Source organism: Spea bombifrons, chromosome 11, assembly GCF_027358695.1.
Source record: "Spea bombifrons isolate aSpeBom1 chromosome 11, aSpeBom1.2.pri, whole genome shotgun sequence".
NCBI classification, from domain to species: Eukaryota; Metazoa; Chordata; class Amphibia; order Anura; family Pelobatidae; genus Spea; species Spea bombifrons.
The window spans coordinates 31,397,225-31,531,430 of record NC_071097.1 but is presented as its reverse complement, the minus strand read 5'-3'; the positions used below and the strand labels follow the sequence as shown (position 1 = coordinate 31,531,430).

Genomic DNA, 134,206 nt, shown 5'->3' with positions numbered 1-134,206 from the left:
ATTTATTTGGTGTAAAAATATTTAAAAAAAAAAAAAAAAACATTTGCAACCTGGCAGTTAAATAGTTAACATTATTACACAAAGCATTGGCCACCCTCCAAGCACAAGAAGGGTTAATCGCCTTCTAGCTAGTAAAACAAAAACTATTTAACACGATTTAATGGAATAGGTTGCATAAAAAAAGAGTTTTTTTTCAGAGCTTCCTATGAGTAATATGTGGAATATTTTATATATATATATATATATATATATATATATATATATATATATATATATATATATTTAATATGCTAGATTTTATCATTCTTATTCAAACATTAGTTCCTACAAGAATTAAGAATGTAATTGTCTTGGACGGAACAAAAAAAAAAAATCAAGAAAGTGATGTATTTAAATAGAAAAGCGTTTATTTCAATAGCTTTAAAACATTTAACCAGATGTACCGTAGAATTTCAAATGACATTTCTGACAATTCGTTTTTAGTGAAAAGGTCTCCATTAAAGTAAAGCTTCCTTTTTTTTGTTCTTCTTGGGAGATCAACCCATTTGCAGTTGAGAAATAGTTGTTCTTTTCTTCTCTCTCTTTCTATAGATATATATAAAAAATAACCAATTTTTTTTTCTTTCAAAGTAAAGAAAAGTTAAAAAAAAGTGTTGATTAATGTAATTTTGGGCCAGAAATTGCAAAATGAATAATATTATTCATAGGAATACTATATAAGTTATTGAACTGCTTGTATTTTAACAATCCCTTGTGAGCAAATTTTCTTTTGGACACGTTGGAGATACATTCGCTCAGAGGGGATTATATCATACGCGGAAGATGGAGATAGTAGCCCCCAAGGGTCTTAATCTACAATGAAGATTTTTTTTAGTACCTTTTTTTTTATTTGACCCATGACCCGGTATCAGAGATTTACAGCAGGTTATTTTTTTACCCCCATTCCTCGTTCTTTTTTTCTCCCGTCCCGAAACCTTTGATTATACATTTTTATTCCTTCCTGTATATGAATGTTTAAATGCGTAATGTTCCGCCGCACCATCTCCTGATATCAAATAAATTAAATTACAGAGAGCTAATTCATAATTTAAGTGTTAAATAAAAGAAAGAGAAAATATCCCCTGTGAGTTATGTTCCGACAGCAGCAATAGAAAGAATTATAAAAGGTAGAGTCCGGCTTGTGCAAACGGTTTGGGACACGAGTTCTCCTTGCTGTAGTGAGCTGACATGTCTGCTTAAAAGTCCAGTCACATAGAGCCACCTGTACAGATCAAAGTATCGCGTATGCTCACGTTAGGTGATCCGGAGAACTTCCACAGGTGCCGATACCAAAGGATTTACTTGCCGGCGGTTGAGAGAAGGCCTGAGAGATGTTGGGGACATTGGGTCCATTATAATGGAGGATGGTGAGGAGCAGGGTTTTGGTGGTGAAGCATTCGAGGATGATGAGGGAGTTCACATAAAGAGTCCTTTGCCCCGGGTTGTACATCATGGCTAGTGGCGTTTATCGATATAAACAGAACGCACACATGGAAGGATGTCAGCCAGTGGGCTTGTGCCCGGGAACATACAACCATCGGGAAAAAGTGCGTAGGAAGTTCTAAAGCCTTTGGATAATATTTGCTGTGTGTTGAAATGCATGTATTGCGTTTATTTTATACTAAAATGTGAGTCTGTAGATAAGACGGACATTTCAATTCACCAAATTTAACGAAGGGCCAAACTCGATGGGCCGCTCACTTGGCCATATGGTTTTCTTAGATGATGCTTTAGACCCTTCATGATGCAGTTGAGTAAAGTTGATGAGTTGAAATGTATAACCTGTCCACCAACTCATGCTGATTTTGAAAAACTCTTAAGGACTTGATTTTCCCCTAATGCGTCCTATGATATCTGCAGGTGAAAGTATATATCGATTGCATAATGTAGCTATAGAATGAGATATTCCCATAATCTCCAATGTATCTTGCCAAAATGGGGCTCCATCTGACTAATCCAGAATATTCTAAATATTGAAGAATGGGAGTTAAGTGTTTCTCAGATACAAGTCCAGCACTGGATTATACTTTCTGGTAACATTCCTCCATCTGTCATGGTTTGGGTGAGTGCCCATGTGTGTAGGGTAAAGGTCGGGCCCTGTCCATCAGTATATCACTCTTTAGGGCCTTCGCTTCCATCAAAAGGCTGCTACATGAGAGACATATAGAAGCTGCACATCCTGGAATTACATAGCGCCCTTCCTAAATGGCACCAAACATTTAAAACGGCCAAGAACAGGACACCTCTGTCTTCTAAGTTGTGGTTAGAGACATGGCGTTGCCAAAAAGTTTATGTGACTTTATTAGCTATTTATGTAACTAACTGAACAAACCATTTAGAAAAAGAATAGTGTATTTTATTTAGACAATTTATTTTATAAGCCTATTTCACATTATTGTGAGGTTAGAGATGGTAGAACCCTGCGATACTCTCATACCCGGCAAACATTCTGTAAAAAGGAGAAAAAAAGGATGTGAAAAAAAGGGTAAAACATCTCGGACCCTTCCAACTAGGGATTTAATTATTATAATTTTTTTAAAATGTTTGGGATGGAAGGAAACATTCTGCATGGAGGGTATTATTCCGTTATTCCAATGGTTGATGTTGCTGAACATAAATCAGTGGGACCTAATTTGTAAAAGTAAAAATGTGGGGGTTTATTTTGTTTTTCTTTGTTTTTAACATAATAATGGACTATTCATTAAAAAAAATATGGCAAAAAAAGCTTTTGATACTAGGTCATGAAGGGGTTCATGAAGGGGTTAATACTGACTATTGTTTGAGACAATAGACGTGGACATGACTTTTCCGTATACTTGTGGCAGACCATAGGCTCTGCGTTTGTTCCCTGGGTCTCTAGCTTGCCTCTTCAGCAGACGAGGTACCCGCCGGAGCCGGCAGATGTCTTCAGAGTGATTGCTGAAAGGGTATTTATCCGTGTTTTTTGCGAAACATTCGGTGTTTTTATCCGCAGAGCCACTGAAACGACTTCTCACATTGTAGTGTTTTTGGAGTCTAAGAAGTTTGAGATCAAACACTGGGCCCGAGAACTTGAAAAGAGCCGAGCCTCAGGAAAACAGCAGCCTTAGAAATCCAAGTGATAATAAGAACCAGAAACATTTCAACATTTCCTTGTAAAATCTATAAACGCATTCAAATAAATGCAGAATTCTCTTATTGACTTTTATCCAGAGTTATTAGGAAGTGCGGGGAATCTACAATCCCACGTTAACTACAACTCTCATCATGCCTATCCAGCTAAGGGGGGATAGTTAAAGGGACAGCTTACTGACCCTGGCAGACCCAATGAAAGGAAATGCATTTTAAAGTACCACGTGACTAACCCTAACCATCTGTGAGTACTTTTAAAAATAAAAAAACCCACTTCACTAAGATAGAAGCTGCAGCGCTGCAGCTGCATTCCTCTGACATTGCAGGACGGTTCTTGCCACTGATTGGCAGGAATGTGCTCTAATTAAAATAGATGGGAGTAAACTATCGGTTTTGTCTTGGTCTGTCAATTCTAGTCTTGTCATAGCCCTCGAATATATGTATTGTAAGAGGTGCTGCATAAATTGTTGGCGCTATATAAATAATATATAATTATATAATAATATAAATAAATAATAAATCAAATATATTAGTATATTAAATAATAATATAAATAAATAAAATATATTATTATATAATAATATAAATAAATAATTTCTCAAATATATTATTATTATATGATATAATAATATAAATAAATAATAAATCAAATATATTTATATATATAATTATAATAATAAGTTTCGGTTAGTACTGGGGGGTTAATCGTTTGTCACATTTATAACACAAGTAAATGCAGCTAGTCATCTTCAATGCTTAACCCTTTGAGCGAGCGAGGAAACCATGCCTTGTGGACCTCACGGTAGAATACTGAAGCCCATCTTCTCAAACTCTTATAGCAACATGTCCCACGGTGGAGAGAAGGCATCACAGGCGTCTGGTGCGTAAAACAGCAGGGAGTTAGCAATTTTGGACCACTGATTTTCTCTTTCTTTTCTTCATAATCAAACCCAAACACTCGGGGTGCCATTAAAACGCCACCTCTGATAGATAATGTAAGCCGAGGTAGAAGAGCTGACCATCTTTTGTCGGTGGGGGTGTTACAATAGTTTACAATCTTAAACAATGAACTAACTTCAAACTATGGTTCCGATAAATATTTTAGTTGAGCGACTTCATCTTTAATCATAATTTAAAGAGAAAAAATAATTTCAAAGCATTTTGGTTTTTTTTGTCATATTTCCCATCATGTCTCATCAGTTCGGCCGTAACAATTATTGCCGTTTTATGAATATCGGCAGAGCACGGCAATTTGGTTACGGGCACTTTTCCTCTAGACAATAGTTAGGATGCATCACAGAGAAGGTATTAATGATTCCCGCTATCCGTCTGTCCTTTCATCAAGCCGAAGAAACGTTTGGGCTATGAATACTTACTGACATGGAATGAGCGCGATGACGATTTCTTACATGCCGGGGGGTTGCAGAATTCTTTCAGGTATATGGAACGATGCAGACAGATTGAAGTCTTAATAGAGAACGCTTATTGTGTCATTTATTTTATAAAGAGGATTGCAGGAAAACACGATTTTGGACATTTAGAGGAAAAGCACATAGTAAACCAAGACATGCAGTATGCTGATTTACATGGAAACTGAATGTCAATAATACGCCATCACCTGCTCCCATGTTTCTTAAAAGGGCAGAAGTAACCCCCGGCACTGTATACAGTAATAACCCCCCAGCGCTGTATACACTAATATAACCCCCCAGTGCTGTATACAGTAATATAACCCCCCAGTGCTGTATACAGTAATATAACCCCCCAGCGCTGTATACAGTAATAACCCCCCAGCGCTGTATACAGTAATATAACCCCCCAGCGCTGTATACAGTAATATAACCCCCGGCGCTGTATACAGTAATATAACCCCCGGCGCTGTATACAGTAATATAACCCCCCAGCGCTGTATACAGTAATATAACCCCCCAGTGCTGTATACAGTAATATAACCCCCCAGCGCTGTATACAGTAATAACCCCCCAGCGCTGTATACAGTAATATAACCCCCCAGCGCTGTATACAGTAATATAACCCCCGGCGCTGTATACAGTAATATAACCCCCGGCGCTGTATACAGTAATATAACCCCCCAGCGCTGTATACAGTAATATAACCCCCCAGTGCTGTATACAGTAATATAACCCCCCAGCGCTGTATACAGTAATAACCCCCCAGCGCTGTATACAGTAATGTCATCAGCAGTGACAAAAACCTGCTTTCCCTTTAAACTCCCTTTATCTGCAGACCTGGAGGGTAAATTCGTTATGGTAATGCTAATGAAGTCTGTTCCTTCATACACTTTCAGTAGTCTCAGTGCCCAACTATTTGATTAAGACTGAGCCATTCTATTGTTACCCACGGGCTGTATGATAAGGTGTCGGGGTGTTTGTCTAACTGATTGTGCTCAAATAACAGAACAAGAACTCATGCAATAATGCGAAGCTACCTGAAAACATTATATTATATTTAAAATAAAATAATAAAAAAAACTAGAACTGCTTGGGGGGTAGTAGAAGTATTATTAAACACTCATCTACAGACATCTCTCAGATGGTGCTGCCACAACACAAGGGATTCTGGGTAGGCGCATGCAAATAAGGTTAACAATTATCACCTTTTGCCTCTATATCCACTTTATACATGGACCCCTTGAAAGTAATTGTCTGCTGTACAGGAAGCCTTTAGACAAAACTCGGGTAAGAGATGCAGCAACCAGAACACCGATCATGGACAACCGTTTTTTGTGAAAAAAAAACAGAAAAAAGTGCCAGTGCCATGTGCCGTAAGGCCACAGTGGACACCAGGTCCCCTTTTTCGTTTTCTTCGGGGGTCGAAGGACATGCGACCCCTTCTTTCCCTCCCCGGCCATAAGGCCTGCAGGAGGGCCGGATCTTCTTGGCCCCTTCCTGCAAGGGTTGGGGCCACTGAAATCTTCGTTTGGAGGAAGGGGGGGGCTGCTCAGAAGAGCTACCTCACTCCCCTCCTCACCAGAAAAGCCGGACCTTTAGGGGACCCAGCTCCACTGTGGCTTTTCAGTGTTCGTGTCCGTCCATCACATCACAGTTTTGTATAAAAAGTCTCAAATATAAAAACACACACGCGCTGTGAAAAAAACAGTGCAATCATGTGGAAAAACTATATACAAAACACTCCCGGTGGAAGCCCCAGCCTTACCAGCTGGTGTGATTAAAAATGTTTGTACACCGAGCCTCTTGGTGCAGCATTCTGTGCTTTAGGTTCTCCCCGAAGGGATGTTCCAGACTGGATTCCTTCCCTCCCCATCGGGGAGGATCTTCGGATAAGACCCCGAAAGGTAAGACCCCTTTAAACTTCAGGTCGAACCCCGAAGGGTAAGACCCCTTTATGGAAAGAGGTGAGGGGCCGTAAGGCCCCCTATACCTCCACCAGCTAGGTCAAGCTACCACTGCAGTGCAGTGTACAAAAAACAAAGCACCAAAACGTAAATCAAAAAACAAGTGGTTGCCTCGCTGTGATTCAGTAACGTGAAATCAAAAGCAATTCATCCGCACACATGAAAAGACATAGTGAATAAATACCCAGCCATTTCCGCCCAGAATCAAAAACTTTGTACCACGTTTTTGGATCACTGCTTTTTTTTGAGGCGGTGAAGCCTAAAGGGGGTTACTCCCTTGTGGGGGTACCCGAAAGGCAAAAGGGGTCTCACCCCAATGGGGGGGGATTTGTCTGTTGTTCCCCTTGTGGGAACCCAGACTCATGTTCTGGGCATCCGACGGCTCACAGCACGGAACAGCACCAAAAGAGCACGCACCTCGGGCTCCAAAAAAAATCATGGTCTTTTGGCTAAGACCAGTGATTCTCATAAGTAATGAAATCACTGGTTAAAAAAAAAACGTGAAACAAGGTTCCCATGACACTAATTCCTTTTATTCTTATGTATATTTAACAGCATTATTTGTTTTAATATATTCTTTAATATTCAGCCCATTTCATCAACTCATGACTGCTATAAAGACCTGGAATCTCGAGGGCGCCCTTCTCTGATTGGAAAATCAGCGGATTTTAACAAAAACATGTCAATAGCACATATTAATGTGACAATGAATTTACAGATAATTTAATTTACTTTTGGGTATATTTAAAAACTAATATTTTAAATGTAAGCTTAAGTAGGAGCTCATCATGCTCTGGCATAAAGTATGAATTTACCAAAATGACTTAGTTACAAAATGTTTCAAAGACAATTTGAAGCCATAAAATGATGGGGATAATTGATCTTCAACCTCAAAGGCATCATGTGCTTTTAGCCATGATCTTCTCAGATGGTTAGTGCGTTTTATTAACTCACTCTTATATAACCACAAGTCATTTTAATCTGCATTTAGGTTTGAGGATGACTATTAACGCTTCTAGCGTGTGACCTCACAATCATTCCTGTGAACCTTTCATCAGAGTAGTAGTAGCGAACACCGTTCCCAGCTATGATGTGCTTATTGTCTAAATCTGTACGGTAGCAGGTCTTATGTATAAAAAGTAATATATGCGTGCCATATTATCTCAGTGGATCTCCCAAAGCCATCCTCTCTAGCAATGGCCCTCTCCGTATGGATTGGCTTGAGTCCGTTCTTCACAAAGAAAGTAGAGCGAGGCAGCTTTTTGGCCGCTGGTCGCCTTATATCGCCACCCTTGACAGGGATACTCGCCAATCACTTCTTAATGCATTCAACACCACTGAATGAAGTTCTGAGGGGTCTTCGTCCCATCATCGGGTTTTAGCGCTGTGCTTTTGCGTATGGTTCTTGATTGGGTCTGGGTGGGTCTTGGTTGGGTATACGGGTGTTCATGTATGGTATTATCATATTGTTGTACCTTCCATCTATGTGACAGAGTGTTGTTACCATGTTTCTTTGTATTTGCTTTGATTATTATCGCAATGCGCACTGATTTCAACTTTGTTTGGTTATACTTCTCTGACCAATGAAGAAGTACTTAACATGTACTTCTAGAACCCGTTTTTAGAACCTTAATATTTTAAAAGAAACCCCAAGAAGCTGGAACATGAGTGCAACACACTACTCAGAGATACGTAGGATCTGATGGCAGATAAGAACCATTTAGCCCACCTGGCCTCCCCATTTATGGTGACGTAGAGACTCAAACCTCTATTAGTCCTTTAGATTCAGGATAGAAACAATGGCCTTTAAATACGTAACACGTGATATCCCTTTCCCAACGCTTTCCCACAATTGTGCTTCAGTGTGGCTGTGAGTGGTCAGTGTGTTTGAGTGTGCATCAGTGTGGCTGAGAGTGGTCATTGTGTTTGAGTGTGCATCAGTGTGGATGAGAGTGGTCATTGTGTTTGAGTGTGCATCAGTGTGGCTGAGAGTGGTCATTGTGTTTGAGAGTGCATCAGTGTGGCTGAGAGTGGTCATTGTGTTTGAGTGTGCATCAGTGTGGCTGAGAGTGGTCATTGTGTTTGAGTGTGCATCAGTGTGGCTGAGAGTGGTCATTGTGTTTGAGTGTGCATCAGTGTGGCTGAGAGTGGTCATTGTGTTTGAGTGTGCATCAGTGTGGCTGAGAGTGGTCGGTAAGACAAAGCAAATCAACCATGGCTGCTTCGCATGATGAAGGTGTTAGGGGGCATGATAGTGGTGGGTTATGTATTATTGGGTGCTGAACATTACATTTCTTGTTGTCTTAAAGCCTGATCGAATACATTCATTAACATACATCCTGATAAACAAATAGAATGCTTAAAAAGATGAATTTTCTCCCTTTCAGACACCTTTTTTCTGAATATGTAGCAATAAATCCAAAGCTTCTTAAAGCAGCACCTCACACAACACAATTTTGTAACACCTATATTTATACAAGCGTCCATATAGCATTACAACAATAACTGCAAACGCTCCGAATCATCCTTTCACATAAAAATACCACTTTTGACTTAAAAGATGAAATATACTGTTAAATATGCATAATTGCATTTGTAAGCATACCGGCCCGTGGTGTTATATAGTTTATTAAATATATATATATGATTGGCGCCCGCTGTGACCTTAGATAAAAGTTTAATAACATAAGCCTGGAGTAATTACATTGGAACTACTGAACTTTTGTAAGAAGTAAAGAAAGCAAACAGAGAATATTATTTGATGTTTTGAAGGCGGACGCTATTTTGCATTAAAAATAAGGTTTTAAAAAGTGGGTCGCTGAATACTTGAAAAAATGGCTAAACTGAAGAAAAAAAAAAAGTGCATTAATTTTTAAAGATAGCGTGTGGAGAAAACCTTTTAAGGTGTATCAGATATTTTGCAAAATGTAATTTAACCATCCCTGACTTGCCAACATATCGCCGCCTTCTCTGATTATGAATACGTACCGAAGCGTTTGCAACTTTTTAAATCATTGCATTTAATTGTTTGATGTCTTTTTTTTTGATGGTATATTGGATTCAAGAAGCCTTTCATATTTGTAAATGTGTCCAACAGTCACATAGCGTATTTTTTTGTAATTTAATGAACTTTCCTTATCTACTTGACACACACGCGGCACGCGATACTATCTGTTGTTTATCAGGAGCACTTCTTTGGGATGCGGTGCAATGAGATCCATGCGGTACAATTAATAATCCGGGGGATGCTCCATTTCCACCGGTTTTACATTAACATTTCATCAGTTTTGCAATGTCATTTTCCTTTCATATAGAAATTAATTTACAGGATTTTTTTGGAATATATGTAACGTAGAAGGTCATTTTTTTTCTGAGATGTGTTCAGACGGTGCATAGATAAATGTCTATTTATTGAGTGAGAGAAAATTACACACACACATATATATATATATATATATATATAAACATACATACACACTGTGTTACATTTATATATATTTATTTATTTATATTATTTACACCCTAGGGCCATATTTTTGGGTGCAAAGACAGGAGCGATTGAAATACAAGGTATGGGGGTGGTATATATATATATATATATATATATATATATATATAATTGTGCCCTTGTATAATTGGGCAATTTGGCTTTGTTTAGTCCAAGGGAGAAAACCCGTTCGGAAACTTTTGTCATTTTTCCATTGTGTAAAGAAAAACGTTTAGATCGTAAGCTCATGAGCAGGGCACTTATAAGCTCGCCATTTTTACCAGGAGCTTTGTATGCTTACAGGCATCCTACGTTCAAATTGTGCAGCGCTGCGGAATACGTTAGCACTTAATAAATACAAAATAATAATATTCAGTAAGATAAAAACACAATGAACGAAATACCAGTTATATAACATACAACCAATATCGCTCATTTTGTCCTTTATTAGGCCTCTTTATTGATGTCATGCATCAGAAATTTGGCACCCAAGTATTTAAATCCCATTCTTAACCATTTCATTTGGCATAAAGATAAACGGAGGGGTCGGGCATGTTATGAATAAAAAGTGATTTTGGTGCATGGCTGGAGAAGTGGTCTTCCTATCATAGTGACCCAAACAGCAGTGACATTCCAGTGGTTGCTATGGTTATAAATCACTTTTAAAACTTTACATAAGAATCATATTGTTTGCACCCAGTGTTAACACCGAGCGTTACTATACTGCATTATATCAAGTTCCTGGCAGAGTTCCAGTTATTATAGTTTTTTTTATCTAATTGACATATTTTTGGGTGGTAAAAAGCAGTTTTGCACATTTTGCTAATATGGTCATCAAAAGAAGAAAGCGGATTACGAGGTATGCACATATTTAACAGAGGATTATGTGGAATGATCAAATCAATCAAAATTAAATTGATCTAAATCCATTTTAATCATCCCACATATTTTTTTGGTCATTGAGCAATTGAGCGGACATGAGAAAATAGTTATCTAATCTGCTGACTTGTTGAAAATGTACGCCCAGGTTTGGCGATACAGTTAACCCTTACAGCGTGTCTCTTACCATTGAGATACTGAAAGGTAAGTGACTTCTTAAAATGATTACTTACCTTTGTGGGTTGTTTCCAGATGAGAAGGGTCACACCTTGAAATAAATGGATGGGAACAGAAAGACAGAAGAAAAGTCAGATATGGTAAAAATCTATAGTTTATAATGAGAAAATGAGAATAAAAAGGGGTATTCAGCCCCTTGTGAATGTCTCTAAATGTGATTTTTTTAGGGGGGGTGGCAGCCCCTCTTCCACATTACCAGGGGATTGATTGCCCTACTGATCAGGCTAGCACTCTCCTAGTACTTGGGCCAAATATGCTATGGAGTACTGTGTGGCAGATGGCAGCGCTAAGGTAGGAGGTTGGGAACAGCTGGGGCATTGCACTGGGTCAGGACCCATATGTCTCTGCATGTATAGTAGGGTATCTATGGGGGTCACTGCCCTGAGCCTAACTCCCCCAGTGCAGATGGGAAAGTTGTATGGGAGATCATCTCCCCAGCCGTCCCATTGAGGAAGGTGGGCGATTAGCTCCAAGTAATGTGGCACAGGTACTGTCCCCCAGCCAAACCTGACGGAGTCCACTACTAAATGTGACCCAATAGTACAGTAATGTTCCTCTATAACAAGTCTATCTGTGCCATTGTTGCCCCCAAAAGAGCTTGTCTGTGCCCCAAACAGCTTGCCAGTGCCATATTTGCAAATGCTTCGTTAAAATATAGTATTTATAACCAACAAACGTGGTGTTTGAAATGTTGACACAAGATTTAAGAGAGTAAGAAGAAATAAATGTTTTTTTTTATTTTGTTTATGTCACAAACAGTTTAATAACAATCCTTTCCCAACTAACTTCATAAGAGTTTTGCTGATGCTACACTATTGTAAATATTTGTGCTTGCGCATCACATAAATAATTGCTGGTAGCTACTGCAGTCTAGATAAAGAAAAAACAGGACTTTTGATGCCAACTCTATGAAAGAGATGCTAAAGTGTAACCTAAAACATCAAAAGAAGATGTATACGGTACTTAAAAATAATACAGGAACCAGTACGGCTTCTACGGATTGCAACTCACAGCACCTGGAGTCCAAGAAGTTACCACCCTGACACCATATGTAGGTTTCTCGCTGTCCAATCTTATAAATATTCAACAAAAGTTTCCTTAATTTCTGAAGTTTAACACAGTTGCGTAACTAGAAATGATAATTTTCACAGGGGCAACATGTCCCACAGTGCCACCTGTGTCCCAAAACAGCTTATAAGTGCCATCTGCCTGTGCAATCTTTGCCCCAAACAGCCTATCTGTGCAATCATTAAACTAAAACAGCCTGTATGTGCCATATTGGCAACCAAGCAGCCTTTCTGTGCCACCCTAGCCTGCAAACAGCTTGTCAGTGCCCCCAAACAGCTTTCCAGTGCCGCCTTTGCAACCAAGCAGCCTGGCTGTGACATCTTAGCCTCCAGATTACCAGTGCCCCCAGTTTCTCTCCCCCACCAAACAGCCTGCATGTTCCATCTTTGCTAAACAGCTTGTCAGTCCCCCTAACCAGCCTCCATGTGTCACCATATGTCATCTTTGCTCTACACTTACACATCAATGCTCACACGCACACAAAATACATCTACACAAGTACACAGACACAATCATGCTCACAGACCATGTTAAAACACACTTATTCATACATTCTCATTCTAACATACATACATACATACATACATACATACTCCCTCCTTCTCGCACCCCTTACCTCACCCGAAGTCTTCTCTCAAGCGCTCATTTGCCGCGGAGTCACATCTGCCAATCAGCGCCGCGCCGGATATGACGTCATGTCCGACGCGGCGCTGACTGACCTACACGCAGTGGGAGTTATTATACGTTTGACCGCCACCTACTAGATCCTAAATAGATTGAAACGGCTGTGATAGTACCGTGTCTGGAAAACATCTTTTACTTATAGATATAGGGGGCTACACGGGGGGCTGCAGCTTACTCGGGCAGTCGGGGGAGTGAGAAGATTTAAACTGAACGAGGGGCTACTTTCCCACCATTTTTATCCACCCCTTCAAATAACCCTCAGGCCTGGTCCATTGGAAGTCGCAGGTGTCATCCACACAGCCTGTTACTATTTACTTACTGTCACAGTGACCTAAAGAAAATAATGGACATTCTAATACAACAAAAAGCTACTCTGCAATAAACATTTGGATTCCTATAGGATGTTGAGGGGAACCATGGCAACCTGTACTGTATATAAAACAAATGGCAACCTGTACTGTATATAAAACAAATGGCAACCTGTACTGTATATAAAACAAATAGCAACCTGTACTGTATATAAAACAAATAGCAACCTGTACTGTATATAAAACAAATGGGGCATGTAGACACATCTATTAAACCTGAAGGGCGATGTATAAGGGGTTAATAAGTATCAATAACATCTATTATATAAAGGAATAAGTATCAATAACCCCATGTTCTATGGTGCCAGTTAGCATTATGATGTAAGATCCCAGAATAGAATTATTTCTAAAAAAATAAAAAATAAACTACCGTATAAAGTTTCTAACTAACTTTTTTGGGCACGTCTGTACACCCTCTCAGGAGAATTGCCCGTTAATTTCCAATTGCCTGATACAGAATACCCAACCAAGGTTGGCTTGGATCACCTACTGTTCGCTAGTCATCATTGCTAAACTACATATCCCAGGATGCTCACCCCACCTTGCAGCTGGGAACACTTTATTTTTTAGAAATGTTGCATAATTTTTACGATAACCGAATGTTAATATTTTAAAATCATTTTTTTTAGGATGGCAAATGAAATGACCTTATCATAGGACAGTAAGCTGGGTTTCTACGACGAGCAAACAGGCGCATGTTTAGAGAGAAGCTGTGTTTTAAGCATCCAAGGATCGTGAAAGCTCGCTGAAGCGAATGCCCTGAAACCCATCTTGCCTGAATGTAAATAAGGGCTACTTAAAAACCCCGGGGTTTGTAAGACACTTGAATTGAGATTTATTTTTTTAAATTGCTCTCCGTGGTAGGTCAGGCTCTAAAAGCGTTGTCTTGCATAAAATTGAGTTAGTAATATAATTTTTCCCATAACGGTTCGAATTGTAGAAATGTGTCAGTTCCCCTGGTTACATCTTTCCTCTGTGAAACCCTCTGCAAGAAGCCTAAGTGCTGCCCCACAACGCAGGGGCAAATAATGGTTTTCACGAATTATAATAAGGAAAAACACTACCCTGTATCTGAAATACCTACTTATTTTTTATTTTTATTTAAACTAATATGTTTGAAAAGTCCCTGGCTGGGTTCTTAACGGCCTCTTGGAAAAAAAGGAAACATATTTTATTATTTTTACATGTCTTTTGTCTCATCTGCTTCTTTTTGTCTCAACTCGGCAAGATCAACTTGATCCCCTTGGATGTGGCTGCTGGATAGTTTGTTCCAGTTTGGCCTGAGACACAACAAATGGACCAGCAGTTGTCTGGAATTCCATCGGGACGTGGATATCAATACAGACACCAGGCCCACATAACAGACCCGGAGACCTCTATACAACGGTATTCTGTTGCAAAACAAGTTAAAGGATGGACCATGAGTGAGCTGGCCTGTGGTCCAACCCCACTATTCAGCCTCAAAAGGGAAATTGACGTAAATAAAGTTGATATGATAACTGATAAGGTATAAATATCCACCACGCTTGCCCACCACTGCTCTGGGGCAGACCGGGACTGGCCATCAGGCGTCAGGAAAACACACCCGCTCTAAACGTTGTCTGCCCCCCGGAACGGATGTATCTCTCTTGTTTTTAGTTCCAGAAGAATGGACTGCTTTAGTTATGAACCATGCTTGCGGGCAACTGTTCTATTCTTTCCTCAAGATCACAAAGGGCTACAATTTTTTGGGGAAGACATAACATTTTTGTCACAATGTGACCGTGTAAAAATCAAGTTAGGACCCCCCAAGATCCATTCACCTCCATTATGTCAGAGTTATATATATATACATATATATATATATATATATATATACTGCAGATATAATATATATAAATATTTATATACAGGAGAAATGCTATTGTAAAACAGTGTATTTTATAGACCGTTTGGGACGATTGTTTTTTGCTGAAATAATTGGGATACAAATCTTTCAGATTTTATTTTTGTTTATTGATGTTATTTTAAATCAACAAAAATCTAAATAGATGGTGACATACAAAGAAGGTGGGGGCTTCATATATGTTGTTCTGATGAAACACGATCAAACGTCATCCTGATCGAATTCCGCTTCCTTCTCCGCTTGTTCTTGTTTTCTGCAGATTAAATGAACAACATTAAGAAGAGGCAATTAATTAGCATCAGCATTAACTATACTCTGCGCCACTACAGCAGACATATGGGATGGATCTAATATTCCTCTACCCCTCTTATCAACAGGACTGCCTAATGCCCAATGGCTGCCGAAAATACCCCCTGTACAAGGAATAGAATTATTATGGGACTTGGCAAAGATGGGATGACAGTTAAAGTCACTGAGATCTTCCTCTTTACAACCATTGAGACCTAATTAATGGGTTTGATGAAGTGAAGTTGAGTTTGCATCTCCTTTCAGGTCACCCCTTACCAGCCCTCCCTTCCAAACACCCTCTAGTAGCAGAGGTAAAAACGGCCATTATTTAAACGCAGAGAAATTATGTTACATCAGCCTTACACTCACCTGCGTCTGTATGTCATCATTGCAAAATATCCGATCCCCACAATCAAACCCAGGCCTAGAAGCCCGTATAATCCATACCGGGAAACTGGAAGAGAGAAAAACAGTCATTTTACGAGAACCTCATACTTAGAAGTGACATCACATCCTTAGAATTCTGTGTTTCAGCCCAAGTTTCATCCGCCCGCGAGGAGCCGAGCTTCATTGTGTAGCTATGCGGCTCCAGTAATGCGCCACTATCCCGATATATTTAAGAACGACTCGGAACGTCAGTCCCATAAATAAGATTTAACAATAAACTACAATAAAGAGCTAATTGGTCAGGTGACTATGAATGACATCATTTTTTGTTGGTCAGGTAGGTTTGGAATCTCCTATTTTCTGTCATTAGTCCAGGATTAATATAACATCCAGTGTGTTACCTGCTGTAAAGAATGATTCTTGGTGGGACGGGTTCATTTCTGAATCTAAAAAAGGAAAGAAAAAGATAGCTATTAGTTATCAGTGTCGTAAATGACATCACATGTGTCCCGACACACAAATAAATCACTCGCATCCCTGAATCCTCTCTCTGTACATCAGGGATCTCTGACAGGTAGCTTATAGACTGCTAGGAGATATTATATAGACAGAAAATTCTATATCTGAAGGGGAATGTTGGTATCTACAGTATATCTATTTTAGTAACTTTGTGAAGGAAATACAACAGAAAAAACACAAATTTACAATATAAATTAAAACATAATATATAACATGTAAAGTTAAATAATACAAACATCCAATGAGGAAATTAAAAGCGTTTGCATTTAATTCTAGCTTCTAGAAAATAAATTAAAAACAAATATTTTCCCCAACCTAACACTTTTTTAAATTCCAACTCTAAACTATCCGATTCCTAAACCTGCCAACTCCAAATTCCCAATTTAACCACATTTCTACCAATTTAACCAAATATTTGAAAAAGGATAAATGTTTTTATACGTACATAATAATAATCAGTAGTGGCGATAACAATTAACCGATGCTAGAAGCTTTGTAGCAACGAGTCGCTCTGCAGCTGTCAATATCCACTCAATCTCTTTAGTGAAATGGCAAACGTTTCTGTATCTTATTATGTCATTTTTTTTGTGATGTCATGAGACATTCCATTTCTGATGTGATTGTGAAGTGATTAGGTGATGAGCCACAAAATGAATGAATTTAAATTCCCAAAAGATAAGTATAAAGAGTAAGCACAAAGCAACGAGAGGGCAAACGCAGACCAAATGGAATCCGATGAAAAGACAATGAATAAAATAACGAGTGCAACATAAAAACTACCCCTAAAATACTTCTCGCCTATTTTTATTGCTAATTCTTTTTTTAAAATATATATTTGTTCATTTTTAATCACTCCGTATGCCGTGACATTTTTTATATAAAATCTTAATAATGTTACTCCCTGTATCAGATTCTCTGGCAATTCATTATTTAAATATCTTACATGTGATGTTTTTTTCTTTTATAAAATATGGATGAATTTAATTTTGATTTATTGAGTCTATTAAAAATAAAAACCATGCCTAATGTCAATTTATGCAGCTTCTTGGACGTGGAGTCTTTAGTCCAAATTTTGACTGGCAATGCATGCGTGTAGCGGGCACAGAATTTACCGCAGGCTGTTTATACGAGTACACCCATGCCAAATTCACTAAAACCTTCCTGGATTGGTAACTGTCTCTTGGCACTGAACTATCATGAAGCACTGATGCCAGGACTGGGTACAATATTTAAACTGAGGGCATTTTGTACAATATATATAAAATATATCTAATTATCTCTTTTCTGACTTATTTTCTATTGTTATTTAGAGCAGTTAACCTTATATTCTTTGCTAGTTTATTATCAGATGTTGGAGAGAAGCCTCTGTATTGTAGAATTTAAGACGTGTGATATATAGCTGTGTAACATTAACTAATTCATACTTTATGACACTATAGCAACTGAAAAGGACCAACCGCTCTTGGATTATCAGAGGAGGCAGTAGGATTGCGTCTTGGATTAGTGACGCATGCTCGCGGTATTTAGTTCCCTCGCACCGTAAATAAAACACACGCACACGCTAACACCACACAGAGAACCTCCTCGTTTACTCCACACCACTAACCTTAGGCTCACCCCTGACCACTGATACACACACACACTCTCTAACACCAAACATTAACAAATATACATTAACTGATATCATCAATACAGCTCTTCCGCACCCAATGCAGTCTTTGCTGCAGCTAACACAATTTGTGGTGTGTGTGCGTGTGCGTGTGCGTGTGCTGAGAGACAACATTGCAGAGTTTCCTTCTAAACCCTACTGACTCAAAGATGAACATTTGGTGTATTTCTTAAACCCTTAGGGACAGGGCTGGCTTTTAAACTTTTTGTACCCTTCGTGACAAATGGCTGTTTTAACATTTCTGCAGTGTTTGCGCTTACATTTTCTTATTTACTGCACCCACACAAGTTATATATTGTTTTTTCCAGGACAAGAATTGATTTCTTTAGATACAATTATTTTGATCGTATCAGCTAATTTACTATAAAAAAAAAAAAGATCTGAGCAAAACTTCTAAATAGATTTTATTCTGAGAAATACCCAAAACGTTAATGGGGAAGTACAAGGTGCGTTTTGCCATTTCAAAGCAATTTTTTCCCCCCGAATCTGGTCATCAAGAGCCCTGTCAGTTCAGTTTACCCCATCAAAGTATATATTGTTGTTAACGAGACACCCCAAGGTATTTCAAATGCTAGTATTTTAACTCTTTCCATGCACAAATATTCAACCCTCAGCCTTTGTTAGTTTGTGGTAGTAATTTTAAGGGTTTACACACACACACACACACTATACTTCGGGTACGATTTTACAGCTCCTGATAAGCGTCACCGCCAAACACCTCAATACGGTAACATCTTCCGAGCGATACCACCCATGCATTGTCAATCGCTTCTTAAACTTGCTACTACAGATGGGGGCTCCATATTTAATATGGCAAATGTGATAACGCCAGAGCGATCAAAAAATAAAATCTGCACCTATTGTGTAATACGAGTTCTGTATTTCAGTCACTTCTCCGCAATACACTTTCTATGCACGGTCAGTAGGCATCTAAATTTAAAATAAATCTGTATATATTAATAAAAACGCAGCCAAATTCCTCTCTCATGTATAAAATCAAACCCCAACCCCATCCTCCAAAACTGAAGCCAACACATCAGACTGCTTGTAGCATTTATTACACAACTGGTGAAGTTAAGTGCTTTCTGTATTATGAGCTCTAATGTAACAACGCATAATAAATCAGGTGCCGGGGGGTTAAAGTCCATAATCCACAGCGTCCACGCTGTCTTCATTGTAAAGCTTAAAAAAGCCTCGGAACAGATCAGGCTCGGTGAACGTCTCTTTCACGGCCGGGTCCTGCAGCATGTTCTCGTACCACTTGCCAAGTGCTCCAGTGATGGCTCTAAAGAAAGAAAACCAAAGCAACAAAAGAGGATTAAATTCAGGGAAGGCAACGACTACCGTAACAATTACAATTGTTTGTATCTACTTTAGTCTGTAAGCAAATACGCCACAGAGATGAACACCTAGCCTCCTTAAAGCATTTCTGTAGCCGTTCGATGCTCGTCTTTGGGTTCTTCTGCCACACGTCTGCTCAGTCCACCATGGAAACCAAGATTTAGTAGAAGGAGCATTTCACTAACACTATAATAACAGAGACCACCAAAGAGTACAGTTGGGCACGCAATACAAACAATAATAAATACAGGTATTACCAATGATTCCAGTACTTTCTTTTTTGCCCCAAAAATAAACTAACGAGTCATTTGGGGGAGAAGGGTTCTACAAACAACATTTCACAGCTCTAAGGAATGTTCTAAGGACTTGATTTTCCTGTGACTGCCAACACGGCCCCAACCATACCCTTGGGGCCACATATGTAGTTACACCTGTCTCAGTGGTTGAACATAGCAAGTCCTACGATATAACAATATATATAAGAAAATACATATAATATACATATATAATAAAAATGTATCTTACTCCTTCATGTCAAAAGCAACTATGCGTTCAAACCAAGGCCAAATCATGTAGTCTATCATGGACACTGAATCTCCTCCAAAGAAAGCGGTGTTCCCTTTAGCCAAAGTCTAGTGGATGAAAAAACATGAAAATATTAATATGAATTACTTATAACTAACGAAAGAGGGGTACGTTTAGATCGTACAGACGTTACAAGCAGTGTTTTATAAAGGACCAATTGGACTACTAAAGAAGAAATCTTTTTCCCTGGCGAAGGTGTGCGGACGCCATCTTCACTCATGAATAGGAGATGTTAGACTGATGGGAGTTGGAGTGTGAGTGACAGCTGGCTTATAAGATGCTGGTTACTCATATACAATACTGCCAGTTAGTGAATAGTTTATTTTAGTGAAGAAAATGTGCTGTTGTGGGGTGGCTCGGTGAAGCTGGAGTGACTGTAGTAGTGATTACAGGGACTGCAGCAGTTTCTGAGTAGAATTTAGTTGAGTAACAGAGTTGGCCATTTATGCTATGAGCCAAACCTGTAATTTTTGGGCAAGTTAAATTTTTATCATATCATCTATTATTCTTCTTCATTGATAAAGAAATATTGGTGACAACACCAGGCATTAGAATATATAATATTAGGGAAATTCAGTCCTGCACTTGCCTACAATGTGCCTGTGTCTGCTGCTGCAGCACCCCTTTGACCTGGGGGAACCTTTTTTTAAAAAAAAAATTCTATAATGAAAGGTGAGTCCAGAAGGTGTCAAAGACCTCCTCCTTTTGGACCCCCCCCCGATTGTTATTCTGAATAATAATAAAAAATAAACTAAAAAAGGCCTCCTGAATTTGATCCGAAACGAACGGCTGGGGAAACATATATATAAATAAAACATACAAACACACACACACACACACACAAACACATATAGCCGTTTCTAGTCGAATGGTGTAATTACCTCACCCAGTTTCTCGAGTTTTCCCACAAGCTCTCCCTTTAATTCCGTTATATCCTGGTTTACCTTGTTGGCGTTGACAATTTTATAGAACGTGGGCAGGACCTGAAGAGGATAGAGAGGGGTTAGATAACTACATAACATTTATTACATTCCAAAAACAGATCTCATCATCAATAAAACCTAGATACGAAAATAAACACAAAGGTAAAGGGACAGCTTAACATCGCAGGCAGCTTCACCGTAACATGCATTCTTTAAAATGGAAAAAATAAATAAATCATTGCTTAACTCAGGGTGAAGTTGCAGCTTCCCATCTCCTGCTGCATGAAGTAGCCAATCAGCCGCAGAGAAACACTCCCATTGAAATGAATGGGATTGGGGATAGCTTTCTGTGCATGCCCACGAGGGGTGGGGGTCTCATTAGACCTTCCCATGGGTTTGTTGAGCCAGCGTTGGATCTGACTGGTGGCAAGAATAACATGTGTCGGCCGAACATATCCGATGCACTGAACAGAGCCGGGGGTATGACGGGGCACCATGAAAAATTAGAAGGACAACAAAGCAGTAGAGCGCGTATGGCGGCTCGAGTGTCCCTTTAACTATAGATGCACTTTAAGAATTCTAGTCAGCCACAAGGGCTTGAGATAACGACATACGGTTCATGACTTTTTGTCTCCTTACCCATTCTTAAATAGGCCGTCTCATTTCCATGTGTATGCATGCGCAAGCCATTGTCTCTTGCCAGGAGGGTTGGGTGTTTCATCGCATTACAAACAATTGAGCAAATACACCCCAAAATAGAAGTGATCGGTCTGAAAATACTAATTTTCAATTGATGAAATTAGAAGTAAATCTGCCACATACAGCGGTCGGGTGAATGGAGCACTTCATTCACAGCCGCAGTCATAGCAAGACCCCACTTGGATTGAAAAGGACAGTTTAACGTCCTTGGCAGCCCCACTAAGAAGAGTGGATATTAACTTACTCTTTAATACACATTATTTATTAAAAGAAAATAATAAAACCATATGCTTGAGGAACTGCAGCGGTCCTCCTCCTCCGAACACATCTCCTGCACAGAAAACAGCTAGAGGGTGGGAAGCGGGGCAAGTGAATATGGGGGAGATTCAGCCGAACCCCCATGCATTAGTAAGGAGAACGTCGCAAAAAAAAAAAAACGCCAAGTGCGAGTATATAACCGTTCTTACCCCAGAGAAACGTTCCAGCGTCATCTTCTGCAGCGCCTTTTGGTAGGGGTCTTCTGGGGTCAGCTTCTTTCCAGGATAGACCTCATCAAGGTAATCACAAACCACCGTCGACTCGTAGATAATCTCACCCTTACTGGTCTCCAGAATAGGGACCAAGCCAAAGGGATTTTTCTCAAACAGCCACTCGGGTTTATTCTTTAAATTGATGTTGATCACCTCGTGCCTTGAGAGAAAAAAAAAAAATCATACGTTTTAGGATTTAAGGATTTTCTTGGAAATCTGAATTTAAGTGTTAAAAAGGTACGAGAGCTAAACAGGGATCCGCCGAGCATTACCAGAGCATCAAACATTGTTCTACACTCGGGATTATAATGATTACACTACACCCCACCCCAGAGGGATACAATGATTTCAGGGTTCCATAAAGTAACGGTTTGGGAAATACTTTGACTCCATGTTTTAATTGTAACTATTAGGGGACGTCGGATCTCACAGGTTGGTTTGTTTATATTTTGTAGGATGATGGAAAATGACAGGGATCTGTTTGTTCAGAACAACGGTCTATGTCTGCGACATTTAGCGCTGTCATCATCCAATATACAGATTATTAAGAATAATCACGCCCAGACAGCATCCATTGTGCACCGTGATCAGCGACGCAGCAGCAGGGGATACACTTCTGGGTGGGAGTAATGATGTCAGCGTCCGACGCATTTCACTCGAGGAAGCATTGTGATAGGGCGAAACGCGTCGTGTCTGCCAACTTCATTCTGGGCGGTTTTAATAGCGCATACTGCTGTTTTTGATGAAATGTTACAACACTACATTGTAACCCCTCTCTCCTCTCTTTATTACGGTTTCTGATCTCCGGGGGGAGAGTTGGATTCGAAGCGTGACGAATTGCTACTGCTGGAGATCATAACCACGGAAAGGAAAAGCCCCAAAGCCGTATCACAGATCCTGCCTTAAAGTTTGAGCAAACTAAAAATCCCATGCACTAATGTGTGTATTATTGCTGGAGTGTCCCTTTAAACAACTCCCCATACTATAAAATATATCTATATACACACACATTATATATATATATTATTCTTGAGATACTTACTTAATGCCCTTGGCCACTAGAACCAATCTTGGTCTCTGTGCAAAGGGGCAGAATCGCATGCTGTAGAGACGAATTATTCCTTCTGGCACCGGCCCTGGAGCAGGGGAGCCTAAACAGAAATAAATATATGCATTATATAAATGACATATTATATCACGGTATATATCGAGTACAAATACGATATACATATTATGTGCCTAGAAAGAGGAGTAAAACCACCAGAGCGAGGACATTGAAAAAAGATGGAAGGTCAATGTTATAAAAAGCTAGCTTAAAGGGTAGTAGATGCCTTGAACAGACATCCAGTGGAAGTAGTACTGGCAAATATTACAACACAGCTACCCTTATCAGTCCCCATTGGAAAATCACAGAGGGTCTCTCCTTACCGGTAGTCACTTGTGTTCGTACATAACACGTTCAGCCCCCTGAATCCAACTCTTTATTCTGGTACGGCGCTATGCCTGCCAGCGGTACTCCATTAACACTATAATCCCATAGTACAGCGCTATGGAACATGACGGTGCTATATAAAATCAATAAATAATAACCCCGAACTTCTGCTGCTAGTTAACGTACTTTCATCCCTTAAAAATCCCTATAGGGGGACGGGTAAGCTTTAAGGACCCCTACGTACCAATATCAACATGCTTTTTTAAAATGCACATTGCAGCTGGAGCTGAAATAGTTAACGCACACGGGCCCCCACTCGTCCTATGTCTAGGTCTTCCCCTGGCACTGAGAGGGTTAAGGCATATGTATACGTCTTAGCCTTTACAGCCATGCATACAACATTAAAGCGCCCTTGTTGGAAGCATTGGTGTGGAGTCACTGAAGGGGTTAACGCCACACAGCCTTCCGTTTGCAGGCACCGCACGCCTCGCCCCTCGCTAGCCATAGAGGTTTTACCTTTTGCCAAACTTTTCTGCGATCCAGTCATGGTGGCTGAGGGTGCGGGCGGCCCCTGTGTGTGTTTTATAAGCCCAGGAAGGAGGTTTTACCGGCCGAGGCGTTACCCTCCCCGCCTCCTCCCCTCCTGTGTAAAGATCACACGCACTCACGCACATACACACACATACACACATACACACGCTATAATGGATAGGGGTGAGGGCGAGTCTGTGTTTTGCAACAGTTACACGTTTCTGCAACGCTACAGGCCAACGTGTGAGTGCCCTATTTTAACCCCTTCCTTACCAAGGATTTTTTAGTACCCCACGTACATTTCTTCGGGACATTTTTACCATGTTACTATTTGTTTTATATAGCGCCATCAAATTCCGTAGCGCTGTACAATGGGTAGACAGGACATAACAAGTAGTATGTAACATAACAAATTGACTTACAGAGACAACATGGGAGGCGGGTCCGGCTCAAAGGAGCTTACAATCTAGAGATCCCCCTTTTCCATTCTGCAGAATGGGGGCCCCATACATTGTGTACATTTAAAAGGACCTGTGAGCTGTCCCATGCATTACAGTCACGTGCGTGTGATGGCGGTAGGAGAGTCCCTTTAAATCGTAGATCTCCTTACTGTGCGATAATTAGGGATTATTAGTGAATAGCGTATAGCCATACTATATCTGCACTAATAGCATGAGCTCCAGGGTTGCTTAGGGTCTTTACTCCACTCATTTGGAATGAGTGTGATGGGCTGTTAGAGGGTTAATATCCAGATGGATCAGATGGTTCGCAGATCATGCGTTTCCCTATAAAAAGAGAAAAGCGCAAAACTCATGATTATTAATAATTATATAATATGATTATTATAGAATAATATTTACCCTTCTTTACTAAGCGTATGTTGTTTCCTAACGCCTGGATCGTTGGATCACATTATGTTTACTGAATGTCTAACCGACCCGTAAAGTGGCATAAAGTGTTTGCATACAGACCACAGACTCAATAAGCTGTGTTTACAGAAACAAACTAATTGCGATTTGGAGATAATAATAATAAGAAGAATAAATAATAATATTAAGAAATAATAATAATTCATTAAAGCAGTTCGTTGGTGTCACAAATTTAAAGGGACACTCCAGTCATCATATATGTTTTAATGCTTATGACAGATCACAGCTTTCCTTCTTACAAGTGCATTGGGGGGGTCCTGTAAAATAAGACCCACGTGCATTTGCCCCCTTCCCCACCACCTAGCCACTCCCTACGCAGAAGATGCATTGGACAAAACGGGTGGGTCCAAGACCCCTGGGCCCAAGCGCTCTAATAGATTTCACAGGGAGTTGCACACATGGACCACGGGGGGGGGGGGCTGCAGCTTCTCCTTAAGGCAAGCACTATTTTTTAACTTTACATATGTACTTAAAATGTCCTTTCCTGTGCATTTATTGTTCGGGGGGGGCTTCCTGTGACACTGGGGTGTCCCTTTAATAATCTGAGCCAATGCCGGTTCAGCGTGACTCAGCGTTACAATGTATACAATGTAAATGTCATTATACAGCTGGAGTGATTTGCACAAAAACATACATTTAACGTACAGAGAAGGCACTGGTTACAAATCACTTATTTATAAATCACTTATTCACCATTTCTTTGTTTACCGATTGAATGCGTTTCCCTTCGCTGATACAGTTAAAGGTAACTTATGATGTCAGATAAGATCCTGCTGGCTCATGCGGACTGCATTTTTTTTTTTTCTTCACATTCCGTGCAGAATTTTATGTTTTATCATAAGGGCTGCCTGGCACTAAGACAGACCCTGGGTCTAATGAGACCCCCATAAGAAGAACCTCAATGGGGGGCACTTTCCTGGTATGGAAAACTGAACTGCAGCTTCTCCTAAAGCTTATTGTTTTTTTTCCCCATTACATTTTGAAGAATACATATAAAATTACTTACAATATACTATAGCAGAGGTGTCCAACCTGCGGCCTTCCCGCTGCTGCAGGACTACATCTCCCATAATGCTCTTTCAGCTAAGGGGCTGGCTGAGGAGTATGGGACATGTAGTCCTGCAGCAGCTAGAGGGCCGCATGTTGGAGGCCCCTGTACTATAGTATGCATTCTTCATTGGTGAAGCTACATAGGACACCGGAGTGTCTCTTTAATGCCCTAAAGTGTAGATATGGTCATGGCCTAAAATATTATGGGGGGGCACAGTCACAACTCCCATCCCCCCTCGCCCGGGACTGTCCTCTTATCCTGGGCTTCTTCTGCACGTCCCAGCACTCTGCCTCCAGCACTCAATTCCTGGGTTTTCTATGTTTTTCTTTTTCATGAATGCAATTTTACACAAAAGTAGATAATTCACATGAAGGCTGTTGTCTACCAAATATGTGGGGGGGTTGTGTGGCTTTATTATTAGGGACACTCGGCTGGAACCAATAGAAAGACTTTGGAGATTCCTCCCATGTGCCCAGTTTGCACCAGAACCTCCCATTATAATTAGGAACTGCGTTCATTTTATCACAAAAACTCCTGTCCAACCTTCAATCTGTCTTTTTGAGCTTCTGCCACCACAACTCTAGCCAAACTCCACTAGCCAAAGGATGGACGTGGCTGTCTGTAGCACCTACACCTTTTGGAACAGCCTCCCAGCAGAAGTGGTAGAGCTTAACACTTAACACTTAGAGGGAATTCAAACACGCATGGGATAGGCTTACGGCTCCTGAATCTAAGGACTGGTCTGAGTCCTTACAGGCGGAATCCATGGGCTCAATGAGTCTTATCTGCTGATAACCTCACATATTTCTTCTGTTATATAACTTCTGTTCCATCTGACTTGGAACCTGACTCGGCATCTTCTTCGAGTTATTTAACTCCGCAGGAAGTAACCCAACTGCGACAGAGTAAGACAGTTGGGGTTGGCTGCTGCAAATCATATACTTAGTCGTCGTCATAAGGGTGGGGCGTTTAACGACAAACAGACCTGGAATGGGTGACATATAATTAATGACTCTGAATTCCTAACGTGCATAATGTGTTTTGTTCTCTATTATTATTTTATATAGCGCCATCATATTCCGTAGCGCTGTATAATAGGGCTATATTTGGTCCCTGTCCCACACCCACAAAGTCTGGCAATCTAATTTAATGGAATATACGTGCATAGAGGTTTCCTTTTCTCCGTGGTAAATGCGCCGAGGGATTCTGCTTCATCCCGCTTCATGCATTTGCCGCTCTGCTCCGGTTCCTTGGCCGTCTCGAAACGTATTTGGCTATAAACGTGTATCCAGCAGGCAGCTGCATGCATGGCGTTTGTGGGATGCTGTCCATACTTTGGATACATTTGGGGAAACATATGCTATTTTTCAATGCAGCACTGTATTTTTTACAAATAAGATAATAAGATACAATTATTTATATAATTATTTAAAAAAGGTCAATTATTATGCACAGGAGCTACGTCCCTTCTGGCACAAACAGTTGAGGATTACTGTAAGCTTGGGTTCTCTCCACCTAATGTATCGGTTTGTCTTAGTCTGTCAATCCTCGTCTTGTCAGACCCCCTGAATATATGTATTGTATTAAGCGCTGCATAGATTGTTGGCGCTATATATATAAAAGATAATAATAATAATTATATTCTGACCTCTAGTCCCTTGATCTTCGTAGCAAGAACTAATATAGCCACTAGGGGGCGGCAAAGGCACACGCGTTCACAAAGCTTTATCATTCAGTGCATAAAGTGACGCTGGTGGTCTCGCTACAGGCTAACGACCAAAAAAGTAGTAAAACAGGTAAGGGTTTCTACGCTAAGTGTAGAAAATGGAGGTAACCTGCCGGTGTTATCAGTGCTACTTAAAAATGCAAAAAACAACCTGTAGAAAACTAAAGACAGAAAAGAGGTCTGTATTGTGCAAGCTGGTGCGGGTCCTGACGCCAGGCTGCTGATACCAATAAAGTGTCGGACTAAGAGGTAAATGAGCGCCCAACGTGCTTTTACCCGCACTTCAGCCTTCTCCTCAACGGGCCCTTGAAAGTTTTAAAATCTGGTCACATTATTAAAGCTCTAACACATTTGTATTGAAGCCGCCCTACCATTGTTCTGCCAAGAGAATACTGACATATGATCCAGCAAAAGAATAGTGAACCAGGTCTGGGGCAAGGAAATAGGATTATTATTATCTTTTATTTATATAGCCCCAACAATTTTAGTAGCACTTCTTACACTACATATATTCAAGGGGTCTAACAAGATAAGAATTGACAAAGACAAACCGATACATTAGGCAGAGAGGCTCGGCTCGCAAGCTTACAATCTTGAGGGAATGGGAGGGACAAACATAAGGAGCAGAGAAAGGGTGAGAGGTAGCGGGGGGGGGTATCAGTGATGGCTTCTCTGGGTTTTGAGATGTTTCTTGAATGTCGGGAGGGAGGGTGAATGCCGAATGTTCGGTGGAAGCAGATTCCAGAGATATGGGGGCAGCCCGAGTGAAGTCTTGTAATCGGGAAAAGGTGATAAGTAAGGAGGAGAGTCAAGAACCAGAACAAGTTCTTATGTGTAACCCTCATTGTTCCCATTCTTCTGTCTACTTATTGTAACATTCCTAATGAAAGATAAGCAAGAAGATGTGATGTATAAAATCAGCTTCATCGATCTAAAATTGCCATTTCACTTTATTCAATCCTGTTGATCCAGTTGACAGGACAGAATGAAGTTACGCAAACTCGTGCGGCCTATCAGGTCAGTAACCAAGCAATGTTTACAGCTGAACGACAGGGACTGCATTTATTTCACAATCCTTGGAAATCCCCTTTAGAGAATTGACTTGAAGGATGGTCTAGTTTGATATTAATTGAATAGTGTAGTTCAGTAGGACAATGGTTTCCAGGCTGGCCCTCGTTACTAAAGTTTAAGGATTTCGGAATTACGTATTTTCTGAAAAAACCTCCACAATTTGAAGGTGCCATAGCAACAGCATCTACATTGTTGGGTGTTTATTTCCCGACTGTTTCCAGCTTGAGATCATCCATATGTGGGTTAAGGGAGACCCTAAGGTGCAGGTTGAAGAAGCCAGTGCCACCGTGCAGCCCCACCAATGGAATTGTACATTGTAAGTAATTTAACGCCTTAACAACCGATCTTAGATGTTGCTGTAATGCCTGGATTGGACAAATTACACGAGCACCGCAAAAACGTTAAAACAGCCTCAAAAAGGGTACAAAAAAGAAAAAACAGCCCGGCCCTTAAGGGGTTATTGTACATTATTTAGCTATCAAAAAAACTTTTTTTTTTTTTTTTTTTAAATGTACCTTTAGGAGAAGATGCAGCTCCAGAGTAGCAGTGCACCACCCCCTCTGTTTTGGCTGTTTAAAGCAGACAACCCTTGGCAGAAAAGCACCCCTAATTAAACCAGTGCCAGTGCTTTCTGCATGTGGGGGTCTTGTGACACCCCTTGGACACCTTGAGCAAGCCAATAATGGAACAGGAACAGGACCAGGGGCAAGCAACAGATGTGTTTGGGTGAACGCATCTCATGTAAACCCAGGAGCCGGGGGTCAGATAAGAGTGAAAATGCAATGCAATTATTTAAAGGGGACATGCGTCAAGGTGGAATGTCCCTTAAATAACAATACGTTTTTGCCTATATATTATACCTTAAGTTTTCACGTGCCATTTGCTCAAGATGCTAATGTAGAAGTAAAATAAAAACAAACAAAAAAATATTACTCCGCGTAATCTTAGAAAAATTTAAATGGATAAGAAGTATTTGCCTGGAGACAGAATGCAATAACTCCGGTTCAAACCTGATCTGTATTTTTTGTTAGAAGGCTAACAGAGAAACTATTCGCTCCAAGGCTTATATTTTAAAATCCTCCAGCACCGTTTTAAGGTTTGTTTTTGTATGTTTTCTATCGAAGGATTTTCCCTTTATTACTTATAAAGAAATATAATACTATTATACTCAGACCATCACACCCAGCTAGCTATGAAAGTATTGTTGTCGCGCAAGAACATGGTATAAAAGCCAACTGATATCTGTCTGTCATGTTCAACTTGAACTCATCTGTTTCACCTTTGCGCTGGTGTTTGGTTCTAGAAATAGATCACTGTGCCCAAAATAATAAAAGCTGTAAAGGAGTTAATACAGGCAGAGTTCTGTTTTTATTCCTCCCCGACAACAGCTCCTCATATTGCATTGTCAAGAGGGTGAAATTGTTTCATTTCAACCCACAGTTAAGCCAATAAATCCCATAAGCTTTAACCTGTGGAGATGGAGGGGGTACATTTAATGCAACAGTAGATATGATTAGTTGCCCTAATACGTATTGGGGAGGCATTAAAGGTGGGCTCAGAAATAAAACAAAGGATGGAAAGGATTGTTTTATAATATTCAGAAATGGATATTAGAGAGTAAACAAGAACTAACAGCGAGTAGGAGATGTACAAACACAGGCCAACAGCACATTCCTCCCATACATGTAACAGAAACTGAAGAGCAGCATCTCCGTAGCGCTTGGGGCATTTACTCATACAGACATTTTTAGAAAGTTTCAAGTAATGTCAGTGTTCATATTCACGTAAGTAACTATTTTTTTTCCTTATAGGAAACATTGTCCTTAAATGTAAAACTGCATAAGCATTTAAGACGCGAGATCTCCCTTCTTCAGAAAGGACACCTGAGGACTTAAAAGCTTCCGTGACTGCACCTTAATCCGTTATCACTGCTGCGCACAATGGTACCACAAATTTAGCTACTAGTGTTATAGATTATTCATTGTGTTAATGTCTGCTTTTTTAGCCAATACCCTTGATCTATTATATTTAAGCCTCCAAAAATTGTGTGCTATTTTGTTTGTGTGTGTATATATATATATATATATATATATATATATAAATATATATATATATAAATATCAAGGTGACCACACCATATAGAGCGCGTGTGACCAGCAATGTTAAACAGCACAGGGTAACCAGCTCAACGGCAAATCACACCTATACTATTATACAAACAAAAAGCCAAATTTTCAACTTCACACAAAAAAATACAAACGCTGCTCATTAAAACAATTGAAAGTGACAGTACGGCAAATAAAACGTTGTTCAATTTCCCAACGGGAATATAATATAGTAAATATTATAGCCTACACATTATTTCAAGGATTTTAGAATGCATATTCTAAAAAGATAATGACAAATACAACTAGATACAGAATCCATCTTTTTAGGCAGACAATGGAATATTTTCCATAAACAGAACTGCATCGAACAAAATAGATAACCCAATACCGATGTACTCGCTGCAGTCAAACGAAATTAAGGCAAACTCTTATATAAATATATTAAATATAAACAATATCTGAATTTACAGACAGCATTTTTTTAAATGTATTTCTTCACATTTTCAGGGATTCTCAAAATCCTCTTCAGCTCTATTATAACGTAACAACTTGTCATCCACCCCACAGGTATCCATGAGCTGCGTGAGGCTGATCTTTGTATTCTGGGACGATAACGTTGTTTGAAGCTCGTAGACTATCAGCTGGCTGCTTTTCCTCCATTTTTCAATTAGAGAATGTAGCTCTGTCACATTGTTCTAAACCAGGGGGGAAATGAAGCATCATTAAATGTTTTAAAAATATATACAGTATATAACCCCAGGAACTTGGCAACCATTACTGCTCAAATGTTACTAGCTATACCATTATATACCTAATATAGTGATCGCCATCACTGTATCCTTTCCTGGCTCCCATGAGACTTAAAGTAGGAATACCAAAAAGCAGCTGCTTGAGACAGTGGCACTTTTTAACTTGGCGACCTCATTATGCATTAAAAAAGGGTCAATTCAAGTGAGGGTCTCTGGCAAGAAGAGCTTGGTTGGCCCTGTATTATGCATAATTATATATGAACATTCTCGCAGGTCACCTCACAGATGAGCTATGCATTATACAGAGACGGCTCAGCCCTTCTTGCAGGAGACGCTTGCCAGGGCTGACCCTTCACAATGCATAATTAAGTCAACGAGTTGCAACAGCACAGACTTCCATTAATTATACAGCTCTCTGGGCCAGCCAGGAGAGAACAGATGATCTCCCCAGCAGGCCTATAACCCCCACTGCCCACAAGGACAGTACAGCACCCCAAAACAGAGGTGATACTTGGGAACTTTGCTCTAGCTGTTGGGTACTAGAAATCCCACAATGTTTAGCCAGCCATACTCCTTTTTGTTTATGCCTCTGGTTCAACATCATTGGTATTCTACTTGTAACAGCTGGAGAGCCATTGGCTGCATAGGAACATACCCTCCTATCAGATACAGTTCTGTCATTCTTGCAGCCATGACTAAATGGCTCCACTGAAATTCTTCATTACCTTCGATCTGTACATCTTGACCATTTTAAGTCTTCTCAAAATGTCTTCCTTCTCCTCCACTCGCTTCAGTAACCTGTCCCTTTCTTGAACCAGCTCCTGGTTACTGCACAAGCTCTTCGCGGTGGTCTGCAGTGAAGATTCTGCTGAAATTCTGACATCCGGACCGTGTGCATCCCCCGAAGAGACAGGACTTGGAGGCAAAGATGTTTTCACTGGGCTTTCCAGAGAGTCTCTATATGGTTGCTGTGCAGTATTAGATCCCTCATTTTCTTCACAATCTACTTTAAGTCTCTTTACCACACTGCACGAGGAAATAAAAGACCTTCTTGTTTTTCTAAGACGCTCCCGTAGTGATGCACTCATGGGCTTCAAATAAAAAAGAAAAACAATTCACCATTTATACAGGTATACTGATTTCTAATAAAGTAACTTTGCATGTTTTCAAACTATCATGGTAAACATTTCACTTAACCAATGCTGCTAATGCGTTATACATAGATACAAAGAGCTAACATTTGGCTTCCATTATCTATATCATAAAACGCGTCACAGCACCAATGCGGGGGACATCACTTACACCCTGCTCTGACACCTTGGTGTTCAATAAAGATTTGCCTTTTGAATTAACACTATTTCCACCTTAATTCATATACAGAAGCAGTGTGTAGACAGACTCGTTAGCGGCATAATGATTTATTACGGGAACATAGAAAACACTGCTGGCTCTCGGAGTAGCCTACATTTGAAATATTATTAAACCGAGGAAAAATATGAAAGTGGCTGCTGTTTCTTAGGACAGAGCTCTCCGAGAGGCTTTAAGCTCACAGCTAACGCGTCAATATTTTAACATTTAAGTACGCCTGGGTGTCTTGTCATTTTGGTGCCACAGGTCAACAAGCCAAAAAAACATCTCCATCATTCCTTTAATGTACAATCATGTTTTCAACAAGCCCAAAACTGACTCATTCTGGGAAGTGACATTTTTTTTTTCTCAAATAAAATGTTTATTCGGATGCATCAGTGTTTAGTCATAAAACATCATCCAGCTGCAGCAGCGGCCAATAAGACATTGTCATCTATATAAAATTCATACGTAATTTTTCCTCGGTATAACTCAGTGGTAAGACCCCAACTCACATATGCAGAGCAAGTCTGGGCACCTTAATAAGGGCATTATGGAGCTTGAAGAAGAAAAAAAGGTAGGGGCGGCTTCAAAATGAAACAAGGGGAATGGGGAAACTTAGTTATGAAGAATGGCTAGAAAAAGTGAATTTGAGTACAAATTAAGGTAAAATACAACCCACTCTCCAAAGACCTGTTCGTTAATAGTCAAAAGGTCTGACTTGAAAAAGGTTTGTTTTCACCTAAATTAAAAATGGTTCCTTACAGTAACAGCAGCATTAAATCCACCTGATGCCTTTAAAATGGAATGGATGGTTTTATTATTTAGCAAAGAAGAATATACAGGGATATAAAAGGTGAATAAAGACACAATTGCTTGCTGATCCCTTAAGAAATCAAATTGTAATTTTGGAGTCAAGAAGGAATTTTCCTGTTTTAGTCTGGGAATTTTGAGTCTAATGAGTAAAGTTTGTTTGTTTTTTATTACCCTAGTGGAGCACATTTTTTTTATTTTCAGCCTAATTACTATGTTATGTTTTTATAGAAAAACCCACCAAATAAAAGTGTGGAAAAAAAGAAAACGAAAACACAGTGATTGACACAGAATTGTTTGCACTGACCTGTTTATTCACTATGTTGTTTTGAGGGTCTGGTGATCCTATATAATTTGCTGCCATGCAGACGGGTACAGAACCTGTCACCGGTATTTCCATATTCAAAGTATATGCTGTAACTACCTATAGGTGAAAAAAGAAGTATAAAGCCACATTATTTGCTGTTGCAGAGCAGAAATATACAAAGTATAAATAAATGTCACTACCGTTTAGGGTCACCTAACTTTTCTAATAGAAAACAAATACATTTGTAGCTGTAACATAATTGCAAAAGGGGTTTTCGAACAATCAATTAGCCTTTTAAACTTGGATCAGGAACACAACGTGCCATTGGAACACAGGAGTGATGGGAGTGATAAAGGGCCATTGGAGCACAGGAGTGATGGGAGTGATAAAGGGCCATTGGAACACAGGAGTGATGGGAGTGATAAAGGGCCATTGGAGCACAGGAGTGATGGGAGTGATGGGAGTGATAAAGGGCCATTGGAACCCAGGAGTGATGGGAGTGATAAAGGGCCATTGGAACCCAGGAGTGATGGGAGTGATAAAGGGCCATTGGAGCACAGGAGTGATGGGAGTTATAAAGGGCCATTGGAACACAGGCGTGATGGGAGTGATAAAGGGCCATTGGAACACAGGAGTGATGGGAGTGATAAAGGGCCATTGGAACACAGGAGTGATGGGAGTGATAAAGGGCCATTGGAACACAGGAGTGTTGGGAGTTATAAAGGGCCATTGGAACACAGGAGTTATAAAGGGCCATTGGAACACAGGAGTGATGGGAGTTATAAAGGGCCATTGGAACACAGGCGTGATGGGAGTGATAAAGGGCCTCTGCACGTCTATGAAGAGACCATGTATATATTATGACTTTATATACACATTTACCTATATTTATAAATGAAACATACATTAGAGGACTGGATTTGTGGGTGAATCAAACTGATGATTTAGATCTTGTCACCTATTCTCCCTCCATTCAAACGTAAAACACAAAAAAAACGATTCCAATCCCCCCCCCCCCCCAGATGTGGATTACCTAACACAGTATGGAAAGCAGCTTCTCTTTGGAAGATGTTCTGCAGCAGCTGAGGTTACTTCATTCCCCAGTCTGCGCTGACTACATTTGCTTTCATAGCCTGGACAACTATGAAGCTCTTACCAGCCGTAAACCCACAGCCAATGTGCCCCCAAAAGAATTAAACTAAATCTAAAGCTTCAGTAACTGCCCCTTTTTGTAAATGGCAAGTGAGAAGCTAAAGTTACCGAGAGACTAAGAAGATTCTCCCTCAGAACGTCCCCATTACATGAGACATGCGCAGTAGGTATACGTGCGCCGCAATTTACCCCCTCCCCTGGGGTCTGCGCACAAACAAAACAGGATCTAGTGTCAAAAAACTCTTCCCGCTCCCTCTAAGCCCCGCCCATATCCACAATCACCGCCAATTACTATGCGGTTTAAAAACGACCAATCCCCGAGCATATTTTAGATATGCAGTTGTACTCAGCATGAAAACTTATTTTCGATTGGTTGCTAGTCGTTTAGTCGTTTCGTTGCCTGGTCCTGCTAAGAATCATGGGAAATGTAGTTCAGCCATATCTGTACAGCAACCCGTGGGCTGGCGCTGCTAAGAATCATGGGGGATGTAGTTTAGTTCGATCTGGGTTGCGAACTGTAGGCTGGGTCATGGGAGATTCAGCTCTATTGACATTGACAGGACAGCCTGTTGAGTGGCACTGCCAAGGATCATGGGAGATGTAGTTCTGTTCTATCTGTTGAGGAATCTCGCTTTCTGGCACTGCTTAGAGTCATGGAATGTGCGGTATATCGGGCAACCTGTTAGCTGTCTCTTGGTCCTTAAAGTATAAACTGAGTAGATAATACCCTCTCTATGTTAAGCAAATAAATTCTCAGTTTTTATGGCAAATATTTTCGACAATTTAGTGATAAAAAGGGTGTGATATCGTGGGCGCTGCAAAATGCATGCGGCAGGCGCGAGAGGTTCTTGGTGGAATTGTAATACAGATATGCAATGAAAAATCTAAAAAAACTGCATGGTAGTTACTGGGGTTCCAAATCCAACAAGTAAAATAAGGGCTCCCCCAAGCACGTTATTGGAAGACGAGCATGTCACAACTACTACTACAGCCTCGGAGACATGTCCGCCATAGAAACCAGCAGAGGTCCAACTGCTACGCGCTTCTCCAATTTATTTCGAGCTCTAACTTAACCTGAACTGAGTTTAACTACTAGTATCTCACTAAACTCACGATTTAGTAAATGAACCCTATGTGCCTTTAATCATAGTAACATTAGGTACTCTTTAGGCTAAAAGAAGACACAGGTCCATCGAGTTCAACCTTGCTTTTAATTAACGTGGCATCGGATATCTTAAAGATTACAATGAAAATATTTTATAGCATTTTGATTTTAGAACATATGGCAGTATAATGAAATCATAATCATTTCTCTTTAAGATTTTAGAACGTGGACGTAGAGGAAGCATCTAGAACATATTGCGGTCTTGGTTCCCCCAAAATGCAGCGAAGCCCATAACTGTCCATAGAACTCTCCAACATTACCAAACATGAGGTTAGAGGCAGCATTGTGTAAAAAAACAAAACACTATATAATTTTTTTTCCCCATAAATCTATCTCAAAATTTTGTCAAGCAATACAACATTTCCCATGCGATCTAATACATAGGAACATTTTTTCATACAACCTTATTGTAGTTGTATATATCAAGATCAGCATTTAAGGTAGACACAATTTACTATGGCATCCTTAAAAAAGTGTTTTTTCGTGCCAGTGAGAGTCGTCTGCGCAAGTCTCCCTTTGGTCAGGGCAGCCAGCATTGGCTCTAAGCTGAGAGAGATAGTGTGGTGCGAGCGCTGTTACACTGGCAGCATGTATATACCTGAACCGACGTTCAGGCGTTCGTTTACTGTGGGAAGCATTGGATATAGTAAATAAGACCTTCTGGGGCCTTAGATAAGTCCTCCTGTCGCTGATCACACAAGGTGTCATCAGGAACACCCTGGTCGCTGATTAGAGTATACGGGCCCTATTAAAAAAATAAATAAATAAAACAAAAGTAAATAATTAGAGGTCTCCTACTTCGAGTTGCTCTCACAAATTTGGGGTAACTGCTATTTACAAGAGAGATCCCTGAAGTTTATGAAGACCGCAGAAGAATCTGAAGCCACATTACTTTTCCATGAGACCAGTGCAAAAAAGAGTTGAACGAAGTAAAAACAAAATAATAAAAACTTTAAAAAAAACAATAAAAAACTAAAAAGTTAATTAAAACTAAAACATGCTACACAAAATCTCGTACTCCTGTGAGATATTCCTGTCCATGGGGTATGTTGCTGAATATGAGTTGGGTGTTTACTTAGCAGTAACACGAATCCTGTGAAATAAATCCAAAGCAATAAATGGTTTTCTTTCCACTTAAAAGCTCTGATTCTACCAAAAAAAAATTATAATTTACGTTAGTATTCTAAACGAGTGAGAGCGAAATCACAGGTGAACAAAGACATAGCAAAAGTGCTAAAATACTTTGGTCCTTAATTGTAAAAAAAAAAAAAAAAACAACGTTAAAAAACCTTGGTCATGATGGGGTTAAACATGGATATGTCTATATATCTATGATCTATGGCAATACCTATGAAGGAGCATTAGGCAGACCGGATGGGCTGGGGTTCTTTTATGCCGTCAAGTTCTGTGTTTTTTTTGTTCAGTAGTCAGAACTTCACGTGTTCCACACGGTGCAGCGTTTAGTTGTAACATGCCTGCGGTCCTCCATGTGAATAATGGTATAATTGTTGCTGGTGGGACCGTATATCACGCGGAGAAACGTGAAATTCCATGTGCACGGTTTTGTACAAAGCGTGAAACAAATGTCTAAATGTGTGAAAATAGCAAGTAGTTCTTCTATATAAAAAAAATCACAATAGGAGGAGCGATTGTATTTTTAACACTTATCTGATGCATTTTTGGTTCTCCCTGGGTCAATTATATCATCCTACCAGTATTTATTTTTAGTGAAAAGCCCCCCCTTTTTTTAAGTACGGTATATCCAATCCTATTGCAGATATGAACATCAGAGATAAAACAGGGGATTTTCTTCAGCTATTGTTTTTTGAACCTGAGAGGCGTGTGATAGAAGTTACCTTATTTCACGTTTTTTGTGAAGACCCTGGTGATGTTCACTGAACGGCCTGTGATATATGGTGATGCGTAGAGTATAATGCAGACGCTGCACATTTTTTAAGAGCTTGAGGCTCAAGGTGGAGTGTTTTTTTATGCCTTACCAGCTGCCGCGGTCACCCTGTAACTCCCGAGCTTTCCCCTAAGGCGGCGTTTTTGCTGGCAGCAGACTTCCAAACAAGTCTTCTCAAATGTTCTGACTTGCTTATAACCTTTGATAGCTGATCCGCGACACAGAACACTTTATTTCTGCCCTTACAAAACAAAACAAAGCTCTTTTGGAACACTGGGACTGATAGACTCAGAGCGTGTAATATGTTGGAAACAACACCAGAATCTTGTGTTATCGAGAAACCTGATTAATGATCTTCTTCTGTTAAAGAAGCAAACGTGCGCCATTTTTTCCAGTATCGGTGAATCGATCTTTGTTCTCTTTCCATTCCTTTCTGTGGCTAAGTGTGGATTTTTAACATTTTAACACTGGAAACAGACATGTACTCTGTTTCTGTTCTGTATTCGCCCTTTTATATCACATTATGTAACTAAAGCTCTTGTCCATGCCATCTAGTGTCTTGACCATTGCAACTTAGTCTTAGTTGGTGTCCCTCATACCTGTCTTGCCCCTTACAATGAATCATGAATGTTGCTGCCAGGCTTATCTTCCTTACCTATCGTTCCGCTAACACCTCCCCGCTCTTCCAGCCTCTTCACTGGCTGCCTGTACGCTTCAGGGTTCAACTTAACATCTTGACCTTCACCTACAAAGCTCTTCATGGTGGTTTCTCTACCTACATCTACTCTCTTATCCCTAAATAAACACCTTGCCCAGTCCCTCTTGACATCTGATGATCTTAGCATGACCTCTGCTCCTACAGGGTTGTCTCTTTATAACAATTTCTTAAGTAGTTTAGATGAAATGTTTCAACCCACCTTCAACTTACTTTTTAGTTAATGGACCCATTACCAGTGAAATCTCGCTTTTCGCATTTTTACTGGAATCTTTCTTGACTATAGGATACAAGCTAAAACTACGCCTTTGTTTGATAGAGATTCCTCAAAAAATATCTGAGATTTCTGAAAGAAACAACTAGGGTTGTGAGCCTACAGTTAATTGTCCCCTATGTGGGTTTTATAATTGTGTCTTTGCACTAATTTTTCCTAAATTTTCTGGAATTGGGAAGATCGGACCACATTTCATTCAGTTTCCTGTTCCTGTAAGTATATTCCATGGGTTGTAGGTTGTGTACTGTAACACATAGTGTACACTGATGTTCTTTTATGTAACATCTCAGGTACACACAATAGTATACACAATACACTACATTTACATACCTGGAAACTCTATGGCTTTAACCTAGAGTCTCCAGATAAAGCCCTGCTTACCCTGGTCTCCAGGCCATGTCTCCTTTCTCCGAACAGAGTTGTGACACGTGGTCACGCCCACTCCCCTCCCACATCCCACCTACTCCCATTGTATGTTCTGCCTACTCCTCACTCAGTTCCCTCCCACTAGGGGCTCCTCCTCACTCAGTTCCCTCCCAGAGGTTTTTCCCCTTTGTTTTCTCCAAATGTTAAGCGGTGTAGATGAATGTATATTTACAAGTGCCCAGTGACGTACTTTCCCCGGGCACCAACCCTCCACAGCCGCCATCCTCTCTGCGGAGTGCCAGGGTATGATGTCATATCTCTACGCTCTCTGAAGCACATTTTAAAGCGGTGTATGGAGGTTGTGCCAGCTTAGTTGGGGAGATCAAAGATCTCCCTTGTAACCGACCCATTCAGCAGCAAGTCCCTCTGGACCTGCCACCATGCTATTGTCCATAACGATTAAAAAGAATCATTTCTTTCTTACTTCTTTACAAACGCTTGCCACGATGGTGATCTGGATGGAAACGTGATCTTAAAAAGGCAATAAATCACGACCCGAATATTAAGATTTATGAAACTTCCCTATTACATGCTCTTTCTTTGTTTGAACTTGAAGCCTTAAGGCACATCCCTTTTAAGACAATTTTAGTGAGCATTTCAGCTGACTTGTTTTCCTGTATATAGATATATATATATATATATATATTTAGAAATATATATATACATATTCAAGGTTTGATTAAACTATTTTAAGCACAAAACTTTTACTCATCTGCTTCCAAGAATATTAGCCCTTTTCCAAAAATACACCTAAAACAGAAACAACCATGAACAGTCATATGAATTATTAAAAATAATTACTATCATCCACTGACCTTTTTATTTTAATGTTCTCAGACTTCCATGCCCTGAAATGCCTGTTTTCTTGCACTGTGCTGTTATATTATTCTCTGTGCCAAGGAGAGGCTGCCAGCTGTGAAATTACACCCATAATATATGCTGGGTTCTATGGATAATTAAAGTAATTTACAACTAGAATCAGAGTTTGATTTTAAAAACATTCTTAAAGGGACACGCTAGCCATCATATGGACTTTAATGCTTATGATAGGTGATAGGTCCCTTTAAATTTTCATGATGCCCCCTGCAAACGCCAGGGGGTATTTTGCAGAATCCCCCCACATGCATTTGCCCTTTTGCCTGTCCCCGTAACTATTTTCTGTGCCAGAGATGTTTTTGGTGGAACGCATGTGTCTACACGTGATATACTTGCCGCCAGTCAGCTACAGCCAATCAGTACAAGAGTCATTGGACAGCGTAGGAGGAAGGCAGCTGCAGAGCTGCAGCTTCCAGCTCAGGAAAGCTGTTTTATTTATTTTTTGGTGTTTGAAGAATACCTATTATAATGCTCAAAGAGAACTTTAATATGTTTTCTTCTTCAGTAGACCCATCAGGGAGTCTAAAATGACATTAACCAACTGTACTGTAAAACAGACAAGCACTGAACCCCCCCCCCAAAATCCAATTTTATTGTTAATCTAAACCTGAAATCTCTCCCACTGGCTATAAAAGTGCCTCAGATGTTATAAAGAGAATCGTAGAATGTACCTTTGCAACATGTAACATAGATTGTTATCATGTTTCAATGATTTGCATTTTGGATCTGGCAATGAGGCATCAAGAGCCCCTTCAAAATCAGAACTCTACTGCAAATGGTCACATGCGCTAGCCATTTGTATCTAAATGATGTCATGCAGTGAATTCCGGTTAATATCAATGCCGGGGCAAAGAATTATAACCCCGAGGTGCGTCTGCATTTTGCCTTTTCTGTAGAAATGCCACAAGCATGGCAAGATCATGGTTCTGATCGTTAGTCACTAGAGATATGCCGCCGGCAAGAACCGAGAAGCCCAGCCAGTGGTCTGTTAGTCATACAGCCTCACCCCTTTAAGTAGTTATATCCGTCCGCTTGAGACAGGTATACATTATATAAAATAAATAAATTAGGATCTCAAATAAGATCCCCTTGGAAACATGCCCAGCTGGACCTGTGTATAAAATATATAATAATAGATACTAATTCAACTCATTAAACGGGATTTCTTGTTGCAAATAAATATGGGATACATTTCTTGTGCAGACATTCAGGCATTTTGAGCAGGGAAACCAAAGAAATAAAAAGTATCTGATAAGATTCCGTCTGGGATTAGAAAGTCCCAGTAAATTCCTTCCCCAAGAATCAAGGGGACATGTAGGGGACCGCAGACAAAACCAGGGGTACCAAATACGTTTTTTGTTCACGTAGAGCAGAATGAAAGTTAAAACATGTAAAGCCAAGATGTAACAACCTATCTGTCAGATGAGAAAGTATAAGAAGAACGCTTCGCACAGATCATGGAAGCCAAGATACTCAAGATGTTCCCAGACACCACAACGCCTCATGATGGGCAAACCCCAGCGAGCTTCTCCCCACATCCCAAATGACCGAAGTGCCTTACTGGTAAAGGGGTATATTTTCTTGTACATGGAAATATACCTTAAGGACTATAAACTCGGTCGAAAACCAAGCTTGTCTCAAGATGCTGTCACAAGATGGTCATCATAGATAAGGAAGCAAACATTCCAATTTGTTAATTAGTGGGTGTTAATGAATGTGTGTTTAGGAAGATTTATATCCCGGGATATTGTATCTCTCTATGTGCAGGTGGTGATTTCTCTCCCTGATTACTAATTAGATAACATTCCTTCCTAATGTATTAGCGACCCATAGAGATTGTGCCGTGAAGGCATGATGTCATATCCCAGCACTAGAGCAGTGTCAAAAATAAGCAAGTTGATGCTTATAAAGTCCATTTTTTATTAATCTTGATATCTGTTGTCGCATGCATCTGTTCTCGTCTTCTTTTAATGTTCACAATACACAGTACATTTTTTTGTTATAGTTTTAGAAGCAAAATGTTTTTTGTGTAATATCAGATTATTAAATATTCACCAACAATGGAAAAAATTTATGACGTTTTTACGTTTATTCGTCGGAAAATTGTGGCTACATACCCCTCCGTGCCCATTTGGATGCCTGCTTTTGTTATAAGCAGTATTTAAGTATTTATTTTTTTGAGAATCTTTAATACAATGTATAGCTCCCTGGCATTCAAAGAGTTAAATGATGAGAATACATTCCGCTTTGCGGGACCCGGGTTAAATCTCCACTGCCGGGAAGTCTGCTCATCAACTTGGCACAGCTTTTGACGCTGGCATTAAACCCAAAATACGAGACTATTCCGTACCTGCAGTTACAAGTTCGGGACTTCGCCGAGACGATTACCCGAGTACAATGCCTTGGCGTGATGCGTCTTGCAATAAAAAGATCTCAGAAGCAGCCGCGGGCAACGTGAAAAACCAAGGCTTTTATATTCTTCCTCCCCGTACACTTAGTAAGACTTACCTGCGAAAAGGGCTCCCGATTATTCACATGCCCAAAAGGCAGTGAACGTTGAATGGTTATCCATTCGTAAACCTCTGCCTTGTTTGTGTAATAGGGAAACACCCTTATTCTTAGAACAAACATGTTTCATATTTAACTTGATGGATTCATCATTTTTTTTAGATGCAGTCTATTATTTTGCTTGTACCTCCCCATTCTGTACAAAAACATGCAGTAAAGTACGGATAACGGCCCTCATATGAACTTTAGTGCATATGATAGCTTAGTGCAGGCCAAGACTGGCGCACCAGGCAAATGCCAAGTGGGCAGCTGGCCATCGACACACCATACTCGCCCTAGTGGCAGATGTGCGGCCAGAAGCTGGGTATGCCCGGCTGTACGCTCGGTGAGCATTAAAATGTAGTTATGTTCCAAAAAAAATAAAAAATGTAGTTTGTTGCCGTGCAAATGTATCGGTCAACAACATCAACATCATAAGGCGGCCGCTGGCCTTAAAGTGGCAGGACCGTCTCGTGATTGCCTTTCCGTTCCTGGCTAAGTATTGCATTGTTATTAAATTTTTTTGCATCCAAATGTATAGATTTGGCCCTCTGAGTCCTTTCCTTTGTAGTAGTTGCATTCATCTCCATCCAGCCACAGCGCCGATGAAAGGTTCTTTGGGAGCAGTGGACCGTCCCCTTTAAAGAATCGATTCTCTAATGCTTAAAGGTGCTGATGTGCTAATCCATACTCAATTTAAACACTTAATATGCATTGTTCTAAGGCGGGGGTCTCGGGCAGTCCCTTTAATGTTTGAAAGTATAATGCATAGGTTCCATTTGTGTACTCGGAGATCAGTTGGTCTGCCAAATACTGACGGGGTGCGCCAAGCATTCACAAAGGCACCCCTGGTAAAGCCCAGACCACCGTACTTCTCATACGCCAAACTCTTTGATATCATACATGTGATCGCTCTCAAACCTTTTGTTATTAAAGAGAAGAATACACACCCTCCTTTCAGTTCATACGCTTTGAAGTCGTGTGTTTTTACCCCACCTTGGCAAGCAGAAAATCAGTCACACAATTACATCTTTCAGTGCCGGGGACGACCGCGTATAAAGGGTTAATTCATGTTAAAGGGAATGCGCACAAAGCAGTATGTAACGCGTGCTTAGAGCGCCTCATTAAAATCTGATAAAAAAAAAGGAACCTATACTTAGTTTGACTACAAGTTTTTCTTGCCTTTAGGACAAAAACACACAAGGAACTGTTTTAATTTGAGAGATGACGATTTAAATTTTGGTACTTTGAAGCTCTGATGTATCTAAAATATACCTGTTAAAAAAAAGACTTTTTTTTGGTTGAAGTGGTACTACTAATATATACACATGTCATACAAATACAGGTTTGAATACTTTCTACAGCAGCAGAAACAATTTAGTATTATTATTATATATATATATATATATATATATATATATATATATTTATTTATTACAAATATTAAGGAAAAAATCCAAATGACAAATCCACATTAGGTTCAGCTGAATAAGTCTTATTCTGAGGACTGTGCTTGCGCAAGGTGCTCATTCATATTCATCATACACAAGTGCAAGAGTTTTGTTTAGCCTTAAAAGAAACAATTATCTAATACGGTACTTAAAGATGCAGTTCTACTTACTCTGTTACTTTTGTAACCAGATACCACGTTAGAAACACCAAACGTTACTGCCCAAACCTTTAGAGGAAATAAAATCATGTCAAATATTGCTTGATTTGTATTTTTGCTGGGGACACTGGTCATGTGAGATAAAAACAGACGTTGATACGCTGTTGCTGAAAAACTTATTAAATGTAAATGTGAATTTGACGACTGATCTGACCCATTCGGCCCCATCTAGTCTGCCTGTTTTCTCTGTAAAGAATACTACTTCATATTAGATCAAACCAGGTTTTGTATAAAGGTCTTTGTATAGAGTCAATTATTGTTGTTCAGACCACAGAGCGTATTTCTCAGTAACCTGATGCTCTTCTTTTTGTGGATCATATGAAAGTTCAGCAGCTCTGTGTTTGGAGGTATCACATTTCATTCTTTTTCATAAATGTCCCTTTATTTAGCTCCGAGTCAGTGCTTTGGAAGCTGTAAACCTACCTTAGCAAGACTCATAAAAAAATACAACTCTATGTGACATCAATTGTATGCAAAATGTACTTATCCAAAGCTGCACAATTGTCACTTCCTTTCATACCGTTACTGGGAATGACAGATCTCTTTCTTTGTTGGTCACATGGAATCTTATATATACAGAAAATGCCAAACTCTGGTTACAGGGCAGCGATAAGAAATCTAGGGACCCAGTACAGACTAAAAGCCGGGGCCCCAATGTCTATCCCATTATTTCGCCCATTGCTCTGCCCGTGCTCCATCACCCAGCCTTATATTCCTCTCATTAGCACACCTTATGCTTTTAACACGCATACATACTAACGTGTAAACTCGCTCTAACACCTATTCACGCTAACACTGTACACATACATACATTCATACATACACACATTCTTTCTCCTTCTCTTCCTCTCTTAATCCTAGCCTCACCACCGACACTCCAACACCATAAGCTGACACATACACTCATGATAACGCCATAAATTGACACCCACCCACTGCTGTCTCCCTGCTATGTGGGGGTCACACTTGCACTGGGTGCCCCTTTTACTGGGTGCCGTGTCACCCGCCTCAATGCGGCCCTGCGTGAGAGCCCCCTTGTTTGGCCCTGATGGCAGCCTGATGGCAGCCCTGCCCAGTAGGTTATATTTTCTCTCCATTTAACTGATTTGCTGTCAAACAGTTTGAGAACTAGACCTTCTGAAATGTAAGAGACATTTTATTTGCTGATGGTACCCGTCAATCATAAAATAAATGCCAGCTATCCTAGACTGGCATTTATTTTGGCCATGAATCCACTTTGCTTTCCGTCAAGCACAAACTTTCCTGCAGACTCTAAACTGGTCAGTTCTGCAACTTCTAAAAGCTTGACTTCAACAATGGCTTCAACAATGGCTTTCCATTCCATAGACTTTCCATTAACCTCAGATTGGTCCCAAGTGTCAAGACATTCTATGAGCTCTTTATTGTCACATGACAATTAAGTTTTACCTGCAAAAAAAGTATCAATTAAATAAAATTTTACGTGATTTAAGAATTATTTCTTGGGAGGGTTTGGTCATTCAACAGTACTGGGAATGCAGCAGAGTAGGTTCAATACCACCATTAAAAAATGCTTGGATGAAAGGTATAGACCAGTGGCATAGGGACACTGATTAATTATTAATTAACAATAATAAGAGCTTTTTCAGGTTTTAAAGTTCTGTTGCTATCTTGTGATACTTTGTGGAATGTGTTTTCTCATTATATGACTGTCACTGGTTTTGCCTACAAGTCTCTACTGGAAATAGAGTAAACGCCTTAGGAGCGCAGGTGCAACAATGGTAAAATATGTCAGGAATCAAGATACTTTTGATTTTTATCAGAGATATTTTAAAAAATGCATACTTTCGGTTAATCACCAATAGCGCACCTCCAGAAGACTTGTCATCCTTCAAACATTTTATCCTTATTGATTACAAATACACACGTTGTAGGGAAAAGGAAAACAAAGCCCGAAAACTAATAGTAGAATAGATTTTTGTTTAGAATTTTGAGAGGAAAAATAACAAAGGTGGTTTGGATACAATTTACCGTCCCAAAGTTCTTTTAAGGGGAAGTCCTCGAGCATTAAACGCCAGTACTGTATTCAGTAATGTTGGTCAGTATTCACAAAAACCTGGTTTTATCTTATTTAGTTCCAATAAACATCCTTTGTCTGCAAACCTGGAGGCGGCCATTGTTGTCAGTCATGTGATATGCTACTGGAATTTCCTGCACAATCACCACACCGAGCTGGCTCTTTATGGCAAGATATGTCTAGGGAGCATACAGAATGCCAATAAGCAATGAGCTATAGTCAAGCCCAAAGCTTGGTCAAACTCTGCTCATCAAGAGTGGAGAAGTGCAATCCGTGAAGATGCTCGTAGGACAAGATGTAGTTATGAAGTCTTCTTCATAAACATCATCTGCTTGCATATTAAGCTAAGTGTAATAGGGGGGATAAATCACCACTCTTCAATGTCCTTTAGGCAGTAGAACCTTGCATTAAACTTGTTAGTGAGACTAAAACAACAAGGAAACCACTGTAGTTCTCTGCAGATGTTGCAAATATATTGAATATATATTTATTTGCTGATATTTTATTGTGGATCGCTTCATTATCGCGAAGCCCATTAGCCACGTTTGGCGCTCAAACTTTCAACTTTCAATGATGACCGGTAATTCACGGTACTTTCACTAAAGTTTTGCGTACAGATATTATATTGGTGCTACAGTATATCACTCTTGTTGCTATTTTATTAAACTGAGTGGGGTTTTGGGGCCTGTACTCATTCACCCGAGGCACCCACCTAATTCACACTGCTGGCCAATTGAGGGGGTAGCAAATGATATAATCTGATAGTGAGGGCAACTTGCATTTCCGGGAAAGCCCTAATTATCGTTCTGTGTTAATAAACTTTCATGACTGATACATTTTACCTATCACGTCCAGGCAGAACCACAATAGGTGTATGAACTCAATGCTCTCTGTCGATCATCATGTTCCACATTATATTTTATTACAACTGGTTACATTTTAATCATATTTACCTAATGTTACCAATGCTGCAGCCTTTTATCACCATGTTTCCCTCGCTGCATTCCTCTTACATAGGTTAAATCATTTCAGAGGTGACTCATCTGATCGTAGGACATTTTCTGGCATTCAAAACATAGCCTGGGGTTAGCAGAAGCAAAGTAATCGAATATGATTAATAATAATGCTCATGATTCATCCCTTATAACCGCATGCATGGGGTATCAATGATTCAGATCCATGTAGCTGACCACGGGTAGGGTTAGGTAAATAAGCAAGGCCCTGAACTCCGGGCAATTCCTGAAGGACCCTCAAGCCATTGCTCCACGTACTCCACCGTTAATCTGGCCCCGTAGATTCTCTACATACTAGAAATTTATTCTAATACAAATACAACCAGTGTGCTGGGTGACCAAAGGATAGAAAGAAAGAAATCCATGCCTCTGTTAGGATAGATTTCTCGTTCCTCTGTTACCTGATAACTCATTTTAATGGCTTTATAATACCTTAAGGCTTCATGTGTACATAGCTGTGGCATTGTTGGACCAAGCTATTGATTTTTCCTCCCTGCTACATACCCAGCTATAAAACAGATGCCGGTGGCGGAGTCTCCCAAAATAGGATACATCATCTTCTGCCAAAATGCAAAAGAAGACCTTGCACACAAGTGGATGTGCCAGCGCTAGTATCCATGGCGCTTCCTCTTGCGCTGAACCTTGTGCGCAAGTTCTTCTGCTTTTTGGTTGTTCTGGTTGGTCCTGTGTGAAGGGACCCTGTAGATCTGGCTCCTTTCTTCTGCAGTGATCACGGGTAGAAGCACAGCTGTGAGTTCCACAGCCTTTGTGGTTTACTGATTGTATCCTCAGCTCAGGGGCCAAACAGTATTACAGAGGAGGGTATGGGAGCTGTTCACTAACCTCCAAGTATTACATATCCTAAGTTCAGAGGACATTGTATGCAGTAAATTGCAGCTACCGAGTTGGAGTTTGTGGTGAATTCACAATTCATCAACCTTCTGTACATTGTCCTCTGTTGACCCCCATCCTTCGTTGCTCCAGGTTGAACAACAAGGTGCAGAAGTAAATGAAATCTCTACAGAACTAGTGGACACCGTGATGGCTGTTTAAATATTTTATGGAATTACCCTAAGTGCACTCATCCCTTAGCAAACATAGCGATAAATTAACAAAGAGTGTTTTTTAATCATCTTCTCCCGTAAGACACAAGCAATATAATCATGTTAGAGCGTGTTCTGTACAGAGGCTCGTGTCACAGCACAGTCTTCATAGTAATTATTACCAAACATGACAGCATACATACATCTTGTATATAAGCGAGGACTGCAAGCTTCATCATGTCCCCCAAAGTGGGAAAAACGCATAAAAACATTTTTTTTCATGTCCAGTTCTTTTAACATTAGACATTTTTTATTTGAATACAGACATGCATATTTTCTTTTGTTCACACTTTTGTCCCATCCTATTGTAATGCGGAGCCCCAAGTAGGGATCTTTGCGTATGGGGCAAGGTCAGAGGTCGCTCCTCACGATGATGTCACATCTGCTTCTCGAAATAACGGCTTTAAAAGGACAAGTGACTTCAGGCAGGTCCCACCAGGGTGCGCTTAGGTGGGTGCCACACATGCGTGGCATCTAGACATCCGCACAATGTGGGGGGGCATAGAGCGAGGTAGAGTGTGTGTGTATGAATGTATGTATGTATAAGTGATAATGCCTGTATGTATGCATGTGTAAGCATATGGTGTTATAGTGGGTATGTGTATGTACATATGTTTAAGTGTATGGTGTTAGAGTGTATGTGTGTATGTATGTGCAATTACATTGTGTAAGAGTGTCTGCATGTGTAAGTGTATGGTGTTAGAGTGTATGTGTGTATGTATGTGCAAGTACATTGTGTAAGAGTGTCTGCATGTGTAAGTGTATGGTGTTAGAGTGTATGTGTGTATGTATGTGCAAGTACATTGTGTAAGAGTGTCTGCATGTGTAAGTGTAAGGTGTTAGAGTGTGCATGTGTTACTGTGTTAGTATGGGGTGTTAGGGTGTGTGTTAGTGTATGATTTTAGCATGTGTGTCAGCAAATGGTGTTAGAGTGTTTGTGTGTATGTTAGTGTATGCCGTTAGCATATGTGTCTTAGTATTTGGTGTCAGCGTGTTTATGTTAGCGCATGGTGATTGTGTGTCAGTGTTTTGTGTTAGAGTGTAAGAGGTGACCTAGATTTAGGGGTGCGAGAGAAAGAAAGGATGAAGACAATGTGTGTATGTTATAGTGTATGGTACGAGAATGAGTGGGTGTTAGAGCGAGCTTACATGTTAGTATGTGCATTTCTTTTAGTCTTTTAGGTCCCAGGGGGTTCCAAAGAAATACAGCATCCATGCCCCACTAGCCCTAGGCTCACCCCTCGGTAGCACACATTTTTTCACACTTTTGTTTCATTATAAACAATATTAATCTGTATAAAAAATAACTAAACACTAATTTCTCAACATTTTAATGTTATTTAGGGGAACTTTTACCTTTTTTTCCCTTTCTGTTTCACATTCTGTTACCCCAAAAATATTTTCATTATAACTACCAAACCAGGGTGTTTAGAGAAGCACTTCCGTTCGATTACAATCAATTCCATTACAAAAAGTTCCGGTTCCCATTTATGGTTGAGGAAAAGTTCTAGCATATTTTTTTCTAGTCCCACCTTTTACCGACGTCAAATAGTTCATAATAAAAAAATGTAATGACTCAAATAACCTGGGGGTCTAGAGCAATCGTTTCCGGCTTCCATCCCAAGAAGAGTGTTCTATAATATATTTGAAGATGTTATGTAATGTACCGGTACTAAACGACCCTAAATGCAAAAAAAAATGTTTTAATGTGTTTTTGATATTGAAGTTACTTTAAAGTCAATTAAATATTAAATGCTACATATGAAAAAAAGCATTTTGTGACATTAATTAAATATATATATATATATATATATATATATATATATTGCCCTGAGCTCAACCCTATTAAACACCTTTGGGGTGAACTGAAACTGAACACTCTACTGGATGGACGGAAAAAAATTCCCACAGAATCTTCTGGAAAAACTCTTCCCAGAACAGTGGCTGCAAAGGGGGGACCAACCGTATATTAATGTCTATTTATTTAGAATGTGACGTCATCAAAGTCCCTGTTGGTGTAATGGTCAGGTGTCCCAATACTTTTGTCCATATAGTATATCTATAGTATAAGAAGAGGCTATTACAGTGAGAGACTTTAAACGGATTAAGGTTTGAGTCTTTACATCAAGAACAACGGGCAGACTAGACGGGCCGAATGAGTCTTATCTGCTGTCAAATTCTATGTTTCTCCTATTATTATGTTCTATGTTTTTATTTCTTCTTAAAGAGACAGTTGCACTCACCTTTTTTTACATGGAACAATGAAAAATATGTTTTTGATTTTTACTAATTCTGTCCAAGTGCTTCCATCTCTGGGATGACTGTTAATATTAGGGGGTTTAGTGATTTCACACACTCCGTTACTGTGCCTGGGTCACATGCGCTTGAACACGGAGCAGGAACGATCATACATGTACTTTGCAGTGCATATATCCTTTGCATCGAGGGTTGAATAGAGGGTGCCAGTATAAGCACAATGGTCAAGTTTAGGGTCTCATGTAATGAAAGAATAGGACAACTTAAATTATTCATTAAGTTTATGTAAAAATGATTGAGCAAAGTGCTTGTCTGCCTCGCTACAATATATAATGTATACAATGTATATAATCCACTCTCCTGCCCTCCTGCAAAGCCCAGAAAACTGAGAGTGTCTGTGTGAGTGTGTGGTTTGCCAGGGTGTGTCTGCGTGAATGTGCGTGGTTATTAGGGAGGTGAGAAGGAACATTTAGATGCTGCAAAATACTTTTCCTGATAGGTAAACTGCTCACTATCTGTCATAAAAGTCTCTGTAACCCCTTCAGGCCCGGGGGTTTTCAAGAACTAAGGACCAGATTTATTTTTGCCATTTTTACCATATATTTGTTAAACCAATATTCCCCTTTTCCATATTTGATGAAGCCGGAGAAAATTCTACATCATTTTAGAAGTAGGGCCTTCTTTTAAAATCATATAAATACATAAAGCATAATAATAATTAGCAATGATAGATAAAAAGAAATAGATATATTGTGGGTGTCATCACACTGTGATCAGCAAGCAGGGCTCCATGGCAAACTTTAGCCAATCATCACAATGAAACGCGTAACAATCTCTTATGACAAACTGATGATGGCAATTCCATTTGCTACAACTTGTTCCTAGAGGGAGTTTGCGGAACACCCTCAACATTACAACCCCGCAACATTTAGGCTCTGCCTATTCTGCAAGGCCCATCCCAAAATACATATTTTGTGCATGATAGAACATTACCACGGCAACCAAATACCACTACTAATTTGTAATTATACTTTTTTTAATGGATAAAGGCAGACTGCTCAAAAAACCCATATCCAGGTACATGGGCATGAGGTCATATGAATGACATCATCAATGTAATTGTCGATTTAAAGTGACAATATTAAATAACTTTGCGTGAGATCTCTAGACGCTGCATTGTGTTAGGACTCCCTTAAATGTTTAAGAAGAATAAAACTCATTCCCTTAGTGCAGGCATGTCCAAACTTTGGCCCGCGGGCCGGACTTTGGACATGCCTGCCTTAGTGAATAGATTTCCTTCTCTTCTCCAACCATTCTTTGTATATTTAATCTGTCTATACAGGCAGGTGCAACTCCGCTCAGAGTTTGCAACCTGGAGGCAGATTTTTTTTTTTTGTTGAAAGTTTATTGGGTGGGGCGAAAAAAACTTAAAACCATGCCACACCTTTGTCAAGACTTGTCTGCAAAAGAAGGGACTGCAGGGAACATGGGATACAGTCATTCAATAAAAAGAAAAATTCAACATTCTTAAAGAATCAGTCAGCGTCAACACACCTTGGAGGACGTGTAAATAGGTGTAGGAGGGCAAACATTTATAAAAAGGAAAAGTTTGGGAGAAGAAGACATTAATTTGGCCTCAATTGTTTCCAGAGGTTCTTCTCTTGTGGATATACACCAGGTATGTAAACATAAATATATATATATATACCACCGTTTCATTGAATTTTGGCAACATTGGCAAGTGATACAAATTATGTGAATTTTTAATTTTTGTATATATATATTTTTTTCTGTATATTTCTATATTTCTATATATATATATATATATATATATATATATTTCTGTATATATATATTTACCGTATGTATATATATATATATATATATATATATTTCTGTAAATATATATATTGATATATATATATTGCTTTATCTATATATATATTTCTGTAAATATATAGCTATATATATATATATATATATATATATATTGCTGTATCTATATATATTTCTGTATATATATATATACATATATATATATATATATATATATAGGTGTTTCATCTATAGAATTTGTATTCAGGACAAAGTATATTCTTGTAGTGTGATTAGAATAGAAATATGATTTTATGGTAATGGTATCAGTGAGTATTGAGTATACTGACAGTATTATCACATTTGCCATATGATTAATTGCTATATAAGTTAATATATATCTATATCTTTGCCCCAGACAGTATATGTTGCTGAGGTTACTCAAGTTAGTTTTCGGATTGTTTTCACGTCTTATTACTTGTTACGAAGCCAAGTGAGTCAGCGGACTATTGGACTTTCCGTGTGTTTATTATCTGATAATATTACTGAATTTTAGTTAATATTATGAACGCTTGATATGGAAAAAGCAATGAATGCTGAGCAAAAGGAAGCAGTTTCTGTTTTGCGGATTATTTCCTTCTGATACAATCACAAAAATATAGAAAATGTACCCAATTAACCCTTGTGTTTTCTACGGCAGCAAATTAATGTCACAGCTGGATCTCTGTTAAATAGGGAGTGGATCACCTGTATTCAAGCAGTGATTTACAAACGGCACGCTAGTAATTAAATCACGTAGACTGTCTAATCTTGACACTCTACTTGTTACCTCTGTGATCCTGATTGCTCGTTATAAAAATGGACCTCCTGTCAGCTAATAGATTCTGGAACATTATTTCCATGGCTTGTACAAATTGATTATCTGGCAGATACTGTAAGAGGTACTCCTTTTAAAAGCATTGTTCGGAAAATGGGATGTCAACGGAGCGATACAAATATTTCAGTAGGACACTAGATAATGGGTCCACCTAACCAGAAAAGTTATGGAACGGGAGACAAACCCTAACCCCCCCCCATATAAAGGTGTACTGGTACAATGGTCCTCTATCTGCTCCGGCACCAAGACCTCAGCCCCGACATACACATAATTCCTTGTTAACAAGAAGGTAATGATGATGTTACCAATAAATTACTCTTCTTGGACCATAATATAGGTTCCTTTACAGGCTGACAATTTTTAGAAAGTGAAGCAAGATATATATAAAAACAAACGCTAGCAATAAACATCATGGAAACCAGATGCACTGGTCATGGATTATTCCAGGAGGGTTTCAAAAGGGTTTTGAAGAACATCTATCATTCTGTGGATCAAGTAACCTGACTTTATTAATAAATGAATGGGCATCCAGAGCTCCTTTTTTCTCTTGAATGATCAGCAATTTGAGGAGATCGGATGTTTTTATCATTCTTGGTCGATGTTGGCCATTCTGGCCTATACTCAGGTCTTGCCTATACTCAGGTCATCTTTTTTGTGGTTTAAAGGGTTACTAGACTGAGACATCAATTGAGATGTAATTCATGAACAGTTGGCGGACTGTATGTTCCTAGACCAAATTCGCCTACACCAGTAAACCGTGTATTCTGGCCTAGGGCATCAGACAGGGGGTTGTAGCCCCTGTGCCACCCTACCAGGGGCAGATCACTGTATTGGTGAGGTCTATGCCGACTAGTAGTACCTATTGCAGTATATCTACTTGATGGTCTTGAGGTTCTAAACATTCACTTAGATTTGTATGACATTTCTATCATTTGGCTCATTGCTGTTTTGGGGGTTTAGAGAGGTTGTAAAATGTATCGCAGCTTGCAGAATAATATTCCAAGAGAAGTTATTTTTTTAATAAGTGAATAGTGTCATTTAGGACAAAGGTACCTAGAATGCATCGTCTTTCTAGGACTCAGCACTGAAAGAGGATTTTTTCTTTACTGAAAGAGGCAGGAATGATTATAAATCCAATGATATTACCGCATTAGTAGTGGAAAAAAACAGGAGACAAGTAGAGTCAAGTTGATATCTTTTGGCTAACTTAGTATCCAAAGAGAATATATATATGTTTTGACATGTGTAGCCATGTGTCTTTGCTCAAGGTGAGAGTTGACTTTGCTTTGACTCGCGTTAGCGCTAGTGATGACTTGTAGTTAAAATTCTGGCGTGGTTTTTTTTTGGGGCAAATACAAAATCTATCTAGAAAAAACATCAGAAATATAGCAGGCGTTATTGCAGCGATGCCTGTTCATGGTCCTAGTCCTATTAGTCATTTTAACCAAGGCACTCTGGTTCACATATGGGTATATTTTATCCTGGTTCCCTTTTGTTGATTATTGAGAATTTGGGTAAAATCTGTATTTGTGTTCACGATTTACATGTACATTGATGAAAAGGATTTCTGAAATTGAGTGAAATAAGATATTCCCGTCCTTGCTGTATCAGAATACAGAAGCCAGTAATAAGGGTATGGTGGGAGTTGTACTCGACGGCAGCTGGAGTGCAACAAGAGGGTCTCTCATCTTCTCAAGATCAATAAATAGAAATAATTTGATAAACTTGCTTGAGTAAATCTTCCAAAATTAGAAAGCCTGGGCATTAAATCTGTGCTTGTCAGAGTAGCCATGTTTAGACCCACAAAGCTTATTAGTCTCTTTCATCAAAAGAATGGATTTACTGATCAATAAAATAAAACCTTTAACTTTTCAAGAGCTGGAGGGATCTGGGATCTCAGATTTCCATTAAAGAGAAATATTTAATTATTTATTCTCCATATCCGGTATCCTTCTTTGTCCGCCTTTATTTCAGGTTACAATGGTTAAGGTTGTTTTAACATTATATGATATGAAGATTTGCATATTTTTGAAAGACCAATGCATTTTGCAGAATAATCCTATTTTATGCGTACACTGTGGATGAAGATCACTTTAGAGTCTCAGTGTTACGTACGCACTGGTGCCCTGCTTTATCACTGGTGACGCATGCTTAGGAATACACCCACCTATTTGACTTGCAGGGAAAGACAGTGATTACCTTGAACCAAGTTGTCAACATAAGGTGACCGTTGTTAATATCAGTATCAATGTCAGGTTTGCGGAAGACTGGAAGGTTCAGCTGGCTTTTTATGAATGCCAGGAGAAGAGAGTCCAACAGAAGTGAGACATCTCACCAACCCCAAAAAGTTATTCATAACTTCATAACTTTGTCTTAATGTTGGAAAAAGTTGGGGTGTATTCACCAACGCTGGAGTTCGCTGGGAAGTTGTGGTTTCACCTTCGCTATGTCTTATAAAGCATATCCCTCCAACATTTCGGAGGTCCAGACCGGGACATCTTTATTGGGTCAGGAGGTGGTCAGAGGCAGGGTCAGGACAGGACTTTGCCTGAAGAGCTACCTCAGACCCTCTCAGCTTCAGAGTGTTGCGAGGCGGCCATATTCAGGGCTATGATTTTACGCCTCTCTTGTCCGGTCAGGATTTCCTCATCTAGTCCATGATCCCCGCTACCCAGCAGGCCTGAAAACCAAGACAAAAGTATCATTAATGGCTGACCAAGATAGGTTTCACCAGCTAGGCCTGCATAATGTATGGCTGAATTGGTGAGGTCATCTTCAAAAATCCTCAGTGATTAAACGAGGCATCATAAAATAATATATTTTTATTGGACTATCATATTTTAAGGTGGCGCTTTCAAGAGTATCAACCTCTACATGACTATGCACTGTAGAGGACCAAGTTCTTTACGCAGGAGATGCTCACTGAGGTTCACTCGTCATAATTCATTATGAAGTCTCGTTATGGTGAATACAGCCCATTGGCTCTTCGTGGCAGTTTGGTTAATCCTGAAATCTGACGCTCATTCCAGAAGGGACAGGGACTCACAACGGCCCACCTTGTCTGCTGTGTCTATTAAGAAAGCAATTGGGTCCAATAATAATAGAAGGAATGTGTTCTCTGCGCCTCGGGGAAGATTTGACAGAAATAAGCAGCTTACACCAGCTAAAATCAGAATAACCCAGCTATGAAGTCCTGACATGTTGGAGAATAGTTTCTTTTAAATAGTATCTACTTTTTACCATATATGGTCAATAGAAATTATCTTGTTTGTTTAAAGTATGAAATGTCTTATTTTCCTCAGTCAGTTGTGGCTATAAGATATAAGCGTCATTTCACATAAAATCTTTATATTGTAGTCACAAATAATGAAATATAGGGCCGGACTGGGTATAACCATGAGGCCATGGCACTTTAAGGCCAGCTGCCGCCGAATGGCGTCAGTGTGGCCGATGGCTGTTTATGACAGGCCACACATTACTTCTTTAAGCTCACATAGAGCGGCAGTTCGGGGGTATATGGAATAGTTGGGCAGCGGCCCACCGGGGCATTTGCTATGTGGGTCAGATGGCCAGTTCAGGCCCTGTATATGTGTTTTATTACTGAAGTACAATTTTAAGGGGAAATCTGTTATGATTTTTTTTTAACTGTAAGATGGAAAAATGACATAGAATTTGAACAATAAAGGTTGCTAATGCATTCGTCGTGGGCAATCCTGATGATGTCAGTGGGCGTTCCCGCTGATGTCAGTGGGCGTTCCCGCGGACATCGTGGGAAACACCGCCATTTAAGGGGGAAAGGGGCGGGGAGTGGGGTGTGTCAAGACCCTCCTCCCACGACCCGGAGTATTCGGATGTTGACCCGGAGAAGCAGGTCAAACCTGATGAGTTCCCAGATAAGGCAATGTCTGTCATTAGGTTTATTAAATCTGTCTATCATATAATATTTGTCTATAAAATCTCCTGATTTCAAGGTATTTTGTTTCAAACTGCTGAATTTGATTTATTTCAGGTGACTATGGAATGGATAGCATAAGTAAGAAAAGTTATCGCGACGGCGGGGAAGTCACTGGAAGAAGTGAGTTTCAACATTCCTACACTATACTCTAAATCTATATTAACGAGCAAGTATTGTTCCAAAATGAGTGAATCCAACACAGAATTAGATACAAAAATAATATGTATGGATTAGCACAGGGAACTTGTAATTTTATTATTTTATATATATATATTTTTATTTTTTTAAATTTAATTTTAATATTTAAATGTATATTTCAAGCTTGCAAAAAATATTAAATACAAAACAAAAATATATATGTTACAATTTGCCATATTGAAGTACTTGAAATTTCATGGAAAAACAAAATGTGGTTACAATAACAGAATTTTGATTTTACAGCCTATACGGAAACCGTAACATCCTCATCAAGACTTGTATCTTTACCACCAAGTAAGTTGACACCTTTTCATATTAAAATATGAAATATGAATGGTGAGGGACAAGTGGCTTTCTAACTTGTTAATCATACATTATAAAAGGCCAGTCCTAGGATATTCATCCAGTAAGAATATCTATTTTTTATTTTTACTTTACTAAGAGGGTGGTAGATAAGTGAAACAGCCTCCCATCAGAGGTAGTAGAGACTAACAGAAGATAAGATGAAGGTCTAATTAAGGTGTTATTTATTTAAATATTTAAATATTTAAGTAAACTATATATTTAAATATTAATATATTTATTTTTTATATATATTTTTGATATTTATTATATTTTTTTTTAAATCACCAAGGGACTTATCACATGGAAAGCAAATTGTAATTACCGGTATTTGATTGATTCTGATACCTAATAATACATAGTGATATCAGGAAGATGAAGCTCTCTTGCAAACTCCTGGCTTAGTAAATACCAAATGAATATAGTGAATGTCCCCTCTCTCCATTTTGTGTCTGAACAGAAGGGGCGAACAGTAGTGGCTCCAAACTTTCCTACCAGACCGGAGGGGGTGGAATGGAAAAAAAGTCCGTGGTCCAAAGCAGCACCAGCTACGTCACATCAGGTAGGTGTCTGTAGGACATTCAGCGGTTGACTCAGTCTTAGAGGCGGAAGGACAGGGACAATTCTGATCTGTCCTACATTGTATGCAGTCCTTAATTTCTTTTGTACGTATCTGGAGTAATGTCCTTATAACACATGGTTCATGGTTGCTATTCTGCAATAGGTGGAAGTTCAAGATTAAACACTAGCACATCTGGATCCCGATACCCTCAGTCCCCAAGTTCCACGCTCACCGTCTCCCCAAATTCAACCTTCGAAAGGAAAACTTACACCTCCACCTCTCGCCAGGGAGGATACGAAGGTATGAAGGGATCAACGCTGTCATTTCTAATTGTAATATAAACGTGTATCTGCTTGGCAATCAATAACCTTTTTATTTTATTTGTTTGTAATGTATTTGTAACATTTGCTTTCCGTGGGGTATATGGTTCCCCTGTGCTTTCCCGGAATAAGCAACAAAAAAAAGCATTCTAAATAATCCTGGTCGCCTCTTTCTCTCCAAATTGTTTACTTCCAATATGCGGATTGAGAAATTATTTTTTGTTCAAACTGGTATATAAAACAACAAAAACGTACTCTTTTATAAATAAAATGTTTTGCTATATAGAAGAGCAACTTATTGCAACAGGTATTGTAAAAAAAAAAACACAAATCAAATGTATTTCTTTTACCCCATCCTAGGAAGTTCCAGTGGGAACTCTTCACCGGAATACACTAGAAAAGAAATGGGTATGTTTATGTTTAAAGATCATTAGCTACAAAAAATATAATTAGTAAAAATCAGTGTTTGTCGAGGACCCTTGGTAAGCATTATATCATTTCCAGGGGTTCCAAAGCCAGCCTCTTTGGGGTGCTGTTCCACCTCTTCTGCTAAATTGAGCACTTTTGCAACCAAATACAACACTAGACACATCATTCCTAGTAGTTAAATGTCCAAATCCTTCCCAGAAATAATAGTTTAATCAAGTTTTATTTTATTCATAATTTTTTTTTTTTTTTTTGCTGGGGACTTTTTTATTATCATGTGACACAAAAGCTAGCATTGATAGGCTGTCACCAACGAACCAGAAAAAGCTTTTTATGTGTTTATGTTTTTATGTGATAAAATAATTTGATGAGATATCTGATAAGTTTACATCCTAGAGAGCGCAAATAATATATTGTCTAGGTGGAACAGCATCTTTAATATTAACATTATAGATAATGGTGCCCCCATGCATTAACATCGTGTCCTATAGGACAGGACATCTTTAAGGTGTTCCATAGTCTATCTAGTACGGCATTCCAGGCATTAATTGTCAAAAATATGAAGCGATAAATATGTATTGTGTATAAAATTATCTTAACATTTTTGTGCAACTTCTTTCTTACAATTTTAATATATTGTATTGTTTTATTTTTTTATATAGCATCTTCTTCCACAAGGGGGCGCACTCAGAGCAGAGGTGAGCACTTATATTTATCATTATTCGGAAAAAAAAGGCAACTTCTAGAAACTTTGACTTAAATATTTATTGGATAGAATTAAGACATAAGTAAACAAATATTTATTGGATAGAATTAAGACATAAGTAAACAAATATTTATTGGATAGAATTAAGACGTTAGTAAAGAAGAGCCTTCATTTAGGATCGTACAATAAACATGACCTCATAAAACAATGAACATCGATTTACTATCCTTATAAAATCAATGTAAATAAATAACCACAAGTTATCATCTCTTAAAAAAAAAGTAAAAAAGTTGATATTTTGGTTTTGTAATTAGTGATTTTCTGTTTACAGAGACTGAAATCCGTACTCGCCTCCAGAGTGCATCACCCTCCACAAGATGTACGTATCATCACTATTCCGAGTAGCAGTAATGCGTTACCAGAATGGGTGTCAAACATTGTTTTTAGCTCCCCTCAGGTCTTATTGAACTATAATTCTCATCATTCAGGCTTTTTTTTCTTCTTAAAACATCACATGTAGGCTTAGATCACCGGTGTCCACGGATGCTGAAAGGCAAAGGCATTACTGTTCGTCAACTACAACCTATTGTCCTAAAATGCAACCGGGTTTTCGATCGGGCATGTCCTTCTAAAAGTTTTTATTGCCACCATTTATTGCCACTGTTATTGCTTGTCTTTCATGCCTTTTTCTAAAATACAACAACAGAGTAATGTTCAAAAGGCAAAAAAACTTCCCATTCCCAGTTATTTGAAGGGATTGTGACTATGAACACAATGTTTCTTGTTTCTCCAGGGACAGAACTTGACGATGTGAAGAAACTTCTAAAAGGTGGACGTTCCACCAGCGTCAGCCCCACCAGATCTCCAACAAACACCCTCCCTATTCCCAAAAAACCTGTCGTGGAAACAAAAATAGTAACAGAAAGCTCCCAGTCAGGTGAGGGTCTATTGACAGAAATGCTTTGGACTTGTCTCTTTCCTTTGTAGAGTCTTTGGTCATCCATTGGTACTCATCTCCCGTTTACAGTCTTGTTCTTCACATGATGGGTTTTCTAACTTTTCTTTGATCTCAGTTTCAGGAACATACGACACAACGATACTGGATGCTGCCCTCCCATCATACATGTGGACCTCCACGCTTCCAGCAGGGTCATCCATGGGTTATCACAACAACATGAGCTACGGGGCATCTATGATGAATGCCCAGTCTACAGGATCAGGTACATAGTCCAAGATTATGGGTGGGTGGGGGGGTTCAATATCAACCCCAATATCACACATTGGCTTTTTTAATTGAGAAGATGTTTTTTATGATATTTTTCTTTCTTTTTGTAGTATTTGGAATGCCCAATAACCTTGCACCAAGCTCTCCATCTCTGAATTCCGGGTATAACTCTTCCTCTGCACGTAAGTGTCTGCAAAAAGCTTTTATTAATTATCTTGACAGGGTAAAATAAGTTCACTCCTTTTATATAAAAATGTAGCCAAGGATGCCATAGTTGAGAGGTGTTCTGTAATAAAGCTTCACAGTTTATGTGTTCGTGCCAACGTTCTAAATTAGAACTCCGGTCAGCGGCCAATTAAAGCCTCATAGAGAATATATTAAATATCCAGTTCTTTCTCATAAGTTCCATAAGCACTACGTTGACCAAGCGTTGACAGGTAAATAATCATATATTTCTTTATTCACAGTATATGGTGTTCAGAACAATCTTGCCCCAATCTCTGTGACGGGTCAAGGACCAGGCCCAGTCACTAACACCACCAGTACAACCGCCACTTCAGGTAAGTGTTACCAAAACGACATATCCCTCACAAAAATATCATCGTCAGAAAAGTGGACACTTGTTTAGGAAGGGTTAATTACCAAAATGTTTTCTCTCATACAGGATACGGGGTAAAGAAGAATGCTTCACAGAGTTCTGGTGGGATGAGTACCACAGTTACCACATCAACTGGTGAGTACCGTATTCCAGTGGCCCTTTATCACTCCCATCACTCCTGTGTTCCAATGGCCCTTTATCACTCCCATCACTCCTGTGTTCCAATGGCCCTTTATCACTCCCATCACTCCTGTGTTCCAATGGCCCTTTATCACTCCCATCACTCCTGTGTTCCAGTGGCCCTTTATCACTCCCATCACTCCTGTGTTCCAATGGCACGTTGTGTTCGCTGATCCAAGTTTAAGCTTAAAAAGCTAATTGACCGTTAGAAAACCCTTTTGTAATTATGTTACAGCCAGAAATTCTCTTGTTCTCCATGAAAAAAGCTAAGTGACCCCAACTTTAGAACGGTAATGTATATTGCCCAACATTTAATGGTGACCCGCTCCCCTCCGCTGTTGTTATTATCACTAAGACGGAAAAAAAACATCTCAGCCTCCAGTATATTTATTTGTACAAATGTAGCACTTTCTATATATCTATATCTACCCTTTAAACGTTTTACCGTATATCTTCCTGCAGTTACCACTGGAAAGACCCAAGGTGATGAAATTCTCAGCAAGGATTACAAGTTCCTCCTTCTCGAGAAGGAGAAGAGCCCTTCCAAAAAAGAAGGAGACATGCTAATAATGTCCAAAGACACTGGCAAAGTCTTCACAGCCTCCAGCGGGGGTACTTCAGGTACACGTCGCCATCACTTTACCTTCTGATTACATCCAAAAACATCAAGCCTGCCATATAACGTATATAACGCCGCAAATCTGTGTTCTAGGCTCCTATGGGGAAGATGCAATAAAGAAAGAGAAACAAATGACCACAAGCGCAGACACGTTTTATAAAGCTGAAGCTAATGGTAAGAAGTAGCTCCATTAACCCCTTAAGGACAATGGGCGGTCCCTAAGTCCATTGAAAACAATGCATTTTGAGCCCGTACATGTACGGGCTTTGCCATTAAAGGGTTAAAAGATCCAAATTCTAATTATTTGGAATTACTATGACACTAATGACATTTTTTTTTGCTATAGGAGGATTGAAAGTAACTAAAGATAAAGCCACGTATGCAGGTAAGCATCTCTCTCTCTCTCTCTCTCTCTCTCTCTATATATATGTATATATATATATATATATATATATAACCTTTTATTATTATTATTTATTTATTATTATTATTTATTATTATTATTTATTAAGCACCAACAAATTACACAGTGCTGTACCAGTTAAATGTATATATATATATATATTAATTATTAATAAATATTAATTAAACCTCAATATATTTTATCTTGGGTCAGAGATACACCGAGCTGATGCGTTGAAAGCTGTGGATCACTACGATGGCGGACGGGCCACCAGCGATGCAGATGCCATCTGTGGACCTTGCGGCTCCTGTTGCAGGTGGTGGATGTGGATGCTCGGTTTACTTCTGGGACTTCTGTGCCTCCTCGGTCTTCTCTTCGGGCTGATATCTCTTTGTAAGTACCGTATTAGCCGGACGGGCCCTTTTCTTATTTACAATCCTTTTCCCAATGCAGACAGAAGCAATAAATCTCTGCCTGCTTAAAACAAAAAGCTTTTATTCTGTTAAATTCTCAGTGCAGTCTCAAAGCAATAAATACTATAATGCACACGTATTATTTATTTAGGATTTATTATTTATTAGTAGGGAATAATTATTAAATGGCATAAGATTCTCCATTAAAACAATGTATCATCTTCAAAAAAAACTCATTGTATAAATGATTTGAACGCACCGCTAAATACCCGCTAATTTAATTGTTAATATTGCCAAATGTATCAATCATTTGTCTGCAAATTTATTTTTTTCTGGCCTTTTTAGGGCAGGACGTGAAAAATCTCCAGTCCCGTGTAGACAGCCTCGAAAAGAGCAGCCCGACCAACAGGGCCGTAGCGGAATTCTTACAGTCTCGAGAAAGCGTGTCTGCGTTAGGAAGCGCGCCGGTCGGCTCATCCAACACCATAGACTTATCAAGTAGCACCGGCACCGGCACAGCAGCGCTCAGCGATCAGAACAAAGCACTGTTTTGGCAATATGTCAGGGAAAGAATGCAGACGGAAAGAGGTAATATATATATATATATATATCTCACTAAAGTTTGATACCTATTTCTTTTTATTACACCCTTATTCCTGCCATCGGAACTGTTTAATTATACCATTAGTTCCAACATAACTGTTTTATTCAGGTTTTATTGGCTTAAAACATCTGGAAACAAAGTTAACATTTTCTTAGGGAAAAATGATCACTTAGACATAATAGTATCACTCCCATCACTCCAGCTTAATGTACCTCCAACAAAAACAGACTTGTATTTTTTTTCTTTTTTTAGGTAAAAACTGTTAAAACCAATTATTATTATTTTATTATTAAAAAAAATAGGAATATGGATAAGTAGCAATATTAAAGAGTGATCCCCGCTGCCCTTCATTAATGTTATTCTGTACAATTGTTTTTCCAGGAATGTTTGTTGGTGAAAAGGGTGAACCGGGACAGAAAGGTAAGAGAATCCCTTAAATCATTAAATCATTAATGTTACCAAATCATGTAAATGTAATCAACAATAATAAGAGCAATAATGATAAGAATACAGAGGTTTAGTATTTAATAGGTGCCATGTCATACGTTGTAAAACATTTAGCAGTTCGAGGGGAGCTTTTATAGTGGTCTTGCAGCTGGAGGATGGGGGGTCCGAGAGTGTGGGGGTCCGAGAGTGTTGTAGGCTGATCCTCAGCTTGCTAAGAGACTACTCCGTCATTGACAGTCTCGGCGAGGACTAATCTCCAGTCCTCACTCCCCTGACCCCCCACCCCCCCGCCTATAGAAGATAAGAGGATATTTTACACATTTGTACTACTTGATGAGACCACCAAGGGGTGAAGTACCGGCTAATGGACAGCACTCAGGATTGCTTTCTAGAAAGCGATGCCGTTGAGATCGTGAAATTCTAGTAAAAATAAAAGTTTAGTGGATAGAGAGGGTAGATAGTAGCTGAAAAGGTTTCATTTATACCTTTGGGTGCTAGAAAAATGAAAAGAAATGGGCTTATGGATTCATATCTGTCATCAGGTTCTATGTTCTCATGTAAACTTTTTTCTTTCACTTGTTTAGGTGATATGGGTATGCATGGAGACAGAGGTGAGTGCAATCAGAATCGCATCCAATTCAAAATTAAAATAAGTTTCCAGAAGAAAAAAAATTATAATCTTGCCTCAATGGAGTCCAAACACAATTTATACTGTAACCCAATTGTATTTTCCCCTGATCAACATCAAGTATACTAATATAGTATTTTATATTAATCTGAATTAAATTACTAAACATGCATTTAAGAGGTTAATAATAAATCATGACATCAGATTACAGATTCATATGAGAAATCAAAAAAGACCAATCGCTGATATCATTGATGTTTATTTTCACAGGAGAGAGAGGCCTTCCCGGACCACAAGGTAAGAGATAACGTAATATGAGAGATACATTGAAATAGCGCATAATTTTATTAAAAGTATCCAAATGGGATATTTTCAATATTTATTAAAAATATTGAAGCCGGCAGCAAGCACAAAATAAATACAATTCCATTTATATTCTTTGTGACGAGGATCTGTAATGATTCTCGTAGAAAACTGCTACTGCCCATAGGGGGCGCTACCATATACACTGATAAAGTGACACAGGGAGTCTTTGATCTATGGAGTCTCATCAGTTATGATAGGGTTAATTTGCAATAATGAATTATATTCCTAGTTATTTACTATTGCAAAATTTGATTTATCTGTTTGTGCTGTGATCCCCCCATTCCTTTATTGTTCCAAATGTCAATCGGACCTGGTCTTTCTTTCTAACAGGAGCTCCTGGTCTTATCGGACATCCTGGACCAGAAGGACCAAAGGGACAGAAAGGCAGTGCTGGTAAGAACGTTTTAAACTGATTTATACATAGCTTATCCGTCATCTCTAATTATACTTAGAAGTAATAGCAAGGGGTCCCTTTACATTTACATCCCTTAAATTTGAAAATGTAAAGATGCTGTTCCTCCCACGCTACTTGTTGTCACACTTTTGCCCAACCCTCCCCAGAAAAAAATAAATAATTTTTTGTTAAATTTTTGTTCCATTTGTAATTTTTGCTGGGAACATTGAATTGTCACGTGACACAAAAGCAGACACTGATAGGTTGTTGCCAAGCAACAATGAAAAAAGTCTAAATGGAAGAGGACCATTAAATTTAGTACATGTCAGCAGTTTATTGTATTTATTATGTTAACGAGAATAATATTTTATTATATCGTCTGCTGGAATGCTCACTTTGCATTAAAATAACACGTAAGTAAAATGGGATATTTAATAATCTTTCTCCGTAGGGGATGCTGGTATCGAGGGCCCAGCTGGGCAAAGAGGACGAGATGGGATTCCAGGGCCCCGCGGTGAACCTGGTCTGCCAGGCATTGGAGAAAAAGGAGACAGAGGTATGTTTATTACTCCCCCAATGTATAATATACGAAGGGTAATAAATGCAAACCTAGAGTAATTATTAAGATGGTCGTTGCTACATGGGGCAATTTTACTCATAGATACATAGGTTTAAAAAAGACATATAGTCCATCAGGATCAACAATCATTATTATTATTATTATCTTTTTTTTTATATAGCGCCAACAATTTACGCAGCGCTTAGTACAATACATATACTCAAGGGGTCTCACAAGACTAAAATCGACAGACTAAGACAAACCGATACATTAGGTGGAGAGGCTCGGCTCGCAAGCTTACAATCTTGATTCCACAAACCCATATTAGTTGACCGAGAAGAAGGCAAAAAAACCTCACCGAGACAATAATGTGATTTCAAAGGCAAAAAAAATCCTTCTTGGCTCCAAGGCCGTCGGACTCATCCTGGGTCAACATTCCCTACTTTATTCGTGATAATTACCCCGTATGCATTTCATATCTACAAAAAAAAGAGCAATTTTTGTGCAAAGTGTAAAATGTAAAGCAATCAGCAGAGCCATCATATAGAAATCCATGGGGGGTGTGCTGATCAATCCAAGTTTAATGCTTTTCACCAGATTTGCTATAGGTAAACATTGATATTTATGGCTTATTGCATTTATTATGGTTGCCATGGTTTTCTCAATGCGTTTTTTTGTTTTGTAGGTATGGCTGGAGAACCAGGAATGCCAGGAGCAGCAGGCCAGCCGGGCTCAATGGGACTTAAAGGTAGATAAGTTTACATAAAGGGCAACTGTCTTCACCACGGCTTTTAATTTAACTAAATTTATTTACAATAATTAAAATACATTTATTTAAATTTTATTTTTTTTATTTATTACATTTATGTTCCGTATCCCTGATTGGTTCTTAAATTTGTGGACTCCCAAGAATAAAAACACAGCGAACAGCAACAAAAAAAAAAGAAAAACAAGCTTTTCATGATATATATTCATATTCTGTCTCCATTGGTGGATAATTGTGTTGTTCTTGCTCATGTCTGCAGGTGCAATGGGTCCACAAGGTCCACAAGGACTTGCAGGTATGTTTTTATGAACTTTTGTGTCTGTGTCTTTGCATAATGTATGTTTTAATATTTGGACTTTATCCAAGTGCACTGGCCAGCGCAACTGGGCGGCATTTCCATGCGTGTGGCACCGCTGTGTCCTGTTTCAGGAGATCCTTGTTAACTGAGCAATAATACTAGTTCATTAACTAGAAAGATGTAGGATGGGTTAAAATAACCAATTCTTGGCTTATAGAAGTAGTTGCTTATGATGAAATATTACACATTATGTTTTAAACCTTTGATCGCCATTAAAGTATTAAAGAGTTAATTGATAAGCACATACAGCCTGATGACTAATGACCAAGAAGGCCATAATAAAAAATCTCGATTTATGTAACGAGAACGCTTAAAAAATGGTTTATCTCCTTAAAGGTGCTCCAGGTCTTCAGGGATATAGGGGAGAACCCGGAGTACAAGGACCTAAAGGTGAGACCCTATGGAAATGTAACATATGGACAATCTCATGTTATAGTTTTTGAAAAAAATGTAGAAATTAGCTACTACTAGAGAATTAATTTGTCTAACAGAAAATAGGTTTGTAAATCTGTGTCCCTGGGGAAGCCATTTTGTGCTACATTCCTTCACTTCCTGCTGAGTTTTCGACAACATATGACAACATCCTGTGTACAAAATCTTAGTTCTAGAAAGGCAAATGTTATGCTACTTTTTTCTAATTTGAAATAAAATGACAGAAACCCTGAATAAAACTCTGCATTCTCTGTCTTTCTCGTGAAATAACAATAATATTTTCATTTTGAAACCAGGTGATAAAGGAGCTACGGGAGCGCCAGGGATTAAAGGTACGGCTATTTCCATACGTCGAAGTGAAATAACTTGATTTCTTGTAGACATAGGCAGTAAACCAAGTTTGGGCCCACCATCTTTCACCCCACCGTGACTTGCCTGGCCCTACACTCCTTGACAAACCTCCATCTTGCTTTATCTGTTTAGCCAACCCATGCTGTCTTTGAAAAAGTTATTTTTCAATATGAATTGTTAATGTTTTACTTTAAACCAACAAAAGTTGTTTTCATGTCGATATTAAGTAAATGTTACTTTTTTTTTAGGTGACCAAGGTGAAAAGGGATCCAGAGGTCTTACAGGTCAGTAAATAAAGCGATTGCACATAAAGGAAGTCATAGGAAAATAAAAAAAAACCCAAATGCTGATAAATTATCACAAACTAATAGGCATACCCGCCAACATCCCAGGGAAGGCCACCCGGAGCTCCCCCTCTTTGAGGGCATATCTAAGAGGCGGGGCTAGCTGTGCATAGGGTGGTGAATGGGTGGGACATAGACAGTAATGGGTGGAGATTAGGCGGGGACTGGACGGGGAATACAGGATTCGATTTCTTTTATTGAACATATAAAATAATATATATTTTTATATAACATTATTACCTTATATTTTCAGGAGAACCAGGACCACGCGGATTGCCAGGTCCAACTGGAGAGGCAGGCGCTAAAGGATCGGCAGGTTAGCTTCCCAACATGTACAATGCTGCGTAGACATGAATTATTTTTGTATGAAACATTACACACAGTTACAAGACATCACGTGTGTGTGTAATATTATCAGAAATTGATATATTGAAGGAAAATTATCATTAGAAATAAGTCTCATCTTATTGCCAAAACCCTATCCAACAATACATATTTTACCTTGTAAAACATAATTGTCATGTGATACAAAAGTAGGCATTTGTAGGTTATTTCCATAGCAACTGAAAAAAGCTTTTTTTTAAAAAAGTTTATGAGTTGTTTGTATATTTTTCAAACGTCAGATGAAGGAATAAAATGACAGATTTGCTATTGATATGCTTAACTATAAATAGAGAATGCAATTAATGCTTGTCTAACTGGAACTGCACCTTTAATGAGAGTAAGGTTGTTTACAGGTATAAGTTTTGCAACATTGTATTTAAATTAAAATATTACTATATGTTATATTATCACCCCCCCTCATTATACCTTTTAATTTGCATATCTTAGTGATCCGTTATTATATCATTACACGCCTTGATACTTACACCACTAATTAGCCTGTGGATTGTGTAGCTGGTATTACTGCAGTGACATAATGCGTACGTTTGTATCTTAGTTGACCTAATTGACCATTTCCAGTTTGTGGTCTCAAAAAACCTTATTTCCTGCAAAATCCATTTTAGCCAGCAGGGGGAGCCATAGTCACAATTTACAAGACCTTACTGACTAAGTGCTGATTATTCTTTTAAAAGATCATCAATATTTTATATATTTATCCCAGGCTCTAGTAAAATGAAAGGATTGTTATAAAGAGTTCCTTATAATACCGCACATAATTTTTAATTCCCTACTTTGTTTTATTATTATTATTATTATATTTTATTTATATAATGCCAACAATTTGATCAGCACTTCTTACAGTCCATACATTTAAAAGAGTATGACAAAACTAGAATTATCAGACTAAGATAAACTGATACATTAGGTAATGTTTATAATCTAGAGGAATGGGGTGTATTATTTATTATCATTATTACTATTGATGCTATAACTGCTATGGTGTAATTCGACATTTAAAACCAACACAATGACATTATTAGATCTAAATAGTTAAATGCCAAAGTGATATTGTGTTTTTTTTTTCTGTTTTTACTGTATAAAAAGCCTTATTGTTAGAGCTTATAATGTTATACCAAAAATTACATTAAATTAACAAAAATTGTACAAGGTGGAATAATTATTCAGGTTATGGGAGTATTAGCCGGCCACGTATACGCAAAATATTTTAGTTATTGCGTTAGGGAAATCCCAAGGATGTCGCCAGTTCCAAATTGGGCCAATTCATCAACTGAACTTAACAAGGTCCACGAACATAACATTGTAACATTGTAACACTGTTATTTAGGTTGACCTTAGTCCATCAAGTTCAACCCTTCCACCTTTCTTTCTTGCTTTCGATCTAAAAGAAGGCAAAAAAGCTATTTTTCTAACTTTACGCAGTGACTAATCGTGCATTTTCTTATAGGTCCACCAGGCCCAGATGGTCACCAAGGTCCAAGAGGTAAGTTCTATAATCCCATAATGGCAAAGATGAACTGATGTTGAAGAAGCAATGAACGGGTGTGGATAGAAGAGGATAAGGTGGGAATAAAGAGGAGAGAGAGTAGGGCCAGAAAGTCAGAACAAGTTCAGTGAAGTCCTGCTCCATATACCCAACTCTCTTTGGGTCCAGCTTTGGCCAACAACTTGCTCAGACCTCGTTGTGGTGATGGCAGAAAATAGTTCCAGATACATAATTTAAAAGAAAACTCTCAGTTCTCGTTATACGTCGAGTTCACCGGTCAGGGAATAAGGATCTCATAAATATTCTAATCATCGATGCGAGACCAGCGTGGGTTGCAGTTAGATAACGGGTGTTGACGTGCAGCAAATATCAATTTAGAAATAACCCCAATATTTGCTCTCAGTGTGTTATGGATTGATGTTGACTAACGATGTGCACGTTTAAGGTGAACAAGGAACCATCGGACTACCAGGGGCAAGAGGACCACCAGGATCGTCCGGGGATCCCGGCATGCCAGGTGAGGGCTTCATCCAAAAGCTGATTTGGACAACAATTATTCCATACGGTGCAAGCGTCCAGTGTATGAGTCCTGTGCTCATCAGAAACGCAGGAATAGACCGTATCCAAGCCTATGGCCAATAGCGTATACCAAGAATTAAACGTATTTATGCTACATTCTGCGATCATTCATTAATTAACAATTCATAATTGCCTGATTGCTTCCACGCACGGCAAATTCCGTTATCGTTTATATAGGCAGTCGATTCGGCGATCCCGATTTATGGCACATGTTTTATGGGAATGTAATAGTTGTCGAGTTAAAGGCAATTTTCTTTGGGACGCCGGAGCGAGTTTGGGGGCCACGAATTAAGCCAGTGAAAGTTTACAGCATAAATAATTCATTTACTAACAAAGCGCATTGTATCCAATTCCACATAATGCTTTTTGTGTCACTGTCCCTTCAATTATTCATTCCGTGTAAGAGGATCCACCAGAATGCTTGTTCAAGATTGTACTTTCCTTTACTCTGCAGCGCCTGGATAATACATAAATTCATATTTCATGTTTATTTATTTTTTTCTGTATTTTTAGGACTTCCAGGAGCACAGGGCCCACCAGGTAAAACTCCACTGACTGAATAAAACAATCAAAACTATCTTAGGTGTCCGTAATTACATGAAAAGTTACATAGTTGACAGTCCTGAGGTCATTGCTTCATATAGCGATCTGATGGCCAGAGGGACGACTACTGTGTATATATATATATATATATAGTGGCACTGAATTAGTTAAATTATTCTTCACTTTTATATATCAATACAGTGTACTCCTCGAGCTGAGCTGCAATGTAGCTACATCCCCATAGACTTCCACATACACACAAATCAATGTACACTATGATTACATCATAGCACCATATATGGAGATTGTTCTGCTATAGATAGGAAGAATTAGTGACATCAGAGTGGTATCTAAACAAACATATCTGTTGGTGTTTCAGGACCTCCCGGCACCCCCGGCAGAGCAGGAGCTAAAGGTAAAGAGGATTTTGGTATAAATGTAGTGAAGGGAGCGCGGGAAATCGATGCTTCCATAGTTTGTTATGGTTACCTAGTTACCGGTTCTTTAAACTTTTGGGTACCAATTCCAAACATTGATAGTCTTGGATCTAGAAATAGTTTGGGGGGGGGGTTCTGTAGACTAGAATCTGATGTCAGATGTCTTCTGCTCATCTAGTATGATTATAGGAGGTTTTCTAGACTGGCAGAAGTTGGCCCAGCCAATTTGGGGAGGATAAGGTAACCATGACAGACTCTGTAAATGAAGCCAGGCTGCGTACTAACTTGAAGAAGACTTGGTGACGTAGTCCGTGACCGTATGACAATTCACGCATGTTCTTCACTGATGTCTTGTAGGTGATGCAGGAGAACCAGGAAGAGTCATCAGCCAAGGTTTGTGATGCTAACGAACTTGAGCTAAGAAAACAAAACTAGTTAAAGGGCCACTTCAAGCATGATACAAATGCTCTTTATTTACAAATATACATTTCCCTCTTCAACATGCTAAGCAAATGAACCCTAGCATATCTGATATTCGCCTCTAAAGCTCTAATTACATAAAACAACACTTTTTTAAGAGCCTTTTCAGTTGTTATGGCAACACAATATAAGTGCTTGCTTTGGTGTCATGTGACAGATAAGAATTCCCTCAACAATTATGAAAAAAGGCAACATTTTACATGGTGAAAGAATCATTCCTAGAAAGGGCTCTGGAAGTCAGCAAAATGACATTTGGTAATAAAAAGTATTATATTTATCACAATAGGTGGAACAGCACCTTAAATACCCAGTACTGAGCGAAATGTGCCCCATTACTGATAAACAAGCCACGTACCGCAGTCACTAAGGCCTCTCCTCTTGTTTAGTAGGCACAAAAGGATCAAGTTTGATAAAAACGTGTCCGTTGTTACGTAGTAATTCACGGGGAACCATTATTTGTTTTTCTTTTTAGAGGGTAACACATATGCTCTGCCCGGACCTCCCGGACCTGCAGGACCTGTTGGACCGCCAGGTTCCCCAGGTGTCCCAGGTACGTAGAAACGCCTTCATTTGGTTTGTACAGGCCTCAAGAAGGTCAAGTCGTACAGTTCATTCATTCTATACATATAATTATCTTGTCTGCCTTGCTATGGCACAAAGAAAACATAACTGAAAAAAGTTTCTAAAAAGTTATAATAAACCATAATATTTATATTTGTAAACATATGTATTTTTTAATACATTTTATGTTTGATAAAATGTATAACGTTAATATTTCCCTGGTAGAATGTAACAAAATTGGTCCATTGGCATTTGGGTCCTTGAATTCGATGTTTCTGATATGTTTTGTGCATGGAGGAGCCAAACCTATCCATCAACAGGCCTCTTCTTCTTTCTATTCCCTGTGCGCATTTGTCTTCCAAACCCCCCTACGCTATGCTTCACACTCCTTGTGTTTTCCTGAGGACCACCTTGGAAGGTCGTGGAACCTACTGAGAGCGATAGACCATTTTCTCAGATAAATCCGTATCATCTCTTCCTTTTGTTCACTCTAGGCCCAGTTGGACCGGCTGGTCTTCCAGGACAACCAGGTAAATATTATTTCAAAAAGTTTCCACCTAAATCCACGATGCAGCAGCTTACATCCGCCACGAGGACCTCGTCCTGATTCTACATCCTTGATTTCAGGTGCCAAAGGAGCCAGAGGAGAACCCGGTGAACCAGGAATTACTGTTTCAAGACCAGAAAGTACGTGATTAATAATGAATTCCACTTTCATTTATTTATAAGGTTCCAACAGATTCTGAAGTCAACTTGCTGACCCTGATGAGAATATTCAGAGAATTTCGTATTTATAATAGTTCCTCAACACACAGAAAACAGTGAAACAGTGTAGAGTTTCACCTGAGCGAGAACGCACCCAGAGAGAAAGACGCACGGTGATGGAGGAGAACGCGCGCCCCACGGGAATAACGGCGGCCAAAAACGAAAATATTATTTATTTCAACGTTCTCTTTCTTCCAAGTCTCATTCGCCATGGGAGGAAAGCTATTTCTACCATCTTTTTACACTTCTGTTTCCTAGTTATTGCAAGAATAATTCAGAGATATCAATAAATAAATGAACAGAAGCAACTTGTCAGCATTCTAGAAAGTGCGAGTGATTTAGAGAAGATTGAATATTTTCATCTTGAAAACCCATATTTGGTTATTGTATTAGTAGCGATGTAGTGATCTTCTCGCTTTACACCAATGCAATTTATGAATGTGTAATATATATATATATATATATATATATATATATATATAATATCCACACTGTTTACAAATCTATATAAAATATATTTTCTGTCTTCTTAGATACTTTTGCAGCACAGAGCATGCCTGGAGCCCCCGGACCTCCCGGACCACCAGGTCCCCCAGGTAAGTAGATTCTGTCTAAGATGCCATTTTCTTGGGATTCTGCGAGATACAAAGAGGGCAGCGGATAAATGGAGCAGCCAGAGGTAGAGACTAATATAGTAACGGAATTTAAACACGCATGGGATCGGCATACGGCTCCTGAATCTAAGACGAGACCAACGACTGATTGAGTTCTTACATCAGGAAAAATGGGCGACTATATGGGCCAAATGGTTCTTATATTTTAAGTATTACTCTTGGCTTATGAACCGTATAATCTGGGCATCACATAGAACCTTCTTTCTTGCATTTATTTCATCCTGTTTCTTGATAGAATGTATTCATGAAAATTGGTTGACTTTCATTATTTCTTTGCTGTATGTGCAGGAGCCTCAATTCAGGGACCACCCGGACAATCAGGTGCTCAGGGACCACCAGGTCCAATTGGTCCTCAAGGGCCACCAGGTAGGACTTTGATCATTCCCAGTATATTATTCTAAAAATAGAGTTGTGGGATTGTATTTTGTTCAACTCTACATTAGTTACGTCGCTGCTACTTCTCAGTAAACGGATCAATATTTGTATCTGAATGTTGCGGTTGTGCTTTTTAGGTGAATCCAAAACAGGCGCTTCTGGCCAACCCGGACCACCTGGACCACCAGGACCACAGGGTCCACCAGGAAACTTTGTACCCTCATCAGGTAATACTTCACTATCCCATATGATCTGATCATCTTCTACATAAACGTTATTGGCAGAACAGCATAAAAATGTTTTTTTTTTGTTTGCTTTTTCTACAGAAAGCTTCTTCACTGGTCCACCAGGACCTCCAGGTTTACCAGGCCAACCAGGAACCAAGGGAGACAGAGGTAAAAAAATAACAGAGAAAACCGTTGAAAACGGAGAACAAGTAGATTTAATATTTAGTCGTAAAAGTCATTTTCTTATAAAAACGTTCTGTACAAAGACAGGAATTGTATATATATATATGATTTTTAAATGTTATTTTCCAATAGGTGATCCAGGTAGCAGAGGCCCAGCAGGTAAATACAAAGCAATATTATATTTCATTATATTTAATGCTATATGATGTGATATATATTATTCAGATTCAGCGTGGTTTACTTGTATCGCTGGCTAAGGATGCTGCAAATAGCTACCAGCTTTCCCGAGGTTTATACTTCTAACATCCTTCTTCACCCATATCCTTAAAACAATAAATGAATAAAATGATTTAAATGCATCCGTAATCCCTAAAAAGCCACAAACTTCCTTCAAACGCAGAAACGTGGGTATTGGACAGCAAGTAAGACCCGCTTGGTCCCTCCGGTCTGCCCATAGGCAATAAATACAGTCAAGCTCGTTGGTCTTCAACAGCTAAAGATCTGGAGAATATTTGTAGAAAATCATAAATGTAACAAGGTATCAAAAAGGAGCAGCAGCAGAACATCAGCAGACATGTATATAATGTATATTCTCACGGCTGAGTGCAAGATGTAAGAATTTGCCACTTTAACCGCTATTTCGTGATCATTCAGGTCAGCCCGGTGATCCAGGTCAACCAGGACTTCCCGGAGCTCCAGGACGTGATGGTGAGCCCCTGCGCAGACACATTTAATCTGTTTCCTTTCACAGCTAAAATAAATATTTTAATACATTTTTTTATGTGTTGCCATTAAAAGGACCAGCATCCGTCGGGCCTGCAGGTCCACCAGGCTCCCCAGGAATACCCGGACAACCCGGGCCACCAGGAGAAAGAGGTACGCGGCTGTGACTCAAAATATATATATATATTTTACCACTAATTCCATAAGTGCCCTTTTCCCAAGTTAATCGATTGAATTGTGTTTATCGGGATCCTAGCGGAGTGTAGAACGTTAGATGCACGTTCTCATTTTCTTAATGTATATGGTTCCTCCAAAAAGCAATGATTTAAAGGATTGTATTAGTCCTAATGTACCGTAGACATCCAAACATGTAATATAATAGTTTCAATCTCTTTTTAACCTTATATATCACAGCTATCAAAAATACGACATAAATTACATGTGAAAATATTATGTGCTCTCATATATTTAACAATATTTTGTAATATTTACAGGTGAAGCCGGTATTCCAGGAGCTCCCGGTATTCCAGGAAGTTCACGAGGTTTGTATAAGTCATGTTATTGTTATAAAAAAAATACTCCCAAATATACACAATTAGCATTTCTTTAAATTGTCGGTAACCCAGCCATTAAATACATTCATTCGATAACAGCAAAGTACTTTCATTATCAGTATTTGGAAATGGTCAATGGTATTTGTTCGTTAAACTTTCTAAAATGATGACAATGAGTCAAAAGCCACAGATAATAATGATGAATTAAAGTCAATTACATCATAATGAGTAATTAGCAAATGTATGACATAAAACAGGTCATTCCAGGTAGCTATGGTTGGAGGATGAACACGTTTTGTAATAAAAAATATGATACCCGGTCCAGAGACCTGTTTCGTGTTCTAACCGGCTTCTCTCTTTAGGTTCACCAGCAGTTGGAAGACCTGGCCAAGGCACTTCTGGCCCGCCAGGCCCCCCCGGTCCTCCAGGACCTGCCGGACCTCCAGGTCAACCTGGTACCTCTGGACGCGGCGCAGAAGAAGTCCAACAGTACATTGCTCAGTACCTGCAGAGTAAGTAATATGTCCAGTATTACCGTACACATTGGATACGTTACGTGATACTGACCTAGGGTCTTCGCTTTTTGTATAGCTGATTTTTTTTCTAACACAGAAAAGATTAAAAAAGTCAATCTTTTTAATACCAAAATATTGTTGGCTGTAGAACGCCTTCCATCAGGATATTCAGTCCATGGACAAAATACAGCACCAATGCAGACGCCATTTTTTTTACCTGGCTATTTTATTGTTATTTAGTAATTAATGCGTTTTGCTTTTTTTTATTAAGGTGAAAACGTCCGAAATTATCTGGTTGGTCCCCAAGGCCCCCCTGGACCTAAAGGAGACAGCGGCCAAGAGGTGGATTATGCCGAGTTGGCAAGTCGCGTCATGAGCTACTTAAGAGGTAAGATCTACTTGCCGTTTGCAGAGGAACTCGTCCCATTTGCTGGAGGATGATGTGATGAATAAATGAGTTTCATACAACCCATATAATATTGTATATAAACAAATGAAATTGCTCAATGGATCCCGGATAATCCAATGGGATTTAGATCTGAGTAAGGGATCTCTGAGGCTTGGAAAGATTGTTCTGTATTTGTTTGTATCTTAGTTTGTATGAAAGAGTTGTTTAGGGCAGACCTTAAAAAATAAAGTTTGCAATTAAGTTTACAATCACCAGTCAACCTTTTTGGCAATAAAGATGGCCGCCGGCATGGTGCATCATGGCACTAAAGATCTGCTTCATCCAATTAGGAATTTGGCTCTGAATGCGTGCCACGGGACCCCAAAACACTCAGACTCAGAGCTATTCAATGTTATTCAATGTTACTGCATTCTGCTTTATTATATATTTTTTTTTTAAATTAAAATGTTGACGTTATTTATCGGTATTTATTATTGCATTGAGATAATCCGAGTAAAAATATTTCACAGGCTCTGGATTCACTTCTGGAGAGGCTAGCCAAGCAGGATTTTTGGGTCCAGCCGTCACCTATGATGAAATCCTGTCAATGCTGCAGAGTAAGTTTATTACATTTTATTTTTGGAGCGTCAGCAGATTCCGGAGCTCTAAGATGGGAGAGTGAATTCTAAAGAACATTGGAATTGACAATATGGTTAGGACATGGTAGGACACACTGGCACAGAGAAGAAGTCTACGATTAGGCGGTTGAGGGGGAAATGGGACAGAAGCTTTAGTTTTATTACTGCTGCTGGAATTAGCCAATCATAGCTGAGGTTTTTAACATAGAATGCCATAACTTCTATCTAACAATTTCCAGGTGGTATTCATACATGGCTGACGTAGAGCATAGAGCTTTTAGATTTGGTTTAGGAAGTCCATTATTTTCTCCTTGGGTTAAGTCTAACCTTTCTTCTAGGCTCCGGGATGCAGATCGGTCTTCCAGGACCACCCGGGCCACCAGGACTACCAGGACTACCTGGGTCTGGCTATGGAGACATCACAGCTTTACTTCAAGGTACAGTATACTTGAGCCTAAATCTAAATAATAGGAGACATGGTGACAATGTAGTTAGCGCATTGTCTAAAGGAGTCTAAAGCATTCTGATTTTATCCAAGAAGACTTGTACTGACATCTATTTAAGGTGCAGTTCCACTTAGACAATGCAGTAGTTGCATCCTCTAGCATGTTCGTTAATTAATTGTTACATTTAGGTTTGGTAGATGAAGGTGATCAGAACCACTGTTAATCTAGTCTAATTTCCAGCACCCCTGTGGATCCAGATGGATCTCACACACTGATGATCATTTGATGCTGCACAAATAATAATGACGAAGCTCATTAGAATGTTTGTGTTTTTTTTTTTTAATCCAGCCTCTGAGTTCCGAGGACTTGTTGGACCACCAGGCCCACCGGGACAACCAGGCCGTCCAGGGACACCAGGTCGGCCAGGGCCACCTGGTCCTATGGGACCACCTGGCAATCCAGCCACCAGCAGAACCAGCTTCGATACAGAGGAAATTTCCGCCTACTTACAAAGTAAGAGATTGGAAAGCCAGCATCTCTGCAATTTCATTGGCCAACAAAGGCGTAATGTCTATGTGTCTCCAAATGTATCTTCTACAGCTGCTGTTCCACTCTTTAGTATGTTAAGCAAATACGCCTTAGACTATCTGACATTTTATTCTTTCCTCTGAAGATTAATTACAACCCAGAAACCTTTAAGAAGTCTTTTAGTTTAGCAACAGTTTAGCTGCTTTGTGTCGCATGACAATTATGTTCCTGGGAAGACAATATTTTTTCTTTATTAAATAATTATTCCTGGGAAGGGTTTGGTCATCAAACACTATTGAAAACATTGATCAATTTTCCTTTGACTTAGCGTTAGTTTAAGGATATATTCCAGCGGCTACATTTATAAGAGCTTGATGATGGCTCCATATGTTTACAGAACTGATTCATTAAGAGACGGCATTAAATAATGTTTATCTTTTTTTCCAGATGTTGGTTATATCGGAGGACCACCAGGACCACCAGGGCCCCCAGGACCTCAGGGACCCCCTGGTAATGGTGGTAATGGTGGCAGCTTGGTCTCTTATGCTGAGAACATTCATGGCGATCGGTTACGCACCGAACTCATTGAGTACCTGACAAGTAAGAACGTCTACATCTATTGTATTAAGCATTCTAATGACTGGAACAACTGTTTATAGATAAGTGAGACATTAGAGAGATCTTTACTGAATATATACGTACATCGTCTTTTGTTTTAACGTTTCCACCTTTATCTTCATAGATCTATCAGATAGGTAGAACAGCAGAATCGGTTTTATTCTCAGGATGTAGTTGAAACTATATATATTTGTGTAGAAGATAAGATGGTCTCAGGCTGTGAGTTTAATCTGTGGTTATTTTATCCAGGTGACAGCATTCGGAGATATATCACCGGACCCCCAGGGCCACCAGGACCACCAGGACCTCAAGGCCTACGAGGGGCTAAAGGAGACAGTGGTGTTATTTCATCTTCATTGTTATCGTCAGGGTTGTTATCATCAGGATCGTTATCATCAGGGTCGTTATCATCAGGGTCATCATCAGGATTATCATCATCAGGGTCATCATCAGGGTCATCATCAGGGTTATCATCATCAGGGTCATCATCAGGGTCATCGTCAGGGTCATCATCAGGGTCATCAGGGTCATCATTTTCTTCATTCGCAATAGATTACAACGAAGTGGCCTCCCGTGTGACGGAACAAATCCAGAGTGAGTCTAGCAAATACATTGTTACTATTTGATATCTGATCAACGTGTGATTGCCTGACCTATGGCACCGACAACAAACAAATTAACCCATTCATGTACCAACAGGAACATGTTCTTTAAAGTGAATCAGCCATGTCCCGAAAACTGCAATGCTAGCTCACAAAACCAGTGTTATATTGAATTATGATTTATTCTAGACATGTCGCCACTAATTCATTTATAAAGCATAAAACCTGAAGATGTATTTGCGAAGCAGCATTGCTTTAGTATATTTGGGTCGGAGTTGAAATACCCCTTTAAAAGAATTTATAAATATTTTTTAAATAATATCTGATATATCTTTATTAAAAAAGGTTGCCGGTAAGAATGGTTTAGCAATTTGGCTTTATTAAGGATTGTATGGATAAGGTAATTTCTCATTTTTGGGAAAAAAGTTAAGATATAATAGATTTATTGAACTAAATAATGCCCCATGAAGGTCGATTTAAGCCCCACTCAGTTTAATGCATAATAATGACCCTCTAGATGCAAAGAGCGACATACAATATGTACATGTAGAGTCTTAACAATGATCTTCTTTTTCTGTAGGTCAAGGCCTACTGCAAGATGTCTCTTTCAACATGCAAAGGACAGTGATCCCAGGACCCCCCGGACCACCCGGACCACCAGGAATCTGCCAAGTCTATGCAACTCATGCTAACATAACAACCGATCTCATGGAGGTCTTTAGAAGTAAGTAAAAAATCAGGGACAGATCTAAATATATATGTGGCAAAATCAGGCATAAAGCTGGAGGGTTTAGATGTAGTGTTACTTTAATTTTACTTTATTGAAAGGGTGGTGGATAAGTGTAAAAGCCTCCCAGCTGAAGTGGCAGGAAGTACTACAGTAAGGGGATTTAAACATGCACGGGATAGGGATATGGGCTCCCGAATCTAAGACCGAGAACAAACAATTTCATAACAAAGAGAGAAGATATTCTTAGAATGTCATGTATCTGCAACACAATGTTTTGGGGTGGCAGACAAGAAGGAGATGCAGGGTTGTTATCCGCGCTTGACATGGAGTCAGGGTGGTAGTCGTGTTCCTTAAAGAAATTAATGTAAAGTAAATGTGTTTTCCTTTACAGCTTACGGAACTATACAAGGTCCACCAGGACAAAAAGGAGAAAGAGGATTCCCAGGGGCCAAAGGTAAATAATACGCTGACGGTGTGAATGAACCCTATTGATTTGGAACAGCTACATTAACATGGCCCCGTAATGAAGCAGGGATACTGAAATGATATCGGGTGTGTATATATATATATATATATATATATATATACACATGTACCGTATATATTTTCTAGGAGGAGAAGGTTTACTTTGTGTAAAAATGGTGTCACGATGCTACCCCCCCAGTGCATCAGTCTGAAAAAAGATATTACAGCTGTCCTTGTCTCGTCTTTACAGGTGACAGGGGACCTCAAGGTTTTAGCGGACAACCAGGGTCAAGGGGGCCAAAAGGAGAGAAAGGTAAGGTGTCATTGGGGCATCTACGATGTGATTATTTGCACGTGTTAACCTGAAAACTACCACCTGCTGGATGACAGCAGATAAAACTCCAGCACCTGGGGAATGCTTCTTGCTCCAAGTCCTTCTCAACGGCGGTCAAACCATTTCTTGGGAAATAAAAGCATCAAGGCTTTTGTGTGACCAACAAGCCCATTGGTTTCCATGGACACTACCCCACATCTAGACCTTAGCCCAATAATTGCCCTTGATATAGTTTAATGACCATCTGTTGGTGTCAATCTATTGAGGGCTGGCTCAACATAGACATTCTTATACAATACCTCCTGAATCTTGAAAAAGTATTCAAGATTCATACCAGCCATGGCTCATTTTTGTAAAAAGATTGATTAACCCGAATAGTTGGAGTAATAATCTATAGAATATTAAATTTGCCGCATCTGTTACTTTGTAACAAAATATATATTTTTATCTTTTTATTTTAAGGAGAACAAATATATGTGGGGAAACGTAAAAGAAGAAGCGTCGGAATTTGAAGTGACATCACCTACGATTCACCTTAAATTGTGAATAACCATTGGCTGAGATTAGCCCCTCCCACAAACATTAATTGTAAATACTGGCCCACAAGCACCTCCAAAGACAATGCTTAATTTATATTTATCAGGGATTATGCAATTACAGTCGTGACCATAGAGTTTACTCAGGATACTAATCTGAGATATGTGACTAGTGTATTTGTTAAATGCCGCTTTGAGTTCCAGAAACACGAGCGATGCAGTCTGTACGTTCTTTTGGAGCCTACAGACATAGGGGCCATTAGCATTTTTTTTGCAGTGTTTTGCTGTGAAATGAGTAGACAATTGGAGCATCACTGCATGGTCAAAATGATCTAGATTAATGTTCACAGGTATATATCTATATAGATATATATACATACATATATGTACATACAGAGTATCACTCACAGCACCATCATAAACGGGACCTGGTGCTAGATCGGGGGCATCACCTTGCTATAGAGGTGTTGGCCAAAGGTAGACCTCCAGCAGTTATTGACATAAAACCCCCAAAAGCCCAGCTAGCCCTAGGCTGGCCTCCAGTCAACATTAGCTGAGGTTCATGGGAGCTTCTCATGAGGCTAGACCAGGTAACCAGGTGATTGACCAGGTAACAGTGCATCAGCTCACTATGGAGGGTTGACCAAAGGTAGACCTCCAGAAGTGATCGACCTAAATCCCTCATGAACCTCAGCTAACCATAAGGTGGACCACCAGCCAAAGGGTTGGCTTAGATTTATGGGAACTGCAGCTCAGCATCTTCAAATCTACCTTTCTTCCACCCCAAGCTTATGTGGATCCGTCTAACAGAATAATATCTTTATAGGATTGTTTGATTTATTTTTTAACTTCATACCATTTATATTTGACTGATTTTTGGTTTATAATAAACTTTGTACATGTAAAGATATTTTTTAAATAACATTTTGTCTGTGGATTAGTCTTTTATTCCAGCGATGGTCTGAGTGTTTCATAGTCTTCAGTTCCGACTCTCTGAAATTAGTATTAAAACCAGTAATTGGCGCAATAACAACTTCAGCTTTCACTGGTTCATTCTAAGCAAATGGTGGCATGGTTGCTCTACCCCCTGGTGGACCCTTTCCTGGGTATCTATTGATGGAAGGCAAGATTTATGCCACCTTTTGCCCTCTGTTGGTGAAGGCATTACATATGGCATTATGAACAAGGTCTGGGGTATTTTACATAGGTCCCCAGACTTAAGCCAAAGAAGACCTAGAATAGATGCCTCGGAGCAAAAACTATCAATAATCGCTGTTTTTGTGCATTCATTTATAACGGACACTAAAATTGCCTCGTATTATGTAATTTACAAAACAAAATGGGTCATCACTGTTTCGTTATACCACCACACTATATATATATATATATATATATATATATATAATTATATATATATATATATATATATATATATAATTATATATATATATATATATATAGTTCGCTTTATACATCAATAAGTGTGATTTTTGATGGTATGGTTTCCTTTTAAATTAAGATTTTTCTCTCTAGAAAGACAATAACACCTGTAAGAGAAAACCCTTTGATTTTGTCTCCTGCTAAGTGTCAACAGTTTGTTCAATAAACTTGATTGAATTAATTATATTTCTCGTTTCTTTATGGCTGTGAGGAGACGGTTTTGGGCCATTGCTTGGTTTAATGAGATCTACTTATGAAGAGTATACCCACAAAACACACAACAGACCAATCATACACAACTGATGAGAACACTTGTATTTGGACCAGTGCATACAAAGTGAGGGGTTGTAAGAACAAATTATGGAAAAACATCAGTAGAACACACACACAGTGAGAGCGAGAATGAAAGTGTGAGAATGAGAGTGAGAGTGAGATTGTGTGCGTGCGTGCGTGCGTGCGTGAGAGTGTGTACATGTGCAGGACGCTACGGTGGAAAATGTACTTGAGTCCATTAAATCTGATTTACGCCTAATTAACACTAGTACAGGAGGTTCCTTTACGGTCTGCTAAAATAATGCATGCGGAGCACAGGAAGCGCTTTACAACTTCCTGCTTGGGCTGTCCGTAGGATTCCAAAACAGTCTTGAAAGATCGAAAGATCAAGGGAAGTGAAGAATAGAGTCTGGTGAAGTCTGCTGAAATAATGCACCCGGAGCACAGGAAGTGAGTTACAACTTCCTGCTCGGGCAGTCGGCAGGCCTTCAATGCGGAATGACATTCATCAACCTTTCTACGGCTGCACCGATTCAGATAAAGGCCTCAGAAATTACACAGGAATAATCCACTTTTCAAATAAAATACGTACTCAAAGAATAGAATGTCTTTACCACAAAAGAGTCATTTCCTGTCTAAAGCTGGCCACAACCTTCATAGGTGGTGCCAGTAGTGACTCAATTACATCTCATCCAGGTCACCTAAATCTATGAAATCTAATTACAAAACAGTGCAACCTCCATAACATCATACCAAGCGTCCAGGGTTCTTACGGACAGCACCAGATTTTGGGCACCGTCTATCATCTTATCTCCCCTGACTGGACCAAGAGCTGTAAAAAAACAATGCCTATGCTTTTACAACCCAGCCCTCCATCGCAGCTGCCATGTGGGCTCTTGGTGTGGTGGGTGGATGGTCCCGGCCCTGACCACTTTACAACCCCATGAAAGTTGCCCTTTGCTGGGTAAATTGGACCTGTGGCCCTTCTACTCAAGAGGCCTCTGGGTATCTACTCCCTCTACAGGGTGGAAAACTCCCCTGTGGAGGGCATTAAAAGGGAACCTTAAAAAAGTTTTTTAATTTAATAAACTCCTCCGCACACCTCCCGCTGTGTGTCATTCACACAATGCTGCTTTTCCTGCTAACGACACAAAATCCGCTGTCTATCCACATCAGATAGACAGAGGCTATTTGTTCATTCTTGCGTATATCCTGCGTAGTTCTGCGTCTCTTCTTCCTTAGAATACGGCGCTTGGGCCATCATTGCTAAAAACAAATCTGAATTTAGGTTTTTACTAGCAAGTTTACAATAAAATTAAATGTACTTATTATCTTGTGACACATCTTAGTTAAATATTTTCCCCTTTCACAGATAACACGCAGACCCAATAGAATACCAATAATGACTGCTTTTCTTCTTCTTAATTTATTCTTTATGTCTTAATCACATAATTTCCTTCACGGGACTTTCACAAAAACAAAATCTGATAACACATTTTTGTGTTGTGTGATTACATAGAATGTAATCAGGGGTAATGGTGATCCCCCATAAGCCTACCTAAAGAATAAGCTTGTGGAACCAACAAAAAATGGGAAATAAATGCATTTTTTGACAATTTTTCTGAAACCCGAATGATGACGACAATAAGAATTACTCCGTTTACTTCATTCATTTTTCTTATGGAGGATTGTGACATCATACACCTTCTTACCAGACGATAATGACAAAAGAAGACGACACAGATGCAACCGTGCATGGGCAAGAGCGTTTTATAATATAAATCCAAGTGGATAATACTGTTCACATAAAGTTTCATTTAGCTCTGAAATTACAAGAGCACAGACTTCACTTCTACTAGATAATATTTTCTACAATATAAACCTATTAATGCCACTGCAGGAAAAAAAAAATATACAATACAGGTGTAATATAGCCAAGTAACGATATATATATATTATATATACGCAGAATGAAAAACAAATGAGCAAAACAAATAAATGTTCAACATATACATGGCGTCCAGAATGCGGCAGTTCAGAAAGCGTTTGCCAAGAAACAGCCTAAAGCTTCATTTAACCATTTGAGCACCTGAGCAATCTGTAACAGGGTTCAAAGCTCTTAAAAAAATAAAAGTGTAAGACGTTTCTCACGCTTAATAAGCGATATTAAATATGGACTAGATTTGGGGAAAACCGTTCTCTGGTGTGCTTGCCGTTAACATATTAGTGCAAAATATAAAAAAAAAACAGTATTATCCTTGCCCTGGCAGTGGCTTTTTCCTTATTTTCTGCGTACGAGAAGAATTACCAGAAAAAAACAACACTTATTATTTTTAAATAAAACTAAACCATCTCATTAAAACTTGTTTCCCTGTTTCAGGCGCTGGATCATTGAAACGAGCGCCATTCAAGTCTTGGGCTAGAAATGGTTAATCCTAAAGGGAGTGTATTATCAGGACGTATTTCATTCAATACTCCATAGGTATAAATATAAAGCCAAAAATTTGAGGTTTGCTCTCATAGAAGCAATTTGAACCGAATCAAATGCTCCCGTCGGAAGCCATTAACAAAAAAAACTCTTCTTCCCCTACAATTTGAGTCGTATGTGAATTTTTGGTAGGATAGACATAATAATTATACGATTACCGTTTTGGAAGGACACAACAGCTAAATAGAAAGCAGCTAAAAAAAAGAACGATGATCCAAAGTATTTTGTAACGACAAAGCCATGGAAAAGAAAAAAAAATTAAATTGTCTGCTCTGAGATAATAAAACAATAAAAATGGCGATATAATATAGCGAGATCCGGTGGATCTGTGGACTCGGAATAGTCTATGTAGTAACATAACCAAATGAATTAACTAATTCATGACTTTTCCATGGGAGATACATTTACCTTTACTATTTCACCAGGTCCTTAAGCAATATTAACCCCTTTGCGACAAAGCCCGTACATGGTCGGGCTCACAACGCATTGTCTTTGATGGGTTAAAATGACAACCCATTGTGCCTAAGGGGTTAAAAATATAATATTAACGCAAGTATCTCCGGAAAAGTGCCTTGAAAAGTACCAATGAACAGAATGGCGTCCTCACGTGCCGTCCACGACGCGTCATCAATCTTGCAATTTTTGGTGAAAGATGGTGTTTGCGTGATCAGAACATGCAACGACGCAAAATCAACCCAAGGATTATAAAATATCAATAAAGTAGTCTAAAAAAACCCCCTAAAATACATTTCTAAGCAAAGAAACTTTCATAAAAGGGGAACGTTGTAACATTAGTGGTACAAATCAGCCACACAAGTCTCGTTGACGTTGCCGTAATAGATAACTTCAGGCTTCAGGCTTAGGGATTGCGTCAAATACCGAATCCGAAGAAATGTAGGCCAAAAATAAGCGTTCGTATTTTTTCCACATTAAATAGTATTCAAAGATGGCGGAGGATTATCTTCATACCGAAAAGCAGTGGTTTTCACAAACTTTTTTTTTTTTATAATTGTTTTTTTTTTAAGCTTTTTTTGTCTTACAGCAAATGCTATAAAATGAACTTTTTCAGCTGAAAGTTAAAATGAAAATAAAAATCAGTCTCGAAACTGAATTTATAAAAAAAAAATTTAAAATTTAAAATTTTCCATGCTTTGTTTTTTTTTTTAATCTACGGTGAAATAGTATAAAAGGAGAATAAAACTACGACTCTGCCGGTGTTCTGGAGCTGTAGTGCTACAGAAGAGACCTCCAGGCATAGTGTCGTTATGTTCCAGATGAACCGAAGCTCGGGATGGGGTAGAACTTGGAGATGCGGCTGTGCGTGGTGGGGTTAAGGCATTCAGAGTCGCCGCTCATTTTAAAAAATATTTCCTGCTCCTGCAGTTTCCGTGTAAACTCCTCTTCGAGGGCCTGTCGGGAAAACAAAGAACAAATTTCTACCAACGCTCCGCAAGAACCTACAAGATCCGTCCAAATATTTTATGGGAAAACATAAAAATTCTTATTTTGTCGTCACCTTTTTCCTGGGTCTTAGCTTCTCTCTCCACTCCTTGAGCTCCAGAACGTGTTCTTCGTCCAACTCTTTCAGCTTCTGCGTTTCGTGTTCTATCAACAGATGGCATTTCTCATTCTGGCAAAACAAAAATTAAATAATTAAAACCGTATATCGTGAATTAAGTTTAATTTCAACCCCATGAAAGTATGGCGGCCACCTTGTCTATCACTAGGTTTAGCATGGTCACGACCAACAGGATCATCAACCTCAAGCCAATCCATGAGCAATACGAAGGTTTTTATAGAAAGCGGTAAGAGGGGCCGTTATACAGTCATGGGGCATCCTACCCGGGATCCTCCATTCTGCCCAGATTCTCCAAACCATTTCATCATGTGGGCAACGCGATAAATAACCAACAGAAGATCAACTTCATCCCTTCATTCTTACAGCCGCTCATTGTCATCAACAAACCAACTTGCATGCTAGCGGCGGAAAATCTAACACATACCGGCTGTCTGCCATAATTAATAGCTTGGTTATTTTAAAAGCACCATATTTCAAAATGGCGGCCAATATGTCAAATACTGGAAGGCGAACCATAAACAACCTGCCCCTTCCCATCGCCTTAACTTCTGTTATTAAAGGGGAACTGTACCCGTCACAAATCTAGATGAATTTATCTACATTCCTCTACGCCTCTGCTCTTCGTCCCCTTAATCAGTTCTAGTGTTTTACATAGATTGAGACTAGTTTAACCCGAGCAAGCCGAGGCCTTCGGCGTAATCAACAAAACCTGCACTACAATAAATCTCTTTTGCACTTTAACAGAGGGAGCCAGAAAACGCTGGAGGGCCGGTAATTTGCGGGGGAAGGTAAGACCGCTGCTCCCAAGGAATAAATAAAAGGTGGGTTTATTTGGGAAGGGACCGTCTGTACGGGTGATCTCGCCCCTTTAAATACATGGTGTCGATATACCGGACCTGTAACTGCTGAAGCTCCCGGACGTTGGCATCGCATTGTAGCTGCAAATCTCGCATTTGGTTCTCGTGCTTTTGATGCTGAGCCAATCTTTCGTTCTTCTGTCTTTTTTCTTCTTGAACGGCAAACTACGGCGCAAACCGAAAGGGGGAAAAGAAACAGGGAAGGTATAAGTCTCTTCAGCACAATGGAAAACACCCTATACATTCAAGCGTTAACCTCTAGAATGCTAGGTAAATTGTAAGCAGTTTATAAAGTTGACTCCTGTATATCACTATAGCAAAACAACAAAAACCTATCGGTGGATAAATATACGTCGGCCCCCGGTCACACAAAGGGTTAAAGAAAAGTGTACCTGTTTAATTTTCTCTCTGTCTTGTTCGGGCGATCCGACTGAATTAATCCGTAGACTTTTTTTGAACATGGCCATGCGGGTCTTGGCGTCGCTGCGTTGAATTTTCGGCAGCCGGCCCCTTTCTTGAGCCTGCTTATTCTTCAACTCTTCGATGAGCCGCTGGTTATACCTCTGCATCTGTTCCATCTCCTACACCGCAAAGAATACAAAACACATGATACGCGCAGCGAAGGACGGGAGGGAAAAGCTTCTTCCACCCGAAGGCTGGAAAGCCGACAAAGCGCGTTTTAACAGGGGGGGGGGGTTCCTCCGAAAAAAAACTCTAAAGGTCTACAAGTCCGAAAAGAAAAGAAGATGCAAACCTTCTCGTGTCTCTTCAGTAACTGGTGCCGCTGCATAAAATACTGATCCTTCAGTTGCTGTTTCAGCAGCTGATGCTTCTCTTGCAGGTGTCTTTCTTCTAATTCCCAAATCGCGGCTTCCCGGGCTGGTCAGAAAAAAAAAAAAAATACATAAGAAATAAAGTAGGCATGGCAGGTCTCCTTCACTTCATCTTCAGAACACAGAGGTCCTCTGCCCACCTCATCACCTGTCTGTTCTCTAAGCCCGAAACATTCAAGATTCCCTCGGTTCCTCGACTAAACCTGCCCTCCCTCACTACTTTCTGATCAACGATCCATCGCCAAGTGATGGCAAGAAGCAGCGAAGGTCATCAGGTGGAACATCAAGCTTTGGACAACAAGCCTAAATAGCGGCTCTCCTGCCTACATCTGGCTAAGAATGCTCAGAAGCGCTAACCGTTGCCTACTCGAGATGAGGCTTTGAAAGGCTTTTTAGCTACAGAGGGGCTTCCAGGTTAATGCTGGTTTTATGTCCTCCAGTTGAAGTCTAGTTGATGTTTGGTGTTCAGGACGTACCTCTCATAAGCTGCTGCTTGTGATTCAGACAATCTCGCTCAATGTTGGCCAGCTCGGTCTTCTGCTGGTGAATAATCTTCTTCAGGGATCCATCGAGCTCCTGCTGCTGCTTCATCACAAATTCCTGCTCCTGTTAGAATAGAATAAGTTAGGGACTGCTTCCCAGATTCAAAAACACACACCACACACCACTTAAAAACGTCAAAAAAGGTAAATCAACTAAAGGACGGAACACAAGATTTTTTAGTTTTGCGATAACAACGTTGGCTCAAATTGAAAAATACAACGAAAAAATTCATTGCGGCAGCAAATGCAGCCATTTTTTTCTGTGTTGCAGCATGAGATGCATGAGACATGCGCGGCATCTCATCCCACAGAGATCGCTGCTTCTAAGATCCGCGTTATTTAAAAGAACGGCTGTAGAAATCCGAAAACGTTCATTTTGGCACAAAGATTTTGTTTCACAGCAAACTGCAAACTTAGGGGGCAGGTATCAATTACCCACTACTGCATATCAAGGATACAAATATTATATCGTGTTAGAGATGGATATTGAAATTGGGGAGAAATTTTATTGTCTGTGTGAATACTAAGCCCCCCTCCTTTGCTGCCACCATGCTGACGGGGAGGATCAGGCTGCCGAGGGAGTAGCGTCGGGGGGTTTGGTGGACATGACCATGTGGAGACCTGCGCAAGCAGCCATGGAATAACCCAACAGCATGTTGGCACAACTGCCTCTTCGCGGGGCATTAAGGCCCTTTTCCTTAAGCTAACCTTTTGGGGGGGGGGCAGAGTTTACGTTCTAATAGAACATGCAGCGAAACGGACATTGGCTGAACGTTTTAAGGACAGATTCTCCTAGGCACACATCAGAAAACACACACGTAATAGAGAAAGGGTCGTGCATTAACGTCGCCTAAATCTCAACCAGGCCAAACTCAAAAAAAACAAAATCCCGTGCAACGGACCCAGACCTCCGAGTGCCCACTCACATCCTGCATCTGAGCGTTGAACAGAGTACACGAGGACAACTGAAACGTCTGAACCATAACCTGGGCTACACCCTGCGGAGCAGAACACAGCCCCCAACAACCATTTATTTCCGATCCTCGGTATTTACCACGCATCAGACAAGTATTTGGGGTAAAAATACACAGAAAAGTAAAGTATCACAAACACATATTCACGGCGCAGGAAAAAAAATACCATCCATATTTAATTTACAAATAATGAGTTATTTCCTTAAAGGCGTCTTCTTTCCAAATCACCGATGTTTAGAATCCACGCACTTTTTTTATGCCGCTAAGAAAAACCTACAGACAACTCTAGATATTTCACCCTCTGTTTGAATAAAAAAAGCAGCTGCTGCGGAACACTTAGATGTCATGTTTCCAACCATTACTACTTTAGACCTTATCGTACAGCGCTATGGAATATGATTGCGATATAAAATAATAATAATAATAAATAATATACTGCACACTGGTCTTGGTTTAAACCAATAGCGAAGTTAGACATTGGAGTTTATTCACTAAAGGAGGAATTGCCAGGACAGTTATGGCCCCAACTCCCTGAATTCACTGCATTATAAACGACCATTCCAGGCAAACTTCTCTGCAGGAAGGGCTGATCCGGCCCTGTGTCATGTATAGTTCAATCAAGGCCACTTTATATGGTTTGGTCATCCAAGCTATTCTTGCAGCAGGCGGTCACAGGCATTGGCTCTTCGTAATCTATAAAGTATAGTCGGTGCAATGAAACTGCAACTCTCCTACCGACTCCCCCCCTTAGTGAATAAACCATCTGTTGGGGGGGGTGCTGTGTTTTATACACAATTGCTTCAATACAAGCACCGTTACTTTCCGAGGGTAGTCTTCTTCTCACCAGACCTTTGTTATATTTACAAAGACATTCTGACATTTTAAGATTTTAACCAAAAAACTGAAAATCAATGAAACCCAATCTTATCGTATAACTAGTTTGAAGCACTAAAAATGTTAAATGGTCAAAGAGGAACTGTCACCTGGCCAGCTTTTAGCAGAATTTGACTTATTAAAATAAAACCAAGTAGCATGGAGCTTTTATTTTCCAGCTCATGTAACCGTTATTGGTCTCCATCTCCAAACGGAGGTAACAATTTAGGGGAAAGTGATGAAAATCGCGAGGCGGGGACCATGGGGGATGACCGCTATCCCCCGAATACACATAACGATAGTTTTTAATATGTCGATATTGCTTTCTGTGACAGATCCGCTTTAACCCGACAGTCAGTGCGCTACGGCAGGAGGTTATGTGATCAGCGATCGGTCCGGGGTTAGTCGTAACACTCGACGGTTTGCCGACAGGCGGGTTTTACGAGTCACTCAGGGAAAGCATTAGGCTTCTTCTCGGGGGTTTAGTAGCACAAAGCGACGGCTGTTACCTGAGCGTGCTGGGATTGCGCAAGCTCTTCTTTCCTGCGTTTCGTGAGCTCTTTTCTCAGCTCTTTTGGTGCTTTCTCCACGTCATTTAAAACCTAGTACGAGCATGCAGAAGGTGGGGAAAAAATGACTTTTTTTTCGTAGAGCAAGCGCTTACAAGAAGCACGTCAGCCAGAGTAAAGCCAAACCACCGTGCGGCAGATGCCTGTAGAGAGCACCTCTGTAGTTGGGAGACAGAAGCCCGAGCCCGTGTCGAGTAGCCCGTGTGCGCTAATGATGTCTAAAGTCTGATTAGATGGGAGCTGACCTGGAAATGGAAACTGTTGACTGATAAAGGTTTAACGTTACCTTTAACTGCTGTGTGTTGCCCCTGCATTAGTAGAATAAAAAAGGGTCATCATATACACGCTTGTGACCCTACTTAGAGCTTGTATGATGTCATGAGTGATCTAAATGAATAGATCGCATGCAAGATTGTGGAGCGGTACCGACTGAAGAAAGGCAGGAGAACCTCAGCAGCCGCCTGAGACGGATCATACACCAAGTTTAACAAAAGAACATAAATGCCCCGTATAGAAACCATTCGGCAAAATAGAGTATAAGCTCTCGGGAGCAGGGCCCTCCTCTGTATAGATGTCGTAACGAGATAAAGTTATTGCCATTTTAAATATCTTCAATGTCCGCTATTGTAACAGCGCTACGGAATCTGCTAGCGCTATATCAATAAACGTGAACTGAGTAAACGCTCAGTTAAAAAGTGCAATTAAGGCAAATATGTTCTAAGGCAAGGCTTTCTGATGTATGAGATGGGAGAGATTCTGTGGCAGGTGGTAGTTATGAAATGGTGTATTATTAAAGACGTCTGTCTTTATTATATATATATATATATACACACACACATTGCCCACGTTATGATTATATATATATATATATATATATATATATATATATATATATAGATAGATAGATAGATAGATATATTCACCTGAAGTTAACCCTTGATAACAGGGCCAGCTAATGGACTATTAAGATTTCTTAAGTTAAACTTGTGTACTGAGAACACAGCCTCCAAGCCCCATCCCAGGAGAGGAAAAAACACCTTTATCCATTTCACCGCGGAAAAGTTTTGTAAATGACGCTATGATGAAACTTGTCACCAACACCCATAGATCCCGGCCACCAGGGAAAAAGAGCAAACTCGGTATAATATAGTGAAGAGGTGGGGAGAAAAAGGAACATCGTAATTAACCTTTGAGAAAATAAAAATGGTACCATTTTGTAATAGATATATTTGATAAATAACAAATAAAATGAAATTAATATATGCTGATTAAAGCAATTATATCCGCTGACAGACAAACGCTGCTTATGTCATACATTCATGTAAGGGGAAAGAATGAGAACATAGAACGTATCTTTTTCGAGTATAAACTGTCTCAATCAGAGGGTACGTGAAATTAATTTAGTAATTAAAACAGTCAAATAGACAGGGATCGGTAACACTTCAAAGCATGCCTGGTTTTCATTAGTGGTCATATTATCACATATGAGACAAACTAATCCATGGGAGAAAGGGGCAGACGAATATTAACAAGGATTTAAAATCAAAGATACTTAGATCCCGTTGCTTGTCCAATTCTGGAGAATTATACCCCAATTATTCCACTTTTCAGACCGGTACGTCATCTCAGATTCAAGTCAAACTCAGAAACAGAGGGTGACTTTAAATAGCGAGAACGCGTTTTGAAGAACTCAGTACAACAATGGATACCGATCAGCGAATTTAAGATTAAAGACGGCTCTCAGCGGGGACCTTACCTCCTTCTTTCGGTTTTTTAACACGTTCTGGAATTTAGAGAGTTCCTTTTCCTGTTCGGATTTGATTCGCTTGGCTTCATCGCGCAGGCGCGTGGTGTGCTCCTGTTCCAGGCGCTCAATGGTTTGCTTCTGCTGCTTTTCCAGATTTTCAATGTCCTGATCGTAATGACGTTTCTTGCCCTAAAAGGAAAAAAAGGTAATTTGTCCTGTTTCTGCTACGCGCTTAGTTGTTCCCTTGAATCATCGCTAGCTAGCAGATCTTTGTACTTAAAAGACCATTAAATCTTTGCTTCCCTGTGTCCGGAAATGGGTTGCCTGAGGATCATGGGGGTTGCTCCAAAACAATAAAAGTTGGTCAAGGCTAGATTGGTTGTGAATATTAGCGCCAATTAAAAAAAAAAAGTGAAAATTACTGTCAAAAACATACATTTGCAGTCAAACTAAACTATTTTGTAGGGTAGTGCGAGAAGATTTTGGATCATCCACCAGGATAAAATAAGTCATAGAAAACTATTTGTTCACAGCTTCTTGTTTTTTCATTGTTTCTGGTTAGTTTAGCGGGATGTAAAACGTTGGTACTTTTTTTGCTGGGGTATTTAGTATAGAACAGCTGTTTGTCTGTATTCACTTATCTTACTAGTTTTTGTTTGCTGACATATTGATTACATTATTCCTACTTGTCTTTTTCTTTGGGGGGGGGCACGCAATCGCTGGATTATTTATTTGTTATATTTTAGGCTATATAAATCATACAAAAAGCCCATACGCTGAGCATTTAGAAGTTTCCAATGTACATTTAAAGGGGAACTTTTGAAGAACAGGAAAACAAAAAATAATTGCACTAAATATTGCACTAAAATAAGTAAAAGTAGCGTTACCGTCATTTCCTGTTCAAACCGTCGGAAGATCTGCTCTCGCTGCTGTAATAATTTGTTGCTAAGAAGCTGCTGGGCTCTCTGCTCTTCCTTCTGTAAAAGCCGCAGCTCCCTCAGCTCCTGCCGCCTTCAGAAAAGCGAATGAATGAGTTACCACAAGCCGCAATGTCACATGAGAAAGGGAAGAGAACATGCAGTTTCATTGATAACAAGACAGGACTACGTGGTCTTACTGTTTTTTTTTTCCTTTTTTAATATATTTTAAAAATTTATGTTCAATAACACCAATTTAATATACGGTCAGCATATTTATTTATGAAATGTATTTATTTATTTATATAGGGATTGTACCCCCCCCCCCCACACACACACTATACAATCAAATGAAGTGTAAAGATACAAGGATGGGGTTCAAATTTGGTACCCGATTACGGTCAAGGGGAATATTAACCCCGTCTCATCTCTTTCAAGTAAAGACATTCCTCATGTCTTGTTTCCCGTACAACACAATTACTAGCATCATTATCAGAAACATACCGGCAACGCGGGAATAATACATGTAGGGCTAGAGCACTCTCTAGATTGTAAGCTCTTTGAGCAGGGCCCTCCTTACCTCTTGCTCCTGTAAATCTAATTGTTATATTACATACTACTTGTTATTTGCCGTTTACCCCTTGTACGTAGCTGCGGAATATCATGGCGCTATAAAAAACAATAAGTAACAAGAAGAATCTGAACAGCCATTTAATAAAGCAATTAAGAGAGCGATGACCCCGCGGGACATTATCACTTTTTAGCTTCCTCAAGGTGTGTTCTTTAGAGGAAGTAAAATTATTTCTATTTTCACTTTTTACCCTCGAATCGCTGATTTTGATCTGGTAGCTGCAGCAGCAGTTGCCATGAGGCTCCATAAAAAAACAAACATTGACTTTTATGAACATCACAACTTTCTAATTTAAGGATGATGCTTAAATACTTATTAAATTATTAATTATTAAAAAAAAAAAAAAACAGATTTTCTTAAACCATACCGAAGGAATCTCATCTCTTCATTCTTGGAGTCATTATCAGTGACTATTTTCGAGGTTGTGACGCTTACTTCAACGCCATCAACCATAAACTTGCGAGTTTTCTTTAAAGTTTTCTTCTGTCTCTTGCTTTCCTATGCGTATAAAACAAAACAAAAAAAAAAAAATCATGAAGGGTCATAATTTAAAGGAAGAAAGCTAACATTTTTAAGCCCGGTCTTAAATAGTAAAAAAAATAAAAAATAATAAAAAAAAAATAATAATTAAAAAAAAAAAAAAAAAAAAAGGGAATTTTGAGGAAAACAAAGGATACTTTTTTTTTATTATTATTCACAGACTTTTTTATGCTATTTCTTTCTGAAAATTAATTATGCTACAACACATATAACACCCCCAATAGCCAGAGAGCTAGCAGTAGTGGCTGGAGACATTGTTGTAAGATTCTAACCTGTACAGATAATGAGCCGGACTCTTTACTTTTGGTAAGAAAACTGGATATAGACAAGTTCAAATCCATGCTCCCGCTGTCAACCGTAGAGCCGGTACCAGAGTCAGAGTCGCTTTCCTTTGGATGCTCCCCGATTGTTTGGGTGTTTTCAGATGAGCCAGCGGACGGCACGTGATTTTTTCCTTCGCTTTCAGCCGTCACCACGCTGATGCTGGGCACGGTCGCTGGATGTTCTTCTGGCTTTGTTTCAATGGCAGGGTCAGTCGGAACGCTGGCATGAACAGCGTTTTCTTCGGGTAGGCCCTGCACGCTCTCTTTATCAGGCAGAGAAGCTGTAGATGCTTCCTCATTCTTCTCCTCTTGGACAGGATCTTGAGGAACTTGGATAGTGTTTTCTGAGATCTTAGGTTCGGTTGGTTGAGATGTAGCAACCAGATCAGCGACACTGTTTTCACTCGGCTTTTCTGATGTCGGGGCAACTTCATCTACAGAGGTAGTGCTTACAACTGGCTCCGCTTCAGTCTTTTTAGGGGTGTCTCCGCTGTCAGCCACCCATTCAGCCGAGGCATGTTTTGCACCAGGATCTACTTTAACCTTCTCCTCTGAAGGCAACTCTTCAGACACCTCAGGCTGTTGTTCACGGACATCATTAGCAACAACAGAATCCGATAGTTCATTAGTTACCTCTCCACTTGGAATATCTTCTTTGACTGCTTCCTCACCGTCTTTCTTTTCATCTACAGGTTCTTCTTTTGGTAGGTTATTTGTCATTTCAGGAACCTCTTCTTCACACGGTACCTCAGATGTTACACTTTCTGGTTTTACTTCATTTTGTGTCTCCTCTGTTACTAGAGAATGAGATTCCTGAGGAGGAGGAACTGCATTCTTATCTTCATCGGAAAGGGTTCTCTCCTCGTTATCTTGTTTAGGAACAGCTTGTATTTCTTCGTGAGCTGGTTTAACGTCATTTTCTTTGGTTGGATCCACAGAAGGCAACTCATTCTCCCCTTCACTTATTTTTACGGTAGCTTCATTTGCTGGTACGGTGGGAACATCTGGTATTCCATTCTCTGAGACCTCTTGACTGATCGGTTTCTTGGAGAGGTCTTCAGCGCTCTCGACCTCCTTTGTCGGTTCAGGTTGTACATCTTGATTTGGTTTAGATTTTATATCTTGATCAGGTTTAGATTTTATATCTTGATCGGACACTTTACTCTCAACTTCAGCGGGCGCTGCGTTTTCTGAGACCGGTTCTAGACTTGAAGCATTCTGGGAAAGTTTGTCGTCTTCCAAGCTTGCAATGCTGAGGTCTGAAGAAGCTCTCTTATTGTCTGGGACAGGCTACAGAACAAATAGTAAAACGTTATAGGTATAAAAGTATAGAAAGTTCTCTTAATCAATTACAGTACATAATTATTTGCATACAAGCTAAAATGCATACCAGGCAAAATCCCATGTTTTCCCCATTTTTAAATAAAAACTGTTAGATAATAAAAAACTACAGCAAATAGAATACATGATGGTTTTAATCATATTGTAGTATTTAATTATAAAATAATTGGAAAATCCTGCATCTAGCGATCGAAGATTCAGTGCCATTTAGTTTGCTTTTACATTTAAACGTGTAAGTATGTTTTGCATGTCACATTTTAGCTACCAATCCCCAATAACATCGTCGTCAGCTCTGCATACACAGACATCGGCATACGCAGCCTCCAAAACTCCTACCAAAGAATGGTCTTCTGAAAAATCTTCCTCCTCTTCCTTGGCATCTTCTACTTCCTCCAGTACCTCAGCCTTGGCCTCTGCAATCAGTTCTCGGACGGGTTTGTTGGAAGTCACGGTAGACACAAAAGGGTGCTAAACAAAAAAAAAATATTAATACATAAAAAAAATATCAAACATTGCGGTAGAATACATTGCTTTTTTTTTGGCTCCACTACCTGTAGTAACTGGGCTGTAGTCCATCGGGCATCAAGATTTTTCTCCAGACATTTCTTTAGGAAATCACTGAAATCTAGAGACCTTAAATAATAATAAAAAGCTGTATTAAAGTCACAATCCCCAGATTATAGGGCAATGTTACAAGTGGAGCGACTAGAAATGCAGTAATCATCAGTTTGTTCATTAACAATAGAACACACTGAGCTTTCTTCAATTTGTCTGACACTCTAATCTTCTTAATGATTCTCTAACATATCTTACCCATGATGTAAGCCCTGACCACAAATGGATTTTTTTTTTCTGTGAACAGCACTGAATTGAACCGATCTGTCAATGTTTTATGAAATGGAGTGGTAAATAACATCACATAATGTCTGAAGATTTTTTGTGGTCAAATTACTTTAGATGTGTTCATTTACATACAGACTAGACATGTGCAAATGGGCCAAAAAGATTGGGACACATTTGTGGGTTTGTTCCCTGCCCATTTAATTTGGCTGAAAATTTGGGGGCATTTTTAATTCGGGAACGAAATTCTTTGCCCGGTGCACTCATTCACTCTCATTCTCACCCTGTCTAAATGTTTCCCTACCTTTTCTGCCGACCACTCCCGCATCATCTTCTCCCTTCTCTTCAATCCTCAATCTTCTTTGTTCCTCTGCATCTCCGCGGACATAACCCAGCAACTTCTGACAAAATGGAGGCACTGGGGTGACGTATTCCCCGATCCTCCATTGGAGGGAGAGGACCGCAATCGCCATCATATTGACTTCAGTGGGAGCTTGCGGTGACATCCTCTCCCTTGATTGGAGGATCGGGCAAGATGCAGTGCTGCCATTTTGGAGGAAGTGGCTGGGTTACGTCCACGGAGATGCCGATGAAGAAAGAGGATACCAGATTAAGGATAGAAGATGTGGAAGAGGAAGTGGTTGGCAGAGAAGGTGAGGAAACATTTAGAGAGCGTGCGAGAGTGAGTGAATGTGGACCCACGAATTTCAGATGAAAACTCTGAGCTTTCTGAGTTTCTGGGGCTTTGTACGACTTGCAGATTTGCACGAATCCGAATGCACAAGTCTAATACAGACCCAGCGAGCTGCATTCGGCAGTACAGGCGTACCGCACAACAGTAGGGTCTTGTTAAGGGTACAATTTTAAACTGGTTTTCTGTTCACAACTATTATCTGCGATCCTCTCCTCCGCTGCTTTGACCTAAGAAAGTCAGCACCTGCTTACAAACATCCAATGCAAACTGTGCACCGATCTGAAGATAATCTATTATAAAGCAGACCGGGGCTTTGGTGTCCTGCTGAGTATTTCACACAGAAACACTAAGGGGTATGCAAGAGACGTAGGAAGAAAAGAAAAAAAAGTTTCCTTTCAGAAGGCCAAAAAAGCACTTTGCTGGCATCTAAAGCATGAACTAAAGATGTGGAACACTTACCACTTTGATGGCTGAGCTAAGGTAGGGGGATCAGACTTTGCAATCTTTAACAGAACTCGCATTGGATTGAGCTCGTGATGCGGAGGTTCGATCTGAGCCATCTCGATCAACGTGACTCCAAGAGACCAAACGTCAGCTTTGAAGTCATACGGCCTATCCTTTGACGTTTCGCACATCACAACTTCCGGGGCCATCCTGGAAATTCCGGGGAAAAAACCATTAATGTATAGCTTTCACAGAGCACCGTCAGAATAAAGAAAAAAATAAAAAAGCAATAAATACAACAAGCCTTACCAGTACGGTGTACCGATAAAGGAGTCTCTTCTCTGTAAGGTCCGAGTATTCTTAGCAGATACTCCAAAATCAGCTTTAAAAAAATAAATAAATAAAAATCACATTAAATAGCATAACTTAGTTGGTAAGGCCAGTTTTAGACCACTAATGAATTATTTTTTTTCGACACAAATGATCTTTTACGGTGACAGAATCTGTGTTCTAAAATCTCTAGTTTAACCTGTTCCTGCCATATCTTTTTTTTGTTATCAGCTACAATCCCCACCCCCCGCAGAATTAGTCACAGGGCAGAGAACACAAAGTGCACAGTTTGAGGTTTTTATCCTGCATTCTTGAATCCTCTTTTAATAAACGTATGAATAGGAGGGGGGAGTCCAGCAGAACACTGCATCTCTCGCAAAAAGCAACACTGCCCCAAAATAAAGGCAAAAAATACAAAAAGCAGACAAAGGTGTTTTCCTAAACACTATTCCTTAGAGCGCCGGAGGGGTGTGCTTCATAATGGCGGGCTATTAAATGGTGGAAGCCCATATGACCTTTATTTTTTAGGATGGTGTTTATTTGATAAAGTTTGAGTTTCATACTTCTACAACACTTACCCAATTTGACATCGCCCTCTAGCGAGAGAAGTATATTTCCCGCCTTCAAATCCCGATGAATTATTTTATTTTCATGTAAATACAGCATGGCCTCCAAAGTCTGCTTACAAACCACCCGTATCTGCGGCTCCGTCAAAGGCCTCTCAAGCTCTGGAAAGAAAAAAAAAAGATAAAAAGAAATAAAAAAAACGTACAGATATTTTCTGTGGGGTTCACGACATACTTCCTAGAAGGAGACGGTCTAGTTACCGTCTTTAGTTACCCAGACAGGACTATTCTTAATACAAAAAACTAATGCCCCCATGCCCGGGCCCTGAATTCCCACCGGTTTGAAGTGTCATGGCATGTTAAAGGGACACTTCATCCATCATGTGCATCTCCACGCATATGACAGAGGAGAGGTCCCTTTAAATGTATGTAGGGGCCCTCCTGTATATGCAGAATCCCCCTCATATGCATTTGCCCCTTCTGGCCATCTATTTTCCATGCATGAGAAAATCTCCTTCTACACGTTGTGCTCAACCCCAGTCAGCTGCAGCGCTGGCCCCGTGAATGCTGCGGGGGTCTAATCAGTGGCGTGAAAGGTCAGGACGCAGATGGGATGGGAAGCTGCAGGTCTCACTAAGTATAGCTTTGCTTTTCAAACCTTAAATAACATATACGAAAGTACTTAAAGTGTTTTTATACGCATTGTTCATTTATGGGGCTCCCTGGGACATTAGGTTGTCCCTTTAAGCCTCTCTGCCTACCCAAGCTTGGGTCACTGAGCACATCAAACATTGCCATCTGAAATATGTCATATAACTGGACTATAACTGCTATGCACACGTTTATTTAAGAAGTCAGGGATTTTTTAAATCATAGCTGACATGAGATTCCTATGTTTTGCTGGATAAGAATTACACAGCAAGTCACTTCCCTGACCTGAATACTCCGTCCGCTCCTTCTACTCCGCTTCAACGGGCAGGAACGACTTAATGGTTTAAAATAATGGGTAAAATACTAGATAGAGCTTGTGTTAAGGTGGCGGCTATAATCATCATACAGATGAAAAGGGCTTTAAATTCAATAACAATGAGTTACTTTAATCTGAGCACAGAAATGATTTTAATGGTTTGGCTCGTAATATTGCAGTATGTGTGTGTTCGAGTCGTGAAGTTCCAGGAGTGTGTGTGTGTCTCTGTGTCTGTATGTGTGTATGTATGTTGATTAAAAAATACTTGAAAGATCAGACTTACCCAACATAACTGCATCCACTGCTCCCCCGGCACAAAATTCAATAAGAATCTACGCGCAAACAAAAAGGAACAGTTACAAAAAATACAATATATTAAAAAAAAAATAAAAAAAAAAAATAAAAAACAGCAGATTTGGAAAATCTCTAAATGCTCGTCAGCAACATGATGTATAGGTAAAAATTAGATAAAATATTTTTCTCCAGGCGGATTAAAGAGCCCTGATATTACAATGGTCTAAGTTCTCTGAATATCAATATATAAAAACATATCAGCTTGCTAAACAGGGCTCCGTCTACTAAACCACTCACCCACAGGTTATTCTCATAGTAAAAGGCATCCAGCAGTTTCACGATGTGCGGATGATCGCAGGAGGCCAAAATATCAATTTCCACCATGTAATCTTCCAGCTCATCCTCTGATTTCGTATCGATAACTTTTGCTGCTGCTAAAATACCAGTTTCTTTATTCTGAGCCTGAAAAAAAAAGCATAATTAATTAATGTAGCCGATTGGGATATTTTATGGATTTTAACATTTTTATCTAAACACCTGATGGATTTCAGATTCAGACATACGGAGGCAGCATTTAATGACGTAAAAAATAAAGGTAAGTAAGCATGACGACGCCATCTGCCAGAAGAGACTGTCCCAACGTTACCCAACCACCATTCATATAGAGAGAACAACGACCATGTCAGCAACCAAGCCTTACATGCATTTTATTGACGGGTGTGATTATGGACATTTCGTCTTTATCATTCTAGATCAGCGCTGTCCAATCTTCCATACTCCTCTATCAGGCACTTAGCTGAAGGAGCATTATGGGAGATGTAGTCCTGCAGCAGCTGGAGGGCCGCAGGTTGGACAGCCCTGTTCTAGATCATATTGGACAATGACGTGGGTTTCCCCTCCTGGAACGTCACGACTCAAACACACACGGAATGATGTCTAGAACACCGATATTTACTATTTAACACTCCTCGATCATTTCTCATCAGATCCCCACCCTCTCATCCAGAATGACAGAGTACTTATTACTCGACTTCTGCAAGCCTCGGCAAATATCTGCTTTCGCCATGGCAACATAACAAATGTTGTAATAACTCCGACCGCACTCCTTGCAGGAATGTTGCAATCCTCCTTTGGAGCAAAAGGGAAAACGCACATGATGTCAGAGTATCGGCTACAACAAAACCCAAACAATACGACTTCATCGTAATGTCTGCATTACATCACGACTGTGTTGTCTGCTACATTATGACGACACACGGTGTTAGCCACAAATCTATGTGAACTTCAGACATCGTCACAAAGATAAAAGTTCACTTCAAAAAGATAAAAGAAATAAAGCGACGGAAGAATCGCAGCATGACACCGGGGTAAGCGGACAATCGGCGACTATCTGTATTCTCAGCTTCCACCTACGTCAAGAGACTGTTTTCTTGGAGTCATTGTGGTTACGCTTAGCGAAAGTCATCTGATAACTACTTTGTTCGGGATTAATATAGTTCCTGAATTAGTTCATCTGAAAAGAGAAAGTAAAACAAATCTACGATGTAAATATTAAGACTAATGAAGACCTGATGAGGGTCTAGACTGGTGGGTCATGGTCAGGCAGAAGAAGGAAGAAGGTAGAAGAAAGTCTGTAATGTTTCCACCACTACAGTCCTGCGTAAAACAACTTAAGCGACACAACGGCACTCGGCTTCCACGGTGATTTATCTGGTGTAACGTAGCGCTTTCCAACAGGCAAAGTCTTCTTGCCCCTCATTAGTGAAAATCCCCGGCGGGGGGAGCACCGTGCCTCTATGACACCGAGCTTATACCGCTTCATTCGGAGCACTAAGAGGATACAAAGCAACACTCCTAATCCTTCTCACTTCTGCCTGAAAGGCTTGCGAACGCTCTTATAATCAGAATTCTTTCCTTTTTTATGAGCAATTAGGATCTTCGGACCTGGATCAGGTCATGCTCAGACATAGAATGTCAATACATGTTGGTAGCAGTTACCAATTTCCAACAGACCACGTTGTCCAACGATACCCCCTGTGCTGCGGATTTCAATGAGAGCACTTTGGTGGAGGTGGAATTGCGCTGCAGCTTCTCCAGATTTAATGAATGCATATTAAAAGTCGCGAAGGACTGAGACTTAACTAAAACGGCTCCACTATTCACAAGTTCTAACACTTTCGGGAAACATGTGTACGGATGGCTATTAAACTCCCATAGATCTGAGCGATAAACACTTTGATCCACCTGTAACCGAGCCCAAAACCATGCGCCGCTGAGGAGGATGGAGGACAAGAAGCTTCCTAACCTCCCCCAGCTTTCCCAGAGACACCAGGGACGGGTCTACAACCCCAGGCCAAGCCTCTCGCTGCCACGGCCGGCACAGCTGGGGAACGTCCGCTGGCTTCTCGCGATGTGGCAGATGTCACCTCAAGGCCATCAGGAGCTCCGGGAACAGGCCTAACGTCTATATGTAGAATTAATGTACTAAATAGTAGTTTAAGAACATATATTTGTATTAAAAGGTGTGAATTTTCATTTCCTGTCTTACGCTGATAAGATGATGCATCCAGCGGAGAGCCCACATCCCCTTCCTGTCTATTTAAGAGCTTTTTAAAGGTTTTCTAAAGGATATAGGACCCTGTGCAGGAAATAAAGCACTTTAGGAGGGTGCTCACGGCACCATGACGGCACCCATGCCACCATGACGGCACCATGATGGCCATCTATAGTGCAAATGCTATGTGGCTAGCAAGAATATTTCAGTTGGTTGCTACATGATAAAATCCCATTTGAAACAATGTAGCAGATTTTATATGTAACCCTCTGCGTGTTTATGACACATCCGTTGAACCCAGGTTTTCACGCTCTGTGGATCATGGCCTTTAATTCACTAACGTTTAGGACGGATGGTGCTTCTTTCTTGGACAGCAGCAATGGAGAGCCTCGGCAGACTTCACGCTTGCCGCATTTTGCACATCAGCGCTTAATCTAAAGCAGTCTCCTTGTAGCAGTTCTGAGGAGGGTCCATGAAAGAAGAACCGTCGCTTCTACCCTTCAGTAAATGTTTACCGGAACGCTAAACATAGGCCTGTCCATAGAAGGGCGAAGGTCCAGGCAGGAATTTGCCTTCGCAAGCAACACCCAACCCTGTCACTCTTCAGAATAACTACATAGGGGGCCACGACGGACAGTCGCTTTTATACTGTGCTGTAAATTGAGACATCAGCTTTTACACTCTGCATTCTATCGGGTGCAGGGCCCAGAGGGGCCACAATCTGTAATAGGACCGGCCTGATGAGCATATACAATTGCGACGAGCGTTGCGCAACGTTAGAGGAAATCCTCCCAGCCGGCGACGCAGAACATCCTTCTCCCGATATTTCACGAGAGCTCTGGGTCAGCGGCCGGACACGTCGGAGGGTGCAGGCAGCTGCGTTCTATTACATTTGCATACTAACTAATAAAATGTAAATGCTCGATGACAACATGTGTTTGTTTTAAAGCAGAACAGGAAATGTCTGGACAGGAAGAGATCTGGGATGCCTTTAGTAATAAGAAACCGCTCCCCGCATCTCCACCGGCTCGGAAAGAAAGAAGTCATCTACCTTCACTATCCGTAATACAGAATGCAAGCAGTGGGCATATTCCCAAAATATACTGCAGAGTAGTTTATTACTGATGGGGTTACAGGTCATTATAGGTTTTAGACAATGTCATTCATAAACCGTATTTCGGTATTTTTAGATTGTAAGCTCCTTTGAGCAGACGCCTCCCTTATTTTTGGTTTCTGTATGTCAAAATTGAATGCCCTGATTACCCTTTGTACAGCACTTTGGAATATGATGGCGCTATATATATATAAATCAATAGCCAACAAGAAGTTACTTTATAAGACACCCAACTGTAAAGCGCTACTAATTCTGTTAAAACAATTTAAATAAAGTAGCGTAATACACGTCAGATTGAATTAATTCTCCACAATTTATACTGCCCGGAGGATATTTTTTTCTCTTAAATCTGATGATGTTAACACTTAGTTACCGTTACTCCTGGAATGGGAGATACACAGAGGGTTTTCAGGACTAGTGTAATCAGCGGACTCTTAACCGTTTGAACTCTGAAATTGGACCCAAAAGATGGAAGGAGCAGCATTTTCATTAATTTCCTGTTCTGATGTCATCCCCCCCCCCATACTTACAAACCTGCCAACAAACATGGATGTTAATAATCTTAGAATAAAGAATAAAAGATAATTTTGTTTATTTGTCCAACATGGGGGTTTCATCCATGAAAGAGGGAAAAAAAACGAATCCATCAGAGCGTGTTAAGTATTTAACAAACACGCCAAGGAATTTACACTCAACGCCTGTAAATGATTATCCGATCATCTCAAGTGACGCTTCCTCTTTTAGATGGAAATAAATGCAGTTTTCTTCTGGGGTGCCTTCTTTATCTGGGGTGGACTTGGAAACAATCGTGAAAAAAAAATACACGGCTGATGACTTTATAGAAACACGGCCCGGCACAGAGCAGAAACCCCACGACAGCCAACTACCGGAGGCAAAACATAGCCTGCCGCGCGAGTAAAACATTAAGAGACAAGAAGATGAAGCGGATCCAGCAAGCGAGACGTAATCTACAGCAAACGGGCGGGCAGCGGAGCTACGCAATGACTACAACACCAATAGCTGGTAAATGAATGATATACTAGTCGGGGCAGGGAACCAAGTAGTAGCAGCAGTAGTAGTATTGTTATTATTAGTAATAGTAGCAGTAGTAGTAGTATTATTATTATTATTAGTAGTAGTAGTAGCAGCAGTAATAGTAGCAGTAATAGTAGCAGTAGCAGTAATAGTAGCAGTAATAGTAGCAGTAATAGTAGCAGCAGCAGTAATAGTAGCAGTAATAGTAGCAGCAGCAGTAATAGTAGCAGCAGCAGTAATTGTAGCGGTAGAAGTGGCAGAAGTAGTATTAGTAGCAGTAATCATAGTGGTAGTAGTAGCAGTAGTAATAGTCGTTATAGTAGCAGTCGTAGTAATAATAGCAGTAATAGTCGTAATAGCAGTAGTAGTAGCAATAATAGTCGTAATGGTAGCAATAATAGTCGTAATAGCAGTAGTAGTAGCAATAATAGTCGTAATGGTAGCAGTAATAGTCGTAATAGCAGTAGTAGTAGCAATAATAGTCGTAATGGTAGCAGTAATAGTTGTAATAGTATTAGCGGTAGTCGAGGTAGTAGTAATAGCAGTAATGGTGGTGGTGGTAGTGAAAGGCTAAAGGGGCAGTCCGGGCATCCTGGTGCCATAGTTAGGCTATAATTGTGACGACCGTTCCGTTACCTCTGTGTTTTAGTTAACTTTATTGAGGTTTAGTGACTTTTCCAGCTTAACCCCATGTTTGCCACGACTGGCAGGCTGATTGTGTCTGCTGGTCCAGCAGGAAGGCGCGCATGCATAAAACTGCACACCCTGCATTCAACCGCTCATCCCAACAAACAGCGCATGGCTGGGACTATAATACGTATCACGTAACCCAGACACGTCAAACCGCCTCTCCGCTGGAATGTACAGCTCGGAGCGATCTATAGATCGAAACAGATTGTAAGCTTGCGAGCCGAGCCCTCTCCACATAATGTACTTGTCAGACCCTTTGAATATATGTATTGTATGAAGCGCTGCGTACATTGTTGGCGCTATACAAATAAAAAATAATAATAATAAACACAGATGATGTGATCTGCACTCGCTAGTAGGACAAAAAGCCAAATGTACATTAAAATGATCATATTTTACATTAGCAGCCAGCTGGTAAGATTTGAGATTCATCTGCTTCAATTTCATGACAAACTCTCTTTCTTCAACCAATTACTGTAACGAGCAAAAAGAACGCAAAAAATAAAAAATAGCCGTGCAGATAACAGAATCCGACCTTATTAATTTCATAACGATCTCTATGTGCCCGACACGTGCACCGTCTAATCTGACGGTTATTCTGCTGTAAAGACCTCAATCAGTCGTTGATTCAGGAGCCGAATGCCGATCCCATGCAGGTTTAAGTCCCCCTCGCTGTGTTAACCTCTACCGCTTCTGCTGGGAGGCTGCTCCACCCTCTCCGCATAGTAAAACCCACGTTAATCTAAGCCTCTGACCTTAGACTAGTCTTAGACTATGACCTCTTGTTCTAACATTTCTCCTCCTGTAATAAACTTCCGCCGAATTATTTAAACGCTTCTATCCCGTCTTTCTTCTCCCTATTATCGCAGTCCTTCCTGGGGGGTTTTAACCTGGAAATCATTCCTCGTGTAAGCAGCCTTCTTGGTTCCATAAATAAAAAAAATAAAATTCCATAAAATAATTGTAAAAAAATTGATAATAAGAAGATCAATATCTACTTTTACAAAGAAAACATGTCTATAGAGTATGTGACGGGCTCTGCTGCCGGAGACGATCACAAGGGCTGCGCAGGCACGGCTTCCAGTGCTGGTTGGAGGGAAGGGAGAGAAGGAAGCGGTGGGGGGGGTGAGTCTCTCCTCTCTGTCTGGGGTCGGGTTTCGGGTTTCTAGTGACAGTCGCACCGCATTCCACCACTTTCCCAAAACAAGAGACACTTTCATTAGGCGCTCGCGAGTTACTTGCAGGGGGCGCGTCGCAGGACGTATCCAGAGCCAAGGGGGCTGGGGGCAACGTCACTTCCTCAACCGCCCCGATCACGCTTTTCGGGACATTTAGCAGGCTTTCAGGAAACGGGAAAAAAACTACCCTTTAGGAGGCTTCCAAACGACATCATAATCAAATAGGACGGGGGTCAGCAGGAGACATTCAGCAGCAATTCATGAAAAGCCCGTCCAGTGTCACACCGGCCCGTAATGCCCCGAAATCTATACATTATCAGCATTTTAATGCATAAAAACATAGAATGAGGGCAGATGAGACCCATTCGATCGCTCAGCAGTCTGTATTAGCCTCTACCACTTCTACTGGCAGGATGTTCCACGCGTCTACCACCCACTCAGTAAAGTAAATCTTTTCCTTACATCTCATCCATGCCAACATGACAAGGATCTCCCCCCTCACTGCCAGTGCGGCTCATCGAGTGAATTTTGGGAGTGGGGCAGGTGTGAGAAGGGAGAGGTTCCGTGACTCATAGAAAAATAATATACATGACAAGCCTTTCTTCCCAAACACCTCCTCCGAACGAGCGGCAGCCCAGCAGCTTCTCCAAAACAACCAATATTAGCTTTACAAGTTTAAAAAAAAAAAAAAAAAAAAAAAAAAAAAAAAAAAAAGAAAAGAAAAGAACTTTGAATCAGAATTTGATGGCGGATAAAGCCCCATTCAGCCCGTCGACTCTGATTTCCCCCCCATCTGTCTCTCTTCTGGGTGTTGTGTTATATGTAGGGTATCCTTACGTCTATCCCCATTTCTGCTGGAAGGCTGCTCCAATTACCTATGACTCTTTCATTGAAATAAATCTAGTTTCAGACTATGACCTCTCGCCCTCGTATTCTTCATCCTCTAAATCATGGATAGATTTTTGAGAATCGATGCTTTTCTGGCTCTCCTCTACATCATCTCATACAGCATTTGACGATCAGTCGTTGGTCTCGTCTTAGATTCGGGTGCCGTATCCCTACCCCATGCATGCTTATAATCCCTCGCTGGATCAACCTCTACCACTTCTGCTGGGAGGCTGTTCCACTCGCCTACCACCCCATCAGTGAAGAAACACTTCCATGTAAGCCTCTGATCCTCTAGTTTTAGATCATGGCCTCTTGTTCTAACATTTCTCCTCCTCCTTCGGAATAAACGTCTCTCCTGCACTCCTTTCCCCCCCATCAGCGCTTACCTTGTACACCTTGCCGAAGGCTCCATCCCCCAGCTCCCCGATGATCTCCCAGTACTCCTCGGGGTTCTGGTCCCTCTTCACATGCTCGTACTGCTTCTTCTTCTTCTCCCCGCCGAGCTTGAAGATCTTACGGAAATTAAAGAAGGACATGGCTGTGACCGGCGGGAGGCCAAGCAGCCTCACAGAGCCTACGCTCGGAGCCTCCGGGGCGTCTGGATGCTGTGATTGCAGACGGTCTGTGTCAGCAGGGGGCAGCTGGCCTCATATCGCCCGCTGAAGGGGGTAAAGAAAACACTCAGACGCCCCTCTCTTTGTGGAGATCCAAGGAAAGGCCTAAAAGGCGGGCAAAGCGGCACAAAAACACATCCGCAACAGGTTCCCGATGTGACAGCTGTCAGGAGTCCGCGGCGATCGCCCGGGTACCAGGCCTCCTAGCCGTGTGATAGCCGCACACTAGCCCAGCCCATAGAGCGGGCGCGGCCACGCAATATCCTGTGAGGAGGCGGCGTTAGGACCAGGCGGAGCAACACGGAGCAGGTAGGAGATTCTCCAGGCCGGTGAAGCCGTTCCCCGACGGATAATTCGGAGCCTGCTGTTCCCAGACCGCTTATCGCTTCCCTCTTACCCTCCGGGCCTGGCGCCGCGCGTTCACGCACATCCCCACTATCCACGGGCCGCGCGCACGCACTAGTTTCCCTAGTAACAGAGTCTTCCTTTTTTTTTTTTTTCTTCTTCTTCTTCAATCGAGCTTTATTAGCAATGTCACAGACATCCCTCTGCCGTGCCCTCTTGTTTTACTCATTCGCGCATGGTGCAATAAGCCGCTGGATATACGCCCATTACTATTTTTAAACAGGTTTATAAAGAGGACCTGGCTGGGAGGTTTTAGTCACAGAGGGGAGAAGGAGGCCGAGATATGCCTGAGGATAAAAAAACCCCAAGTTGCTGAGAAATAACCGGGGGAATAGGAAAGCCTACGGATGTTTCTTCTAATTTAACAACAGGTTGACGAGGCCTGGGGTGACAGGGCCAGGCGGGCAGCAGTTCCTCAGTGTTAAAGCCTGGGGGCAGATTGTCCTCTAGTCTAGGGTGATTTGCCCCAATGTGGGCCAATGCTCAGTGGGGCTGTTATAAGAGAGATCCACATAACCGACCCATTTACTCTATGGAGGATTGTGCCAGTGCAGTGCGGGCTCCATAGACAGGAGAAGGACTCCGTCTTAATGACCCAGCTGGGAACACTGACTGACTGCATGGAGGAAGGGATTTCATTAACATTTCCATAAAGCATCATCTCAGTGTGGTGTAGATAAAGGAGGTTTATTGGAGCAAAATGAGATAAAACCAGGATTTTGTGAATTCTGACCTACATAACTGTATACAGCATAGGGGGGGTTATATTACAGTATACACCGCTGGGGGGGTTATTACTGTATACACCGCTGGAGGGTTATATTACGGTATACAGCGCTGGGGGGTTATATTACTGTATACAGCGCTGGGGGTTATATTACTGTATGCAGTGCTGGGGGTTATATTACTGTATGCAGTGCTGGGGGTTATATTACTGTATACAGTGCTGGGGGTTATATTACTGTATACAGTGCTCGGGGGGTATATTACTGTATACAGCACTGGGGGTTATATTACTGTATACAGCGCTGGAGGGTTATATTACTGTATGCAGCACTGGGGGTTATATTACTGTATACAGCGCTGGGGGTTATATTACTGTATACAGCTCTGGGGTTTATATTACTGTATACAGTGCTGGGGGTTATATTACTGTATACAGCGCTGGAGGGTTATATTACTGTATACAGCGCTGGGGGTTATATTACTGTATACAGCGCTGGAGGGTTATATTACTATATACAGCGCTGGGGGTTATATTACTGTATACAGCGCTGGGGGTTATATTACTGTATACAGCACTGGGGGGTTGGTACTGTATACAGTGCTGGGGGGTTATGCTCAAGGAGAAGGGTGTTTGTGTTTTCCATGAGATCTCAACTTCATTCACAATTACTTTATAACTAACATAACGGGGACCAACAACCTGTTGTGAGCGCACAATACTATGCATACCGGCCAACATTCTCTCGCGGTTCGTGGGGTCAGACTGTGGCAGGGATGGTATTTTCAGGCAGCTGGGTCACTTTGTATGTAAAGCTCATATACATGTATCCCTGAGATCATTCATATATTTGTTCTGGGACTAAAGTGTTACATTTACACGCACACAGAGCATGTGCGGCACCCTCCCGGCTTTTTTTTTTAATCAATATTTTTAGCTAATATACGTTGAATATGTGCTCGTGTGAACTCCTATTTGCAGCCCCATAAAGGAGTTTACTGCTCCTGCTTTATTTTTCTTGGATTCCGTCTGGACGGCTTAAGCGTCACATCTCGGTGCGGCTGCCGTTTACTATGAGTACCTTCTTATAGATCGCGTTAGGATTTGTTTGCCGAAGTAACTCCTCTCTTTGTGTAAGCGAGCGGCGGCCGAAGTTCTTTGTGTAACTGCATTAATGGCACATTCTCGACATGCAGCTGGACACCTATGTGTGAAATCAAACGCTGCAGGGGTCCAACAGCCGTGATGACCCCACGTTTTCTTGATCCAGATTAAATGCCCTGCTTGCTTTGTAAATTATCTTCTTTTCTGTATTGTCTACTTTTGACTTTAACTTTCGCTGTTAAACCTTTAACCCTTTAACCCTGATCAGTCCTTGGTCTCATCTTAGGTTCAGGATAGCTTTTATGCCTATGTTTGAATTCCCACCTCTGCTGGGAGTCTGTTCCAATAGTTTAGCACTATAGTTTTTGTTCTGTGCTGCTGCTCTCTGCATATTTTGTAGAGCTGTATTCAGGTTTTTCATGCTCAACCATACGTGCCTTTGGGTTACGAGGTGTAGGAGATTATATCTAGGTGTATTTGTACGAGAGGACAGGTGTCATGGGTCAGGTATTGCTCCACAAGTACAACTGAAACAATTATTCATGCAGACAAAAAAGAGCTAAGAGCTCACTGGTGTCCACGTGTTCCAGGAAAAAGTATTTCTTGGGAAGCCACGTGATCGTCTTTCGATGATGATTTGATTTTTTTTTGCCCAGGATAGTCCAGATTTTGCCCCTCTATCCCACTCCCCCGACGAGCTCTACCGCTGTACTGCTTTTCGGCAGGATATTGTGGTCCTGAGTTCATTCTCCAGCGCCATGTGCTGTAGCGCTGCCAGTTTGAGTGATGCTCTACTCCGGCAATCCAGGACTGTCCACTGGGCAAATGGGCGGGGAGCGGGCGTGCCAAGACCCCACGACCCGGAGGATTCGGGTGTTGACCAGGAGAAGCGGTGCTTCACCCAGAGGTCTCCAGGTCAAACCAGGTATGTAGATCATCTGGCGCACCACGCAAATACCTGGTGGGCTCCTGCCCGACGGAGCCACGCACTCCAGAGGCAGACCGGGTGCTGCAGCGTGTGGTGGATGTGGCTGGATATATACGAGGCCGCATTCTACATTTTTATGCCTAAATAACGTGCCGCCCGGGATATGTCCTCAGGCAGCCGCTGGCCTTAAAGCACCAGCGCTACCTCATCATCCCCGGCCTGGCCCTGCTGGAACCCGTCCCTTGTTTAGAGAAATGAAGGTGGTGGCACCCAAGAAACCAACACTTGGCGATTTAATAACTGCTGAAAAAGGCTCCAAGTACAGGATATTCTGAAGTATAGCGAGGAAACTCAGAGGTGCTCGTCCACCTACATACAGCGTTGTATCGGCAACATAAGCAGTAGGTCAATATGACTCTTGGCAGGTACTTGTGTGACACATACAAATACATTATAAGGTCACTAGTTATGGGACTTAAATATTACATTCATATTCCTTACGACCTTCGACAAAAATAAAGGGATATAAAATAGTTGTAGGAGACTACTACGTAGTTCGCCATAAACTCCAACTCGGCAAATAAATAGAAGAATTACTGGAGAAAGGATGTGAAGACATTCTCCGATGACTAATTACACTTAAGGCAGGGGGAAGGTGATAGTAAATATTTACTGGGGTCCATTGTTGCGACGAGGGGAATTCCTAGTTAAGAGGATCTACTATTGATACAAAGCAGCAAACATAGAACTGATTACGGAGGCTGTAGTTTTACTTTTGTTGTCAAAAAAGGTGAAAGGTATCAGCAGAAACGGAAAATATACCTTGTACTTTTTTCTAAATTATTTTGGAGATATTAAGTTTAAAAATGTTTCTATATTAATGTCACATGCAACAGTTCCCTTTTAATGTAATACAATGTAGAATGCGTGTGATAAAACAGGAAGTAAACGCGAAGCAAAGCGCATTTCTCAACGTTTAAGGACGATTGCTGTAGTCGTCTGGATGTTGTCATCGCTAGAAATAGATTTTGAACGCAACACCTCTCGGAGTGCAGATCCTCGTTTTGTAAGCGCTCAGGCTCAGCCGCGTGGTCTTGGCTGATGTCGCTCGAGAGGAGTTATACGTGGAACACAAACTTGTTCTGTAAGAAGGTGGTTTATCCCTAGCCTTATAAGAGGCTGTAAGCGCTGCTAGGGTTAATGATCCGTTTAAGGGCCGCTCCTGAGATGCTCAGCTAGATCATAACTTTTATCAATTATAAATTAGATAGAACTAACTCAATAATAGTTTGCGTTGCTCTGCATAAATAAAAATAAAAAAAATAATAGAACTATATATAATATATATATATATATATTATATATAGTTCTATTATTTTTTTTTGATTTTTATTTATGCAGAGCAACGCAAACTATTATTGAGTTGATAAACAAGCTTTAATTGCATGTGATTATGAGCTCAGGGGCAGCAGGCTTCCATGTGAGCCTCAGGTCAGGGCAGGTAGAGTACAGTCAGCGCCGAAGGCATTAGTTGTAGCCACAAAGACAACCAAAACGTCTGAACATCTGATTGCAGCGGCCACATCTCGGATGTACAAACACATTGGGGTTTATTCACCAAATTATGAAGGTCCAACCCCAGAGAGCTTCTGCTGCAGGAAGAGCTTGGCCGGCCCTGTAAAATGTATAGTTAAATCAGTGAGATTTCTTCACGGTCTCCTCGCTTGTTGAGTTATTCGTCGTGCAGGGTCAGCTCAGCCGTCCTTGCAGGAGAAGCTTTGTAATTAACAGCCAAGTAGGAGAGTTAAAGCCGCAACTCTCCCCTTAGTGAATAAACCCCAGTTCGACCCTGATGAATTGAGGCAATATGTGTTATTTTAGATCATTAATGTTGCAGCGGATAGCCAATTTAAAAAAACACACACTCCGTTTTGTTACTTGTATGTAATAGGTTATGATACAGTGCCCTCTGGTACTAGAATGTATAATGGTCTTTAATATTGCATGAGTTTCCAACCTGTTTATGGAACACAAGCCCTGAGCGCGTTACAAGTCTGTTAAAGGGGTAGAAATGTCTGGAGACGCCTTAAAAATATATTCTAAACACCAAAAAGAAATGTCATATTTCTTTGGCTCCACTTAAAGATATCGCCATATGGTAGCGTTAGGATAAAGTCCTAGAACAATTCTAAAAGCCCTTGGACCGGTCTGGACTGGAGTGATCCTCTGATCTCCCCAACTGGCCCAAGATCAGCAGTGCCCTGAAAAGTGGACAGTGAGTCAGCTCAGCAGGATAGAAATTGGGACTGTCCCGTGCAAAACTGGACACTTGGGAGTTATCGGCAAGGAGTTTATATAACTTTTCATTTCTAAAATTAAAATCTACTGAATGCATTTAGCTAAATGTTGCAGAACTGGTTAGCTTTGGGCCTCCCATTTGAATTGATGTTGGGTGGTGTACTTCTGTGTACACAATAATGATTGGGCGTGGGAAAGAGCGAAAACAACATCTTTAAACAGAACGTATCATTAACAATTTGAAACAATGTAGTAATCTGAAAACAGAAGCAATATATCTATTATTATTTTATTAGGCTTTGCTTACCAACATTCCGTCTTGGGTATTTGAGATAGAGTGTGGTGATGATGTCATGAGTGATCTGGGTTATGATATAGTACCGCTACGCTCAGTACCTGCCATGGTTGCCCCGCAAAACAGGGAGTGCGACCAGACTCCCCGTAGCGCTACTAGTCAACGGGACCGTTTTTAACTGTTGCCCTTGTAACTTTTAGTATTATGATACTGTTTTATTAAAACTACCTGTAATTTTATGGGGTTTTTTAATGCTCAATCAACACAATTGTTTTGGAAATATTTGCTTTAAAATCTTAAATATTTCCCATCGCATCTTAGATCTGTGGCAGAAGGTGACTACTGGGCTGCATGGGGTAAGAGGCGCATCTGCCCCCCCCACACACCTGGTGCCGCATATGAGCCGCTCGATAGCAATGCGCCTGCCCCCTCTCCTTCCAGAGCAGATGTGACATCCGTGGAAGGCAGAACCTCCAAATCTGCCCCAGCAGGTCCAAGATCACTCTCTGAATCTAAATAGCTGGGATGTCGCAGGTCCATTTGAAATTAGAAGGAACGTCCCATCATTTGCTTCCCAGCCAAAGGGATTCCGGATTTGCTTCACTTTCCCATTCATTCAAATGTTTGCCTTTCCACTGCCTTCATCTAACATCCTTTGTATATATTCTCACCCAATAACACCCGGCTTTCGTCTTGGCAGATAACTCCTACCGGGTATCCGACTGCAGCCGGAGTCTATGGAGGAGATCCCGTCGCTTTTATGGGGTCTAGATCCAGTATTTCTAGCATTTGCCAAATTGTACATTAAAGACATATTGGAGTTAAGGGAGTCCCATCAAGTTCCAGGTAAATGTTTCTGCACACATAAGATATATATGTGTATATATATATATATATATATATATATATATATATATATACTTATATACTTATTTAGTGCCGTATGAAATGAGGATGTGTAGTCATCCTTATGTGCTTAAAGTGTTGAAAATGACATTTTGTAGGAGTTCTGTTGTAACAGATCCCCTCAAACTTAACTGATTTATGTGATCTGAAAACGTTCCATGATTCTTTGGAGCTTGGAGTATTCTCACCAGGGAGGAGGAGATGGGCGGTCCCAAATAAAAAAAAATGGCCTCCTACAGGAGGATTCCAAATATTTGAAATAATTAAACCTAGCACCCGATTGTGTGGGTAACTGGCTCCCGTCACACTGCCACAAATTGAGAAGCACAAAATATAATCATTATTAATTATTCCTCAAAGTTGTGTCCCTTTAAGGAAGTATATCATAATACTGTACAGAGGATAATTTAAGGGACACAAAATAAGTACCTACAAAAAAGCAGATGGAAAGAATCCAGAGGGATAAATATAGGTTTTAAGGGAAACTCCCACCATTTTTTTGTATATATTAAATATATTATATATATATATATATATATACCGTATATGCTATTTTAGTAGCTTTATAATTAAATACTATGTACTCTTCCAGCCATTGCAAGTGCAACACAAATATTTACGCCACAAATTATGTTGAACGTCCCGGAACGCAAGCCACGTACTGTCCCAAAAATAGAAAAGTGCCTCTTTATTTGCCGCAATACTCTGGCTTCAAGTACGGAGTCTGACATTAGCTCGGGCCACTTAGTGATCGAAGTCTGACGTACAACCCTGGATTTAAGTTTTCGGCTTCAATTACCAAAACCCTACTTGGTACGCATGGGCTGTGTACCCTACTCACACTATAAATATGCTGCGTAAAATCCGAAAGTGGCGTGAGCTCCCCTTTTATTTCCTAATATATCACACCGTACATTGATACCGCCATTTCTTATTGTTAGTATGTTTTTTCTTTTTTTTTTAACTTTTTTTTATGTTTAATTTCTTAAAATCATCTCTAATCCATACACTTACAGGTATCTTCTTCTACAAGGGACACCCTATAAAGCAGGTGGATATTTTAGGGACGGTGGTCTGTGTTAGAGAGAAGGAGAACTTTTACAGCTATGGAGGTACTTTTTTTGTAGTTCTTATTTTTCTTCTATTTGCTTTCTTGTATTTTTTTAATAAATTATTATTAACTGCATATTAGAAGGAGGGGGCAGATTTAACCATTACAAATAATTTTCTTTAGTATGTTATTATCTGTTTTTACGTCCATAAAAATATATTTCTTCTTGTATAACAAATAATTTCTTGAATTCTTTTCCATTCATTTCAAATACACAAGTATACTAAATTATTATTAATGATTATTTATTGGATCTGGATTCTTCTTGTTGATAGAACGGGACTGTGGTGTACGTCTCCCTTGTATATTACACCAGTGGGGTGAAAGGTTCTGCTTGAGTCTTCTGCTCTACGTATTACTTGATCTTTCTAAACACGACTTTGTTGCATGTAAATAAACAGATTCTACGGTGGATTCCCTTCTCCGTGTTCTCGAAGCCATGCGTAGGTTTACCGTAATCTACTCATTGGATCAGATTGCTAAACTGGATTAGCTCGTTTAAGCCTCAGCATGGAGCCATACGGCCGGCCATGCTTGCCCGTAAACACTTGTAGCGTTGCCATTGTTTAAAACGTTCTTTCTCCTCCCTGATATTTTTGGGCCCCTCGCCAAGCTGCCCTGCCCGTCCTTTTTCCTCCTCTTCTTTCTTTTCGACGCCAGCTAATGGGATAACTTCCTGCTCGGCCGTGTTTATATGTTACCAGCGAAAGCAGAAAAGCTGAACGCATCTTTACGAGCCTTTACAGGCTTGGTGGTTACTTTGTTTTATAGAAAAAAAAAACAACGTAGCTTGTTTTTATACCTAATCATAAGCCTACAGGGGCCGCACTTTAACACAAGTAAGACGTAGAATAATTCTGCGTAAACTAAGGAAAACAAATAATTTAATGAATAATATATATATGTATACATTACAGAGATATACATTTCTGAAGAATCCCTGTGATTATCCTTTTGACCACTAGGGGGCCTATGGCGCTTCTTAATCTCCATATATGGTAGCATCACCCCCGTATGCAAATAACCTGGCTAACCTTAATATGCAAAACTGAATGTTTTTCACAACCTTCCCGGCTTTTAAAAGGGAATATTGTTGTTAACTCTTTAAGAGAAAGCAACGCATTCTCAAGGCAGAAATAAAATTGTATGCGTATAGTTATGGAGTAACAACAGGTGTTTTTCTGTCTCTTTCAGTGGATGACAGCACAGGGGTTATCAGCTGCACTTGTTGGAAGAACACCATGAATAATGCGTCCTCATCAGGTTAGAGCTCTATCTACAACAACATAACCTGTCTCATTTTTAGAATGTACATTACAATTATTTATATACCACCAACAGATTCCAAAGCTTTGTGACAATGGGGTACAGTGAATCGAACAGGCAATTTCAAATGACAATAACATTAAGACGTATTGGTACAGAAGGGCAAGCTGGGTATCGTTTCAAACGTGTATGAACTCAATGTTTGTTTTTCCTTATTAAAATCCAGCAATGTTCCTAAGTACCTGTACTGTTATAAGTAACGCTCTAAGGGGGAAAAAAAGCCTGCCACCTAGTGGTGGGCTCGTGTATACACATCCACAATACTTACCTCTTTGTACTGAAGCCACCAAGAAACTGCTTTTATAGGAATAAAAATCAGCCCATAAATGGATTTTCTTGATTGTTGCTTTAAGTAGTATTAAGTCACCAATGTATCTAAAAAAAAATAATACAAAATGAAAAGATTAACTATTAACGTTGGTGACGATGTTAATGGCGTGAGAATCCCTTGAATGTACAATCTCTTCCAGAACCTAAGTTGTGCCCGCCACATGCGTCGCTCGTATTATTTATACCCATTTTAATGTTCAAAAATAATTATTATATAAGAATCCTCTAGATTATAAATTATTTAGAGTAGGGCCTTCCGAGTCAACTTGTTATGTTACATACTACTTGTTATGTCCTGTCTACCCATTGTACAGCGCTACGGAATATGATGGCGCTATATAAAACCCTAAATAATGATAATTACTCCGCTAAATGTATCGATGGCTCCGCACGTTTTTGATAGATTGATGGCTTTTATAGTGATGTCATTTCTTTTTAAATGTCTTTAATTAAGGTTTGCATGAACAATGTTTGCCTAACAAACCAAATAGATGTTTGCGCGCTTCTGTCCTTCCTCACTTTGTTTTGAGTCCAGATGCAAACAAGCTCTTTGCTGATTTTACGCACGGACCATTTCCTGCGGCTAAAAATAAACCCGTCTGCGAATCAATCACAAGCGGAGCGTTTCAAAAACTGACATTTTCCTGATAACCTATTATTTACAACAACAAAAAAATCCGTTATTTTTCGGTAAGATCCACATTCCTGGCATGGGACACGCTGCACCAGGGCACCTAGATTTAACATCTAACCCATGTCCTTGGCTTGAGTCTTACACCAGTCCTAAAGATATATTGCAAAGATTTTTTTTAAAAAATAATAAAAAGGGATAGAGAGCGTCCGAGAGAACAAATGGAACCAGCGTTTGGTGCTTTTGTGCTAGACCTCGGTAAACATTTTAGACTTGATCTGGGCCAGCCCTGGGACATCCCTAAGACCAGGGCCGGACTGGCGATGGTCCTGGTAGTTTACATCTAGTGTATGGCCGGGTATATCCAGCTGCTGGCCGCACGCTGTAGCTAATCGAGTGTCTATAAGGTGATGTCGGCCAGCAGCCCGCCGGGCATTTTCTCAGCATCCCGGGATCTACAGACCTATCTAGTCACAAGATTAGCAAGGTAGAAATCACTACTCCTTAAGAAGAACCTTGATGCTCATCTAGAGTTTCCCAAAAAGCTCCTCAGACACCCTTCAAGTATGTCCTATGGGTAAGTAAGTCACAAGTTTGTGTGGCATGGGTCCTGGTATCTGTGGCAAATACTGCAATTCACATTAAAATCCTCATACCCGTGTTCAAGCACGGTGTTTGCAGCGTCATGCCATCGTTGAAGGCTGAGGAGAATTTCCTCAGGAGAACGTCATTCCATCTGACAATCGGCCAAAACCTCATGGTTACTTTGTGGCAGGCCTGGAACTAGAACGCCAATGCTCGGAAACCCACAAGCATCCCCGGGTAAAAGCCACGTTGGGAGCCTTCACTGCGAGACCGATCGATACGCTCAGGAAGCATTTGATTGCAGTTATTGCCGCTAAAGGAGACGTAACTGGGTACTGAATCCGAGGGGACGATTACTTTTCATAGGGGAGCATTGGGTGTTGCATTCATTCCGTTAATAAGTAAATGACATAAGTCTCAAACTTATATGATGTTTCATCAGACGGGTTCCCTTTTATCTAACATTACGTTTCTGGCTGGGATCATAAACGTCTTTGACCCAAAAATATACAATAATGCAGGAAATCCTTTTTAATGGAGATTTTCCATAATTTTAAGTTTGGCTTAGGTTTCTGCCTCCCAGTTCGGTTAATAATGTTTTTTATGCTCCTAACGTTTTCCCAGCGGTCCCGTCTCACCAGAGTGCGTCTGAACCAAAGGGTCTCGATGACCTGATGCAAGAACTGTACAGAGAGGAGAGCAAGCAAGCCAAGATGGAGATAGGGGATGTTATCCGAGTTCGGGGTTACATCAAGGTGTTCCGGAACCAGAGAGAAATAGTGGCATCGAGTTTCTGTAAGTAATCATTTCAGCTCCACTGATCTGTCTAATTCCATAATGTGGTGTTAGAAATAGCTAACTAAACAATCCAAAAATGTATTATAAGAATAAATATATAATATATTAATATAATGAGATATATTTAATATCTACGTGAAACAATGACAAACATCCTGATTGTGTTGTTTTGAGTTTGACGTTTATCTTTTGTTTAATATAAATGTATTATATATTTATATCTTTTTTTCTAGGCAAAGTGGATGATCCGATGCTCAATATGCAGATCGCTAGGATGTTTGATGTTTTGTATCTGTACAGAAATGTCTACGACAAGGTTTTTGAAATCCCCAAACACTTGAAAGATCCATCAGGGGAGAAAACGTACGTTTATATCCCTTTTTATGTATTTATTTACGTATGCATGGGATGAAGTTATACGGTAGTTTGTATCAACAACAAATCAGTACAGCTACAAAGCTAATAAAATAATAGATTAACCTTGGTCTGGAACACAGGAGTGATGGGAGTGATAAAGGGCCACTGGAACACAGGAGTGATGGGAGTGATAAAGGGCCATTGGAACACAGGAGTGATGGGAGTGATAAAGGGCCTCTGAAGATATGGAGAATGGGCTGTATTTATAAAATGGAAACGTGGTGGCAAATTGATAAGTTGTACATAGAAACATTCCACTACTTTTGATGGAAATTGTTCCAGGTTTTTCCACCTTGCTCCAAAAAAACCCCTAAACAGCATAAAAATAGTCCCCAAGAATAGTACTTTATTCGTGATTATTTATTTCTGGTATTACAGTGATCAGGACGTCATTTCCACGTCAAGCCTCATCTCTCTGCTCAGTGAAAAAATTAAAGTCTTCCTCGCAGAGAACAAAATCCAGAATTTCTATCAGCGGGAATTAGAAGGCGTTGCCTGTTTGCTGGCAGTCGCTAGGAGTTCATGTACCGATGCCAAGGTTTGTGCCTTCAGGTTGCCTGTTTATAGATAGGATTGCCATTGACTTCATTTGTTAAATGGATCATAAGACGTGTTTGTGATCCTCTGTACACTAGAGCAGAGTAGTTTATTAAACCGTATATAAATATATAGAAGGAAGAGGCTTTGCGGTTAAGAAGTTATAACAATGTCTCTTGGTTTTGTAGGCAGACACAAAAATGAATTCCAGCGCCAAGGAAATTGATAACCTATTTAAAGGAGCCATTCGCTTGCTTCTCGAGCAGGGCATCGTCTTCCAGAAAGGACAACATCGAGATGTTTACCAAGTAAGAAAATAAAATTCCCCAAAAACACGCAATGATGTAAAGATGTTGCTTTTGTTACATTGGCTGGGTTTCCATATGATCGGTTAATTTATGCTGTTAACCCATTCAGCCAGTACAGCTGATGCAGAAACAAGAGGTGATTTAATCTTTCTTAGTGAACAGAACTCGCACCCAGAAGTCGAAACGAAGATAAGGGAAGGATGTGGCAGCAGTTTCTCATTCCCTTTGGCAATATGCCCGAGAAAGGAATACGTGTAAATGTTATACATCCCTGGGAAAATGCTATGTATACATTATAACTTTTACAGGGCTGTACTCCTTTAGCTTAACGAAAATCGATATATGATATGTACTGGGCAGCGTCTGCTTCTCTTGCAGGTAACTGATCACGATAAAGAATTATACAAACTAACTCTGAATGTCATTCAAGAGGACTGTAAAAGGCAGAAACGTAAGTCTTGGGGGCTGTGTATCTTATGATATTGGATAATTGTGGGCTATATTGTCTAGAATTTAGTCATCCTGTCCAGGTCACCCCCATGTATTGCTTTGAATGAGAATATCCACTTTGGCACTAAGGGCCAAGTACTTATTGCCATTGTAGCCCATCCTGTCCACCTCGCACTTCCACGACAAATCAATGCCCTCAAGACACCCTGGAAAACTTGTATTTAAGGAATTTTCACTGTTCTTCAGAATAACCTGTTACCAGCCAGAAGTGGGAGTGCAGCTGTGGACGCTCCATGGGAGGCAGTTTCCAGTGCTTGTGGCCAAATAACCTTCAAAATTGTTTTTTATTTCAAAAACTTACTTTTGACCACTTTTCCAAGAATGGCATGGACCTAAATTGGAACGTTGCATCAGTTTGCGCATATGATGCCTACAAACAGGGCCAAGTTAACCATGTTCCATAAAAAGCCCAGCTGCCTTAATTATTCACCGATTCAATAATCAGTGAACTAAATAAATTCATTTGATATTTTTATTATTAGCAAATACATTTTTTTTAAAAAAACAGTCATCAAAAAATAAGGTTTTTTTTGTGCTTCCAAACTTGGCCACTAGGTGTCACCGTTTGATAACATAATTATACTCGGTGCGCCCACCATAGAGAGGATTCCCCCGAAAAAATCTCTCCTCTATTTTAATATTTCACTTCCATATGAGATGCTTCTCTATATGAGTAAAGTTTATAACCCATAATAATTAGCTTTTTATATCAGAAGACTTAATTAACCAGTCATGAAAATGTTTAAATAATATAGCAGCGATACATTTGGAATCCATTTATGTTGCGATAAATGAAATCTCGCATTGAAACCAAGCATTTTTGGTATTTACTAAAATGTTTTTTTCCCCCCATTAGATGCGGAAAAAGGCTGTCACTTCCTACACGTCCTAAACTGTGTTCGGCAGAGCCTCGGCCCGAACGTACGGGAGGTGGTATTACAGAGGGTTATAGGGGCCCTGGAGAATAACAGCGATATTGTGAGCACCATGGAAAATTACTATACTGCCTTTTAACAAACACATTGAGGATAAATACTTTACGTTCCAGTCTTTTTCAAGATCGCTTCATAACGCATGCGCACTCTCATTACCTCTATCTTGTACCTGGAGCGTTATTTCCCCGTATCCCAAAGGTTAACTCGTTTAAATATTAAAGCATCTTAAATATTGCGGAACCATTTAAAAAAAAAAATAAAAAAAAAAAAAAGTCAAAACAATGTTCTTCTGATGTTGGGGGGGGTGTTTCAATTTTTTTTTATTTTTTTTTAGAAAGATTTATTTGTTGCAAATCAGAAATCAATCCAATAAATATTATTATTATTGTTTGTATTTTTTTAACAACCAGTTTACTTTTCTATTTGAAATGTTTCCTGTAATATTTTACTTAAATACAATAAATCCGTAAGTAGGATTTTTTTTTTTTTTTGGTATTGGTGTTAGAAAATAAGGCTTATGTCTCATTTTCTTGATCCCCCTTTTGTTGTCCAGACACAGGCAGGAGGAAAATAGAGACAGATGTCATATTTTCTTACTCCAAAGATCCCCTGTAGCAATTTTCAAAGTCAATAATGAATGTTCCTGTAAGGAGAAGAATAGGAACCTCTAGGATGTTGTAAAAAGTTACGTCATATTCATAGTAGAATCTATCCCGTTACGTATCAGAGCAGATATATCCGCAGTAAAGACTGCCTCCCCCGAGAAGCCATCAGTCAGTGTATTCAACCGAGGGCCAGAAACAACACAAAAAAACAGAAATCAACCCAAAGCAGACATCTTTCTTCCCCTCTCTCCTTTCATCATTTATCTTTCATCTCTTTTTTCCATCCCTGGTTTCCCTCTTTGACTCTTTTTTTCTCTTTTCATACCTTTTTCCGGTTAATCTTTCTTCCCCCCCCCCTGTGCATTTCCCTCTTTTTTTATTTTTTTATTTTTTCTATTTTCGTGTATTTTTTTCCTTTACACTTTATTTTCCACTGTTTCTATTATTTTCCACATTTTCACCTTTTTCCTGGTTATTAATTCGTGTTTTCTTTGCCCATTTACTCTTTTTTATGGTTATATACGTTTGTTTGATAAATTTACTTTTTTTTTAAGTACATTGAAAACAACATACGGTGTGTGTGTGTATATATATATATATATATATATATATATATATATTTATATATATATACGGTATATATATAGGATCTGGAGAACCTATAGGATCTGGAAACCAGAATGGTTTAAATATTTAGAAATACCTCAATAGGAAAAATCAATGTACAATTTACATTTTTTGGTAAAGCGAAACATTCTATTTAAAAAAAGGCCATATTGTGAAAAAATCTTGCGCTTTGTTGAAAGTGTTCCCCACAGAGCAGTAATATTATCGCTCTTGGTTGGCGCTTAAAAGGCTGCAGTTTCAGAGAGCGTGAGAAAGTTCCAGCATGGACATAATTCCCATACAGTATTTACCCGCGTTCAGTAACACTTTCCCGTGTCATGGCAGCAGAAACGTGAAACCCGGTGCTTACGGAGTAACGTTCTACAATAAGCTACAGGAAAATGATGTCATGGACGTAAGTTAGGGCAAAATACCGCTTATAATTTGAATAACATGTTATTTATGGAGGAAATTGGGGTAGTGAATACAAAATTATTAATAATGTTAAAATTGACAGTAATATTGAACATGTTTAAGACACATTTAGTGTTTCTCGAACGATCAATTATCCTTTTAAACTTAAACTTGGTTCAGCGAACACAACGTGCCATTGGAACCCAGGAGTGATGGGAGTGATAAAGGGCTATTGGAACACAGGAGTGATGGGAGTGATAAAGGGCTATTGGAACACAGGAGTGATGGGAGTGATAAAGGGCTATTGGAACACAGGAGTGATGGGAGTGATAAAGGGCTATTGGAACACAGGAGTGATGGGAGTGATAAAGGGGCCTCTGTACGCCTATGAAGATATTCCTTTAAAAATCAGCTGTTTCCAGCTACAGTAGTCATTTACAACATTAACTCCGTCTGTGCTGGAGTTCTGACCCATTTCATGTTATTTTAATGGACAAAATGTTAAAAAAAAAAAAAAAAATGACGCTTCTAAGTGACCCCAAACTTTTGAACGGTAGTGTCTATAGGTCATCATATCCAGCTGCACCTTACGATAGAGTTTGAGCATTCTACAGCAGGGGTCCACGTTAAGAAAGGATTTCATTTTTAATCATAATAATTTATTAATTTTCCTATTTTCCAGGAACCAGCACAGTAGTTTCCTACGCCCGGTAACAGCGTAACGCATCATATTGTTGGCTTCGTAAATAAAAAGCCTTTTAAACCAGTCTCGTATTCTGTCCTTATTCACTATGCCTGCTGTGTTTCCATTTATAAAAGAAATATTATGTCCGCAGCGCGGCCCCAGCAGATGGAGCAATGTTATCTCCCCTAATCCTGTTATTCTAACAGCTGATGTAAAAAAAGGGAACGTTTATTTTGACGCTTTGATAACCCAATCCCATGGAATTTAAATTAATTAACTGTAAAAGTGTCAAACGTAACGACATAAACAAACGAGGATCATCCGAGTGTCGGTGTGTCTATTGCGATATCTTTGCGGCCTTTTATGTAACGTAAGTATGTTTTTTTTCGATGATGAAGTGGAACTGCCTCCCAGCAGAAGTGGTAGATTAAAGTTTGAGGCTTTACAGCAAGAAAATGGGAAGACTGACTAAAGGGGCCAATTAGATAATAAGGACCCAAAACAATACTATTACATCATTCCAATAATGGTCAGCACAAGTTCTTTTTCACGTCCCTAAAGACCGCTTATTGGGGAAAAAAATGCAATTTGCAGGAAGCGGCAGAAGCAGGAAGACATAAAAGCCGTCGTCTTCTTCCTTGGGAAGCACTTAGAATCTGTGTAGTGATTGGATTCAGTCTTATGTTAGGCTGTATGGAGGTTATAGACACCCATAAACCAAATTTACAGGTTTATTGATTTTTTTAATCAATTTTTTCCTTTATTATTATTATTTTTTTTTCTAATAATAATGGATTGTAAGCTCTTTTGAGCAAGACAATCGTCACTTTTTTGTTCTGAAAGTCCACGCTATGTGACCCACTGCTTGTTACGCCCTGTAGGATGTGATAATAGTCAATCAATAATCAATAATAAATCAAGAAATACTAACAATAACAAAGCAAAGGTTCTTTTGCTAACAGATATTTAGATATTGTTATCTGGCGTACATTAGGGGTTTTGTGTGAAACGTTCTTATTGCAGAACGTGTTAAACGTGGAGCAATGCGCAGAAGCATTCTATTTTATTCCTAACGCTCACTGTTGCTGTGTACAAGACGTGATCCTAGTGTAAAGTTTGAGTATTCTTCTCACAATAGAACGGTGCGGTCACAAGGAAGATCACTACTTTCCAAACTTGGCAAACTTCTATATAACCTCTTAGGTGCTGCCCCCTACAGGGAGTGTGCTGTATTGCTGAGTGATTCCCTTCTGTGAGTTTATACCTCCCGCATACAGCAGGGGGCAGCACTTTACATGCGCTGGTCAGCAACATGTAAAAATGTACATGTGTCCTGGACAAATGGATGATATGGTTGCCCCCATACATCTTGCTGATAGCTTTTCTGGATTTACCTTACAATCATGTATATTGGAACAATGTAGCAAGAATTATCCAGAAATACAGATGTGCCTCAAGCGCTGACGAACCAGAGGTTTACATGGAAGTGGCGATAACAAATATAAAACAGCACGAGCGGTGTCTATGGAACCATTTCTCCTATTCTTCATGTAGATTACGGGGCAGCCTTCTAAAGGTTGTATTCTGTAGGACCAGTCATTTGAATAATAAGTAGCTATACGGGAACATGTTTAAACGTGGAGATCAAAGGGGTATAACTGGGTGGTCCCGATGAGCTGTCAAAGATCAAAGCTACTTGAATGTAACTTACACAGATATTGGTGTAAGGGGGCACCTGGCACGGCCAGCACTAGAAGCCGGCGGAGGATTGTGTGTCCCGTCATATCGGTAATCAGTCTGCCTGGAATACCGATTAAAGCTTCAGTCTCACTTTGACAGCTTAGTAAACATTTTTTTTTCAATTTTCATTTATTATCCTAATTTTACTCTGTTCTCCTTTTTTCTTGGCCCTTTTAGTAACTTCAAGGTGCGTTATCCTTGTAATTCAATAAAAAGCTGAATATGAGATCTAATCACTGCAGGGCCCCCAGTCTTGCACAGAACATCTCTGTGTATTTAAGTAGGGTGGTGGGTGCTTGAGGATCTGTAGACTTCTTTCTGCCCCACCATCGCTCTGTACATGCGCACACACAGACACAGACACACACACACACAGACACACACACAGACACACATGCCTGTTAGTATAGGGCCGATAACCTGGTGTCTGTCCAGACATATGGCTAGGCTGTCCTGTAGGAGATCCAGACTTAGTTATCACAGCTGCTACATTTGATCAGTAAGAATCCTGTCTAAAATAGTAAAGCTTGGTGTCCTCCTCACTTAAGGCAGCGTTGCATTTGTGCTAAAACTCTAGAGACTTCTCTATCGTAAAAGGCACCGAATTCCCCGCTCAGTTCCATCACATGCTAGAGATACCGGCAGAATATTCTGATAGGAAATATGAAGCTCTGTGAAGGATGGAGGACGTTCTACAATGGCTTCCCCCAGAAAATGGACAACTCACTGTCCTCCTCCCAAACACGAAAAGCTAGGAACATCAGCGGTCCTTACACTTTTGGAATGAAATGTATTCAGTTGTTATAGGGGGAAAAAAGGAAACACTGTAGCCAGAAACTGTCTAGAAAAGGACCTGGTTATTAGCGTGGTCTACAAAGGACTGTTGGAACCTTCAAGTCAAGATAATAAAAGAAAATTAATTAGGAATTGTAACAATCATTGATGATTGATGAATGGATGGTGATTTTTTTCTCTATATATACGGTATGTAAAAATTAAGAAATCTAATTTGTAGACCTGAGTGCGATAACAGAACAGTGTCCATACTAAGACTCTTTCTAGTCTACTTGATTTGGTGAACTTTGGGAAAAAGCCGTACCCCGTGGATATTCTCCTCGTTTGCTCCACTTCTCTCTCCTCCACAAGGTGCTAGGACATGATTTCCATTGGATAGGTAAAAGAATGTGAGAAACAATGGAAATAATGTGCCTGGGGTGTAATATCGGGGTGTTTTTTAGGTGTAGACTGATCAAGCCTTCCAAAATTACACCATAACTGGTCATCTGGTCTATCAGTCATAATTCCAAGATGAAACCACCAAACGGAAAGGTTCAGGACAGCATGCTATACATCAGAAGAGAGCTGGGGTGTGATATACGACCTCCCATCGGTGGGATTAAAACGCACAATTCAAATGGCACAGAACACTGGTTAAAAATAATTTGGAACATTCCGGAACATGTCACCCATATGAATGGGATGAAGGATGTTCAGCAGGGATTGAGTGGATGCGGATTCTAGGAACAGCCGGCTGTGAGTGACTTGTGCTGATTGCAATATCATGGTCTTGGAAATTATAACCATCTGGCCCACCGTTTGTTCCACGCTCCTCGTGCAGACTTTGTGAACTATTATTAAACCGGCATCTAAAACCTTCTTTAAAATGAAGACCCTGGGTCTTTACATAAAGAGTAGACACGGCAGAGATTATTTTTCTTATAGTGTTGAGTATGAGTCAAAATTGGGGGCTTATTAAAAGTTGCTGACCCTGCCTCTACCCTGCCAGATTATTTTTATTTATCTCTTATTTATATAGCGCCAACAACATATGCAGCCCTACTTATAGTATATACGGTACATTCAAAACACATGACAAAACTAGAAATGAATAAGACGAACCGATACATTAAAGTAAGAGGGCCTTGACCGCAAGCTAACAATCCTGAGGATGTATGGGTGTTATTTTTATTCTTTATTGGTGTATATACTGTATAGCACCATCATATTCCACGGCACTGTACAATGGGTGAATACTGATATGCTACAGCCTATGCCCCTCTAAAACATCTTTTAGGTTTCCTAATTTTTCCCAGCGTAAAGGGTGCCGGTAATCATTGTATTTAGGAGGAGCTGGAATGGGAATCTACGTCAGGGTTAGTAGATCGTGCCTTCTTGGGAAGTGAAAGGGTTAACTAAAATGTCCGCCTGCTGGGTAAAAAGTCCCTGTAAAGCTAGGTTTCCATTTGTTTTTTTTTTGCTAAAAACGCCTATAAAAACGCCAATAGCGCCACCTGGCGTTTTTTTTGTGAAAAACGCCTGCAGCCAGATGTTAGCTGTAATTCAATAGGAAATCGCAAAATGCCATTTCCACTTGGCGTTTTTCTGTTTGGCGTTTTTTCAGTCCTCTTTGGCGTTTTTCTGCTTTTTTGGGCTCTGTGGCAGTTTTTCAAAACTGCAGCATGTTGACACTCTGGCGTTGAAAAAACGCCATGAAAAAGCCATGTGGGTTTATTGCCTTGGCGTTTTTTATGGGGTTTTTTCCACAGTTACAATGCAGAGGATGGACCCAGTATCTGTGTGTCCTACGAGAAATAGGCTGAAAACAAAGTTTCACACAAAACAAAGTCCTGGACTGGTTCATATTGAATTTTACACCATTTGGAACAAACATGCCATTACAAACAAACATACGCGACCGGATCCTGCGTGCCAAAAGCAACAGCAAACAATTTGCACCATCATTTGGGGCCAATCTTCCCAGAGGAGCAGACATTCGGAATAAAGCATGCCTTACAAACCACAGAAAAGAGACAAAAGGGTCTACCAAGTAAATGACATCAGGAGAGGGCAGATACTTGCCATTTATCCTAATCCCTTTTAGCTGGGTGAAACTTCTAACTTGTAAAGGCTGGAAAAACTGCCTAAGGTCAAAAAAAGCAATTTCCACAGAAAGGCTAAAACGCCAGAAAAAACTGCAGAAAAAACGCCAAAACGCAGGTAAATGCAGTGGCAGTTTTCTTGGCAGTTTTCCTGGCGTTTTTCATCAAGAAAAAAACGCCGGACAAAAACCCAAGTGGAAACCTAGCCTAACAGAGATAACACTAAACGGAACGGCTACAGAGTCTGAAATCCCAAAGCTTGGCTCGGCAAAAACAGAACGCCGAAGAGCCAAAGAGCTAATCCATCTGCGAAGCGCGGCCATCGGACTAATGGACTTGTGTTTGGATTTCTTTTGTGTGAAATCACACGTTTAACGAGCCCGTCTGGATAGGATTACGCCGGGTCCCATCTTTTGATTTCACATTTCGGTGAACACCTCAGCTTTCCAGATATCTGCTTACCATCAGAATTCCGTGGTTCCTAGTAGGAAATCTGATACATCTCGATAAATTAAACCGCTTCTGGGACTGTTTCACATTTCAGAACTCGGAACACTGACTTCTATCAAAAGATGGATCCCATTACTTTGTTTTTGTGTTGCTCTTTTCATCATCATCATTATTATTATCCTTAATAATAATATCTTTTATGTTTATAGTGCCAATAATATACGCAGCGCTTCTTACATTCAAAGGGACCCTGCTCGCAAGCTTACAATATTTTTAGCATTTTGTTCTAAATAGAGAAACTGTGCAGAATTTTTTTGTCTAAATTGTTAGATCAGGTATTGTACGACATACAAATTGTACATGTAGATTCCCCGATCCCCATGTGAATGTTGGGTCTCCAAGGACATTGCCCCCCACGCCCTGCTCCCGGGAAAGTGCTAAGGAGACTTATTCACTAGTAGGGGTTTTCGGGTCACTATTCATTATGAAGGGCGTTTCTCCTGCAGTTTGCCCTGCATAATGCATAGTTCTAAACCAACTCTTCTAAAAAGATGTGAATCATGTAGAGCCCGTTCAGCCATTCCCGCTGGAGAACCTCACCAGGGTTGGCTTTTTATAATGTAAACAACGTTATTACATTGAATTGTCTCGAGTCACCAGGAAAGTCCCGATAAACCCTATATTATAAGAGCAGGGTGGGTTTAAACCCTTTTACTCTTCTCTCTTTGAACCCCATGTTTGTATGACATGCTGGGAGGCGAGCAGGGATTCCTTCAAGTTGCCCTGCCGGGATTAAATAATACATTCAGCACCCAAGGGTGAAGACACCCAAGACGTAATGTATACCTATGGAGAAGGCACTCGATCTATACCTTGCACGGGGAGTGACTGGGGCTCGAGCAGACATTAGGACGGCAGCATCAAAAAACCTAATTAAACTCAGAGGAGGAGGAATGGATTTCCTACATAATGAACACCTTTTATCTCTGCCATTTAACACTTGAAAGCTACAACCACATGGACATGCTTGGCCGAGCCCGTGCCACAGTTTGACCTATACCTTTAAAGCTGTAAATGGAATAATTGGACATTATTTGGTTACCTTGTGTCATCCCGCAGAAGCTCTCACATTTACTATCTGCAGTCTGAGCTCCGCTAATGAGATTTAATTACAGGTCATCGAGGTCAGGCACTTTACTTGCATTAGTGAAGCTGCTAACACTCCCCTTACCCTACAAATAACCCTTTTAAAATAGGTTTCCATAATTGCAGATACTATCTCCACCTTTATGAGCGCCATGCACTAAGCAGCTGCGTTTCTGTAATGTCTGGTTTATTTGACTCATGCCCTCTGTTTTAAAAGGAGAACTCCAATCATTTTTTATTCCTAATATCAGATTAAAAATAGTTTTTTTTTGCAAAATATAATGTTTTGGAGCAGCTGCATATTAGGTTGCATTTGGATGTGTTCTGGTTCTGTTATCTGAGCCCCAATGTACTAGACAAACACCCTGACTCCTTATCACACTGCCCATGAGAAACAATAGAATGGCTCAGTCTTAATCACTGG

At 40.0% G+C, this 134,206-nt stretch overlaps 5 protein-coding genes across 8 annotated transcripts; 2 read left to right on the top strand and 3 right to left on the bottom strand.

Moving 5' to 3' along the window:
• Nucleotides 1-19,033: 19,033 nt before the first annotated feature.
• GSTO1 (glutathione S-transferase omega 1) lies at nucleotides 19,034-24,154 on the bottom strand. The gene is made up of 6 exons (XM_053450087.1): nucleotides 24,024-24,154; nucleotides 23,118-23,226; nucleotides 22,013-22,235; nucleotides 20,805-20,906; nucleotides 19,864-19,970; nucleotides 19,034-19,282 (listed from the first exon to the last, which is right to left on the bottom strand). Exons 1-6 carry the CDS (start codon nucleotides 24,052-24,054, stop codon nucleotides 19,135-19,137), a joined length of 720 nt encoding a protein of 239 aa, XP_053306062.1. The 5' UTR covers nucleotides 24,055-24,154; the 3' UTR covers nucleotides 19,034-19,134.
• A 7,255-nt stretch (nucleotides 24,155-31,409) lies between these two features.
• SFR1 (SWI5 dependent homologous recombination repair protein 1) lies at nucleotides 31,410-34,253 on the bottom strand. The gene is made up of 3 exons (XM_053450514.1): nucleotides 34,140-34,253; nucleotides 32,398-32,763; nucleotides 31,410-31,618 (listed from the first exon to the last, which is right to left on the bottom strand). The coding sequence occupies exons 1-3, from the start codon at nucleotides 34,230-34,232 to the stop codon at nucleotides 31,427-31,429; spliced, it is 651 nt and encodes a 216-aa protein (XP_053306489.1). The 5' UTR covers nucleotides 34,233-34,253; the 3' UTR covers nucleotides 31,410-31,426.
• An 18,430-nt stretch (nucleotides 34,254-52,683) lies between these two features.
• COL17A1 (collagen type XVII alpha 1 chain) lies at nucleotides 52,684-83,134 on the top strand. Of its 4 annotated transcripts, none has more exons than XM_053450320.1 (57): nucleotides 52,684-52,975; nucleotides 57,999-58,064; nucleotides 58,386-58,436; nucleotides 58,945-59,046; nucleotides 59,209-59,346; nucleotides 59,727-59,774; nucleotides 60,455-60,490; nucleotides 60,830-60,877; nucleotides 61,292-61,435; nucleotides 61,572-61,718; nucleotides 61,834-61,905; nucleotides 62,191-62,283; nucleotides 62,388-62,456; nucleotides 62,964-63,122; nucleotides 63,214-63,294; nucleotides 63,467-63,505; nucleotides 63,737-63,916; nucleotides 64,282-64,524; nucleotides 64,922-64,960; nucleotides 65,572-65,598; nucleotides 65,886-65,912; nucleotides 66,312-66,374; nucleotides 66,827-66,931; nucleotides 67,620-67,682; nucleotides 67,960-67,995; nucleotides 68,395-68,448; nucleotides 68,787-68,822; nucleotides 69,090-69,125; nucleotides 69,439-69,501; nucleotides 71,035-71,070; nucleotides 71,519-71,590; nucleotides 72,166-72,192; nucleotides 72,575-72,610; nucleotides 72,990-73,025; nucleotides 73,585-73,662; nucleotides 74,168-74,203; nucleotides 74,301-74,360; nucleotides 74,972-75,034; nucleotides 75,401-75,478; nucleotides 75,625-75,714; nucleotides 75,814-75,882; nucleotides 76,030-76,056; nucleotides 76,552-76,605; nucleotides 76,696-76,773; nucleotides 77,115-77,162; nucleotides 77,537-77,686; nucleotides 77,961-78,077; nucleotides 78,608-78,694; nucleotides 79,054-79,152; nucleotides 79,510-79,674; nucleotides 80,137-80,289; nucleotides 80,557-80,769; nucleotides 80,842-80,901; nucleotides 81,490-81,633; nucleotides 82,031-82,093; nucleotides 82,355-82,417; nucleotides 82,901-83,134. In XM_053450320.1, exons 2-57 carry the CDS (start codon nucleotides 58,010-58,012, stop codon nucleotides 82,948-82,950), a joined length of 4,506 nt encoding a protein of 1,501 aa, XP_053306295.1. In that variant the 5' UTR covers nucleotides 52,684-52,975; nucleotides 57,999-58,009; the 3' UTR covers nucleotides 82,951-83,134. The 4 variants fall into 4 exon arrangements, with proteins under 4 accessions (XP_053306295.1, XP_053306294.1, XP_053306293.1 ...); XM_053450319.1 differs by having other exon boundaries at nucleotides 80,557-80,775; nucleotides 80,836-80,901; XM_053450318.1 differs by having other exon boundaries at nucleotides 80,557-80,806; nucleotides 80,840-80,901.
• A 5,191-nt stretch (nucleotides 83,135-88,325) lies between these two features.
• Nucleotides 88,326-111,520, bottom strand: SLK (STE20 like kinase). Its single transcript, XM_053449844.1, has 19 exons — nucleotides 110,882-111,520; nucleotides 103,334-103,498; nucleotides 103,026-103,074; nucleotides 101,788-101,937; nucleotides 101,189-101,261; nucleotides 100,895-101,089; nucleotides 99,453-99,534; nucleotides 99,238-99,369; nucleotides 97,510-98,850; nucleotides 97,065-97,195; nucleotides 96,037-96,160; nucleotides 95,159-95,338; nucleotides 93,343-93,435; nucleotides 90,921-91,050; nucleotides 90,366-90,490; nucleotides 90,004-90,192; nucleotides 89,651-89,776; nucleotides 88,692-88,805; nucleotides 88,326-88,585 (listed from the first exon to the last, which is right to left on the bottom strand). Exons 1-19 carry the CDS (start codon nucleotides 111,029-111,031, stop codon nucleotides 88,439-88,441), a joined length of 3,696 nt encoding a protein of 1,231 aa, XP_053305819.1. The 5' UTR covers nucleotides 111,032-111,520; the 3' UTR covers nucleotides 88,326-88,438.
• STN1 (STN1 subunit of CST complex) lies at nucleotides 111,285-125,517 on the top strand. Its single transcript, XM_053449843.1, has 10 exons — nucleotides 111,285-111,418; nucleotides 117,564-117,709; nucleotides 118,786-118,881; nucleotides 120,075-120,143; nucleotides 122,377-122,547; nucleotides 122,784-122,913; nucleotides 123,346-123,505; nucleotides 123,693-123,812; nucleotides 124,191-124,263; nucleotides 125,179-125,517. Exons 2-10 carry the CDS (start codon nucleotides 117,601-117,603, stop codon nucleotides 125,334-125,336), a joined length of 1,086 nt encoding a protein of 361 aa, XP_053305818.1. The 5' UTR covers nucleotides 111,285-111,418; nucleotides 117,564-117,600; the 3' UTR covers nucleotides 125,337-125,517.
• The last annotated feature ends 8,689 nt before the right edge of the window (nucleotides 125,518-134,206 follow it).

Coding starts and splice junctions, on each gene's coding strand:
- GSTO1 (XM_053450087.1), bottom strand. CDS start 24,054: ATGACTGGATCGCAGAAAAGTTTGGCAAAAG. Junction 23,227..24,023: donor GCAGAAAAGTTTGGCAAAAG/GTAAAACCTCTA, acceptor ATTTCTGTTTAG/GCTCCCCTGCTCCAGGGCCG. Junction 22,236..23,117: donor CTAGTGGCCAAGGGCATTAA/GTAAGTATCTCA, acceptor TTTTCTCTCAAG/GCACGAGGTGATCAACATCA.
- SFR1 (XM_053450514.1), bottom strand. CDS start 34,232: ATGGAAATACCGGTGACAGGTTCTGTACCCGTCTGCATGGCAGCAAAT. Junction 32,764..34,139: donor ACAACATAGTGAATAAACAG/GTCAGTGCAAAC, acceptor TTTTATTTGAAG/CCCATGAGTGCATCACTACG. Junction 31,619..32,397: donor TCAAGATGTACAGATCGAAG/GTAATGAAGAAT, acceptor CCCCTGGTTTAG/AACAATGTGACAGAGCTACA.
- COL17A1 (XM_053450317.1), top strand. CDS start 58,010: ATGGATAGCATAAGTAAGAAAAGTTATCGCGACGGCGGGGAAGTCACT. Junction 63,506..63,736: donor AGATAAAGCCACGTATGCAG/GTAAGCATCTCT, acceptor ATCTTGGGTCAG/AGATACACCGAGCTGATGCG. Junction 73,663..74,167: donor AGGTTCCCCAGGTGTCCCAG/GTACGTAGAAAC, acceptor TGTTCACTCTAG/GCCCAGTTGGACCGGCTGGT.
- SLK (XM_053449844.1), bottom strand. CDS start 111,031: ATGTCCTTCTTTAATTTCCGTAAGATCTTCAAGCTCGGCGGGGAGAAG. Junction 98,851..99,237: donor TTTCAGAAGACCATTCTTTG/GTAGGAGTTTTG, acceptor TTTGTTCTGTAG/CCTGTCCCAGACAATAAGAG. Junction 95,339..96,036: donor GGTTTGAACAGGAAATGACG/GTAACGCTACTT, acceptor TTTTCCTTTTAG/GGCAAGAAACGTCATTACGA.
- STN1 (XM_053449843.1), top strand. CDS start 117,601: ATGGAGGAGATCCCGTCGCTTTTATGGGGTCTAGATCCAGTATTTCTA. Junction 118,882..120,074: donor GAACTTTTACAGCTATGGAG/GTACTTTTTTTG, acceptor TGTCTCTTTCAG/TGGATGACAGCACAGGGGTT. Junction 123,813..124,190: donor AACATCGAGATGTTTACCAA/GTAAGAAAATAA, acceptor CTTCTCTTGCAG/GTAACTGATCACGATAAAGA.